Source organism: Pelodiscus sinensis, chromosome 29, assembly GCF_052426305.1.
Source record: "Pelodiscus sinensis isolate ZL-2025 chromosome 29, ASM5242630v1, whole genome shotgun sequence".
NCBI classification, from domain to species: domain Eukaryota; kingdom Metazoa; phylum Chordata; order Testudines; family Trionychidae; genus Pelodiscus; species Pelodiscus sinensis.
Window position 1 is genome coordinate 2,575,984 of NC_143080.1, and position 112,141 is coordinate 2,688,124.

Sequence of the window (112,141 nt, forward strand, 5' to 3'; positions counted from 1 at the left end):
GAGATGGCAGCAATCTATCTTCTCCACCCGGGTTCATTTTCCTGGGGGACTTCTCCAAACAGACGCCCGTCAGCATCACGACACATTTCCTACAGGGGAGCAGGGGTCCCTGGAAGCCGAGCGTTTGGGCCCTGGAGAGATTCAAACGCCGCCCCATGGCTTAGCAGGGCACCCCCCGCCGGCAGCGTGTGTTCCGATTGGTGGTGCACATCGTCCCAGGGCTCGGTGCGCAGAACAAAATTTATTCCACACCGGGGGTGGAAAAATATGAGGGAACGTTGCAGGCAAGCAAAAAAAAACGAATAAGAACCCAAGTGTGTGAGGCGAGACATGGATGGTTTTGACGCTGAGCGGCTGGCAAGCTGGCCAGGTGGAGAAAGGCCACCTTAGCGTGGAGGAATTCAACCTAAAGGTTCACGTTCCAGGAAAGTGGCCATCCTCCCTGCATGGATTAGGGCACGGGGAAGGAGAGGATTTGGGGTGCGCGTCACCAGGCCCCCAATTTAGGCCCCTCAGAGGAGAGCAGACCGTGAAGCCAGGATCTCCCCCCGTTTCCGGCCTGGCCAGGGAGCAGTTGGAAACCTCCTCAAATTGGAGGTGGCTGGTCACGGAGCGTTGATCCGACCCGACAGGGCGGGAGGGCTCAGGGCGAGATCGCAGGCCGGGGCTCTCTCAGCCCCCCCTCGGCCTGTCCCCGGCGGCCCCGCCGCCCGCCCGACGTGCTAATGGGACCAACACGTTCCGCTTTCTCATGTCAGTCGGCGGGAGGGTGACGGAGCCTGGCTCCCGCGCCCACAGCTGCGCCCGCCCCCCCTTCCCCGGCATCATCCCAATCCTGGGGAGGGGGCGAGGCCGGACGGAAAGACCCCCCCCCCCATGTTCCACGCAGAATACTAGGGCCGCCACCTGCCTACTTTCATCGGCCCTCGGGTACCCGCCCTGCTGGGGCGTGGGGCCAGCGCCTGGGCACGGCGCGCTAAGGGAGGGGCCATGGCAGACGGGGACGAGCTGGGAATATTGCTCCAGGTGGCCGCTGGGACAGGCCGAGAGAAAAAACTCCCCCAGGAGCCTGGGTTGGGTTCAAGCTGGGAAGCAATCGGCCAGAGGCCAGGCAGCTGGCGAGGGGGCCAGGGAGGGGGAGGCTGCCCGGGAGCAGCAGGAGGAGGGGAAGTAAGAGGAGGGTTAAAAGTCTGGCACAGGAGGGGTGGGCAGGACCTCGCAGTGGGGCTGGAGTCGCCTCTCCCCTACGCCAGGCCAGAAGCAGGGAGCCACTCAGCAAAAGGGAGAGGCGATTCCCCTCCCGCACGGGAACTTCCCGCCACTCTGAGTATTTCAAGCAGAGCAGACTCAGACAGAAGAGGCTCAGATATCAGAGCCTGAAGAACGGCCAGGCTGGGGCAGAGCAAAGGTCCATCCAGCCCAGCGTCCTGTCTCTGACCGTGGCCAGCGCCAGGTGCCCCAGAGGGAGAGAACAGAACTGGGAACCATCATGTGATCCCTCTCCTGTCACCCATTCCCAGTTTCCGGCAAACAGAGGCTAGCGACATCATCCCTACCCACCCTGCCTGATAAACGCTGACGGACCTGTCCTCCAGGAATGTATCTAGCTCTTTTTTGAATCCTGTTCTCGTCTTGGCTTGCACAAGATCCTGTGGCGAGGAGTTCCGCAGGTTGACGGCACGCTGCGAACCGAAAAACGTCCTTTTGTTTGTTTGAAACCTACTGCTCGAGCGAGATAGTCCTGACACATAGGCCTGTCCGTCTCAAAGCACTTCACGCTCATTGGCCCCAGGTCACAGATGGGGAAACCGAGGCACTGAGCGGTCACGCAGCAGCCCAGCCACCGAGCTCAGTTCCTCCTCTCCAGCTTCGCAGCACAAGCCAGCTCCCCACTAAAAGGCAGATTTCCCCTAGGAACTTTCTGGGAGGGTGGTTCCTCCTAAAACAGCTGCGTTGAGCCCAGTCCGACCAGATGGACAAAGGGGTCCTCGCTGTGAATCCCCTCCCCCCAGGGCCTCGCTGTGGGTTGGTCCTGCCCCAGCCGTGCCATCCGTTTCTTATAAATGCTCCTCACCTGGCATCCCGTATGACACAGCAGGCTGGGGCTGTGGTTAAGCACCAGGCTTCGGGTTTGACTCAGAAGGGCTGGAAAGATGCGCTCACCCGGAGAGGCGTCGCTGGCGATTTCCTCGCAGCACTTTGAATTTCGTTTCCTATAAAGGGAGCCACTTCTCTGAAGGAGGAGGGAGTCCCAGAGCCAGGGGACGTGTGCCCGGCCGGGCGCGCCGACGGGCGGGGAAGGAGAGGCAGGGCTCGCCGGTCTCCCTCGCCGGGGGGGAGCAGCCCTCCGGAGTCACACAGCCCCGGCACGGCAGCGCGAGGACCCAGCCGACGGGCCCCACGCACAGTGAGGTCGTGGGCGTCCAGCGTGAGTGTTGTGGGTACTGGACTCTCCCGCCTGCAGCGGGGCTGGGCCGCGGCGTTCATGCCCCTGGTGGCGGGTCCCACCGCCATGGCTGACCCGGGACCTTCGGGTGAGGGGCATGAGCCTCCGGCAGCAGGACGCCACCCGGAGCCGTTAGACACGGGCCGGACCGCGCTAGGCCACCCAGACGCCAACAGAGGGGGGCAGAGCGTCCCAGTGCGCCTGCGGCCCTTCCGCGGCGCTAGGCGCTGTACGAGTGGCCGTGAGCTTCGCGACTCAACGTTACCATCCGCGGGGGGAGGGCGGCCGTTTGCACCAATTCTGGGGGTTCTTGGGTCATCCCCCCAGGTGCACGGCACAGGCGCTAGCTGGTTTCTCGGGAGAGACAGCTGAGGAGGGGCGGATGAGCCAACGGAGTCGGCAGAGCAGGATCCAGGCAGACAGTGGAGTGGAAGAAGCCAGAGGGTAGAGGACGGTCGAGCCGGCCTGTAAACTAGTTCATTCCTCAGAGTCCACTAACTGCTGATCTGACCACAGAAGGCTAAGCCTGGGTAGCCGCCATCTAGGCCGATGGCCCTTTTTATTACGCAAGATCGCGTTTACACCCGAGCCGGATCGGCCTGCCGGCGGAGTAGGGGGGTTCGGGCCCGCCCCCTCTCCGAACCCCGGCCCAGGGCCCTAAAGGCAGGGACCCGCGGTCCCTCCCTAGCGGATGGGGGAATGCCCCAAAACACACCCGCTCACGGGCTCCACGACCCTGCCCTGGGCCGCTTCCTACTCCACCAGGCCTCCCGGCCCACTTCTCTTGACCTCTCCTGCCTCACCTCTCCCTCCGTTTCTCCTCCCCTTGCTCCGTCCACCGTCCTCTCTCGTGCCGTGCCAGCCCCGAGTTTAAATCCCCCGCCGGCTCCTTTCCCCGTCTCCTGCGTCACTTCCTGGGCGACTCCTCCTGGCCACCCTTCCCCCGCGACGTCATCCCCCTGCGCCTCCCCGGCCCCTCCTTCTAGGGCCCTGCTGGGCGGCGCCTGCTGCCTCCCGACGCTCCCCGCGCCGGCTGCCGGCGCGTTCCGGGAGTCCACCGCGGCGGGCTGGGCCGTGTTCTCCGCCCCCCTGTGTGGCTGTTCGGCGCCTCCCGGCGCGTTCTCCGTGCGGGGCGCGAGTGCTCCGTCACCCCGCCCGGCGCCTCCCGGCAGGCTCCCAGTGCGGGGCCCGCGTGCCCCGTCACACGGCCCCCATCTCCCCGAATCTCCCCCCACTTCCTGTATCGGGGAGGTTGAAGGGGTGGTGCCCAGGGACAGTCTTGTGGCTAATGCCGTGGGAGCTGATTTGGAGAGCCGTGCTCGGAAAGACAGGGTCTCCGATCTGCAAGGGGCTCCAACCCTGGTACATAATGTAAGAACATAAGAGCGGCCATATTGGGTCAGACCAAAGGTCCATCTAGCCCAGTATCCTGTCTGCCGACAGTGGCCAGCACCAGGTGCCCCAGAGAGGGTGGACCGAAGACAATGATCAAGTGATTTGTCTCCTGCCATCCCTCTCCAGCCTCTGACAAACGGAGGCCAGTGACACCATTTTATCCCCTGGCTAATAGCCTTTTATGGACCTAACCTCCATGAATTTATCTAGCTTCTCTTTAAACTCTATTATAGTTCTAGCCTTCCCAGCCTCCTCTGGCAAGGAGTTCCACAGGTTGACTAGGAGCTGGTATGTGTATCCACAGCTGCAGCCAGGCTCCCACGGTCCTCACTCTTGGAGGAGATGGATGGGTGGGAGGTTCTAGGGGTGCTTGTCCCCTGGGACTTCTCCAGGCGACCCTGAGGAGGAGCATGGTGCCCAGAAGGGTCCAAGTCTCTCTCACACACACGCACCCTGCCTAAGGTTCTGGGAGGGAGCTGGGGCAGAGGTGGGGGTGTGGAAGGGGGCGAGGGGTCCAGGGCTTTCCCAGGGTGGATCCCAAAAGTGACCCTCATGCCCCTGTGCCATGGCTGCCCCCAGGCACCGCCCCCGCGGCTCCCATTGGCTGCAGCTCCCAGCCAATGGGAGCTACAGAGTGGGTGCTTGGGAGGGAGGCTGCACACGGAGACGCCCCCCCGGGGGCCATAGGGCGTGCCCGCCGCTTCCGGGAGCGGGGCAGAGCGAGGGCGGGCAGGAAGCAGCCTTCGCCCTCCCAGGCTGCCAGTAGTGGCTCCGGGAAAGCAGGCGGGACCAGGAGACGCTTGGGGAGACAAGCAGGTGACTCCAGGGCAGGGACCTGGCCCCGAACATTGGTAGGGCCGGGCCCTTCCTGGAGCACAGAGCACGACGGGCCCAAAGGACTCACTCCCCCGGCTGGGACCCATTCCCGGTTGCGCCCGGCGCCTGCTGCTGTGGAGAGGAAGGCGTCAGAGCCCCCCAGAAGCGGCGCGACTCGCCTGCCAGATTAGGTCTCCTCCCGAATCTTTGCCTTGCGGAGTCCACTCGAGCCCTCGGAAACCAGGCCAGTTTTCCGGCTCCGCTCCGTTCCCCCTGCCCTTTCACTACCCACCGCCACCGCCTGCCTCCGCGGGCCTGAGCGCTCACAGCGGGCTGGCACAAGAGCCCCGTGCGACGTATTCCACGTGCGTGAGCAATCATGCACCGTCGGCCTCCCCGCACCAGTCTCCTTCAGACTGGACTCAGCCACCAGCACCTGCAGGAAGGTCTGGCCCCTGGCGCCAGCCTGGCTTGTGCCTCGTTAAACCAGCCGTCTCCTGAGAGACAGCGCTGCCTAGCGGTTACAGAGGTGGGGAAACTTTTTGGGATCAGCGGCCTCTGACCCACAAAAGAATCAATTGGGGGGGATGCCCAAACAAAAGTGAGAAGCCAAAAAAAAGTCACTGACGTTGCTTGCGACTGTGAAGGAGAAAGACCCTCCCCACACTCCCCTCGCATCCCAGAGCCAGGGGGGCGTGGACTGGTAGATTTTGTGGCCCCCCCAGGCTCTGGGGGAGCGTCCAAATGAGGGGTTCACTGTGTGGGAGAGGGCTGCTGGGAAACGGCTTGGGGCGCGGGGTCTGGCCGGAAGGGGGGGTGCAGGAGTGAAGGGGCCGGATCCAGGCGAGCTGGGGGCCGGATCCGGCCTCGGGCCGTATGTTCCCACCCCTCGGTTACCCCATGGGGTTATTCGCAGACCCCTGGCAGGAAGGGAGGGGGTGAAGGGATCCACCAGCAAAGGGCCCATCACGTTGGCAGGCCTGGCGTGGCTGCCAGCTCCCTGGCCCTCGTTTCAGGGCGCTTCCCCCTCCACGTGCCGGAGGCAGGGGCTCGGCGTGGGACGGCGTCGGCGAACGCGTCGAGCTGCGGCAGGGTGGGAGCCGGGGGGAGATCTCGCACCGGCCTTCAGAGCGGCTGCAGCAGGCGCTAGCCTTGGGCATTTCCCGGGGAGCGGCTCGGGGGTTCCTATGGGGCACCGCCCTCCTCTCCCCTCCCCTCCCCTTCCCCCCCGTCCTGGCACCTGCTTAGCGGCACAGGGCGCGCACCGCAGCCCGGGACCCGCTGGGAGCCCGGCTCAGCTCAATTGCTACTGACAGGTCTGTGAACCCTGCCCCCGAGCCAGGGACCCCCGACTCCCCCAGCCGCGCACGCTAAGCACTTCCCTCTCCGTCGCCACGGGCGGGGGGGGCTCCGCCGAGCCCGGGTTCAGCGTCAGGTCAAGCGCTGAGCGGGCGCCTGCCACGGGCCACTGGCTTCGTACGCGGCCCTTCGCTTCTGCTCTTCCCCTCCTCGCCTCCCTGTAGTGGCCTGGGCCGCCGTCCTCTCCAGCCCCAGGGGCGCCGCCTCCACATGGGACACGCACATGGACACACGCACATACATGCACACACATATGCACATGGATGCATGCACATGCAATGTGCGCGCATATGCACGCACATGTGCACGCACACACGCGCACACACGCGCACACGCATGCACATGGACACACGTGCATGCACAAGCACACATGCATGCACGCGCACACATGCACACACACACACACACACACACACATACACTGTATCCAGTCTCCCCACCCCCTTCTCCTCTTGCTTCTCCCCAGCAACCTCCCCTACCCCCCAGCGCCCCAGATCCTGCCCTACACTGAGCTGGGGGTGGGGTCCAGCCGCCGTGCTGGGGGGGTAAGTCCGAGCTGTTACTCCCGTCAGGTTGGTGGGCTCCGGCATTAAGGGCAGCTCTGAGCAAAGGGAGCAAAATGAAACTCCTCTCTCCCTCCCCCCGGACTGTAAACGGTGTGGGGCACAGCCTACTTCTGGGCCCACCCTGCACCTGCCACAAGGGGGCGCCAATCTCAGCGGCACCCTCTAGAGGCCGCTGTAGGGCCAATGACGAATAGCCCAGCCCTACGCGGACTAAGCCCCCGCCCTGTCCAGATGCAGCCTTGCGTGCTGAGCCGTGGCAGCAGGCCTGACCCCCAGGGCGCCCATTAGGGCTGGATTTCCAGGGCACCAGCAAGGCACCAGACTTGGCCGCATGGTCTGACGTTGCTGAAGAAATCGGCACTTTCGGCGCCGAGCCTGCCCCAGCGTTGAGCCTCTTGCCCGGGAGCAGAGCAATGTGGGGGATCCACCCCCCCAGCTGCTAAGCACTGAACCCCGGCCTGCCAGCACCCTGCTCCAGCGAGCCAGTTGCACCCTGTTCAAGTCCTGGCCCGCACACCATCCTCTGGCGAGGAGTTCCACAGGTTGACTGTGCGCTGCATGAAGAAAAACTGCCTTTGGTTTTGTTTTAATCCAGGAAAACCAACGAGAAGCCCTGTGGCACCGTAAAGACTCAGATTGATTAAAACCACGTCATCCGACGCACTGGACCGTGTTGGAGGGGTCTGAGCCGGGGGCCATAGGTGAGGACCCGGGATGTTCCGTTTGGGGCCTGTTCTGTAGCAGGTGACTTCTGGGTACTCGTCTGGCTCTGTCAGTCTGTTTCCCCCCTTCTCCAGGAGGGTACTGGGGTTTTAAGAAGGCCTCACCAAGATCCTGGAGGTGTTTTGTCTGTCTGAGGGATCGGTGCAGGCGCGGTTGTATCGCAGGGTCTGGCTGCAGACAATGGATCGTGTGAGATGTCCTAGGTGGAAGCTAGAGGCATGTACAGCAGTCGGTAGGTTTCCGGGATAGGGTGCTGACCGGCGTTTATTTGTACTGTAGCGTTGTGGAGGCAGGAAAAAGGGAATAAGGGGATTTGTATGCAGCCATCTTAGTCTTATTGAGAGCAGGAATCAGGCGAGAGCTGTAAGAAGACGCTGCCTTTACCTGTGGCTTCAGAATCGGAAATAAGCATGGAACGCTGACTCCAGCAAGGACCTTGAGATACAGGCGCATTTGGGAGGAACTGAGAGGTGGTCGTTAGCTGTTGATGTGCTGGGACAGTATCTACACTGCTTTATAACTGCTTGTATTCGTAGATCTGCCTAAGGGCGGGTGGGGACCTTTCCCGCCCCCCATCCAAATCAGGCTTCCCGTGCAATCGAACAAAATAAAACTGCCTCTGCTTACAAACGCAGAGCGAAGGCTTGTTTCCTTCCACAGCGTCCAGGGGTGCGAAGACACCGCCGGGCTTACCTCAAAATAAGCGATGCAAATGGAGCTATGTCAATTGCATCTCTTCTTTCGAAATAGGGAGCATCCACACAGCACTTCTTCCCAAGTAGAGCCCTCTTCCAACGACGTCCCTTAGTCCTCCTGCCACGAGGGTTCCCGGAGTCGGCACGCGAAGTCCTCCAGCGCGACAGTCTTTGGACACTGTTTCGAAATAACGGCCGGCTGTGTAGACGCGGGCTCCGTGATTTCGGAATCAGGGCCGGTAGGTTGGTAGGATGGTTTAAAAAAAAATACTGGACAAAAATCTGTCGAGCAAAAAAAAAAAAAAAAGGCCAGGGAGTAACCAGGGAAATCTGTGGGAGGATTCAGGAGATCAGGCCAAAATGCAGTCGTGGCCTGCTCCTAAGACCGGCTCTGTTGGCTGCCCCTTGAGACTGGGGGCCCCGGGCGACCGCCCGTCTCACCCCTAAGACCAGCTCTGTTCGGGGAGGGGAGCATCCGGAAGGACTAAAGAACAGGCGGAGAGCAGTCACCAGAGCACGTCTGATACCGGGGGCTTGGCTCTGGCAAGGATGCCCCGATCATGCGTCTCACGTCAGCTCTGTGCTTTTGCAGCGGCTACACCCCGCCTGGACCCCAGCGCTCCAGCTCCTCTGAGGAAGGGGGGTTTGCCCCCCAAGCTCCTGTTGGTTTGGGTGAGTCTCTGAGCACCCCAGGATCACTCCTTGCTTCTGAAGTTCCAGACTCACCCGGCGACCCCTCGGCAGCGAGGGCGGGGGAGCCCCTGTGGTCACAGGGGTTCAGGAGTATCACGCCTCCTGCCCCCTCTCCCGCCCACACCCTGCCAGCCACCTCCCCAAAACCTGGCGCCAGGCAGCTGCTGGCCAAGCCGCCCTTCCACGCCGCCGGGGAGAGGAGGAGGCTGGAGAGAGGGAAGCTGATGCCACTGGAAAGGGGCTGCAAACACACAAGCAGCAGCAGAACGGAGCCGCCAGACCTCGGCCCCGCTTCACTTGCCCCCCGCGGCGTGTGCCTGCTAGGACAGAATCAGGCCCACGCAGCCTGGCCCTCTAGTGGCCGCCGGTGGGAAACAACATTTGGCTCCCTCCACTTCCATCCGTGGGGGATCTGGCCCCGGGTTTCTACTCTGCAAGGACCCCCACCTGACCCGGCTCAGGCCTTGTCTGCGCCCAGCATGGCCCACCGGTGTAGCTTCACTTGTGAACGTGCGACCGCACCACCTCGCACGCACTGGGGGGAGCTGCTCCACCTTGGAACGACCTAGGCTGGGTCACTCGGGGCACGTTGCTTTCGTGCTCTGCGTCTCAGGGGGCTCAGGGCTGCTTCTAGGCCCTAGGCAGTCTGGGGAACCGAGGCAGGGCCGCTCCGGAGGGCACTGTGGGCTGTTTGGGGCAAGTGCCTTTAAAAGAAACAAATGCAGAAGTCAGCGAAGGAGGGGCGAGGGGAGAGGGGCCAGAGAGCTCAAAACAAGAGCAGAACGTGGAACGGAATGACCCCTCCACGGGCTGCTTCATGCACAGAGATGCTCCCCCAAAAATGAATGGGACCTGGTCTGATTTCAGTAGCCAGCGGAGCGAGGCCGTTCCATCTGGGAGAACTTTCCTACGGCAAGATTAGGGTTTGTTCTTCCGACTCGGAGGAAATCCACGATTTTCAAATGTCTCCCCACGGGGACCATGTGCGTGGCGGGGCCGATCCTGGGAGTTCTAGTGGCACGTTGCAGGAGACTCTCCCATTTTGCCAAACTCGGTCAATTCCAGCAAAAGAAAGATTTGCTGGGATTTTTTCAGCCAGAGGTAGGGGTCCAGCCCTTCATTCACACTTGGCCTGCACATCGTCCTCTGGCGAGGAGTTCCACAGGTTGACTGTGCACTGGACATGACAAAATACTTCCTCCCGTTTGTTTTAAACCTGCTGCTGGTTAATTTCATTGGGTGACCTCTGGTTCTTGTGTTATGGGAAGGAGTCGAAAACGCTTCTTTATTCACTTTCTCCACACCCGTCATGCTTCTATCGACCTCTCTCATCTCCTCCCCTTAGTCGTCTCTTTTCCAAGCTGAACAATTCCCAGTCTTGTTACTTTTCTGCCTGTCCTGCGGTCTGTGTTGGTCTTGCTACTTACTGGGCAGCAGGGTAGTCTAACCTTTTGGGCACTGAACTAAGAGATCTGGATTCTGTCCGGGACCTATGGCATGATTTCTGTGCCTCGGTTTCTCCTCCTCACCTGTTGTCTGCGCTTCAGAGCAAGGACTCTTTGTATAGCACCCTGTCCAGCAGGTCAAATGGCAGTAACTCAGCTTTATTTAGGAGAAAGGAAGCATCCTTCAGGGGGTGCGTTAAAAGTTAAAAAGCACACAAAAGAGGAGTTTTCCATGCTGTCCAGGAGAGCTGACTACTCCATTTCAATGCCCAATCGATTTCATGGAAAAAGTTGTCTAAATCCCCTAGGCTGCTTTGAACAGTCCAGCCAAAAAGCCTCCATTCCACCCGTGGTCATTTAAAGGACTCCTCTTCTCCAAGAATGTCAGCACTTCACCTAGGATCTGCGCTTTGCATTTGGCTAACATGAGGGCCTACGCTGGTTGGGACCTCTAGGTGTCCCCTGCAGGACCAAGGGAGGTCATTAGGCCTTGCAATTGCACAGCGGGGTAAGAAAAGATCCCAGTTTTGCAGGTCGGGAATTGGGGGTGAAGGGACTTGGGCAAGGCCACATGGTGAGTCGGTGGCAGAGGCCGGAGGAGTGCCATGATGGGCGGAGGCCTCCCCTGCTGCAATGCTCACATCCACGTTCCTCTGCTGCAGCAGCCTCCGGCCTCACCCCACTAAACTCCTGCCTCAGTGCACATCAGCGCTCTAACCAAGCACGCGGCGTCCCTCCCGCGGCATCTGGCAAGTCGTGCAGCCCGCAGCCCCACGTAACGTAGGCCCCCTTTGGCTCTGACCCTCTACAGGGCGTGGAGCCAGACCCCCCCTTCCTTAGTTCCCCCCCCTGCTGAAAGCGAGCCGTGGAGAACGCCAGGTTCACCCCATCCCCAAACCTCGCTGGTGACTCAGAGTGGAAGCCGCGCTGCTACAGTATGAGAGAGAAAGAGACCAAACCACAAGCCAGCAGTGCGGTTTCGCCACTTGTGCGCGAGTTGCCGAGGAGAAGGAGTTGCAGCCGGGTCAGAGGAAACAGGCCGCAGAGCTGCCGAAGCCTCCCCCCGCTCCCCACCGCCCCGGCCCAGCATTGGGGTAGGCGGACGGGCCCTCAGAAGAGAGCCGAGAGGGCGTGGGGAGGGGGAAGGGCGGGGTGCAGGAGATCAGAGAGCTTTGCATTTGGTTTGGGCTTTCACAAAAGCGGTTCTGATTATGCAAAAGCTGAAACCCCCGGTGATCGCTCCTCGTTTCTCCCACTCAAAGCAGAACTTTTTTGGAGGTTAAAAAAAAAAAATCCACCAGCCTAGGATAGAGTTGGGGCAAAATGCGACGCTGCTTGGAAGTTGGAAGTTTCACGCTGAAATTAGCGGGGTGGGGCTGCTAATCTCACCCCTCCCCTCCCCCCGCCTCCTTTCAATATGGTGATAAGGAGTGCTTTGCACCCACCAATAAAGCAATTGACAAGGATGTGTCAATATCCCCATTTTACAGGTGGGGAAACTGAGGCAGCACACCACCCGACCCAGGTCATCCAGCAGGCCAGTTGCAGTCACACAGAACACACCGAGCCTGGAGCGACACCCCAGTAGAAGGAAGGCCTTGCCACTTGTGGTCTGGGCCAAGAGGACCACGCACAGCTCTGCTTAGACTCATCACCCGCTGGCACGGAGGTTTTGATCCTCAGATCAGGGGGCAACGAGGCTGCAAGGTAGGAAGCTAGACATGCACGGACCGTTGCTCGCCCAAGAAGAGAGCAATGCTCTGACAGCTTCTGGGAGACATGCCCAAGAACATCCCCAAAGAACCCAGACGAGCGCGCTGGAGCGTGTAGCAGTAACAGCCGACAAGTGTCTGCAAAGGCCACCCCAGCTGTTCTCACCATTTTTGTCTCATGTGTCTGTGGTGGTGTTGTTACATTATATGGCATCCCAGTCCCTCCTGGATGAGCGACATTTAATAAGCAGCTACAACCATAGACAAAAGCGCAAGCTTCCACACAGCTTGAGTTCCTGCTTTATCAAGCTTGTTTACCATGCCTGAAATGCTACAGCAGAGCCATCACGCAGAGGAAGAATCTAGCACGCAAACCACCATGCAATCCCTGGTAAAAGCATATTTGCTAGTCAGCTGTAGGCTTTTATAGACTCTGATAATAAAGGGCAGAAACAGATGTTCCTTTCTGGGAGAGCTGGTTCCCCAAGAGTCTTAAGATAGACCGATCTCCCGGAAACAGGTTTGGATTTGGATCAACCACAAAATTCAGCTCTGGATTAAATATCCCCCCATACGTGACCTCCGAAGTTGGGCAGAACATTTGGGATTCCAGGTCTGGGCTGCAAGCCCACGGCTACTTCACGCCGTTTTGTTTCGAGCGAGGCACGTCACACAGGCGAAGGGGACGCTGTGTCCCCTTCCGGCTAGGGATAGGGGACGCAACATGCAGTCTGACTAGTGGCAAACCCCCTCCCAATTGGGAGTGTTACCTAGAGGGGAAACACACCGATTTAGGGCTTGTCTATCCTGCCCAGGCTATTGCGACCGTGCCGGAGCTACACCCGCAGAACCCCATGGAGTAGTGATCAAAGGAGCCACCACCTCCCCAAAAGGGTAGCTAGGCCAGCGTAGACCCATTTATGCTGGGGGGTTAGGTCAGCAGAATAAGACTCCTCGGGAGTCTGGGTTTCCTCCAGTCTCCATGGTCTACCTTGCCTCTCTGAGATCCAAAGTTGGTGGGCCTCTTAGTGGTCCACCAGGCATGGGTGGCAGGGGAAGGAAAGCAAGCCCCAGTCCTGCTGTTTCTGCTCGAGGCCCCGCCCCTTTCCCTGAAACTCCGCCCCCTGCAGAGCCAGGCCCCACCCCTTTCCCTGAAACTCCACCCCCCGCAGAGCCAGGCCCCGCCCAAACCCAGCCCTGCAGCTTGACCCTTCCTGGCCGGCCTCCGATGGCATGGAGCTGATCTACAGCCGCTAGCTGAGGACGGCTCTGAGGCCCTGGAGAGAATTTTTCCCCGGTGTCTCACCCGCCCCTCCCCCCTCTCCGTGCGGGGGCTAACTGATATTTGGGGTCTGGAAGGAATTTCCCCCCTGAGTCAGACGGACACAGACATCAGCAGGTGTGGGGCACGTGTCAACCGGCATCTGTGGTGGATTCGCTATAAAATGAAGATTTTGAACCATGGTTCGAGGGCGTCACTCACTCCCCCGGAGATGATGGGTCGGTTCCGGGGTGGGCGGGTGAGGATCCACGGCCCAATGGCCCCTTAAAGACTCGGAGACGCCCTTAGCTATGCTGGGAAGAGAAACCCCCAGACAAAGATTACGCCGCCCCACAGCCCCGCAACACCCTCTTGGCTGGGACGGCGAATCCCGCGCTGGAGGAGCCGTTCGGGAAGGAGACGACTATGGGGAGCACGACCCTTCCTCGCGCCCCAGGCATCGCTGAGTCATCCCGGGCGGAGTCTTTGCCGCGTGCTGCACCCAAAGAGGATGGGAGGTTGGGCAGTGGTTTACAGCAGGGGCGGGGAATAGTGTTCCCTGGAAGCTGAGCGCTGGAACGACAACCCAGGAGGAATTCAAATGCTGCCCAGCTGATTAGCAGAGCACATGCAGCCAGCAGTGCCTGTTTCTGTGGGTGGTGCACACCCACACATGCCTTGGTGCACCGAACAAAATTTATTCCGCACACGGACTGAACCCTTTAGAGGGAACATTGGTAGGGAACCTTTTTAGGGCCAGGGGCCCACAGAAATATCAGTCGGGGGCCGCACATGAGTCAGAAGGAAAAACAAAACAAAACCGACATGGCCCCCGACCGAGAAGAAAGACACTGCCCGCATTCCCCTGGCACGCCAGAGCCTGGGTGGGTGGGGGCAGCCTAGTAGATTTTGTGGGGCTGGTGGGGTCATGAGCCTCGGGGGCCACAGCCAGGCAAGCCGGGGGCTCCGCCTGGCCCCCGGGTTGGCAGATTCTGCCAAGCGAGAGAACCCCAGTTCTCCCCTGTGGGTCTGGGCAGAGAGGCAGCTCGGGCCCCTGTCTCAGGGACTCGGGGGAGGGGGAGGGGGAGGGGGCAAGTGCAGGGGGGAGCCCCCCCAAACATCACCTCCCCAGGTATGTTTATGAGCACCCTGACTCAGCCACCCCACCCCCGGTGGAAACCCGCTCTGACTCGCCCCGGCAGGCCCAGGATGAGTAACAGCCGCCCAGCCGGCAGCAGCCCCGGGGTGTTTGACATTTATCACGTGATTTCGAAAAAGAGAGGAGCCTTCTGGTGAAGCTGGGGCGTGGGGGGGGGGGGGCCGAGCCGGGGGAGGGGTATCCCACGTGGGGGGGATGGGAGGGGTGTAGCGAGGAGCTGAAAACCTTCAGCCCCGGGGGAGCAGATTCAGCTGGAGGGTAACTCCACCAGTCAGGGCGGGAGGGGGGAGAAACCAGGGCTCGGGGTCCGGAGCATCGGGGGAGGGAAAAGCCATCCTGGAGGCCTTGCCACAGGAGGGGGGAACACAGGCCTAGGGGCCGGATCTGGCCCCCAGCTTGCCTAGATCCGGCCCTCCGAGGCTCAGGGTTCCCCTCAGCATTGGGGAGCCCGTGTCGGCGCTCCAGCCCCCCCCCACTACCCCCCAAGGGGCTGGAGCAGAAAAATCTACTAGCCTGAGCCCCCCTAGGCTCTGGAGTGGGAGGGGCATGGGGGGAGCATCTGTCTCCTCATTAAGGTCCACGCCTGTTTGCTGCAGGGGGGGGGGGGCAGTTTTTGCTTCTCACTTGTGTGTGGTCCCGACTGATTTTCCTGTGGGTCAGCAGCCCCCAAAACAGCCCCCCCCCCCCATGCTAGTGGACAATCTCATAGGCTGGCAGAGGCTGTGGATTTCTTCCCCTTGCTGGGTAGGGTCTCCTCTCCTCTTCTCCTTAAATTCAGTGGGATCCATTTCTCTGCAGGCCGGTTGTTACCAGAGCATGGAAGGGAAGCAAAGAAGAACCAGTGAGGGAGACTACACCCAAGCCAGCCCAGCCGTCTTCCAGTCCAGCAAATGAAACTGGGGTCACTCAAGGAAATGAACAGGCAGCAGGTTTAAAACAAACCAAAGGAAGTATTTCTTCACGCAGCGCACAACCTGTGGAACTCCTCGCCAGAGGATTGTGAGAAGGCCAGGATTTTTAACAGGGTTTAAAAAAGAACTAGATACATTCATGGAGGATGGATCCATCAATGGCTATGAGCCAGGATAGGCAGGGAGGGTGTCCCAAGACTCTGTTTGGGAGAGGCTGAGAATGGGCCACAGAAGGAGGGATCACTGGATGGCTCCCTGCTCTGTTCCCTCCCTCTGGGGCACCTGGCGCTGGCCACTGCCGGCCGACAGGACTGTGGGCTGGATGGACCTTTGGTCTGACTCAGTCTGGCCGTTCTGATTGTCCCCCCTGCCCGGAGGTTGACCCCCGCGCTTACTCCCGATGGAGATGGGGGTCAGTTCCGAGCCAAGCTCGGCTAGGCCAAGATTTGCAGAAGTGACTTGGGACTGGGGCCTCCCCCTTCCCACCTGGACCCACGTGGCACGGGGCCTGGCTTTTTAGGAAGTGCTGAGCGTCCGCCCTGGGGAAAAAGCAATTGAGGAGCTCCCTTCAAGGAGCTCCCAGCATCAGCCTGAGAAATGCCCACCTCTTGGGACGTAAATGCAGCCCTCGGGTGCACAATATCCACGCGCCTTCTCATTTTTCCCACCGGTGTGCGGAATAAATGCTGTTCTGCGCACCCAAGCAGGGGTGGAGGTGCACCACCATTGACGCCCACGCTGCCGGCTGTGGGGGCTCTGTGAGGCAGCCAGGAGGCATTGGACTCTCTCCTGGGTGGCCGCCCAAGCACTCAGCTTCCAAGGAACCGTGTGCCGGGCCCATGGCAACGGCCCGGGAGGCTTGCTCCTAGCAGATCCCACGCTAGCCCCTGCAGCCCACCCCACCTTTGCCACGTGGCCTCGCCCTCTGCTTGCAGGGTCCCCAGCCCAGGCTACAAACCTAAATGTCTTTTCTGTCCCTTCTCTCTCCCCCGGCCCCCTCGCCTGCTTCGGCAGAGTCACAGGCCCGGCTCAGCCCTGTGGGTTTGGGGTTGGGTTTGTTTTTTAACATTGGGCTCTCTCCAGATTGAAAGATTACGTGTCTGGTAAAAGTTGTGCAGCTGCCACGGCTCTTGCTTGAAAGACGGCGCCGTTATCCTTCACACCATCTCGCCGGCCCTTCGCTCCTACCCCGCCTGGCCGCCTGCCCGCAGAATCGCACAGCCAGGAGTTGCGCAACTCGGTGGGGAAGGGCTGGGATCGTCCCACGCCCGGCCCGCCCCGCCCCGCAGTGGGCAGGGAGGGCAGTACGCCCCGTGCGCCTCTAGTCCCGGGTCTCCAGGACAGTTTTGAACATCTTGGCTGGGATGTGAGAGGGCCAGGCGGTGCGTGGGAGGGGTAGAGGGGGGTAGTCCAGCTGCGATAGGGACAGAGACAGCCTAAGGATCGCAGGTGGCCCACTGGCCTTACCTGGCCCAGCTCGCTCTGTCTCCTTGGGTCCCAAATGCCCGAGGCAGAAAGCAAGCAGCTTGGTTTGGGGGAAAGGCATGGGCGCTGGGATTCCGGGTTCTAGCTCGGCGGCCGGAGTAACTTGGCCAAAGTCGGCCCTACGCCCCACCTGGGGGAATAGGAGCATCCCGGCCCCTGGGCCAGCAGGTACACACAACAGACTTTGTACAGGAGTTGGTAGAAGCAGCAGAGATGAGGGAATTTGCCCCCTTCGTGGTGCCCCCAACGTCGCCGCGGGCTCAGGCCTGGGGGAGCAGGCGAAGGAGGCCGGCACAACCCCCTGCTCACATGGAAGAAGAGATCCAGTCAAATTAGAACGAACGGGGAAGCTTCCGGTTTGGAGGAATCCGTGGCTTGAACGGGCTCCCGCCCGCCGATCTAGAGGCGGAAAGGCCCCAGGTACACGCAGAGAGCCACGCCAGCACGACCACCGCAGTACAGACACGCAGCTCAGTTTGGTCACCTACCAGACTGGGGAAGTGACACCCAGACCATGCAGGCACCGGTCTCTATTAATGCTCGGGGGCTTGGTCCTGCCGGGAGGGCAGAGGACTGGACTTGATGACCTCTCGAGGTCCCTTCCAGTGCTAGGATTCCAGAGCCTCAGTCAAGAATCGGGGCCCCCTTGTGCAAGGCGCTGGACGCTCACAAAAACAAACACTGCCCTGAGGAACATTGTGGCCCTGGAAATTACAGCATCCGCATGCCTCCGAGTCACTGATGGGTTTTCTCCTTGCAGACCAGTCAACTCACAGGGCCATGGCCGAACAGGGTTGTAGATTCGCTTCACAACAGAGTCGATTAGGGATAGTTGCCTTTATTAATATCACTACGTCACTACTGTTACAGGCTTAGTACTACCAAATGGTTATATAGCCACTGCAAAGTGACACATCGATAAGCACAGGCAGAGCAACACATCAAAGAGAGTAACAGGCACTTAGAAATGCTTATGCCCCTTCAGTCTGCAGGGAGCCCAGTTCCTGTCACCTTGCACCAGGCCACAGTGGACATGGCTCCAGCTAGGGGAATCCATGGCACCCTCTGAAGTCTAGGTCCCTAGTGAGACTCACCGGGCACATGTCTCCCTACACTAGTTATACTACAGGGTTGTGTCTAGACTGACCAGTTTTTCCAGAAAATCAGCCGCTTTTCCAGAAAAACTTGCCAGCTGTCTACACTGGCCGCTTGAATTTCCGCAAAAGCACTGACTTCCTACTGTAAGAAATCAGTGTTTTTTGCGGAAATACTATGCTGCTCCTGTTCAGGCAAAAGTCCCTTTTGCACAAAACTTCTGCGCAAAAGGGCCAGTGGGTAGACAGCTCAGATTTGTTTTCCGCAAAAAAGCCCCGATCGCAAAAATGGTGATCGGGGCTTTTTTGTACAAAAGTGCGTCTAGATTGGCCACGGACGCTTTTCCGCAAAAAATGCTTTTGCGGAAAAGCGTCCGTGCCAATCTAGACGCTCTTTTCCGCAAATGCTTTTAACGGAAAACTTTTCCGTTAAAACCATTTCTGGAAAATCATGCCAGTCTAGACGTAGCCTAGTTGTTTACGGGTATGCGCATACTGGCTCAACACAATTCTTATCACTCTTACAACCTGAGACCGAGATCAAACTTGTTTACTGCTTAATAGTTTCCCAGCTCAAGTGCATGGGTTAAAGCAGATTAGAGCCAGCTGCTGGGTGTGCTCGCAGGGTCCCAGGCTATGTACTGCTAGGATGGACACTGCCATCCCGGGCCAGCTAAGCTGCAGGACCCACGTATGTCTTTGTATGTGACACTTGGTTATCCCCTTTTTAGCCATGTGGGGCCACAGCAGAGCTAGCGACAGATCAAGACCAGCTTTCCTCTTCTGGGAACATATGAGATTTCGGAGTTCGTGCGCGTCCTGAGCTGGGCCAACGTCAATGTCTGGGAACATTTGCATGTCGGTCAGAACCTACCAGATGTTTGCTCCCTTCCCTTCCCTTGATGAAGCAGCAAAGCAGACACCGGGCCTGAGCCTGAGCCTTTGTTTGGAAAGAGTCCGTGGAAGGATGCCAGGAGCTGAGCCATGTCTAAGGGCCTTCCTCTTTCTGGTCCTCCTGCCTGCTTCTTGCCAGGGCACCGGATCTGCCCCCCCAGGCCCTCCATACCTCTCCCCCAATATTGCCCACCCCCAAAAGCCGGGCCCAGCCACTTTTCCCATCTGAGCTGTGCTAGTTGGGGAAGAGAGAGCTTAGGGAAAACCGACGTGAACCAGGTGGACTTCTCCTACTAGGACCAGCCCGGCAGGCTGGCGATGGGGACGAGGAACAGCGCGCCCCGGGGCAGGTCAGTAGCAGGAAGCATCACGCTCTGGACCACAGCGCCTGGACACAGAGCTCGGCTAGCAGTGGGCTCACGCTCTCGCTGCCTGGCCCTGCTCCCACCAGAGGGAGTGTTGAGTGGGGGGGAGGTCATGTGTCGACTGGCATTTCATTCCTTGCTAGAGGTCAGGGGGTGGGGGACAGAATTTCCCTCTGCCGCTCGGACAGTTATTTTGGTTATTTTCTCCTCTCCCTGAAGTCAGCCTGGGACAAGGTGGGGGTTTTATTCACCATACATGGAGTGCTACTGCCCTATAGTCACCCCGTGTGTGCGTGCCTCAGTTTCCCCAGGCACGGCATCACTACCTAGATGGGGATGGGAATTTTGCTCCGCCGATGCCCTTCGTAACGTGAGCCAAGGAGGGGCACCACCAGGTGACTGCTTGCCCGGGAAGCAGGCCAAAGGCCGGAGGAGGGGCAAGGCTGGGCGGTTAGTCTCAGATGGCTGGGGGGCATGGAGAGGGTCAGGGCATTGGTTCTGGGGCCCCACGTCTCCAAGATGGATGGTACCGGCTGCTCCTGGGTCTTGTGCAGACATGTCTGTTCTACGCTGCGTCCCTGTCGCCTAACAAACCTTCTGCTCTCCCCTCTGGCTGCGAAGTGGGGTGCCTGGCTTGGTGAGTCCCCCACTTTGGTGACACAGACCCAGTCTGCAAACTGCCATTGCTCTAGTCCAGGGCTACTCAACATGTGGCCCGTGGGCAGCCCGAGGCCTACGGCCTGTTCATTTGCGGCCCGCGGTACACGCCGCCAGCGGGTGGGAACCCAAACACAAAAGCCGTCAAGAGAACGGCCTTCTGTTGAGACGCCTTTTAGCAGTTCAATTCCTGGACTGTCCTTGCTCATTGAAAGTGCTGCCCTATGGGTGGAAATGGGGTAAATGCTGCTTTTGATTAATATCCGCAGGCCCTGGCTGAGTTCCATGGGCTGCCCGCGGGGAAATCGTCTCTTTTAAATCCGCTGCCGATGAATTTCACTGGGTGAGATTCTCGTGTTCGGTTGGTGACTGAATAAATAACGTTTCCTGGTTCTGTTTTGCCACATCATTCCTGATTGTCTAGACCTCTGACACTGCCCCCTGCCCTTTAGTCATTTCTTTTCCAAGCTGGAAAGTCCCGTCTTGTTAATCTCTCCTCGTACGGAGGCTGCCCCTTCCCCCAATCACGTCCGTTGCCCTTTCTGTACCTTTTCCCAACCGAAGACATCTTTTTTCAGATGGGGTGGCCAGACCTGCATGCAGTTCCAGGTGTGGATGTAGCAGGACTTTACACGGAGGCAATATGATATTTCCTCCCTTACTATCTATTCCTTTCCTAACGATTCCCAGCATTCGGTTAGCGTTGCAGACCGCCACTGCTCACTGAGCAGATGTTTTCAGGCAACTCTCCCCACCGATTCCAAGATCTTTCTTAAGCGTTCACAGCTGGTTTAGAGCCCTTCGTTTTTGTGTGTTTAGTTGGGATTCTGTTTTTCCAGGCGCAGGACTTTGCAAGGATCAACACTGAATCCCAGCCGCCCGGGTGTTGCCCCGTCACCCAGTTTTGTGAGATCCCTTGGGGACCGTTTGCAGCCAGCTTGGCACTTGACTATTTTGAGTAATTTTGCATCCTCTGCCGGTTTCGCCACCTCCCTGTTTCCCCCTTTTTTCAAGCACTTTGAGAAGTTTATCAGAACTGGTCCAAATGCAAATCCCAGCAGCACATCGCTCATTGTTGCGCTTCCCCCCTTTCTTTTTAGCGGAACACCCGGCAAGGGTTTCCAGATGATCTAAGGATCCTTCAATTCCTTGAGTGCCCAGCCTTTCGTTATCTTAATCACTCACCTCCCTCCGTTTATACAGTCTCCTTGCCCCAAAGGCAAAGCTAGGAGCAGGTCAAACTCTGTCCCAGTTAAGAGCTGCCTCTGGAGCCAGGGCCTGCAGCTTTAAGCACAAGTATGAAATCCAGGGGTTCACACTTTAGGGGGGCTCCTGACTCCCCCTCATCTCCCATAATTGGCACCCTGGCTTCTGAGCTCCATTTGCCCAGAGCCCCACACAAGTTCCTCTAGATCCTGCCTCTAGGAACCCAACCCAGCCCAGTTCTCAACCCCTCTCCAATCCCTTTAGCTCTCAAATGGGCCCAAGAGCTTGCTTTATATAGTCCTGCAGTCACCTGACCCCAGTCACATGTTTGCTGGACTACACCTCCCATCAGCCCCTCCGGACTACAGCCCCCAGAAGGCCCTTGCTCTGCCACTAGGCTCCCTCCCTTAAAGGGCTAGCGGGCAGCGTGTTGCCCATGAGATGCATGGGCCATACCACGACTCGGGGAGTGGGGCCCAGGAGTGGGGCACTGGGAGATGAAAAGAGGTGGCCGAGAGTGGAGGCCTTACCCCGTTGCACTCTTATCCCCAACGTCTTCCGGGCTCTAGGGATCCCTAGCATAGGGGCGGGGAACCTCAGGCTTGTGGGGGCCACATCCAGCCCCCGCCTTGCCTGGAACCGGCCCCCCAGGCTCAGGGCTCCCCCAGTCCCCCTCCTGCTGCTCCCAGCCATCTGCGGGTGCCAAAAGCTCCTTGCTAAAGGCCAGACGCACCCCAGGGCTGCGTGACCCCCGCGGCGCCCTCCTCTGGGGGTTAATACAAGGCAACACCCTTCCCAGGTGGAGCAAAACAGCCCGACCCCACAGACGGTGCCTCCTCTTCTCTATAGCACGTCCATCAGAGCCCCGTCCTGGCCCTTGCTGTAGAGGGAGGCTGGAGGTAGCTGGGTAGCCCAGGAGGCCGCAGAGTGGCCCACGGCAAGTCACGTCCCTGCTCTGTGCCTCAGTTTCCCCTCCCACATTTTGCCCGAAGAACAGGGGAGTCTAGCCCAACGGAGCCTGGCCAGCCTGAACTTGCAGCCGCTCCCCCTCTGAGGCTGGGTGTGAACAGACGCACGGTGACTGACGATCTGCACCCCTCCCCGGGAAAGGCTCCAGTCCGGTGTCAGGTCTGATTCTCGCCGAAGAGAGTCCCCTGAGCAAACTAGGAGCCCCCCAAAGAGAGCCGGAAGGGAGGGCCAGCATCCTTGTCCCCCAAAGAACGAATACGCTGCTTAGCACGGCCCCCTCTCCCAGCCAACGTGCCAGGTTGAGCTGTCTTCTCTCCTCTGAGCGTGTACCAGCCGCTAATGAAGTTCTAATTAGCCCGGCAAAGTGATTTCCATTAGCACGTCTGATTCACGAGCAGGTGACGGCGCCGGGCCCGAAAGAAAAACTTCATTAACGCAGCTCTCACCTGCCTGCGGAGGCTGCAAGGTGCTGGCTGGGGGGAGGAAAAAAAGAACGAAAGAAAAAAAAAAAGTCATGCCGCCCACGTGCCTGGCTGCCAGGCGAGGCTCAGCGGATGGATCAGCCTGACCCATTGCACGTGGGCCCGGGTGGGTCGATTTTGTGCTTTCCCACCCTGCGGGGGGCAACGGCACAGGGGCTGGAGTGTCAGCGCGGGCTCCTCTATGTTGGGGGGAGCCCTGATCATGGGGAGCCGGCTCCGGGCAAGCCAGCGCCCCGAGCCTTAGGTTCCCCTCCCCTGCCCTGGAGGGCAGCCCAAAGTCCAACAGACCAAAGAGCAGCTTTGTAACCCCCCCTTTGTGGAGATCTTTGGGGGGGGGGGTTCATTACAAGCTGTGTCGCATTAACGAGGCCTTTATGGGGGGGGTCCAGCCGTAGCTCTGGGTCTCAACGCCCATCCTACCATGAGCCCCTGACCCCACAGCAAGAAGTCCCTGCGCTCCACCAATCACAGAAAGGATGCCCCCCCCCCCCCCAATTTGTGAGCTGGAGGCTGAAAACCTGCTGCTATAGAACAGCCTGGCTAGCCGAGATCCCAGGTGCTAAACTTCCCGCCCCCCAAACCCGGCCCGCCACGCAGATCGGCTCAGGACAAGTGCACCCCGGCCAGCCCACGTCAGGGGGGCGAGTCTGGGCTCGGAGCTGTGCCCCGTGGCTTCTTGTGGCACATGGGTGCCGGGTTTCACGAGGCCTCGTCCGTGGTGAGCGGCTCCCGCTGGGGCAGCACCAGGGTGCGGGCGATGGCTGCCCAGCAAGGCCCCCCCTGCCTGCGCACACCCAGCTGGCCAAGGGGGCTGCTCCAGACCCCTGGAGACCCCTGGAGACCCCTGGAGACTCCTGAGAATCAGCCAGGCTGGGCCTAGCCACTGGGGGGGCAGGAGGGACGCCTCCTGGTTGCAGGGTCACACAGCGAGAAGGGACTGCAGCCGCGCACGGGGAGAGCTGCAGGCAAAGCCGAGAGTCCAGCAAGCGCCCGCTTGCTGCCCATCCTGCCCCCCTGCAAAAGCCACGGGTTCCCCAGCAGAGGGGTCAGGTTCCCCAGCAGAGGGGTCAGGTTCCAGCGGCAGGAGGCACGGTGGAGACACCCCAGGACTCTCTCCGGAGAACCCACCCAAACACATGGGGAACTTGTCTGTGCTGGCCTGCCTGGGGCGGATGCATGGGGCTCTCATGGCCGGCACTGCAAGCACGTCTCCTCCTTTCAGGAACTCCTCCCGAGCCCCTGAGAGGCAGCACAACCGTGGAGCCGGCGGGCGGCGGGAGCAAGGGAGCCCGGGGCAGAGCAGTGATGTGACTGAGGTGCACAGTGCACCAGTGGCAGAGCCCGGAACAGAACCCAGGCGTCCTGACTCCTCGGGCGCCCATCTAGCTGTGGTGGCTGGGGGGAGGGAAAAAAGAAAGAGGAGAAAAAAAAGTCATGTTGCCCATGTGCCTGGCTGCCAGGCAAGGCTCAGCGGATGGTTCAGCCTGGCCCGTTGCACACGGGCCCAGATGGGTCGATTTTGTGCGTTCCAGCCCCATGGGGCAACTCCCCAATGAGAGCCGCGATGGGCCCGATCCTGACTTTTAAACGTCCCACGGACCCCCTGCAGTACCGTCGCAGACCACCAGGGGTCCGTGGCCCACAGGTTGGGAGCCACTGGGATAGGGTGCAGAGGGACCCAGACAAGTGGGAGGAGTGGGCCAGAAATCTGACGAGGTTCAACAAGGACACGTGTAGGGTCCTGCCCTGGGGAGGGAAGAATCCCAAACATTGGTACGGGCTGGGGGCCGATGGCTACGTAGCAGTTCGGCAGAAAAGGCCTGGGGGTGACAGTGGATGAGAAGCTGGAGATGAGTCAACAGGGGCCCTTGTAGCCAAGAAGGCGAATGGCAATTAGGCTGCATTAGGAGGAGCGTTGCCAGCAGATCTAGAGAACTGTTTATTCTCCTTTATTTGGCTCTGGGGAGGCCACATCCCGAGTATTGTGTCCAGTTCTGGGGCCCCCACTGCAGAAGGGATGTGGACGCATTGGAGAGAGTCCAGCGGAGGGCAACCAAAATGATTCGGGGGCTGGGGCACATGACCTAGAGGAGAGGCTGAGGGATTGGGGCTTGTTTAGTTGGCAGAAGAGAAAGTGAGGGGGGATTTGAGAGCAGCCCTCAACTTCCTGCAGTTGGATGGAGAGAGGCTGTTCTCAGTGGGGGCAAGTTGCAGAACGAGGAGCGATGGGCTCACGTTACAGTGGGGGAGGTCTAGGTTGGAGATTAGGAAAAACTATGTCCCGAGGTGGGTGGGGAAGCGCTGGGCTGGGTTCCCTAGGGAGGGGCTGGAATCTCCGTCCCTAAAGGTGTTTAACTCCTGGCTGGACAAAGCCCTGGCTGGGATGATAGAGTTGGGGTTACATTAGAACATAAAATGGCCAGTAGCCTGTCTGCCAACAGTGGCCAGCACCAGGACCGAAGACAATGATCAAGCGATTTGTCTCCTGCCATCTCTCTCCAGCCTCTGACAAACAGAGGCCAAGGACACCATTTTATCCCCTGGCTAATAGCCTTTTATGGACCTAACCTCCATGAAATTATCTAGCTTCTCTTTAAACTCTATTCTAGTCCTAGCCTTCACAGCCTCCTCTGGCAAGGAGTTCCACAGGTTGACTACACGCTGTGTGAAGAAGAACTTTCTTTTATTAGTTTTAAACCTGCTACCCATTAATTTCATTTGGTGTCCTCTAGTTCTTCTATTATGGGAACTGATAAATAACTTTTCTTTATTCGCCCTCTCCACACCACTCATGATTTTATAGACCTCGATCCTATCCATGATTTTATAGACCTCTATTATATACCTCTATCATATCAAAGCAGGGTTGGTCCTGTTTTGGGCAGGGGGCTGGACTCCTGAGGTCTCTGTCAGCCCTGGGATCCTATTATTCTGATTCTATGATACCAGCCTGCTCAGTCCAAAGCCCACTGAAATCAACGGAGTCTCTACTTCGGCTGTGGCTTGAGATCATTATGGACGAGGTCACAAGCCTCAACAATTTTCCCAGTTTTTTCAACAACACAAGATTGTCACCCAGCAAGTGTAAATCGGTGTCACTCCACTGACTCCAAGGAAGCAACTCCCATTTACACTGGGCGGGGATGTGGAAATGGTCTTAAACGGTGCTACGTCGGTTTACACCCGGTGTGGCTCCAGCTTTTTCTCTCTGTGCTCTTTCTTTGAGAATTTTCTCTGCCCAATCGCCCGTTTCGCTGGGTATTTTGCTTACCAAACATCTTGTTTGCTACACGCTTCCTCTGTGGTTTCAACCACTATGTGCTTTGTAGCCTCATCTGAATCTCTCCTGGTCTTGGGGCTTGTGCTTTTACGCTTATCGCCGCGTCAGCTGCAGACCAAAGTGTTTTTATTCTCCCCCAAAAAGGACGGGAATTTGCTTGCACTGCTGTGCCGGGGGTTCAGAGTCAAAGATCTGACGGCCCTTCCTGGCCTCCCACCAAGTCTAGATTTTCAAGACAGCTTCCAAAACACACGGCTACCAAATCTGCAGTCCATGCTGAAATGCTGCTGCTGTTTGTTTGCTGGAATCAGGTGGCCAGCAGTCGGGTTTACCTGATTAGTGTGAATGAGACGTGCAAAAAAAGGGTTTTGTAGCCCCTCTCCCGTGCGAAGTGTTGCGCGTGCAAATGCTGAGGCTGCAGTACCTACCGTGTGGCTGGCAGTCGTATGGTCGGCCTTTCGCAAGTGGAAGTGGCCACTGAATGGTGCTATAAATAGCAGGTCAGTTCTTTGTGGTGGCCGGTCAGTTTCTCCTCTTCGCATCTGAGCAGTGGGATGGGGCTGGCCGCAGGGCGCTAGTTGCTGTTCTTTAAGAACCTTTTGTGAATATGAGAGAGCTATGCAAAAGGAGGTGCCGTGAGAGTGGTCCCTAGTTTGAATCCAAGTGTCCTCCTCTCATCTGCTAGGACAAGAAGCAAGAGGCTTAAATTGCAGCAAGGGAGGTTTAGGTTGGACATTAGGAAAAACTTCTTGTCAGGGAGGTTAAACACGGGACTAAATTGCCTAGGGAGGTTGTAGACTCTCCATCTCTGGAGATATTTAAGAGCCGGCCGGATATACATCTAACGGATGATCTAGATCGGGGCTACTCAACACTTGGCCCGTTTGTTTGCGGCCTGCGGTGCCCGTGGGTGGGAGCCAAACCCAAAAAGGAGTCACTGTAACACTCTTCTGCTGAGATGCGTTTAGTGGTTCAATTCCTGGCCTGCCGTTGCTCATTCAAAGTGCCGTCCTAGGGGTGGAAATGGGGTCAATGTTGCAATTTATCAATATCAGCAGATTCGTATTAAACGGGGCCTGCGCGTTGTGTAGCCTCGCCTTCATCTTTGCATTCGTGCCCCTCAGTGTGAAAGACAATATTTGCATAGCTTTGCATGCAGCTGCAACCCCACGTAAGTTGCGACCCTCGGCATGTGCTGTATCATTGTGGCCCCCGGAGCCCCCAAGCTGAGTAGCCCTGATCTAGACGGTGCTTGGGCCTGCTGTGGGGGCAGGGGGCTGGACTTGATGACCTCTGGAGTGCGATTTTAGGCAAGTCACTTATCCAACCTGGGCCTGTCCCCCTCCCGTCCTGAGTCCATCTTGCCTATTCAGACTGCAGAGCAGAGCAGTGCAGGGGGCTGCGACACTCTCTTGCTGTGTACGGACAGAGGCCCCAGCACCCCACCCCACCCCGCCGCGACTGTGCTATAAGCAGTCGCTATCAGACCCCTGCTGGGCAGTGGCTACGCGCCCATGCCAGTCCCTGGGGTGCCCCACTTTTCTGTGCTGAAAAGCAGCGGAGAGGGACGGCCGATCCGGCGGCCTTTCCGCCAGCCCAGCAGAACCCCAGCACCCTGAGCGGTGACCCCACACCTGGGACACGCTGCAGTTCCTCCCCATAAACTCCAGGGGGCGCCACCGGGCCCTGATTCGGCCGCATTCCCGCAAACCGTGAGGCGTGGTGGGGAGGTTCATTGGAGGTGTTGGCAAAGCCGGGCGGTGTAAGGTGGGAGGGGGACACGCCCACCCGGCAGCTTTTCCCGTCATTCGGGCCAGCGGGCTTTGGATCAGGGCCTCGCACGCGTGTAGAAGTGAGCGGAGCCAGAGCACGCGTGTTTCACGTTTTACTGACCGTGCCCCCCCCAGTGTGGGATGTGAAAGGGCCCCAATCCCGGGGAGGGAGGAGGTACCGCATGGAGGGTTGTCACACAAGTCCCCACCTACCTGCCCGGGGACTTCACAGCTTTTGCTTTCGCTTTTGATTGTCCTATTTCTCCCCCGCCATCGCGGTTCCCATCTGAGTGGTGTGAAAACACCAGAGTCAACCTGAAACAACCCAGTGGGGCTGTGACTCAGGCTCTGCAGGGCCCGGTCCCCAGGGCACGTCAGCTGGGCTGCCTTGAACTCAGTCACCTGCCCGCTAACCTCAGGGCTTTGCGGTGGAGAAGATACCTGAGCCGCCGGGCCGCCCCCCAGCCCGGGGCAGAAGAGAATCCCAGGGGAGTCCATCGCTACCTCCGTTGCACGCCTGCTGTGCGGCCCGGCGCTGCCTTTCTGCGCCGCCGCGTCCCCGGCTCCTTTTGGTCACCAGCGCGGAGCTGTGGCGCCAGGACCGTCTCCCGCTGTGGCCAGCACAATGGGACCCCAGGGCCGACTCCAGCCCTCCTGCAGTCCCACTACAGATAGGAAGTTGCAAGCGGCGTCTCCCCACACCAGGAAACCTGCCGCTCAGGGCTTGCCTGACCCTAGGGCTTTGCAAACTTTTTTTCTCGCGACCCACTGGAAGAAAATTGTGGCTGCTTGTGACCCAGTGTAAACGTCTCTTTTGGCCAGGCTGTAGGGTGGGGGTGGGAGTGACAGGCCTGGGGTGCAGGAGGGGTCCCGGGGTTTGGGGGGGGGTCATGTCGGGGCAAAGGATTGGATCAGGGGCTTAGCAGCGACACTACGGCAGGGGTCTTGGGGACCGCACCGCACCCCCCAAGCGGCCAGCAGTGAGGGTGCCCGAGCAGTTCTCGCCCGCAGGCACTGCCCCATCAGCTCCCATTGGCCGGTTTCCAGCCAATGGGAGTTAAGCGCCAGTGCAGGGACGTGGGTATCGCATGGTGTGCCCGCTCCCTCCCCCGCCTAGATGGATCCCGCTGCTGGCCGCTTTGGGGGCACAGCACAGCCTACAACAAGCAGGAAACCTGCCTTAGCACCCCCGCCGATCACCGGGTCGCCTTAGCGCAGGCGTCTCCAACTCCATTGACTTTAAGGCCAGGGCCTGGCGAGGCAGCAGGCAGGCACCCCACTCTGGCAGGGCTTGGGGTGAGGTGGGGGGGTCTCTGTGCATTCCTCCCCCACTCACACACACGTCTCCTGCCCCCCCAGAGGCAGCACTGCTGGGCTAGAGCAGCGTCCGTCTGCTGGCTCCATGCTGCTGCCGGCACGTCCCTGTGGCTCACTGTGAGGAACGCTGGCTTAAGGGAAGGGTACGGACGCAGGACTCAGCATCTGTTTCCACAACCCTTCGCTTTCCTAGAACAGCCATCAGGATCCCCGGCTGCTTGGGCCACCTCTGAGAGGCGCAAGTCACCCACAAGTTTGAAAACACGGGGTCCTACGTCCCGGGCTCGCTCACACCAAGGCTGGCCGGCATGATCTGCAACCCTCCCAAACAGGGAGGCGATCGGGGTACATCTACACTTCAGCTGCTCTAGCGACGCCGCTGCAGTGATGGGAGAACCTAGCGTTGTCAGCACTGGGGTGCAGGTCACACCCAGCGTTCCCTGTGAGCTTGTGCAGCCATTCAGGAGAGATCCCAACGCCACCCAGCTGATTAGCAGAGTGCCCACTGCTAGGTTTTGCGTGGGGTGGTGCACATGGGCACACGCACCGGTGCACATATAAATTTATTCCGCACATGAGCAGGGAAAAAATCCGCTCGTGGATGGAAAAGGATCCTGTTGTTGTGCTAACTTGGAAAACGTCAAGATTCCGGTTTTCCTCAAATGGATTTTTTTTCTGAAAATCTTCTCCCTTCCTGCAAAACAAATTCATATTTTGGACTTTTCATTCGGGACAGAAATTTAAAAAAACCAAACCAAAAACAACTTTTTCTCGGGGAGGGATTTCCATTTGCTGGTCAGCTACTGCTAAGTCCTTGAGACCACTGGCTTCACCCCACTTTGTGTAACTCCAAGGATGTCTGTGGCGTTAGTAATCTGACAGCAAAGTAAGTGGGGTGCAAATTTGGCCCATTCTACACTAGGCAATTATTTCAAATTTACTAAATTCAACTTCTGGGCACCCGATTTTACAAGTTCGAAGTTTTGTGTCTACGCTACGGGGAAGAATCGAATGTGGTCCAAGGTAGCACGTTTATATTAACAGAGCCTGCCTCCGACTCAGAGCCCCAGGAGGCCTACCTGGGCTACGTCTAGATTGCAGCGCTTTTCTGGGATACCAAGGAATGCGTCCGCTTTTTTGGGAAAATTTCTGAAAAAGTAGACGCGCTCTTTTGCCATCCCTGGAAACCTCGTTGTATGAGGAAGGGCTGTCAAAAGAGCAGTATTTCCCGAAATTTGGTGCCGTGCAGCTGTGCCAAATTTTGGGAAAGCCTCTTTCGACAGTCAAGCGGAAAAAGCAACGCAATTTACGGCATTCAAATTGCCTTTCTTTTTCCGATTTATCTTTGCAGTGTAGACCTAGCCCCGGAAGCCAATTCATTCCAATTAGCAGCACCAGAGCATCCACACTGCTGTTATTTCAAGTTCAGGAGTGTTACTCCTCATGAAAAACAGGACTACAGAGTCTGAATTCTGTAGCCCAGCGGTCACCAACCAGTCGATCGGGATCTCCCAGTAGATCTTAGAGCCTCTGACAGGTGATCCTGACTGGTTTAGCTGGGGGACTATCAAGCGCTGGCATTGATGTCTCTCTGTCCCCCTCTCCTGTACCCCACATTCAGAGTGAGGAGGGCAGGGCCTCAGCAAAGGGGTGGAGCAGGGGTAATTGGGTTTGAGGCAGATCCTGGATTGACTTAAATTCAAAAAGTGATCCTGTGCTTAAAAAGGTTGGAGACCCCTGTAGCCCCTTATTCCGGAGGAACGGGCTTGGACGTGTGGCTGCACCACTTAGAACATCGGCCTGGGGGGCTAATTTCGGACTAAGTCCTAGTGTAGACCAGGCCTACGAGACGTGCTGTTGGTGCTACAACTTGTTGGGCTCAGGCGTTGACCCTGAAAAGGGCAGGACGGGGTGCCGTAAAACAAACCGTCCGTCAGCTCAGGGTGGCTGTCAAAAGTTTGGGAAGAGAACCCAGAAGCTTTGTGCCCAACTCTATCCATTAGATCATATCCCCCCCAGTCACCCTCCCCCCAAGCTGGAAATAGCCAGGAATCCTGGCTTTCAATTCCCTACTCCAAGTACTAGAACATGGGGTCCTAACTAAGGGGCGTGAACCCCCCACCCCCAAAGTTTTGCTGCTCGTTTTGGTTTTTTGGCCCCGGCCAGTTCCATTTTTTTTTCAACAAGTTGTGCTGCTATTTTGCGGGGCGGGGGGAGGGTTTCTCAAAAATCAAAAAGGGGATGTGCTGCCGAAAAGTTTAGACCTAGAGCAATAAACAGCGGATTCAATGGTCCTCGGCCATTTAACTGCACAAGCCAACACCCAGCCCGGAAGAGAAGAGATTTTGGCTGCCAGCTGATGCTTCAGTCCATAGGTCGCTTTTATTTGACTTAATTCTGTTTCACAGAGCACAGGGTCTCTTCAAAGGGCACAGACACAACAGGAAGATACATACAGACCCATGTCTCTCCACGTTCTCCTGAGTTGGGATCTCAGGGGCCCCGGAGGGGGGGTGTGGGCCGCATCGAGAGGGGTCCGTCAAGAGCATGCAGCACAGAACAAGGACGGACTGGCCGCTTGGATCTCCCGTTTGGGGCGGAGATGAGACCACACCACGTAGTTCCACTTTGGACTGTTCGACTAGACCAGGGCCGGGAGGGGGTGTGTGTGTGAAGTAACAGGCCCGGAGCAGCCCACAGCGGACGACCCGTCGAGAGCTCTCTGCAGACCACGCCCGGGGAAGGGGGGCGCTCTGGGCTCTTCGGACAGAGCCGTGCGTCGCCGCATCGGGCTTTGCGCCCCCATGACGAACGCATCGAACCCCTGGAGACAGGCCTGGACCTCTCCGCCCAGTCTCCATCTTTCCTGCTTCTCCTGGGCTCTGAGGTAGATTTCATGTGGACGTGCGACAACTGGTGTCAGTAGTGGGGAAATTAAATTGCTCGCGGGCACTTCTCTAGCCCTTGACCCCTCCCCCAACCTTAAAGTGACATGACTTTAATATGGCTGGACTCCGCCTGCTGAAAACTCAAGTCCAGCCTGTGATCTACAGCTGGGGGGGGCAAGCGTGTGTTACCGGAGTGTGGAAAGGAGCGATGCTCCAGGCAAGGAGGCGTAAATCAGCGTGACCCCTTGACGTCAGCGGGGCGACCCTGATCGACACCAGCTGGTCTTCGAAGGAGACCCAAGCCCTATCCCCCCCCCCCTCGCTGACTTCGGTGGGACCTCTGCGTGCTCAGAGCCTGCTGGGGATTCTTCTGCGTCTCGCAGGATCGGGCCCCGCGGCCACAGACGCAGTGCGACAGAGCAGAGGGCGTTAGCCCCACCGCCCCGATCTGCACAAAACCGGTGTGAAGGAGGGGTCCCTCGTACTGGGCCGCCGCCGTCCCCGTTGCTTGGGACAGTTCTCTGACCGCACAGACATCTCCGTGGCGATGCAACACCCGCAGTCAGACTGCCGGGCGAGGAGACCGCGCTGTCGCTGTCCGGGCTAAGCGGGACAGGGGGGTGGGCGGAAGAGTGCCAGCGCCACGGATCAGCCCCAGCCCAGACGTCTCCACTGCGACTTTTTCACCCTGCAGCCCACGCCTGAGTCAAGGGCCAGCCGCCTGCGTTGAACTGTCGTGCAGACGGACCCATTAGGGCCAGAAGGGACCACGAGGTTCCCGGCTCCTGCCTGGACCCACTGCGGGCGGCTCTTGTCGGTTACGCAGAATGCAGGCCAGACTGCTGCAAGGCAGGGTCCTATCATTTTGGTCTCACTCCGCCTGGTTCGCCAGCCCCACCAGGCAGTAACACATCCCCGGGCCACCCAGCCTGCGGGTCCGTCACGGCGCCGCCAGCCCCGAGGGTCACCTGAGCCGCAGGTTGGCCCTGCGCCAATCCCTGTTAAACCATAAGCCCTTCTTTATGGCAGTTTGGAAACCTCTGATTTGCAGAGGTCTCAGTTCCACAGGCAAACCTCCCCCGTCACGGCTCAGCCCGCCGGGGAGACGCTCCCGACCACGTCCCTTTGGCGGGTCCTCGTATGCCAGCCTGGTCCCCGGTCGGCTTTGCTCACCGGGGGGACGCTCACCAGGCGCGAGGAAATCTTGTTGTGGAAGAAAACGGTCCGCCCCAGGGGCGAATCGGGAGCTAGTGCACTTTACGTTTACACGGGACTTTAATTCACATTCACTTCCCTTCTGAGCGTTCCCTCAGCCAAGGCGCTTGGGATTCCCCGGAGAAACCTCCCCCTCCACAAACCGATTTACCCCTCCCCCCTGCACAATCCGAGAGGGGGATCCGAATTCTGCGCCTGAACCCCCCTAGAAACGCCAGGGGTCCAGTCGCTCCCTGTGAACTGTCGGTGCCAGCTCCAGCAGAGGCGGACGCTACCTCCCAGCCCACCCACCGCCAGCAGCAAGAGCGGTTCCCATCTCGCCTCTCCCTGCCCAGGGAAGCATGGGCCTCGCTGCTCCGTTCGCCAACACCCCGGCGAAAGACGAAAGAACGGGAGGCGGGGGGCGGTTTGCCCCAGGCAAAACCCATCTCTGGGTCCTGCTAGGGAAGGGGGTCGATTTCCAAAGCATCTTCGCTGCGCGGGCACTTTGGACACACTCCACGGCGTTTTGCTGAGCCAGGGCGGGCGCCGTGGGGCGGGAGAGAGGGGGCAGCGAGCCAGCCCGCACGGGCTTGTCGGAGATCCGTCGGAGGCGAAGATGCTCGGGAAGGCCGGGGAGAGAGAGGCGGCCGCTGCGGGATTCACATTGTGCCGTCATGGGGGCGCCATGGGCCGTCCCAGGACTGTGGGCAAGGGGAGGGCGGGACCACGGCATGGGACACGGATTCTTCCGGGTCCACGGGAGCGAGCGGCTCCACGCAAGGTGGCGGGATGGAGGAGGAGACGACACACGAATGAGGACAGAAACACGCCGGGGGCGCAGCGCTGCTGCCGGGGCCAAGGACCAAAAGCGGCCCCTGACTTTCGAGGAGCCCCGCGTGTGGCCCCCGGTAAGGTCAGTGCAATGCTAGAGGGTGTCCATGCTACGCCCTGGAAAGTGGGTTTCCTTTCTCAGCAGTGTCACTCAGAAAACGGGGCGGGGGGAAGGCGTTCATGTAAAAGGCTGGGGCGACGTTGGGGCCAGCAGCCAGAGGCCAAGGCAGGTTGGTTGGGAAGCACTCGGGGACCGAGCGTGACCAAGAGGGAAACCGCCGGGCAGCAGAGAGAGACTCAAACGTGCCGGGGACATGGACACGCGGTGCCGCTCCCCGAAGCAGCGTTCGGGGCGTGTGTGTCGGGGCGGGACGGGGGGGGGATCCACCTGCAATCAACCTCCCTGAGATCGTTCGGAGAAACCAAATGGCACAGCGAGCGCTGGAAAGGAAGCAGCAGTAAAAGGCAGGCGACACCCCCTGTAAGAAGCCCCAGTCGACCGTCCTGCCTCCCCCTGCCCCCAGGCTGGGTTCCTCCGGCTGGTACAAGCATCCCCGGGTTTGCAGATCCGACCATTCCTCCGTGGGGGGGGAAGAAACCCACTTGGAACCGAGGGACGAGGACGAGGCGAGTCTCTTACAGTTCAGTCTTTCCTGCAGCTACTGAAGAGTCGGAGGTATCTGGGGAGCCGGGTGGTTCCCCGCGGTTTCATGCAGCATCCAAAGGGGGCCAGGGCTGTGAGGAAGTCAGGCCGAGGAGAGAGGAAGGCGGCTCAGATCTTACTGTTCTCCAGGTGCGAATCGATGTGCTTGATCAAAGCATCGTCCGGGTAGCCGATGGGGAACGCCAGCTGGCAGAGAGGGCAGCTCCGGATGTCGGAATCTACCGTCTCCATCAGCAGCTGCGGAGGGGCGGAAGGAGGGGGTCAGAAATGACCTTTCTGCTCACAGGAGCCCCCCCGGCCCCACCCCAGATGCCCGGCCGGTGAGTTTCCGCCGATTCGCCGAGGTCAATGCAGAAGCCGCAGTTCACACCAGCCGGGGATGCGCCCGCCGGGTCCCCGGCCTGCCCGCTGCCACCAGGCACTGCCCAGGCCTTCCCTATGCGCTGCCCCCCTGCCCCTGGCCGGAGGCTGTTCTGCAGCCTGTCAGGTCTCCCTCCCGGCTGGCTTTACAGGGCTCATCAGCCTGGCTCCCCGCTCCGCGTTAATTTCAGCCCACTCCTTGGGGGTTAGGAATCCTTCCCCAACCTCCCGCCCCTCGGCCACGCTAGCTCTGCTGGCTGCTGCCAGAACGTCCTGCCTGGCACTGGCGGTCGAGAACTGGGCTCCCCCCGGCCGAGCTCACCTCCAGCTGGGGATCAGAGCTCCCCCCATTTCTCAGCCACTGACGGGCTTTCCTGGGGCCTGCACCACACACCGGATTCCTCCCCGCCAGGCAGGGAAGCAGCACCGCCTCCCGAGTTACCACAGGGGAAACTGAGGCTCGCAGGAGTGAAGGGACTTCCCCGAGGTCACGCAGCTCGGCGGTAGCAGAGCCAGGAACCGAGCAGAGCTCTCTCCAACCTGAGCCGGGGGCCCCCACCGCTCTTCCCCCCAAAGGTCCCTGAATCTGGGGGTTCGGGCCGGGGCTCCCAGAGCAGGCGGCACCGCTGCGGGGAAGCTCGCAGCGGGCGCGGGGTAGGGGCTCTTGCTTACGTTGATCGACGGCCAGGACTGCGCATGCTCGGCCCTGGAGTAGGAGGCCGCTGTCCGGTGCGCGGCGGGCTCGGGGATGGGGAAGCCGGCGCAGAAGGAGGCGCAGCGGATGGCCCCCGCCTCGGGGCTGGGCGGGCTGGGCACGGCCCACTCCTCCTCGTCGGAGGACTGCTTGTCGAAGCGCAGCTGCTCCTCGAAGGCGTCTCTGGCGCTCCCGGGCCCGCCGGCCCCCCCGATGTACAGCTCCCCGTACGGACGGTGCTTCGGGAGCGTGGAGGCCTCGGGCGGCAGCCACAGGGAGTGGCTCTGGCGGTACCCGGCGCTGTCGCTCACCTCCGAGTAGCTGCGGCGCCCCTGGAAACTGGCCTTGATGTGGTGGCTCGAGGGCTTCGCGTAGCCCAGCTCCAGCAGGTTCCTCTCGCCGGCGGGGGGCACCCGGTGCTGGGAGGCGGGGGACGGGCAGGAGGGGGCCGGGGAGCGGCGCTGCTGGGCGGGGGACTGGCACGGAGGGGGGGCCGGGGAGCGGCGCTGCTGGGCGGGGGACGGGCAGGAGGGGGCCGGGGAGCGGCGCTGCTGGGCGGGGGACGGGCATGGAGGGGGGGCCGGGGAGCGGCGCTGCTGGGCGGGGGACTGGCACGGAGGGGGGGCCGGGGAGCGGCCTGGCGGGGACGGGCAGGGCGGTGCCGGGGAGCGGTGCTGGGCGAGCGGGGAGTGTCTCTGGCCTGCAAAGCAAAGGGCACAAGGACGGACAAATGAACACAAGGACCCGTGCGGCACCCCGGTGCCTGCCCGCAGCACACCCAGCAGCACCCGGGGGTGGGGCCGTCTCCGCCAGCCCTGAGGGGCGCCTGGCCCGGCTGAGCCAGGGAACGGCTCGTTCCTCAGGGGTGACCGCCCTTGGGAGAACTCCCCGCCAGGATCCGAGCCCAGCGCACGAACCCCCAGCCCCTGCCCGCCCCCAGGATCCGAGCACAGCGCCCCAGCGCACAAACCCCCTGCCCCTGCCCGCCCCCAGGATCCGAGCCCAGCGCCCCAGCGCACGAACCCCCAGCCCCTGCCCGTCCCCAGGATCCGAGCCCAGCGCCCCAGCGCACGAACCCCCAGCCCCTGCCCGCCCCCAGGATCCGAGCCCAGCGCCCCAGCGCACGAACCCCCTGCCCCTGCCCGCCCCCAGGATCCGAGCCCAGCGCCCCAGCGCACGAACCCCCAGCCCCTGCCCGTCCCCAGGATCCGAGCCCAGCGCCCCAGCGCACGAACCCCCAGCCCCTGCCCGCCCCCAGGATCCGAGCCCAGCGCCCCAGCGCACGAACCCCCTGCCCCTGCCCGCCCCCAGGATCCGAGCCCAGCGCCCCAGCGCACGAACCCCCAGCCCCCGCCCGCCCCCAGGATCCGAGCCCAGCGCCCCAGCGCACGAACCCCCAGCCCCTGCCCGCCCCCAGGATCCGAGCCCAGCGCCCCAGCGCACGAACCCCCAGCCCCTGCCCGCCCCCAGGATCCGAGCACAGCGCCCCAGCGCACGAACCCCCAGCCCCTGCCCGCCCCCAGGATCCGAGCCCAGCGCCCCAGCGCACGAACCCCCAGCCCCTGCCCGCCCCCAGGATCCGAGCCCAGCGCCCCAGCGCACGAACCCCCAGCCCCTGCCCGCCCCCAGGATCCGAGCACAGCGCCCCAGCGCACGAACCCCCTGCCCTGCCCGCCCCCAGGATCCGAGCACAGCGCCCCAGCGCACGAACCCCCTGCCCTGCCCGCCCCCAGGATCCGAGCCCAGCGCCCCAGCGCACGAACCCCCTGCCCCGCCCGCTCCCAGGATCCGAGCCCAGCGCCCCAGCGCACGAACCCCCTGCCCCTGCCTGCCCCCAGGAACTAGGGTTGCCAGGTGTCCAGTTTTTGCCCCGACAGTCTGGTAAATTGCATCTTCTGTCCAGTAAAAAAATCCAGAAAATACCGGCCATGGAAAATGTTCCGTATTCTCCGTGTTTCCTGGCTGGAAGGCCGGCAGGGACATTTTCCCCTTCCGCGGGGGAGCGCGGGAATTTAAAAGCATAGTGACTTTTTTTTTTCTCAACGAGTTTTGGTTCCCCCCCCCCCTTCTTTTTTGCTCAACCAATGTTTTCCCTGCCATGTTCGGGATTTGTTGTGAAAGTATCTGGCAACCCTACCAGGAACCAAACCTGCCGCCCTGGCGCACGAACCCCCCCGTCCCTCCTTGCCCCCAGGAACCAAGCCCGCTGCCCCGGCGCACAAACCCCCTGGCCCTGGCCGCCGGCGGGGCCGGGCGCGATGCTCACCGCCGTTGAGGGCCTGCTCTTGCAGCAGCGTGCGGAGGATCTGGCTCTGCAGGGAGCTGAGGCTGCGCAGCCGGCATAGCTCCTCCGTCAGCTCGGTGTAGGCCAGCGCCAGGTTCACCCTGGTGAGACAGCAGGGCCAGGCCTTAGGCCAACCCCTGGAGGAGGCCCAGCACCCCGCGACCGAGAGAGGCGCCCTGGGGCCGGGGCAGGCCCTGGGAGAGCTCTGGGGGGCCGTGTGGGGCCCAGCACCGGCCACAAGGGGAGGGCACAGCGGGGAGATGGTAACCGGGAGCAGACGTGGGGCCGGGGGAGAGGGAAGGCTCCTGGACTGGAGGTTCTGCCCAGAGCTCTCTCCGCCCCCCTGGACTGACAGACCGGCCCCTGCATCCCTCCTGCCCCCCCTCCCTCTCCCTCTCCCTTTGGTGCCCCCCACAACCCGCTCGGCTCTGATCGGCTCCCCCCTGGCTGCCCCCAAAGGCCCTGATCCTGCTCCCAACCCCTTCTAGCTGCCTCCCCGGGCTGGATTCCTTAGCCTTGCTCTGGATGCCACCCTGCTCGCCCGCTGCACGTCCTGAGACAGTGGCGGACACGTGCTACGCTCACAGAGGCCCACGCGAGCGTCCGCCTGGCAAGGATCCCACACAGGACAGCCAGGCTGCCCTGTTCTGGGGGCGCAGCAACACAATGCCAATCCCCCTGCTCCACAAGCCCACATGAGCTGAAGGGGAATCTCCACTAGTAGGTAGCAGTAGAGGGCCTATGACACACAGTGGAACGGTTCCAATTCCATCCTGCAGAGGGCACCAGTGAAGTGCACCCCTCCCCTCATCTCATTCCTCCACTGAGAATGCAGAAATGATCGTCAGGGTAAGTGTTGCTGAATTATTCAGCCCACAATAAGCAGGGTGATACGGTCACCCTAGGCAGCATGGTACGGTGGATAACAGCGTTAGAGGTTCCGGGTGCCAGTCCCAACTCTGCCGTGTGATGTTGGGCAAACGGCTTCTCCTTCCCACGTTTCAGTGAGACGATCAGTACACGGAGCGTGAGCCCCCGGCAACAGAATACAGACAGCTCTGATCTCCCCTAAGACTGGGGTCCTGTAGCCGGGGCAAAGTGCGTTAACATCCTCGTTAGGACAAAATGAGCCGAGGCCGCTTCCCATCAGGCTGCACCCATCAGGCTGCTCCCCCGCCATCCCCTCTGCACCCCGCTGTTCTCCTGTCCTCTCGTCCGACTGTACGCGCTTTGGAGCAGAGGCTGTCCTCTGGGGCTGGGTTTGACCTACGGATGTAAAATCCTGGTGGATCAGCTCACCGACTAACCGATTACAGAGGGGCCTGTGGGGGAGGGGGGCGTCCCAGCCTGGCTGGAGTAGCCCCTGCCTGTGCGGGACCTGGATGCTGGAGCAGCCTCTGTCCACAGCCGGCCCCCCCGCGGGGCTGGAGTAGCCCCTGCCTGTGCCCCCCCCCATTGGGGTCTGGTCCAGGCCTGACATTCCTAAGCATGAACCAGAGGATGGGGCCAGACAAAAACGGACAGCTCCTGGCGCACGCCGCCCTTTACAGAAACCGAGCCACGAAGGACGCCGAGTGACTGGCCCGGGGTCGCCTCGAGGGTCGCGCCTGCAACCCCGGCGTCCCGGCTTCCCAAACACACAACTAACCCCCGCCACGGAGAGACGCCGCCGCCCGTCTCCCGCCGGCCCCGTCAACGCCGTTCCCGCGGCCCTGTCACAGGCGTCAACACGCGGCCGTCTCCCCAACACTTCCGCGCCGCCTCTCCAGCCCACCCTGCGTGCGACAGGAGGTTCCCCGGGGGCTGCCAGGCCGGGCCCGAGAAAGCGAACGACCGGGTTGAGCTGAGCGACTGTGACACCCGGGGGACCTGGGAGATGGTTCGCGTAACAGCAGCGGACAGGTCTCCCCCTCCCGCCGCCTGTCGCGCCGTGCCGCGTCCTCTCCCCCTGCCGCCGCCCCTACAGAGTTGGGGGCTGTGTGCATGCCGGCGCTCACAGGACGGATCTCCTGGGAGGGCTTGTTCGGGCGGGCGTGACAGGCGACGAAATGAAGGGCCCTGAAGGATCCCACGGTGAAGGGGTTTGTGAACAATCGGCGCACGAAACGCAACCCTTGGTGAGCTCAATAAGGCAGCTGAGCAAAGCCCTGGCCAGCAGCCCCGGGGTTCCTCTGTCTGCAGCAGATGGAGTCCTCCGTCAGTCACCGTGGCAACGACCCTGGCACCCTGAAACCCACGGTGATCCTGTTCGTCTAGGTCGCGGGGAGTCCAGCAGCTGAACCTGCTCCTCTGGCCCTGGCAGGGATCACTCATGAGAGCGATGACAGGCCCCGGCCCACTGCCCGAGCCTCCCATTGACTTCCACAGATGCTGGAGTCAGCCCCTTACTAATCTTATTGAAGGGACCGATGATCCCACCGCTGACACCAGCAGTCTCTGGGACCTAGGTCACATCACTTCCCCTTTCTGCCTTATCTTCCCTTCTCTGCAAACTGCGGAAACTAACCCCCTGCCCACAGCAGGACAAGGCAACGACATTGTCCCCACTCAGCAGATGGGGGAGTCAAGTCCCAGAAAGGCAAACTCATGCTTAGGGGCTACTACAGTCCTGCAAACAGCCATGCAGACCTTTGGGCTCAGGCTCAGAAGCCTGGGGGCTCGTCGACATGGCTATTTTTAGGGCCACATCATGAGCCCGAGTCTGCATAGCTGGGCTCTGACATTCCCTGCTGTGGACAGGTCAAGGGTCTGCCCGTGGGGCGCAGGAGCTGGAGACACGCAGCAGGACAGAGACGGGAGAAACGAGGCTTCTGTGGGCTCATTCTGAAGATGAAAATGAAAGAGACCCGCCAATAATAAATAGTCATCACCGCTAGGCAGAGTTGCCGCTCTGCATGGCCATGCAAAAAATTCTTCCCCCGCCCACCTCCTCTGGCATAATGAGGGAGCCGCTGGGGCGAGGGGCCGGGACCTGCCGTGGCCACGTGGCTGGGGCTGTCACGTGGCAGGGGGGCCGGGGCTTGTTCTAGCGGCTGGGCTGGGAATGGGGCCTGCCGCATGGCGGGGGGGGGGGAGGGTTCTGCTCCGGTGGCCGGGAACGTGTGTGAGTTAATACACTGGGTGCCACGGTGGCCCACCTCCGAACCAGCACCCGTGACCTTGATATTGGTGCACCAGCCAAAACTCACTCCACCTGTGGTTAGAAAATCTTAGAGGGAACACGGCCCCTAGGTCTTCTCATCCCTGCATCTCCAAGCCCTTTACAGAGAAGGTCAGTGGAGCCCGGCATGGATATAAAATGTTGTGTCCACCTCCACGAAAAGGAGCCGCAGCTATTCGCATCCGCCCCTGTGGATAGCTACAAAGTGGATATCCACGGACGGGCCAGGCTCGAAAGGTCAGGTTCTTTATCCCAGTTTTACAATCTGGGAAACTGAGGCACAAAGGGGCAGAAACTACCCAGCAGACAAGCCAGGAAGAAAAGTCACCCAGCTCCACCCATGCTAAGGTCAGGTGTGATTATCGGGCCTAGCGTCCAGTCTAATATAGTCCACAGGACTTCTCCCAAGTCCCAAGTTCTCCCACCACTAGGCAACGCTGCACTGGAAGGCGAGGTGAGGTGGAGGGGGGATTTCTAGCTTGCCATCACTTCGTCCTCTCTCCGTGGCCCAAACGGCAGGTGAACGCGTCACGGATCCAGAGAGCAGTGGTGAGACCCTGCTGTGCCCCCTCTCTTCTGCTGCCTCCCAAAGCAAAACCAAAAAACCCCCTCATTCAGCCTGCAAGCGCCCCAAACCCTGCTGGGGTGGGTGTGGTGTTGGCAACAGCCGGTGAGCTGGTCAGAAAAAGCTCTGCCGTGTAAGTCACCTCCCTTCCTCCAAAATAACCTTCTGCCCCTAAGAGATCAAAGCGTGGAAACTTTTTTCTCCAGCTCAGTCACTAGCAACGCAACAAAAACAAAAGGCACCCGGGCAGGGCAAAGCGAGACGCTTACACACACCCTGGCCACTGCCCGGCCGGCTGGGGCATCACATAGCCGCCGGGCCCGTGCCCGGGATTCGGGCCTGGCAAACGTCAGCGCCGAACGGATCCGGTTCCAGTAAGGGGAGGTGACGGCCGGGGCGAGAGAGGGGTAAGGTGGCGGGGGCGGCGGAGGAGTTGTGTGAGCTTGTGCTTCTGAAGACAGGAAAAGCGAGTGTTTCAAATAAAGGCTGGTTAAGAAGAACCCCCCCCGCCCCCCCCGGGGTGTGTGGCTGCAGGCGGGTTAAGAAACGTGCGCACAAAGCGCAGGTTTATTTTAGAAGCAAGAACCAACCAACCAAAACAAAAAAAATTCCCCCCACGACCTAACCAAGGTGACCGAGCCCTCGGGGGCCCGTTCGCTGCAGGCGGCTCAGGAAAGGCTTGTGGTTCTTGAGCCCACCCCTCCAGCGCCTGCTCGGGGGCGCCACGCCTTCCGCGGCCAGCGGGCCGGGCCCAGAAGCTGGGCAACGAGGGAGTTGTGCACCGTCCTCCTCCGGCTTTCTGCAGGAGCGGAGGGTGGCGAGAGGTGAGCCCCGCCTGGGAGAGGGCCCCAAAGCCCCCAAGGCCTGGATCCGGGATATGCAGCCTAACATTGCAGAAAGAAACATCGCCTCCTCCCCACCTTCCTCCTCCTTGCACCCCTGGCTCCCTGCTGGGCCTCTGTCCAGACAGGCTCTCCCTGCTGGCCCACGCGTCCCTCCAGAACACCCTCCCCGACTTGGGCTCTGATCCGTCTCCACCCCGTCCCTGTAAGCCGGGCGCTTGGGCAGCCCCTCAGGAGAGATTCTGATTTGCAGAGTGCCCCCAGCTGGGTTTGCGTTGTTCTGTGTGGTGCACATTCAAAACACCCCTTGGTGCACATCACAAAATTTATTCCGCACAGGGGAGGAAAAGATTAGTGGGAACAGCAAAGGGAGCCAGTCTGGCTTTAAGCTCCCCACATGCAAGTTCTGGATTTGCACTGGGGTAGCTCAGTCCTGGGCTTCTCGCTGACTGGCCATGTCAGCAAAGATTTGGGGTTTTTTTTGTTTTGTTTGTGTCTCACTTGTGTGTAGGCCCTGACTGATTTTTCTGTGGGTCTGCGGCCCCCCACCTCAAAAAGGTTCCCTGGCCCTGCTTTAAGTTATGCTAAAAGGAGGCTGCCTATCAAATGTGGTGGTCCCAGTTCTTACGGTTTAGGAGGAGTTTCTGTACAGAGAGACAGACTCACTCTCTCAAATACACAGTAGCTCAAGGCCAGGAGGTGGGAGTTCATTTCTGGCTGGCGCTGGGTTCGGGATGACCTGGATTTGAGCCACTGGGTTTGCAGCAACTTGTCCCCGCCCAGACTCTGTCCTGAAAGTACCCCAAACTCTCACCCGTGCGGCTGGATTTGCCAGCGCGCAGCGCTCCGACCTCCTTCCAGAGCAGCCCATGCCTGCGCCCCCGTGCCTCTCCCCCCGCGCCCCAGACGCCACGCTGAAAGGAACGAAGGAGCCGCCCGCAACCCCGAGCCAGACGCAGCTGTGTGGCTGCGTGTCCAGCCCTGTCCCCATGAACCGCCGGGCTGGCCTTCCCCACCTCCACGAACGGGAACGTGCACGAGGTGCGATCCTTCCCCCCGCCCCCTTTTCACAAGGCATCGTCTATTGGCGGCGTTACCCCGGGCCACAGCTAATTGCAGGGAGGGGGGGAGAACGGGCTCCCACGACAGATGGCTCCGGCAGAAAGCACCATCCCCCAGATCGCTTTTTCCACCCCAGATATTTCACAACATTTCAGGAAGTCTGATGCAGCAGAAAAGCTGTTGGTAATTAACCCCCCCACACAGGAACCTCGCCTGGAACACGGAAAATCTCCTGAACATGCCCCCCCTTGCAATGTATTAAATGTGAAGCTGAAAACAAGCGACGTGAGGAGAAACCAGGTCCGATCTCTGCAGTCATGTCCAGGGAGGGGGGAGAGCTGGGACCTTTGCCCGGAGTGGAAACCCCACCGCGCCAGGCGCTGTACAAGCCCTACTAAGAGACAGTGCCTTCCTCCGAAACTGACCATCTAGTTAGCAGGTTCGAAATAGACAGACGCCCCCTTTCCGCAGATGGAGGAACCAAGGGGCCCGATTTGCAAAAGAGGCCGCGTCACACCATTGTTAACCCTCCGGCCCCAAAAGGAGCAGTTGGGCGCTTGAAAATCAGGCCCGAAATAACTTAGATCAGATACCGCCGGCAGCCGAGTTCAGAACTGAGCCTCCGGGTTCTTAGTATGAGGGGACTGCCCTAACCACAAGACCTTCCCCTTCCAATTGTTTGCTGCTTGAAAGAGTCCTTGTTGCTTCGCAACGGGCTGCAAAGTGACATCTTGCTGGCTGGGGCGAGCAGCCAGCAGCCCGGTACAACCCGGGGAGCAGCTTGCGTGCAGAACGGGGGCTAGCAGTTAGCTGAGACGCGGGCCCAGGTGCCTGTCGGGCTGCCAAGGTGTCAGGTCAGCTCCAGGAGCAGTGTTTCAGTTCTCTCCCCGGCGGCTGCTCTCTGGGTTCAAATGGGGATGATAATAAATAAACGATCATTAGTCATCACACGGGGTGGGGGAGGCTGAACCCTCATGCAAATTACCACTGACTGCAGGCCAGGTTCTCAGCCCCTGGCCCAGTACTGGCAGAATTTCCAATCTCCTGCCCTTCGGCACCAGCAGCTTCCGAGAAAAAGGAAAAGTCACGCCGGACCTGCAAGGCCTTCCTGACCCGGGCCCTGAAGCCTGCGGATGTACTGCCCTGAAGTGGTGACCCTGTGTCATGGAACTGCCGAAATCCTCACGCCATGTACGTGGGTGGATACACTGTTTTGGAATCTTCCTAAGCTCTTGGCGAGGAGAAATAACCAGGACGAGGAAGTCCGGTCCGTACAAAGATCAAAGCGTTGCATTTCTCTGTGCCTGGACATCCCTTGCTCACATATCAGAGGAGAGGATAAACAGGAGAACTGCACTACCGTCTCTATCTCATTCGTTCCTCTCTCTCTCTCTCGCCTCTCGTTTGTGCCCTCGCTAAATTCGACAGTCCACATCTTCGCACTGTCTCTGTCCCAGCTTTGTACGTCTGTCCCATTCCAGCAGCAGGCCCCATCTGTACACCTTGCAAAAAACAGTCCCTGCTCCCCAAAGAATTTACAGCCGAAAGAAACAAGAGGGGGAACTGAGGCATGGAGTGGGAATGTGACTTGCCTCCAGTCACACAACTCGTCAGTGGCAGAGACGGGAAAGAAACACAATCTCCCACACCAGCGGTGGGGAACCTCAGGCCTGGGGGTTGGATGCAGCCCCTGGCTTGCTTGGATCTGACCCCTGAATGTCGGGGCTCCCCCACCAGCATTGGGGGGCTCATGCTGTTGAGAGGTGTTTGGTTTTTTTTTGTTTGTTTCTCACTTGTGTGCGGCCCCCGGTGGATTTTTCTGTGGATCAGCAGTCCCCGACGCAAAAAAGGTTCCCTGCCCTCGTCCTGAACCCTAGCACCATTCACTAGTCCGCACTGTCTTCCTTGAAAAGTGACTGATTCTGGCGTGAAAACACCTTTCCAGAGTGAAAATGCCAGGTTACTAAAGAACACTAATCTAGGGGTACGTCTACACTAGCCCCCTAGTTCAAACTAGGGAGGCTAATGAGGGCGACCAAAATTGCTAATGAAGCACGGGATTTAAATATGCCGCACTTGATTAGCATATTCCCGGCCGGTCGCCATTTTGGAAACTGACTAGCCCAAAGTAACTGCCTGCATCTACACACGGCAGAAAAGCGGAATTCCGAGATAAACCCCTTAGTTCGAATTAACTGTTAAACCCCATTCCACGATTCATTAGCAATGTCGGTCACCCTCAATAGCCTCCCTAGTTCGAAGTAGGGGGCTAGTGTAGACGTACCCTCGGGGAGAAAGCAAGAACCAGGGCAGGAAACACACGCTGGACAAATTCAAATTAGAGAAACGGCACCAATGCTTAGCAATGAAGTCGGGCTGTTAATTAGGGTTGAAAATGTTAACGGGTTAACCTTGGAGTAGCCCCCACCTGGTTACCCATATGTATCCCTGATATGGGTGATGCTTAGCGGGTAACCGGTTAACCCATTAACCCTTTACTTGCCTACAATGAAGCTGATTAACCCCAGCAAAAAATTCCCCCTGGAGGATGGAGAACACTTCATTTCTTGCTGGCCATGCCTTCCCGGCGGGTATTTTCTACGGGTGTTTGCTGGGTTGTCGTAGCTGTGCTGGTCCCAGGATATTAAGAGCCCAGGTGGGTGAGATCCGGGGGGTCCCAAACATGCCTGTCAGTGGGCGCTGTGCATCGCCCGTTCCACAGAGCGCCCCGATAACTGGGGGAGACAATCACGACACTTACAAACCAACTCACCCCGAAAAAGGGCCAAAGACAAAACACAGCCCATCCCCGGCGGGCGAGCCGCTCTGTCCTGGATCTCTCAGGCCCCCTCCTTAACAGAAAGCGGCACATCGCCCCCAAAAGACAATGGCAGGAACTTCAATTCATCACTTTGCTAGACATGACGTGTCACGGCCGGCCGAAAGACACGGGATTTCTGAGTCTTACAATAAAACCATCGGCAGCCCACGATTCCGCCTCCTCCGGCCTGCGTCTGCAGAGGTGTGAGCTTAGCCACTGCTCGAACTGTCCCTCGCAAGGGGGAAGGGGAAGGGGAAGGGGAAGGGGAACGGGAAGAGGAAGGGGTGCTAACTGCCTATGCAACCGATCTGTTCCTCTTGTATGGAGACGTCATGCGCGGAGCTCCCCATCCCGACTCCTGCACCCCCACACCCCAACCCCGACTCCTGCACCCCCTCATACCCCACCCCCGACTCCTGCACCCCCACACCCCACCCCCAACTCCTGCACCTCCACACCCCACCCCCGACTCCTGCACTTCCTCATACCCCAACCCCGACTCCTGCACCCCCACACCCCACCCCCAACTCCTGCACCCCCTCATACCCCAACCCTGACTCCTGCACCCCCACACCCCACCCCCGACTCCTGCACCCCCTCATACCCCAACCCCGACTCCTGCACCTCCTCATACCCCACCCTCCACTCCTGCACCCCTACACTCCAACCCTAACTCCTGCACCCCTCATACCCCAGCCCCTGCACCCCCACACCCCACCCCTGACTCATGCACCTCCTCATACCCCAACCCTGACTCCTGCACCCCTTCACTCCAACCCTAACTCCTGCACCCCTCATACCCCAGCCCCTGCACCCCCACACCCCACCCCCAACTCCTGCATCTCCTCATACCCCACCCTCCACTCCTGCACTCCTACACTCCAACCCTAACTCCTGCACCCCTCATACCCCAACCCCTGCACCCCCACACCCCACCCCTGACTCATGCACCTCCTCATACCCCAACCCTGACTCCTGCACCCCCACACTCCACCCCCGACTCCTGCACCTCCTCATACCCCAACCCCAACTCCTGCACCTCCACACCCCACCCCCGACTCCTGCACCTCCTCATACCCCAACCCCGACTCCTGCACCCCCACACCCCACCCCCGACTCATGCACCTCCTCATACCCCAACCCCAACCCCTGCACCCCCACACCCCACCCCCGACTCATGCACCTCCTCATACCCCAACCCTGACTCCTGCACCCCCACACACCACCCCCGACTCCTGCACCCCTCATACTCAAACCCAGACACCTGCACCTCCACACCCCACCCCCGACTCATGCACCTCCTCATACCCCAACCCCAACCCCTGCACCCCCACACCCCACCCCCGACTCATGCACCTCCTCATACCCCAACCCTGACTCCTGCACCCCCACACACCACCCCCGACTCCTGCACCCCTCATACTCAAACCCAGACACCTGCACCCCCACAGCCCACCCCCGATTCCTGCACCCCAATCCCAACTCCTGCACCCCCACAGCCCACCCTGACTCCTGAACCCCCCACACCCCAACCCCTGCACCCCCCCACGCCCCAAATCCGGCACCCTCACAGCCCACCCCGATTCCTGCACCCTCCCACCCCCCATCCCTGACTCCTGCACCCCCATAAACCCCAATCATCTGCCCTGATCCCCATCCCCTACACCCCAACTCCTGCTCCCCCCACACTCCAATCCTGACTCCTGCACCCCCACCCCCTGTTCTGAGCCCCCCCACTCCACGAGGGGGGAGGGGTGTCCTGTCAGCACAGGTGGCTGCAGCACTGAAAGGGCAGACAAGCAGTGCTGGGCTTGACGCGCCGAGTCTCACGACATGTGACGGCCTGTGCTACGCAGGCCCACCCCCACATGATCTAACGGTCCCTCCTGCCCCCCGAAATCGATCACCCAATGAGCGCAGAGGTCGCGACCTCTCCAGAACAACCCCCCCGATCTCCAACGCCCCGGCCTCCGGGACACCCCGCTTTGAGTCACCAGGAGTTCAAGTCAGATGGTTAGTTCTCGGATCACAAGATCCCAATCAGCGGGCAGCAGCGCGGTGCCGATAAACTGCGGCAAGTTTCTCCCTGCCATGATTTGCCTCCCCCCCAGCCCGTTTCACAGGGTTTGCACGCCTCTCACGGGGTTTGCACGCCTCTCACGGGGTTTGCACGCCTCTCACGGGGTTTGCACGCCGGCGGGCGGAGATGGGAAACCAGCCTGCAGCTGCGCTGGCTCTACCCATTTTGACTCTTTTGTTATTTTGCTTCGGCTTCCTTCCCCCAGACCCACAAGCCTCAACCCTTTTAATAAAACGCTGCGGTCAGCCCTTCCCCCACCCCCCCACTCCCCATGCTCCCCGCCAGCAGAGAGGGCGGCGGCCCGTGGGTGGCGGATGGCAGAGAAGGGGGCGAGAGGGCTGGCCAGGGGGCCTGGGGTCTTGGGGAGCATCTGGGATCCTGGAGGGTGGGGGGGGGGCAGAGGGAGGCTGGACATGCCATTCGCACCCTTCCCGACCCCACACGTGGCAAGCAGGGAAAACCCGAGCCCGGGCGCAAGACCCAGCCAGCCGCATCCTTGAGCGAGAAAATGTCGGTGCCGGGTTTGCCCCAGAGTCCCATTTCCAGCCAGGGCCCCTCTCTGCTTGTTCAGAGAACATAAGAACGGCCGGACTGGGTCAGACCAAAGGTCCATCTAGCCCAGTATCCTGTCTGCCGACAGTGGCCAGCACCAGGTGCCCCAGAGAGGGTGGACCGAAGACAATGATCAAGCGATTTGTCTCCTGCCATCCCTCTCCAGCCTCTGACAGACAGAGGCCAAGGACACCATTTTATCCCCTGGCCAATAGCCTTTTATGGACCTAACCTCCATGAAATTATCTAGCTTCTCTTTAAACTCTGTTATAGTCCGAGCCTTCACAGCCTCCTCTGGCAAGGAGTTCCACAGGTTGACTACGTGCTGTGTGAAGAGGAACTTTCGCTTATTAGTTTTAAACCTGCTACCCATTAACTTCATTTGTCCTCTTGTCCTTCTATTATGGGAACTCATGAATAACTTTTCTTTATTCGCCCTCTCCACACCACTCATGATTTTATAGACCTCGATCCTATCCCCCCTCAGTCTCCTTTTTTCCAAACTGAAAAGTCCCAGTCGCTTTAACCTCTCCTCATATGGGACCCGTTCCAAACCCCTAATCATTTTAGTTGCCCTTTTCTGAACCCTTTCCAAGGCCAAAGTATCTTTGGATATTGAAGGACGGTGATTAAAAAAAACCAACCCAGCCCAGAATACAAGGGGAAGAGGCAGAAAACCCTTCCTGACCCCCTGCTAGTGGCTGGCTGGAGCCCTGAAGCCTGAGCGTTAGCCACACAAAACATTGAGGAGCCAGGAGCCGGCGAGCCCCGCCCCGCCCCGCCCCTCCCAAGCCACCTCATCCTACAATCTGCCCAGCTCTCTTTCAAAACGCGCCGGGGAGGGGAAGGGGGTTCACATCCACAGCGCCCTCGCTCCTTGAGTACCCAGCTCCCAACAGCTTCCCCTCCCGTCCAGGACTCCCCCCCGCCAATAGGCTCCACAGATCAGCGCTTCCCCCTCCCTCCTCCTGCCCGCCAAGATCAGCTGTTTCAGGAGGAGGTGGGGCGGGGGCAGGGTTTGGGGGCGGGGCAGAGTCAGGGGTCTAGCGCCCCCTGGCAATTAAAGTCGGCACCTAGAATCAACTTTCAAGCGTCAGTCGCAAATCTCACCCACCTGGGGTGTTTCAGGTCACAAGCCCCAGCATCCGGAGTCCTGTGAACATGCAAGAATCTCATTTCTTTGGCTCCACGTTGGCATGCGGGTCCTCTCCCAGCCCAGAGGTGGCGGCAGGTGCACGGCGCCTGCCCATGCTGCAGCGAAGCAGTGCCGTCTAGCGGGTAGCGCGCTGCCCGGGGACTCGAGCAGCCTGGGTTCTCATCCCACCTCTCCTATCGACTTGGACAAGAGACTTTCGCTTCTACCCAGTCCCCACCAGCGTTCCCTGGAAGCTGAGCGCTTGGGCGGCCGCCCAGCAGAGGTTCAGGTGCTGCTTGGCAGCACGTGTGCCTTTTGGTGGTGCACATTCCTTAGTGCACATGGCAAAATTTATTCTGCCCACGGATGGGAAAACTTAAGAGGAAACCTCGGTCCCCACCTGCCTCGTCTATTCACACTGCCAGCACGGTAGGGCAGGGACTGTGTCTCACACTCTGTTATGTACAGCGCCTAGCACCCCGGGGCCTTGAGATCAATCCAAGGCAGCAGCAACCCGAAGACCACCGTCTGGGAAGAGCTCTGGGGTGGAAGGTGCTGCTTATACAGAAAATAGGTGCAGGCAAGTTACTTATTTTGCATGTTTTTTAACTGCTGTGATTGTGATGAGTATCTACCAGGGCGATATTGCAGAGTCAGAGGTTCAAGAAGCTCGGGCCAAGAGACCGAAATGAGGAAACCACCGAATTCAATGCTGGTTGCTTCTACGGCTTGCGAAGGAAAAAAAACCCAATTTAAAAAAAGAACCTCACTTATTCAAAACAAAACTGCCAGCTATTTCTAGGGGTAATGCTTCCTTCTGCACAGCGCACATCGCCTTCCGAGGAAACTAAAGGAGGTTGCTGCCCCAGGCTCGGGAGAGGGCGTATGGGCCAGTTTTAAACCCCTCTCTCAGCAATAAACTCACCCCCTTTTTGGGGCCAAATTAACAGCCGGGCTCAATGGAGTTCCACTAATTTGTACCAGTGGAAGACCTGGCCCCGAATCTAAGAAGGCACGTGTCAAAATAAACAGCCACTGGAGCAGAAAAGCATGACCAGAGCCGTCATGCTTTGAGCCCCAGAGCTGCCTTCAGTGCTAGCAGATGCGGCTAGGACTTAGGTGAGCAGGAGTCTAGTCTCGGCTCTGCCACTGGTCTGCTGTGTGACCTTGGGCATGTCACTTAAGAACGGCCAGGCTGCATCAGAGCAAAGGTCCGTCCAGCCCAGTGTCCTGTCTGCCCACAGTGGCCAGTGCAGGGTGACCCAGAAGGAGGGAACAAAAAGGGAATCATCACGTGATCCCTCCCCTGCCGCCCATTCCCAGCCTCCGACAAACAGAGGGTAGGGACACCATTCCTGCCCATCCTGGCTCATAAGTAGTGATGGACATGTGCTCCATGAGTGTATCTAGCTCCTTTTTGAACCCTGTTAAAGTCTTGGCCTTCACAACATCCTCTGGCGAGGAGTTCCACAGGTTGACATGTGCTGTGTGAAGAAATACTTCCTCTTGTTTGTTTTAAACCTGCTGCCTATTCATTCCATTGGCTGCCTCCTAGTTCTTATGTTATGGGAAGGAGTAAACAGCACTTCCCTATCTATTTTTTCCACACCAGTCATGATTTTATAGACCTCTAGCATATCCCCCCTTAGTCTCCTCCAAGTCTTTTTAATCTCTCTTCAAACGGGACCCGTTCCAAACCCCTCAGCATTTTTGTTGCTCTTTTCGGAACCTTTTCCAATGCCAAGAGATCTTTTTGACATGGGGCAGTATTCAAGCCGTGGGTGTCCTGTGGATTTATACTGAGGCGATAGGGTATTTTCTGTCGTCTTCTCTCTCCCTTTCTAATTCTACTTTCTGATTCCTAACACTCTGTTCACTTTTTTGGCTGCCCTTGAGTGGATGTTTCCAGAGAAATGTCCTCAGTGACTCTCAGACCTCTCTCCTCAGTGGTAACTGCTCATTTAGACCCCCACGTTTTCTATGTATACCTGGGATTATGTGCGTTACATCCCCTCACCGTGCCTCAGTTTCTCCATCTGTAAAATGAGACCTCTTTTGTAAAGCTCTGTTGATGAAAAGAGAGAGGACGGTATTATCTGCCCAGTCACATGACATCTCTAATGAGCGAGGGGTCCGATCACAGAATACCTGAGCCTGGTTCGCCCCTTTTACATCAGCGCAACCCCACTGGCTCCGGTGGAGTTACTCCCAATTTACACTGGCGCAAGCGAGGGGGGAATCGGGCCCCATTTCTGGCTCCCGATCTTAATTTGGAAGGCTCAGATCCTAGACACGAGAATGAAGGACACTCCAAATCCGACTGGACAGAAGTTGGCAGAGGGCTCAACTGATCAGTCCTGGATTTTGGTGGGAACGCCTTACTGCTGCCGCATCAACCTGTGGAACTCCTCGCCAGAGGATGTGGTGAAGGCTAGGACTTTAACAGGGTTCAAAAAAGAGCTAGGTAGATTCATGGAGGTTAGGTCCATCAATGGCTATGAGCCAGGATGGGTAGGAATGGTGTCCCTGGCCTCTGTTTGTTCACTGTGTGATCCCTCCCTTTGGGGCATCTGGAATTGGCCACTATCAGCAGACAGGACACTGGGCTGGATGGACCTTTGTCTGACCCAGCCTGGCCGTTCTTATCACCCCTCCAAAGATCCAAAACCCATGACCCAGTCCCTCTGCCCCCAATCGTGAGGGTGGCTTAAAAATCATGAGACTTTGTTTCAAAAGTTTTACAAGTGGAGTTCTTTGTCTTGGCCTGCTGGTCGGAGCCTTCAGCACGGCCCCCTGGGGCAGGTTTTACAGTTTCTTCCTCAACCATACAAGCTAGAAACTTGCTGGGGAGAGAGGACAGGGAGGGGCTCACCCCCTCACCCGCCCGGCATGCACTGCCGCATCATTTGCTTCTCTGCCACCAGTCCACAGGGCTGACCCTGGGGACGTCACTATTGCGCCCGGTGCCTCAGTTTCCCCATCCAGAAGAGAGGGCTAACGCTGCTGACCTCTTTTGCAACGCGCGCTGCGCTCGGCCCGCGGAAAGGGCTCTCCGACGAGCGAGGTGGGAGTCAGCAGATGAACCCAGCGCCAGTTTCGCGGCACACACCAGAGGGGGAGCTCGGGGGCCGGAGCGTGTCTCTCACTAGCCTGCAGAGGGGCCGCGGAGTCTGAGTGTTGCCCGTGGCTGGGAAAGCTGGGGGCTGACCCCTGTGGGCACAGAGTCAGGCTTGTCGCAGTAAGGGCCGGGTGACAGGGACACCGGCGCCGGTGGGGTCTTCGGAGTGCTGGGACACGATGGTCTCGTTCCAGTGGTTGGTCTGGGGGCAGGGGTGGCTGCGTGGAAATCAAGGCCCTGGATCCCCCGGAGGGCCGGCTGGACGATCGGGTGGTGCCTTCTGGCTTTCGGCTCTCTGGCTTTTCCCCCTCGACCGCAGGGCAGTACGGGGCACTGGACCCCACCCATCTTTGGCTGGACGAGGGGATGCTCACAGCAGGCCTGGGGGACATCTCCATGCTCTCCTGCCCACCCCCCCTGCGTTCTCGGGACAGGGGAGACGGCCTACCGCAGCACCGCCGGAGGGCCACGAGCAAATAACACGCCTGGGAAGCAGCAGGAACCCGAGCAAAACTAAAAGCACAAACCACAGGTTTATCTGCCATCGCCACGTGGGGGAGGGGGATGGGCAACGCAGCAGCATAAGCTGGAGCCGCCGGGGTGCGGTGGGAGGGGAGCCGGCGAGAAGAGCTAATCCCCCCGCGACGGGCTCAGGACGCAGAGGGGGCCACGGAGCCGTCCGTGCCAGCTAGCCGGAGCCACAACCACGCGGCGTGTTCATTCCGTTATGTAGCAGCCTGGAGCCCCATATGCAGGGCCCCCTTGTGTTCGGCACTGCCGGGGCCCCCGGGAGCCATGCTAATAGCTCTGCTGCAACCCCTGCTAGGATCTCAGAGTGCTCACCAAGGCAGGCTGGGAGGTTTTAAAGCCAGCAAGCCCTGGCTGATCTCCGGTACAGCGCAGGCCAGAAACTCCCACCCAGTCATTCCTGCGTATGGTCAGCCGGCCTCTCTTCTCCCCATTTTACAGCTGGAGGAAACTGAGGTCAGGAAACAGTGTAAGTGATTTGTCCACGGTCCCGAAGTCTGGACTGCTGGGTTCTCCGCCTAGCTCTGAATTGATTTAGGGCACGTCTATGCTATGGGGAAGATCGACGCTGCTACGGTCGAGCATCCGGGGTTTGATTGAGCGGGTCTAGTACAGACCCGCTCAATCAAACTCAGAGGGCGCTGCTGTCGGTGCCGGTACTCACGAGGAGGTAGGAAGCCAACGGGAGCGTCTGCCCTCCCGCTGTGTGGGCGGCGTGGGAAGGCGATTGAAGATACGTCGACTCCAGCTACGTCATTTACGTAGAGTTGCGTATCTTACTTCGACCTTCCGCTGTCGTGTAGACCAGGCCGTAGTGACTCTAGGCTAGTCGCCTCTCCTGGCCTCGGTTTCCCCAGCTGTAAAAAAGCACGCTGCTCACGAGTCACCCCACTGTGGGTGCTAGGAAGGTGAACGTGCCGATTGGGGGGGTGAAATGCACGGAGAACCCCACGGGGTGATATGCACGGAGACCTCCCGGGGCCTGCCTTGATGCTTCTGCTGAACTACAAAAGTGTTTTCCTCCACCACCCCGGGGCGTCCTCTCTGAGTTCTGGCTCCCTCGGGCTGAACTCGGGAGACCTCCGCCCCTCCCAACCCTCTCGTATCTCCTCCCCACGCCGGCCCAGAGCATTCAGAATTCAAACGGGACCCAGGCTCGGCTCGACCCCGGTTCCCCTCCCATTGCAAACGCAGCTGGTTCATGCGTTCCCTTACGGGTGATTCTGTGGCCCTCTCGTGCATTTGCTTTTGCAAATGGATTTCCTTTTGCAGAGCGGCAAACCCATCTACCCCCGGCGCACGTACAAAAAGGAAGAAGGCAGGTGCCGTTTCCTAGCCGAGCATGTTTGAAATCAGATCGACCTCTGCAGAACCAAAGAGCCCTGTCCAGGACTGCTGGACGGATCTCGTTTCAAACATACACCCTAAGGCAGTGGCCACCACCCAGTAGATCAGGATCGAGGGGTAGATCTTGGGAGCGTTGGACAGGTGACCCTGACTGATCTCATGCCGGTATCTCATCTGCCCCTTCCAGCACTGCCTTGGAGCGGTCCCCCTCCTCCAGAGGCCTCCTGCTTGCTGTGCAGTGCACAGAAAGAAGAGGAGGGGGTGCTGATGTCAGGGTGCCCCTCCTCCACCCTGTACCCCATCGCCACAGAGCAGAGGGGGGCAGGGATGGAGGGAGTTTGCTGGCTGCTTTTGGGAGTGGTGCAGGGCCAGACCAGGGGTGAGTCTGCCTTCGTCCCCTGCACCACCACCCCGAAGCCACCTGTGGCAAGCGATGCCCAGCTGGAGCCCGCATTCCAAACTCCGGCCCCAGTCCTGCACCCCATCCCCTGCCCTAGCCCTGAGTCCCCCCTGCACCCTGAACCCCCTCCTGCACCTCAACTCCCTGCCCCAGGCTCAGCTCAGAACCCCTCCCTCACTCCAAATCTTTAGCCCCAGGTCAGAGGCTGCACCCCCCTCCCTCACACCCCAGCCCTCTGCCCCCAGCCTGGTAAAAGCGAGTGAGGATGGGGGAGGGAGGGAGGATGGAGTGCGCAGGGGCCTGGGAGGAGGCAGGGGCAGGGTGTGTGGGTTGGCAGTGGATCCTGGATTGCACTTCAATGAAAGGCCGGAGCCCTCCGCCACAAGAACACCAAGGCGCCGTGGGCGTCGGCTCTAGCTCCGCTGACGTCGATGGGAGAAAACCAAACAAACGACTCTGGCCGTCCAGAAAGCCACGTCTCCACCGGCTGAGGATCTGGCCCACCGACGCCGCGGCTAAACTCCTAGCAGCACCCCCGAGTAGCTTCGCTCGAGTGAGGAGCCCAATCGCCGCCAGAGGTTTCCACCTGGGGGGTGTCTGCAGGATCCCGCAACTGCAAACTTCCCTTCGGCGCGGCCCTATTTTCCCACCACTCTTTTCGAGCAGATGGAAAAGGCCTGTTTCGATTTTCACGCTCTGCCTTGCGTTTCGGGGTGGGAAGGGGGCGTTGTCGCGACACGCCAGGGGGCAAGAAGGTAACTGGGACGGAGCCCGTGTGAATAAATCCATGGAAACCAGGGGCGGGCAACATTTTTGGCAGGGGGCGACCTCAAGATTTTGGAACGTGGCGGAGGGCCACACTCTTCCATGATATGAATGGAGGAGGCGCAGAGTCTGGGAGGGAGTTGGGATGAAGCAGGCGGTTGTGACCTAGGGCAGGGGACTGGGGTGCAGGGGTTTGGGATGTGATCTAGGGTAGGAGGGGATTGTGATTTGGGGCAGGAGATTGGGGTGCAGATCTGGAAGGGGGTGTGGGTGCAAGAAGGGGATAAAGGGTTTGGGTATGTTGAGTGGGAGGAGGGCAGGAAAGGGCTGGGGGGAGAATCAGGCTGCGGCCAAGAGACTTACCTGCCAGCTGCCAACTAGCCTGCCTGCCTGCAGAGCTTAAAATGTTCCCTACCTGCCTGCCTGGCCATGTGCTTCATGAATAACTGAGCCCAGGAGAGGGGGCGTGGTTCTTCTTAGCTGCCTGTTATTCCAACAAGCAGCTCCCATTGGCCGGTTTCTGCCAGAAACTGGCCAATGGGAATGTGCTGGGGCAGGGCGGCTCCTAAAACTTCCCCCCTCCCCTCCAGTTTTAACACAAAAACAGAGCCCGGCAGTCGTGTTTCTGCCTGGCGCACAGGGGAGCCTGCCTGGGGCTTCCCACAGCCTCCGCAGGCCAGATCTGGTGGCTTGGAAGGAGGGATCTGGCCTACGGGCCGTATTTTGCCCAGGCCTGATGTAAACACCTACTTAGCCATTACACAATGACTCCTGTTGAAATATACGAGAGCGCTCACAAGATACTTAGGTCTTTTTTTGGACCCCTCGTGCCCGTCCCCCACCTCTCCCCCATGAAGGAAAAGTTACAATTTAATCATTGCTTCTATTTTCCATCGCCACTCCTTTTCCCCCGGTGGCTCCAGGATACCTCAAACCGGGTTCGACGTTTGGAACCGGTGACGAAAGAAAACATCCGCTACCTTTTTGGGAAAACCCAAGTGCCCATCCAAACGTTGAATCACCTTGTCCACACGAGAAAGGAAACAAGGTGAGAAGAAAAACAACACATCAAAACAAAACACGACGGCGTTCGGAAGGAATAACACTTTAGGCGGAAACAGAGCATTTTGTGGTAAATGAATTTTTAACGTGCGTTTATATTTACATCCACCGTCGCTGGTGAGACGAGGGGGCTCGATCCTGCATTGCTTGACGTAAGTGCAAAGGAAGTGTAAGATTTACACTTTTGCAATGGTATAAATGTCACCACAATAGTGCAGGAGGGGGCGTAACGCTTGTTTCAGAGTCAATATGTTGCTTTGATTTGGGTCCATTTATTCTGTTGCAGAATGGTAACCTGTCACACCAAGTGGGCGAACATGTTAACGTACTTAAGAGACTTGCAAATTGACATCCTCAAGCAAAAAAAACCTTCAAAACCAGCCTGCAACAAAATGCTGAGCTGGAATTCATCTGCAAAATTTAGCACCAGCAGCATGAGTCTGAATAGGAACTGGGCATGGCTCATTCATGATCAAATATTTCTCCATTTTGGGTAGTCTCACCTTCTTATCGCTGCAGGAAGTGGGCTACATCCACCCGGCTTGAATTAGCTCTGATGTAACACTCCCATCTCTGTACCCCTATGACCTGTTTCTCTTTCTTTCCCTCCCTGCACCCGAGGAAGTGAGTTGCAACTCACGGAAGCTTGTGCCATACTAAAATTGTTAAATCTTGAAGGTGCTGCTGGACTCCTTGCTGTTTTTTGCAGAAACAGACTAACACGGCTACCTCTGGGTAGGTCCACACAGCAGTATGATTTCGGAATAACAGGCCGCGTCTACACTACAAGGAGTTACTTCGACATAACGTCGAAATCATGGCGCGCTGGAGGACTTCTCACTCTGATTCCTGTAACCCTCATTGTACGAGGAGTAAGGGGCGATGGAGGAAGAGCGCTCTATCTTGTAGCCAGGGCCAAAAGCCGACTTAAGCTATTTCGACCTCAGCGACGCAATTGACATAGCTCGAGTAGCGTCGCTTAATCCGGCTTTAGCCCTGCTGTGTAGATGTGCCCTCTGACATCAGCACAGCTGTACCCATTTAAAGGGCTTAAGGACAGCACTCCAATACCATTCTTTTATATGGGCAGTCAGTTTGGGGTTCGGGGGGGGGGGGGAGAAACTTCAGAAATTCAATGGCAGTCCTATTCCCAAATCCCTGGAAACTCTTCTCACTCTTCCAATGAAAGAAAAAGACCAAAACAAAAAGAGTCTGGTGCAAATCAAAAATTCTCCTTGCCCCTTGCGGGTACACCAAAGAGGCAGAATGACGAAGTCGGCAAAAAGAAAGAAAGAAAGAAAAAAGTCAGCCAAAGATTAAAGATACAGATACTGTACGCTTCACACCCAAAAGAGGTGGAAAAGGAGAGGTTACAAAAATGAGCCTAATTTACAAGAAAAGAGAACCCTGAGGAGGTAAAATTTGTTCCAAAATTAAAACTGAATCTGATTTTTCTTTGTGGGGGTGTGCGAGTGGGCGTGTGTGGTTTTTAAAAATAATGTTGATTTCTTTCTCTCAAAGAAAAAAAAAAGAGCTCCGTGTTGGTTGCTCGCACTCTCCGTGCAAGGAGGGGGTGTCGCTGTACACTCAAAAAGTTTCGGAAATTTAGCAAGCCGCCTAATATGAAGGGGCAGGGGAGAAGAAATACTGCACAGCAAAATGTAGGACACAGTACTCAAGGAGGAAGGAAGGCGTAGTGGTTACTACCCACTCTGGGAGACCTGAGATTCTATTTCTGTCTCGCTGGATGACCTTGGCTCACCTACCCATGCCTCGGTTTCCCCCTCGGATTATCGGAAAGGATATTGCTCTCCCTCCCACAGAAGTGAGGGGTGGGGATGCGTGCAGCCTAATCAGCACTGCCAACCCCGTATCTTCAAAAATAAACCTTGAGTCGGGCCTCCTCATTCATGGCTGACATAAAAAAATCGCAAGGTTTTAAAAATTACGATCAACACGGGACTTGTTTTTATGGGCCGCCAGGCTTCTGGGGTTTTCGGATACACCACCCTGCACTCACAAACAGGCTAGCAAGGCACTTTTATTTCAATGACGCCCATAGACTCGGGGAGCCAAATGCCCCGAGGGACTAAACCCATTTACAACAGGGGTTTCTGATGCCCCGTGAGCCCATCTGGGCTGAAAATCTTCAGTCCCACCAGGGCTCAGAGATTTTTGGCCCAGAACAGCAGCAACAGCAGCCGAAGCGGTGACCCCCCAAAAGGCATTCGCGACACGGGGGAAACGGACGGTGAGCTCTCACGTGGCAGCGAGTCGAACTCAACCCACAGCCCTTCTTTCGGCCTCCCACGCGAAACCGCAGACTGAAAATTTCATCCTCATCCACACCCGGGCAGCAACGGCTCAGCCTCAGCCCACTGCTAGAGACCCCAGAAGGCCAAAATCTGCCGGGAAAAGGGAGACACCGCTGAGGGAGGAAGGAAGGCGCTGGGGTTCAGATAAGACCCCAGCAGCCAGAAGACCAACCTCTGCCACCGACTTCCTAGGTACACCTTGGGCAAGTCCCTTTACCTCCCTTGTGCCACGGTGCTCCCATCTGTAAAATGGGGAGAATACCTCCCTTTGGGTACTTAGAGTTGTACAAACAGCCCTTGGCGCGAGACCATGATCAGCCTGAGGCCTCTGGGGGCTGCTGCTATAATGGAGTTCTATTCACAGCTGGTGTAGATGAGCACAGCTTCCCTGAAACCACTTGGATTGCCTGCCACACCATGGGGGGGGGTCCACATCCTTCCCTCTCCCCCTTCTTTTTCTATTATACAATTCTGGATCCCCTTCCCCCCGTCACTCAAGCTCATCTGAGGAAGTGGGTTTTGCCCACGAAAGCTCACGATCCTGCCTGTATTTTTGTTAGTCTCTACGGGACCACAGCACCGCTCCTCGCTGACAACAAGTGAAAAGCAAAAGGCCAAACCGGCCCTGTTCCCTTCATGCATTCTCAGGCCAGCTTCCCTCGCTCTACTACGCCGCCACGCTGCCTCGCCACGGCCGAGGGCACGGAGACACGGACCCTTTTCTACAGAAGAAAGTTCGCGCTGAACTTCCGCGACCTACTTTTCCTTTCGGGTGCCTGCGCGCAGAACGGGGCCGTGCACATGTCTGCCTCGGCTCACAGCCTCGCATTCTTTTAGTCACCGTGCCCGTCCAAACAGAGCCTGGAGCCGAGCTCACACCTCTCCCGTCTACACGCTGCCACGTGAGAATGAGCCTTGGACCTCACGTCACCTCCGATCTGTCCCCAGAGCAGAGGCAGCGTGCCTGACTCAGTGAGCGGCGCGGATTTCATCCAGGGTGCGAAAACGCTGTTCTGTTGAATAATACATCATTGTCACGGCCCCCCTCGCCGGCGCTGGGCTGTTCCTCTGGTCGAGGTTAACATTTGACGTGCCCGGAAAAGACAACGTGAATTTCCTTGTGCTTCTTGAACTCTGTAGGATTCCATTCTTCTTTTCTGGTTCATGTTCCATAGGGGGGAGGAGGTGGGAGGGGGAAGGACTGGATATTTCTCCCAGCTCTGGAAGGCTCTCCGTGAGATCCAGATAGAACCAACTCCCTCTACGTAGAGCTACCCCCCTCCAGACGCAGCTCCAGCAGCGAGAAATCAGCACGAACGTAGAAACCACAAGACGAATGATCTGAGCAATTGGTGTCACAGCCACGCTCGACGGGTGATTGATGAGTGATCGTGGGGAGAGAAACCCATAGCCTCAAACACCTTCAGGGATTCTTTTTCTCAACCTCAGGTGAAAGCGCTCAGGGCAGAAAAAGAAATTTGCTCTCGGTTACACCGGCATCAATACGGAAGAGCTCTGAGTTCACTGGTGGGTGCGGAAGGACTTTGGCGGGATGCTGGTGAAACCGGGATTGTAATTTGACTCTACGGCTGCGTCTACACTGGGAAGGGTTGGCGACAAAAGTGCTGTCGACAGGCAAAAATCGTCAAAAGTGAAAACCGGGGAAATCGGTTTTCCTGCCTCCCGTTGTCGACATTTCATGGCCACATGGCTGGCTCCCCTGTCAACAGAGCAAAGCATTGTGGGGGAGCATCCCACAGGGCAGTGTGGTGGGAAGGCGGAGCTGATCCCTGTGCTCCTTGTAGCTCTGAGAGGTCTCCGTGCTGAGGAATGTCCAAGCAGCACAGTTGTCTTTTCAGTCCTCCCCCTGCAGCAGCCGCCAGCCTGCCACTGGGTTCCTAGCCAGGCTTAACAGGAGCATCCCAATGATTTGTGCTTTGTTTGTTCCCCAAACGGAGCAGCTCACTCAGCTTTGGAGGGGAAGGGCGAGAGGCGCATGCCTGCAGGGCAGCAGAGATCCCAAAACACTGAGCACAGCCACCAGGGCAGGTATAGTGGGATCCTGGCGGAAGCTAGTTCTCTCGACAAAATGAACAGCAGAGTCTACACTGGCTCTTTGTCAACAATGAAGGGAGGGGAAAAGACAAAAGTCTCTCGCAGGGCTGGAAGTTTTTTGTCACCAAAACTGAGTGTTTTTTCCAAAGTCGCAGCGCGATGTCAACGCTCTCCCTCTTCTGTTGCCAAAAGGCACTTTTGGGTGACAAAACGAGCCAGAGAAGACAAGGCCTGAATCCGTCAAGTGAAGTCCAGCAACAGATCCCACTGGAGGGGAAAAAAGGAAGGACCCATCTCTTCAGAAGTGCAGAGAAGCCAGAGTCCCCATTGATCCCGGTGGGAATCCGTAGCACGTAATGAAAGACCAAAAAAAAAAAAAAAACCAAACCCCCAAATGGTTAAATTACATGATTTTTAAACCAATCTCATCATGATTTTTGGGGCCAGATTTGATTCTGAAACAGGTGGGGTAGGCGATGCTGAAGACATTCTAGGAAATCAATATTCTTCCTGGTATTTGGGGTTATCTCATAAGCGATGAGAAATACTACAACACAGGGTGGAATATCCCAGAGTGTGAAAGAGGGTGTTTCTATCCATCCATCCCCTCCCTTCAGTGGTGCGTCTCCTGCTTTACACCCGGGGCAGGAGGCATCAGCCCCACCGTTTTTTAGAAAACAAAGCTTTACGGGGAAAACAGCCCATGAGATGTCTACCCTGCCACATGCCTCAAATGAGTCAGTTTCTGTATCAAAGACGTGCCCACTCAAATCGAGAAAGGAGCAGGGGCAGGAAGTCTTATCAATCCACTCAGAGGGCATGCCCCCCTGCCCGGCTGGAAAGAATGCCCCCCCCCAGCACAGCTCTGGCTACAGCTGCCCACAAGCTAACCATGCCTGTGGGATCCTCCTTTTCCAGGCTTGGAGGACGTCAGGGCTGGGCTGGAGGCTCAGAGGCAATCCAAACCCTCCTCCCCTCCCCCCCGCAGTTCCCACGGATTTCAACCGATACGCAGCATCTCGGAACATCGGGCTCTGGATTCGGCTCCACTTTGTGCCAGAGTCGAGCGGCGTAAAGTTGGCACGAGATCAGAATCAGCCCCCCCCCCAGTGGTCTCAGAACCAGGTCATCCGGGAGTCACAGGTGTCTCATAAGAACAGCCACGCTGGGTCAGACCAAAGGTCTTCCGACCAGGCCAGAGAGAATGAATAGAGCAGCTAAGCGTCAAGTGATCCATCCCCCGTCGCCTGTTCCCAGCAGCTGGCATACAGAGACTAGGGACACCCTTTCTACCCATCCTGCCTGATAAACGTTGACAGACCCGTCTTCCATGAATGTATCTAGCTCTTTTTTGAATTCTATTATAGTCTTGGCCTTTACAACATCCTCTGGCAAGGAGTTCCACAGGTTGACTGTGTGCTGTGTGCAGAAATACTTCCTTTGGTTTGTTTGAAACCTGCTACCTATTCGTTTCATTCAGAGACCCCTAGCTCTTGTGTTATGAGGAGGAGTAAATCCCATTTCCTTATTTATTGTCTCAAAATGCTCTGCCCCTCTCGGGAGCCAATCCCACATCCCAGCAGAACTCACAGGGGATCAGCACTTCCTGCTATTCAGGCCCTCCTTAAAAATCAGTCCCTTAATCCCAATCCGAGGCTAAAATCAGCTGGGGGCCACACAAAGGTGAAAGCAAAAAAAAAAAGTCGCTGACATGGCCCCTGACTGAGAAGCAGAAAAACACTCCCCACATTCCCCTCCCACACCAGGCCCTCAGGCGGCCTGGACTAGTAGATTTTGTGGGCCCCACTAGGCTTGGGGTGGAGTCAGAAATAAGGGGTCCAGTGTATGGAAGGGGCTGCCGGGAAACAGGCTTTGGGTGTGGGTTCTGGGCGGAAGGAGGGTGCAGGAGCCTCAGGGGCTAGATCCAGGCAAACCGGAGGCCAGATGTGGCCCCTGGGTCCTATGTTTCCCACTCCGTCCCAAGCACTATCTAGGGGTTGCCAGCCCTCCAGGACTGCCCTGCAGTCTCCAGGAATGGAAGATGAACCTTCAATGAAAGATCATGTCATGCGACGAAACCTCCAGGAGTACGTCCGACCGAAATTGGCAAGACTGGGCCTCTCCCCTCCCGCCATACAGCCCCCACTCCCCACGCTTCCGTTTGGGCATGTCTCCACCGTGGAGTTATTTCGAAACAACTCCCCTTATTTCAAAGCAACTAGGCGGGAGTCCGCGCTGCCAAGCCCGTTCTGTCGACAGAATGGCCTTGTGCGTTGGAAATAACAACGCCGGCTTGTTATAACAACGCACCACTTCCTGATCACCCGCTAGTGTAGACGGAACTTTTGGGCGCAACCCCTCGGCCCTTTTGCAGTCACGTGCCAGAGCAGAGCCCTCCCCTGGGACAGGGCCAGATTAAGAGGGGGGCTGGCCAGGCCGCTGCCTTGGGTCAACCTATGGGAGGGTGCCTGATGGCAGCTGTAAGGGGTGCTGCGTGCCCAGCTGTGCAGTGCCCCTTAGAGCTGCCATCAGGTGCCGCGCGCCCAGGGCCAGGGGCCTCGCGGTGCCCCTTAGAGCTGCCATCAGGCGCCGCACACCCAATTGCAGCTGTAAGGTGCACAGCACGCCGGGGGGCGGGGCCACGCATGTGCCATGCGCCCGGGCGCGGAGCCACACATGCCTTGCACACCCGCTGCCCAGGGCGCAGGAATAGCTCGAGCCGGCCCTGCCTGGGGAAATCAGGACCCCTCTTGCCGCGACACACAGAACTGACCTGCACCGCTCTTGGTTCGTTTCTCTGCGGGACGACGGCCATTTTTTCTCGGCGCGTTATTTCTTTCAAGTCTCCTGTAGTGGATTCTGGCTTGAAGTGGCCAAGGTTATTTTTGAAGCCAGGGGAAGCGGGAGGGAAACCAGGTCAGAAAGGCCCCGAAGAGTTTCACAACTCAAGCCCTGGTTAGCTTCCGCAGCATTTTCGTCCCCTTGGCCATCAGGCAAGGACTTCAGCAACGCTCCGGAGCGACAACGCCCGCGGACGATCTGACCCGGATTCAGGACCTGGAGATTCCGCCATTTAGCACCCGCAGGAGTAAGGCTTCCGCGTTTCCTCTCCAGCATTCTGCGCTCTTGTCATGTCAATGGTTTTGCAATGCAGGGCCCGTTCCCGGAGCAGCCAATGCAATGAACTGGCTGGGAAGATGAGTCACCGTTGCCCCCTGCTGGATAGCATCAGAGCTGCAGAACTGCAGGCCATTGGTCTTGTACTGCACCCACTTTGTCGAAACAAAAACGATTGTGAGCAAGGATCAGTTTCAACCAAAGCGATGAAATTTCAGGTGCAGGATGGACTTGAAACGCCAGAACGGTATCTCCTAATAGCAAGTGGCTTGGAGGCACGTGGCTCCCCATTCTGTCTGGTTTGCAAAGGGCTGATAGAATCATAAGACACTAGAACTGGAAGGGACCGTGAGAGAACATTCAAGTCCAATCCCCTCGCGGCAGGACCAAGCACCGTCTAGACCAGCGGTTCCCAAACTTTTCGGCATCACGCCCTCTTCTGGATTTTTGAGAAGCCCTCGTGCCTCCCCCCACAAAAAGAAGAGCAGTAAAACTTCAGCAGAAAAAAAAAAAAAAAAAAGACTGACGGAGGCCAAAAAATAAAATTAGCAGCAAAACTAACAGCAGAGCAGGTATTGCCCTTTTAAGGCAGCCATTTTAAGTCTGCCCCAGGGCTCTTTCTTGGGGGAGGGGGAATTGATGGGGGGGGGCGAGTCGCCTTCCACCCCCCTGGAATCTCTTCACGCCCCCCCCAGGGGGACACACCCCCAGTTTGGGAACCCATAGTCTAGACCATCCCTGGCAGGTGTCTGTCTAACCTGCTCTTAAATATCTCCAGTGATGGAGATTCCACAACCTCCCTGGGCAATTTATCCCAGTGTTTAACCACCCTGACAAACAGGAAGTTTTTCCTAATGTCCAACCTAAACCTCCCTTGCTGCAGTTTAAGCCCCATTGCTTCTTGTCCTGTCTTCAGAGGCCAAGGAGAACGATTTTCCCCTCCTCCCTGTGACACCCTTTTTAGATACCTGAAAACCGCTCTCATGTCCCCTCACGGTCGTCTCTTTTCCAAACTAAACAAGCCCAATTCCTTCAGCTTTCCCTCACAGCTCATGTTCTCTAGACCCTTCATCAATTTTGTTGCTCTTTTCCAAATCTTGAAATGTGGTGCCCAGAAAGTAGGCCCTGCACAGGACACTCATGTGGCATATGCACGGCCTAGCCACTGGCTACTAGCCACTCTAGGGAGGGAGACTATGTTCCCTATAAATTTTTCCATACATGTGCAGAATAAATTTTATGTGCCCAAAGGCATGTGCAGATGTGCACCACCAGTAGAAATACACTCTGCTGGCCATGGACGCTCTGCTAATCAGCTGGGCAGCACGTGAATCTCTGTGGGCGGCCGCCCAAGCGCTCAGCTTACAGGGAAGCCAGGAGGGAGGGTCAGTCAAGAAAAGAGGTTGGCTTTGTCCCCCATGTGGAATAGGAAACTGATTTTACTCTCAAAGTTTTTTGCAGGATGGAACAATTCTTCACCATGCAGCTCTAATTGCATGCAGCTGAAGAAGGGCCTCATTCAGTTCTGAAGTGAATCCGTTGTCCTTTCCCGAGAGGTCACAGATGTGGGACAATAGCAGATAGAATCATAGAATCATAGGACTGGAAGGGACCTCGAGAGGTCATCGAGTCCAGCCCCCGACCCTCAAGGCAGGACCAAGCTCCGTCTACACCATCCCTGACAGATGTCTATCTAACCTGTTCTTAAATATCTCCAGAGAGGGAGATTCCACCACCTCCCTTGGCAATTTATTCCAATATTTGACCACCCTGACAGTTAGGAATTTTTTCCTAATGTCCAATCTAAACCTCCCCTGCTGCACTTTAAGCCCATTACTCCTTGTCCTGTCCTCAGAAACCAAGAGGAACACATTTTCTCCTTCCTCCTTGGATATAGGAGAAGAATGCTGTGATTTGCACGGGTACAAGCCAGGAGAGGCAGCGTTCCATAGCTGTCATTTCTGCTACTTGTGGTTTGTTGGGGGCTTGTTTTTTTGTTTGTTTTTAACCTTGTGCTTCCATTTTTCACAAAGGTTCCTCAATGCCCCAGAACTAAAATAAAGCGAGATCCTATCTTCTTGCAGCATTTCAAACCATCACATGTTAGAAACACCTCTGGACACCCAGATCCAGTTTTATTTTCAGCACTGCAAGTGGGCAACGCTTTCAAACCAAGCCAAACCCGGCCAGTGAGAGGCAAAGGTGAACACAGCCACAGAACTGGCCAGTGGAAATCCACTAGAAAGATCAAACCATGCATGCCCTGATTAAAGCAAAACATTGAAGCCAGTTTAAGATCCCACCATTTACGCACGACAGGTTTTTGGCATCTGCTTGCACCAGTGTAAATCTGGTCCAAGTCTATCGGCATTAGTGGTACCCACTCTACTGACACCCGGGCAGAATCAAGCCCAGACGGATGAAGTGGCTTGTCCTATTTTAAATCGTTCCAAGGCCTTGCTGGTTCTCAGGGGCACGGGGGTAAGTTTCACCCCCAAACAAGTCAGAAGAAGCCAGTAGCCTGGGTGAAACCTCTAGGCAGCAGTCACAAAGAACCTTTGCCAAAGGCCACACCTCGTAACTGGGAGCAGAAGCCACGGGCTCCACCTCCGGTGGCACAGCGCCTCGTGGGCCCGCCTGGACTCGTGGCCCATTTCGGGACCGGGCAGCAAAGCTGAAGCCCCGTGGCTTAGCAAAGAGTCCACAACAGTTGAGCCTTGCAGACAGAGCAGTTGGTTTTCTGCCAACAATGAGAGACGCGAGACCATATATGTCCTGCTGTCTGCAGGAAGGCCTCGAACGCTCTTCAAAACCTTTGGAGGAAGGGGAGGGGAGTTCATTTAGCCACGAGAGGCCCGGGGCTAGGTCCCAGCCATGCCAGACTGATCATAAGCACCCTCCTTCTTTGCACAGGGCTTGATCGATGGGGAACAGGTACTTACAGTTCATTCAACATCTTTATTCTCCTCTCCCCGTGTCTAGATGCAGAGGCGTCCGGACTCTCTGCTAAGGGCTCCCATTGCTCAGCACACTGCCCCAGAAATGCCCCTTGTGTTTTTCTTTTCACACATTTTAGTCTCACTCCCCACCCTGAACGGAGCACTTCATGAGATCATGCAAATGCAGCCGTCCTGTGAGAGATCAAAAGCCCCCATCACACCTCCTTGAGCTACCGGTGTGTTGCAAAGGGGAAAACAAAACCCCGGTGTTGCAAACACCCGCGTAGCAGAGTCCGGCCAATGCTACTTCCGAGCAAAGAAACAAACAAGCCAAAAAAATACCCTGGGTGAAACGAACGAGCAGCAAGGCCCGGACAAGACTTTAATGAAGACATTATGAAGTGCCAGGGTGAGATAAAACCAGTAAAGCAGCAGCAATCAGACCCGCAATTGGACGGTCCAAACCCATCGAGTCGAGCAGAGTGTAAAATACAGTTCTTTCAGCTGGCAACTTTCCAGGCCGTCGTGTCTTCTAAATTAAGGACCTAGGAAAGCTGAATTTCATTAGCTGGATGACACATTCAAGGTGCAAAGATCTTTCCTTCCTTCCTTGAGGGGATGTGGGGGGGGAGGGGGTTATTATTGGTGTTCTCAGAATTTCGACGTTAATGCGACAGATTTAGATTTCATGCATTCTTCACCACTGATTGTGCGTCAGTGCTGGAGGGCAGTGGGGGCAAGCGTTCGTGTTCACCGGATGCGATGCGTTAATGATTTCTACTCTGTGGGTCAGAAAACATCAGAACGGCCAGACGGGGTCAGATCAAAGGTCCATCCAGCCCAATGTCCTGTCTGCCCACCGTGGCCAATGCCCCAGAGGCAATGAACAGAAGGTTGCCAGATGGTTTCAACAAAAATACCGGACACACTTGACATGACATCACAATCGGCATGACATCTTATTTAGAAAATACCGGACAGTTCTATTTTCTCATTTCTACGTTCTCAATTTGTTTCCCAAACAGAAAGCTCAAATACTGGACTGTCCAGGTTAAAACCGGACACCTGGAAACCCTAAACAGAACAGGGAATCATCAAGCGATCCCATCTTTGTCACCCATTCTCAGCTTCTGACACCATCCCCGCCCATCCTGGCTAATAGCCATTGATCCTCTACTTATCTAGCTCTTTTTGGATCCTGTTAAAAGTCCTGGCCTCCACAACATCCTCTGGCAAGGAGTTCCACAGGTTGCCTGTGCGTAATGTGAAGATATACTTCTCTTGGTTTGATTTAAATCTGCTACCTACTAATTTTATTGGCTGACCCCTAGGTCTTATAAAAACAACAAATAGTCCAGTAGCACTTTAAAGACTAACAAAACATGGAGATGGTGTCATGAGCTTTCGTGGGTACGACCTACTTTAACGTAACCGTTCTTATGTTACGGGAGCAAGTAAATAACTTTTCCTTATTCACTTTCTCCACACCAGTCATGATTTTATAGACCTCGATCCTATCGCCTCTTAGTCTCCTCTTTTCTAAGACGAAAAGTCCCAGTCTTTTTAATCTCTCTTCATATGGCAGCCATTTCAAACCCCTCAGCATTTTTGTTGTCCTTTCCTGAATATTTTCCAATGCCAAGAGAACTTTTTTGAGATGAGAAAAACCCAAAATGTCCGCACAGGCCCATGGTGGGAGCACTGGCTATTACATCTACGTTTGAGCTGAGAAGAGCAATTTTTAAGCTCATGTCTTTATACCATATACATGTAGCCAGGCAGTAACAGCAGCAGCTCAGGCTAGTGACCCGAGTATGTACTACCCAGAGTCCCAGGGTATGTACCAGCGTTCCCTCTAATTTTTTCCCAAATATGTGTGGAATAAATTTTGTTCTGTGCACCAAAGCATGTGCAGATGTGCACCACCAGTAGAAACACGTGCAGCCAGCTGTGGGTGCTCTGCTAATCAGCAGGGCAGCATTGGAAACGCTCCTGGGCAGCCGTCCAAGCGTTCAGCTTAGAGGAACTAGCCTAAACCACCACCCCAGCTGTGCTGCTATTTTCAGCTATTCGAGCTAGAGCAGGTACCCAGACACAAGCTGGGAATCGCATCTCCTGGCTCAAACGCAGACCGAGAGCTGGGACTCCTGAATTACAGCCCCGGCTCCGCCACTAACCCACTGCTCGTCAGCAAAGCGGGGACTAAGGAAAGAATAGTCCCCCGGACTCCTACAGCAAGTGCTGCATGTCAAAGCACATGGCAAGCATTAATGGAGTCAGTGCCAGGACGCCCCACCTGGAAAAGTGAATACCATCATCCTTCCCCGGCCCATTTTACAAGTGGGGAAACTGAGGCACGGACCAAGGCCGCCACTTACCCCAGGGTTGCGCTAAGAGAAGGCAAGACGACAACCCGGGAGGCCCAACACCTACTCCTCGCCTGCCCCCCGACTCGGAGCGGTGCGAGAGGCTTCACTAATTAACGCTCGTTATGGTGTGAAATGCGCCCCAGGAGCACCAGGCGTCACAATGCACAAACCCTTCCCAGCTGGCCCCAGTGAACACCAGGAGCTGGAGTAACGGCGGCACGTGCCCGGTTGGGGATGCCCCCTCCCCGATCACTAACACACGTGTGCCACGTGAGAACGCAGGGTGGGCTCCCTGGGTGAGGCAGGAGGGGGCGTGGGAGCAGGAATTCCAGCACTTACCACCCCCCAGACCCCTCCGCGATTGGCTGTTACTCTCTTCTCCATCCCTTGTTCCACGGAAAAACTCCTCGTCGGGCCTCGCTGACACCAGGAGGTAACTAGCCCCAAAGGAAAAGCTCTCGTTTGACGGGAGAGGGGAGGGACCCCCACCTTCCCCGGGCCACACGCACACACTCCGTGGAAGGTGTGTCTGCCCTCCCCCCCATACAGAGCCTGCCTCTAATTAGCTGCAACTGGAGCATGGGGATGGCTCTTGCATGCAGGAAATGAGCTGCAGGACCCCTGGGGAAGGATTCCCAGCGGAGCTGAGATAATGAACGAGGGAATCCAAGTAATAAGCTTCATGAGCCAGGAGCCGACTTGGAAACGCACCAAATGTTTACCCAGCTGATCATCAGGGAGGCAGGGAGGGGATTCCCAGCTCCTGGAGCAGGCCGGCCGGCACAGTACGAAGAAGCCAATCCCAGCGGCCACGCGGGGCTTCACCCAGGCCTGTGAAGCCAAGCCAGCGTGTGAGGACTGGTGCGGAGCCCTGGAACTTCCTGCGCGAGGTGGCGAGCAGTTCAGCGCCACGCCAAGCATCCTAGCCTGGAGACATCGCCGCGGAGGGCAGGAACGGAGATCAGACCGGCTCCCCCTCCCACCCGCAGCCCCTCCAGCAAGATCCCGAACTCGGGCTCCTTTCTGTGCCATGGACTGGACAGAGATACCTCCCCAGTGCCTTTCGCTGCGGCCTCCCGGCTGTCGGGCATGGTTCCAGGATGCCTCACTGCCCTGTGACTCCCAGACCCCGCTACTGCCTGAAGCACCCAGCCCTGGGAGACCCCGCCTCGACAGCCGCATTTGAATGATCCTCGGAAAAATCATGGAGGAGATCCTCAAGGAATCTATTCTGAAGCACTTGGAAGAGGGGAAAGTGATCAGGAATAGTCAGCATGGACTCACCAAGGGCTAGTCCCGCCTGACCGATCTGATTAGCTTCTACAATGAGGTAACCGGCTCTGTGGACATGGGGAAGGCGGTGGATGTGATAGACCTTGACTTTAGCAAGGCTTGTGATACTGTCTCCCACCAGATTCTTGCCAGCAAGTGAAGGAAGTATGGATTGGATACATGGACTGTAAATGGACAGAAAGCTGGAAAGATTGTTGGGCTCAACAGGTAGTGATCAACGGCTCGATGTCTGGTTGCCGCTCGGTTTCAAGTGAAGTGCCCCAAGGATCTGTTCTTGGGTTCAACATCTTTATTAACGACCTGGCTGAGGGGATGGATCACACCTCAGCAAGTCTGCAGATGACACTAAGCTGGGGGAGAGGTGGATACGCTGCAGGGCAGGGAAAGGGTCCAGAGTGACCTTGACAAATTAGAGGATTGGGCCACAAGAAATCTGCTGAGGTTCAACAAGGACAAGTGCAGAGTCCTGCCCTTGGGAGGGAAGAATCCCAAGTATTGGTACAGGCTGGGGACCGACTGGCTAAGCAGCAGTTCTGAAGAAAAGGACCTGGGGGTGACAGTGGATGAGAAACTGAATATGAGTCAGGGCGCCCTTGTAGCCAAGAAGGCTAACGGCATATTGGGCTGCATTAGGAGGAGCGTTGCCAGCAGATCCAGAGACGTGATTATTCCCCTTTATTCGGCTCTGGTGAGGCCACATCTGGAGTATTGTGTCCAGTTCAGGGCCCCCCACTACAGAAGGGATGTGGGCGCATTGGAGAGGGTCCAGCGGAGGGCAACTAAAATGATTCGGGGGCTGGAGCACATGACCTACGAGGAGAGGCTGAGGGATTTGGGCTTCTTTAGTCTGCAGAAGAGAAGAGCGAGGGGGGATTTGGGAGCAGCCTGCAACTCCCTGCAGGGGGATCCAAAGAGGACGGAGAGAGGCTGTTCTCAGTGGGGGCAGAACAAGGAGCAATGGGCTCAAGTTGCAGTGGGGGAGGTCTAGGTTGGAGATTAGGAAAAACGATTTCCCGAGGCGGGTGGGGAAGCGCTGGGCTGGGTTCCCTAGGGCAGGGCTGGAATCTCCGTCCCTCGAGGTGTTTAAGTCCCGGCTGCACACAGCCCTGGCTGGGATGCTTGAGTGGGGGTTGGTCCTGCTTTGGGCAGGGGGCTGGACTCGGTGCCCTGAAAGTCGCTATTAGCCCCCAGCCCCGATGCATTCCTGCCCTCACCTGCCCAGCGGTCGGCACAAAACCTGCCCTCCATCCGATGGGAGGGGGGAGGCCAAAACGCCCGTCAGCAGCAGATCTGCGCTTTCAAAGAGACAGCGGGCGTTTTCCAATGGCCGCACAGGGTGCCATTAATAGAATTCATGCCCCCGCCAACCTGGCCCACCCAGGAGAAGGAGAGATCCTGACACTGGCCAGGAAGGGAGAGGTTTTAAAAAGTATTCCCTTTGTCTCCCCCAACACCCCCCCCCCGTACCCCACCCAGCACTCCCAGGTCAGTCTGCTGCCCAGGCTTTGGGAAAAGGCAAACTGTTTATTTGCAACTCTTTAGCTGCTGCTGTGCAGTCAGGAGTCACCAGCACCCCCGAGATGGGAGCGGCTGAGCTGGGGCCAGGCCGTTTAACACACACGTCGGGGTGTTAGGACAAGGTATCCCTCCGCCACACACACCCCCCCCAAGGTATCCCTCCACCACACACACACACCCTCTGAGGTAACCCTCCGCCACACGCACCCCCCCCCCGGCATCCCTCCGCCACACAACGCCCTCCCTCTGAGGTACTCTTCTGCTACACGCCACCCTACCCCTGTGGTATCCCTCCGCCACACTCCGTTACCCCCCACAGTATCCCTGCCTCTTTTACCATGAACCCGGCCTGCTTCGTGGTATCCATACGCCACGTGCTCTTACCCCCACTCCCTTCCCCACGGTATCTCCAGGCCCTACCACATTCTCCCCAGACAGCCCTACACCCCTCATGCCCTCCCCCGGGTACTCTGTCCACATACCGTACCCTCCCCCGCACCTCCCCCCGATATCCCTACGCGCCCGCAGCCTCTCAGGGCCCCCAGCCAAACCCACCCCCAGCTGCACACAGCACCCCTGGCGACAATCCCACGCCGGGCGGGGGGGGGGCCTGTACGAGGGAGGGGAGAGGAGCGAAGAGGCTCCTGGAGCCAGCTGGGTGGCAAAGGGGGGGGGGGTCTAACACGTGGTATGGGCCTCACAACCTCTCTTTACCAAGTGCCCGGCAGGGGCTGAGCAGTTTCCCATCCCGGCCGGAGAGCAGCAGAGGGGAGGGGACATGTGGTTGCCGATTCCGACCCAGGAGGGAGCGCGGGCTAGTGGTCAGAGCTAGGCGCCAGGACTCCATGTCAGAGCAAGGCAGCTGGGCCACCCGTGTCCCGCGTCGGGCGGGGCAGGATCCTCCCCCTCCCCTGGGCTGTCCAGGACCCCGTCCGTCCTGACGGGCACTTACTGGTCATCGCCGACTTTCTTCACCCAGGCCATGTCCCGCTCGGACTGACTGGTCGCCAGGTCCTAGAGAACGGACAAGCTCCGTCACCCTAACCCGGCACGCACACGCTCCGGGCAGCTCAGCCTGGCCCTGGTCCGTTTCCCACCCGCCCCTCTCCCCACCGGAGTGGCTGTCTCAGGACACCGTGAGCGACCCCTCCCTCAGGAGAGGCAGCACGGGCCGGCCCGAGGGCCTCTAGCCCCAGAGAGCTGAGCCCACTGGCTCCGTCTGTGGGTCGGTTGCAGAAGGGGCCTGGCCTCCTCCCCCAATGTCGCGACCCTAAGTATGGGCCAGCAGAGCGAGTCTGAGCGGCCCCACATCCCTGCACCCAAGATAGGACCCAAGGGGCATGAAGCCGAGAGCTGCAAACTCCCTATAGCCCTGCCTCAGTGCCCTGGCTGGCGGCTCAGAGCCGAGGAATGGGAGGGCAGGGGGGTCTTGCAGCCATCCCGGGGGGCTCCCAGCAAACAGAAGCCCCGCTTCCACATGCCAACCTGGTCCCCGTCCAGAGCTGGGGCAATGATAGGCCACAAGGCCCGATCCCTGCAAGGTGCCTAGGGTAGGATCGGGCCCCCGAACCCCCCTACCCCACCCCCCCAGCCCGGCCGCCCCCTCACCTGCGCCCGGGTCTCCTGCAGCTGCTTCAGCTCAGACTGCAGCCTCTCGCACTCGGCCTTGAGCTGCTCCTCGCGGCGCTGCCAGCTCTGGGCTTCGTGCCGGGTCTCGTCCAGCTCCGCCTCCAGCCGGCGCACCTCCAGCTCGCCCGGCTGCTCCAGGCTGCGGGGGCTCTGCCAGCCCATGGAGCGATCCCGCGCTGCGTGGGGAAGGGGGGGGCATAATGCTGGTGAAATGCTGGAGGGGGGGGCACACCCACCTCAGTGCTGCAGGCCAGCTCCCTCTAGCTCTACATTGCAGGCGATTTCTACCCTCCCGCGGTAACCCCGTGCGCGTGCCTCAGTTTCCCTAGGCACTGCGCCGCTATGGAGAATGCGATGGGAATTCGGGGCGTGGAGCCCAGAGGCCGGCTGCCCAGGCCAGCTCGTTCACAATGGCCTAGCCTCTTGGTATCCTGAGCCTGGCAGGGGGCTGTGACCGGGTGACACCTTTTGGCAGGGCCAAGGCTGGAGGTGGGTCTAGCTACAGACAGAGCTGGGCTGCTGGGGTGTGTGAGGGGGGTTTCGCTGGTTTGGCGGGCAGAGATGGGGGGGAAGGGGCATTGGCTCCGAGCTCCCTCTCCCCCAGACCGATTGTACCGATGGCTCCTGCTTCCTGGGCTGACAAGTCCGTGCTACCCTGTGTCCCTAATAAACCTTCCGTTCTCCCCGCCTGGCGGTGAGTGGGGGTGCAGGGCCCGGGGACAGGATCCCTCTGCCTCCCAGGGCTGGCCACTGTCCGTGCTACGCGCGGCCCCAGGTGGCAAGAACAGGCCTCCGAGCTCTGGCTTGACAGAGCCAGGGTCTGATCCTTCCCGGGGCTAACCCAGCATCACTCCATCGCTCCCAAGGGGTCAGATCCCCAGGGGCGTCAGCCGATCCAACGCCTGTGCCAGTCCCCCGCCCGGACAGCCAAGCTGGCAGCTTCCTCTGGGGTTTCCAATTAGCCCTTCCTCTCATTATATTTAAAGGCAGGCTCCAGCGACTCGCTCGGCTCGGTAATTAGCTGCCGTGATTAGAAGTGCCCGCACCGGAGGGCTCAGCCTGGCGGCTGTAGCTCCCGGGGGGAAGGAGGGACTGGGGGTGCCCGGGGTGGCCTCTTTTCTAAGGCAGGGGATCACACGAGTCTTGGGCACCTTTAACACGCATCCGGCCACATGCAGGGTGGGGGGCATCAGCCCTTCTCCCCCTCCCCAAACACCCCCCGGCCTCGTTCGTGAAGCCACCACGAGGAGACGCAGCCAGCGAAGGAGCCGGTGGGTTTGCTGTGCCGCTCCCAGAGGGATGGGGTCTGGGGAGGAGCAAGCTCCTGTCTTCCCACCCGCCCTTCTTTGCTTCCCCACTGTGACCCTGGAGAGCAGCGCTTGGCTGGCAGCGCCAGAGCGACCCTCCCGCGCCGAGATCCCGGAGCCACCAGAGAGCCGGGAGACACCTTGGAACCGGATCTTGTTATTTCACCACCCCCTACGGACGGGAACGCCGGGGCAGCCAACCAACTCCGGGGTCCTCCTCCGGCTCCCAGCCAGGGTGTGTGGCGTGTGAGCCCCTGGCTCCCTCTGACCACGGGGCTGAGGCTCCCCGGTTCACCCCCACACAGCCGCTCCCCCAAACGCACCACCGGCGTCTCCGCGCTTCGCCAGGGCTTTAACCAGGGCAGGGACCGGTACCATGGGACCAGACACTCGGAGCTGCCGCCCAGATGGGATCGGGCTCTGAACACCCGGCCCCTGGAGATAAACGCCAGGTGGCGGGCGGGTGGGGGTGGGGGGGGATCTGAACCCGGCCTATTCACCGGCCACGGGCCAGTCTGCGCTGATTAGGCCTCAGCTGGAGTCTTGTGTCCAGTTGTGGGCACCACATTGCAGGAGAGATGTGGAGTCATGGGAGAAGGTCCAGAGAAGAGCAACAAGAATGATGAAAGGTCGAGAGCCCATGAGCTGGGAGGGAAGATTGAAGGAATTGGGCTTGTTTAGTCTGGAAAGGAGAAGGCCAAGAGGGGACACGAGAGCAGTTTTCAAGAATCTAAAAGGGTGTCACAAGGAGGAGGGAGAAAAATTGTTCTCCTTGGCCTCTGAGGACCGGACAAGAGGCAATGGGCTTAAACTGCAGCAAGGGAGGTTGAGGTTGGACATTAGCAAAAACTTCCTGTCGGGGGGTTAAACACTGGAATAAATTGCCTAGGGGGTTGTGGAATCTCCATCACTGGAGCTATTGACGAGCAGGTTGGACAGACGCCTGTCAGGGATGATCTAGACGGTGCTGGGTCTTGCCGGGAGGGTGGGGGCCTGGACTCGGTGCCGTCTCGAGGTCCCTTCCAGCTCTAGGATTCTACGACTCGAGAGACAGGCGGCAAACGGAGGGGCTGCAGTGCCCTCTGCTGGCCCGACTGCGCCGTGGTGTTCTGGTCCAGGGCAGCGATTCCCAACCTTTCTTATACCGCGGACTGGCAAAGCCATCCACCAGCTTTGGGCAGGCCAGTAACGTTGTATTTGCATATCCGCATATTCACTGTGCAAATAATGAGTATGCAAATATAGGGATAAAATGTTACCGGACTGCCAAACCTCATCCCCCCCCACCCTGACTCCTGCCCCGCCCCACCCCTTGCCCCGGCCCCTCGTTCACTCCAACCCTGACTCCTGTGCCCCCCCATGTGCACACCCCCTGGCCTGAGCCCCCTCACACACTTATACTTCTTAGTGTAATTTATTTATTTATTCCCCCCCCCCCAGCCGAGTATCTCACAAGCAAGACCGTTAGCGGGAACCATACGGCGGAGCCCTACGGAGCCAGGACCAGAGCAGGGAGGGGCCGCAGCCTGGGACGACGTGCGGTGGGGAAGTCCCCCCCACAGCAACACACGCGGCCGCCAACGCACCCACGGCCACGGCCAGGCCAGACAGAGGGCATGGGGCAGGAAATGGCTGGGCAGCCTCAGCCCACCTCCCACGGCCCCGCCCGTCTCACCCAGCGCTGTGTCCCGGCTCTGCCCCGCATACGCCCCTTCCAGCATCCAGTTCGCGGCTACCGCCTCCTCCCCACCTCTGTCTGCCAGCCCGTGGGGCCGCCCCCCAGCCCGCCCCCATGGGCGTGGCCCGGCAGCCAGGGGTACACGGACCAGCAGGTTGGGAACCGCTGCCTTCGAGCGGGCGGCCCAGCAAACCCCGCGGGGCGCTGGAGAGGCGTCTGGCCAGGAGCCGGGCTTAGCAGCAGGGGGACGGAAAGAGAACAAAAGCCTCCGTAGCCCACGGCACCGTTAACAGGGTCAGATTAGCCCAGTGGGGCTCGACCACTTTGCCATCCTGGGCCGCTCTCTGCACGGTCAGCGGGTCAGGTCCGCGCACCGTATCGACTACCTGTATGGCTCTGAGGACGTCACATGGGCCGCAGCTGCCTGCTGATTGGCCCACAAGCAGTCCGGGGGTGGTGGGTTGAGAACTGCCGAATTAGCCAATCCTAATTATGACTCCGACTGCGCTGCACAGAATCCCGGCTGGGGAAGGCCACCCCTCTTCCTGGGCAGAACCAAAAGACTCACCGTGCGTCAGGCCGGGGCTGCCGTGGAGCGACAGGTATTGGACCTCCTGGTTCTGCAGCTGGGAGCTGAGGTTCTGGAAGGAGTTGCCATCTCGCTGTCTCAGCTGCTGCTCCAGGTTCCGGATCCGAGTCAGATGCGTCTCCACCAAAGCTCTCTGGGGGTGGGGGGGGGGGGGGGAAGAGCGTGAGAAGGGAAGAGAGGCGAGCTGCAAATCTCCCCCCCCATACACACCCAGCCTTCTCAGGGAGTTCTGTGCGGGTGCCCACGGAGCTTGTGGGTCCGTCCTGCACAAGGCCCGGCTCCCAGGGGTGCACGGGGCTGTACATTCTGTATATACCCGCCAGAGCCTAAGCGCGAATCTGATGGCCACCACTTCGGCTGACACCCCAAGGAACGAACCTCCCGAACTAAAACCAGCTTGGGAGAAAGCTCAGCAGCCGGCCTGGGTAACGGATCAGTCCCCGTCGCGCACGCTTGCCAGCGGGTCGCACCAACGAGACTCGGTAGCCGAAATACACGCAGCGTGGAGGGCAGATTTTCCAGTTACAATGGGAGTTCAGCTGATGCCAGCGCCAGCCTGGGGAAGCTGCCCAGCTGCTCCCAGGGCCGCGCCCTCAACCTCACCCTCTAGATCTGCCAGCAACAGACAGCTGACCCATCGAACTCAAAGCATTACAGTTCACTGGCCCAGTCCCCGCCTCCCTCGCACGTGCCGTCCGTCCCAGCTGTGCAGCCACGCCCCCCCCCCCCCAAACCAGCAGCCAGTTGTAACCTCTTAGCCTGATCTCTTGCACTCCTGGGCGGTCCTGGGCACCCCTCTGTCTCGGGACCAGCTTTTATTTCTTCCGTCCCACCAAAACCAGGCGTGCTGGCTGAGAACCACAATATTCCCACAGGACTCCTGCCCGCAAACGAAGGAAGTACGGATTGGGTACATGGACCGCAAGGTGGATAGAAAGCTGGCTAGACTGTCGGGCCCAACGGGTAGCGACCAACAGCTCCATGTCAGGTTGGCGGCCGGTTTCTAGCGGAGTGCCCCAAGGATCAGTTCTAGGGCTGGTTTTGTTCAGCATCTTGATTAACGACCTGGCTGAGGGGATGGATTACACCCTCTGCAAATTTGCATGACACTAAGCTGGGGGAGAGGTGGATACGCTGCAGGGCAGGGAAGGGTCCAGAGTGTCCCTGACAGATTAGAGGATTGGGCCAAAAGAAATCTGAGGAGGTTCAACAAGGACAAGTGCAGAGTCCTGCCCTTGGGAGGGAAGAATCCCAGGCATTGGTACGGGCTGGGGGCCGACTGGCTACGCAGCAGTTCTGCAGAAAAGGACCTGGGGGCTACAACGGATGAGGAGCTGAATATGAGTCAGGGCGCCCTTGTAGCCAAGAAGGCTAACGGCATATCAAGGTGCATTAAGAGGAGCATTGCCAGCAGATCCAGAGACGTCATTATTCCCCTTTATTCGACTCTGGTGAGGCCACATCTGGAGTGTTGTGTCCAGTTCAGGGTCCCCCACTGCAGAAGGGATGTGGACGCATTGGAGAGGGTCCAGCGGAGGGCGACCAAAATGATTCGGGGGCTGGAGCACATGGCCTACGAGGAGAGGCTGAGGGATTTGGGCTTGTTTAGTCTGCAGAAGAGAAGAGTGAGGGGGGATCTGAGAGCAGCCTGCAACTCCCTGCAGGGGGTTCCAAAGAGGATGGAGAGAGGCTGGTCTCAGTGGTGGCAGAACGAGGAGCAATGGGCTCAGGTTGCAGTGAGGCAGGTCTAGGTTGGATATTGGGAAAAACGATTTCCCTAGGAGGAGGGTGAAGCGCTGGGCTGGGTTCCCTAGGGGGAGGCTGGAATCTCCATCCCTCGAGGTGTTTAAGTCCCGGCTTGACCAAGCCCTGGCTGGGTTGATTGAGTTGGGTTGCTCCTGCCTTGGGCAGGGGGCTGGACTCGATGACTCCTGAGGTCTCTTCCAGCCCTAGGATTCTAGGACCCACCAGACTTGCCAATCATAATGGTGCCTCCTGGTGCTAAAATCGAGACACCTTCTGAAAAAGTCCCTGGGCCGAGGAACACCCCAACCACAAGCCAGTTCAAAGCACTTTGGAGAGCAGGATGAAACCGCGACAAGTCGGAGAATTGGTCTGAAATGAACCAGAGGAAATTCAACAAAAGACAAGCGGCCACGCACGTAGGATGAGGGCCGGGGAGGAGGGGGGGAATCAAATCCCTTTTAATCGGCTAACCTGCTGGGCGTTCGCTTGATCCGGAGGGGACGGTGACGCACAACGGGCGTATGAGTCAGCCGTGCGCCACAGTCAAAAAGCCCAACATCGTTCCGGGGTGTTACGAGCCAGCGTGTCGGACAGGAGGTGTGATTTACGCGAGGAAGTGAGGTCGGTGTTACCACGGGGTGTGAACATTTCTCTGGCGCCAGCAGCACTAGACTGACGGGAGAACTCGCGGCGGGGGAGCATCTACGTCGACGGGAGAAGCCCTCCCTGCGGCAGCATCTGCGTGGAAAAGCCATAGCAGCATCGCTGCAGCGTTTCCAGTGTGGACAAGCCGGGCGGCGGGTGAAGCGTCCCCTTGTGGAGGCTAGCCTCCTGGCCCCGCCTCCTCGGGCCAAGACCCCGCCCCTTCTGGCAGAGGCCCCGCCCCTTGGCCCTGGCTGGACAGCCAAGCCTGGAGCCTCTCCCCCATTCCTCTCCCCCAGTGCTGTGTCAGGGGAAGATTTTTCGGGGAGCCCCCAAATGGGCCAGGGCTGTGGGCACAGTCCCCATGGGCCTATGCAGTAATCTGCCCCAGTCCCCACTCGGGCGGTGTGAAGTTTGGGGGAGGCTAGCCTCCCCTAGCCGCCATGATGTACCACCCATGTGGACGAGCCCAAAGGCCTGGGAGGGATGTCTCCTGCCCTGGGGAGGGCCCAGATGGAGAGTGTGTCCGGTTCTGGGCAGAAAGACGCAGAGAAACTGGAAAGAGTCCAGAGAAGAGCAAGGAAAAGGATCAGAGGGTTAGAAAACCGGCTCCCGGGTGCAGCCACAGAGACATAGCTTAGGTGGTAGGAAAACTTCCTAACTCCCCCGTGAGTTGCACTCCCGGCGTCGGAGGGAGGTTCGTGTTCCAAATACCTCTGCAGATCCGGCCCACGCGAGGCGCTGTGCACGCATGTTTGGCGCCTTCGTGCAGCCCTGAGCAACGCGAGGCCGGGACGCAGCTGTAAGCAACAAGGAACGGCTGCCCCAGGGAGCCCAGAGCACTTTCAAACCAGAGAAGCCGTGATAAGACCCATTAATAAAAGTCACGTTCTCAGCCGCACTGCGGTGGACTCGGATACAGGCATCACCCGGGGAAAGTAATCGAGTTACGCGGCTCGATGCGAGAACTCAGCCCCCAGTGTGATGGCTGTGCCTCCGAGCACTCTGCGTGCCCCTCACGCAAACAGCCCCGCACGGTAAAGTACTGCAGGGCAATAGCTTCCTCCCTGCCTGACAGGTGCAAGGAGAGGGGAAACTCAACACGGAGTCAGCGGCAGAACTGGAAATAGAATCCTGGAACCCGGACAATAGAATCCCGGAATCCAGGACAATAGAATCCCTGAATCCCTGATAATAGAATCCCGGAATCCTGGACAACAGAGTCCCATAATCCAGGACAATAGAATCCCTGAATCCCTGATAATAGACTCCTGGAATCCCGGACAACAGAGTCCCATAATCCAGGACAATAGAATCCCGGAATCCCAGACAACAGAATCCTGGATAATAGAATCCCAGAGTCCCAGACAATACAATTCCAGACAATAGAATCCCAGACAATAGAATCCTGGAATCCAGGACAACAGAATTACGGACAATTAGAATCCTGGAAAACCTGACAATGGAATCCCTGACAACAGAAACCCAAAATCCGAATCCCAGAGACCCTGACAATAGAACCCCAGAGACCCGACACTGGTTCCCTGCAAACAAGCCCACATCCACAGGAGTATTTAGGCCCCTAACTCCCAGAAAGTGAGGGGCCTAAATACCTTGGCAGATCTGGGCCATACTCTCCTCTGAAAGCCAGGAGGCCTAAGTCTCGGTCCTCTGCTCTAGCCACCAGGGAGAGACTCCAAGACCAGAGAGACTCTCTGGCTCCTTATGCAGCCTCCTGCTACCGCAGCCTCCGAGTGCTTCAGTCCTCAATGCGTTTGGCCTACACCAGCGCTAACTCCTCCGCAGAGCCATGCAGAGACTAAGGGTCTTGCCCAAGGTTACACCGGACATCTGTGGCAGAGCGGGGACTCAACCCAAAGCCAGTTCCTTAACCCCCCGACTAGCCTTCCTCTTCCTACCTGCCGGCCGCCCACCGAAGGGCTAATCACTTCCTCGGGTACATTTCTGAGTGGCGGGCGGTAATCGGAGGCCGGCAGCAGGCACATGGCCCCGCACTGCGCTGCGACCTACCATCTCCCCCAGCTCCGACTCCAGGTCGGCCTTCTCCACGCACAGCTTCTCGTACGCCCGGATCATCTCGTCCAGCTGCTCTTCCCGCTCCTTGCTCTTCTGCAGCTGGAAAGCGGGAAAGGGAGGCTGTTTGCAGGGAGATCGGGCCTCTCCGATCGGGCCCGTCAGGGGAGGAGGGGGCCTTGGAGCAACAATCACATGCTAATGGTACTAGAGGCAGAGAGCTGAGTGGGGGGTGGGGATGCTGATCCTGCCCCAGCCAGAGGGAAGTGGCCACACGAACACCTTAAAACAGGCAGAGACCGACTTGGAAATGCAGCCACCTCTGGGGGGCAACGCAGCCACCGATTCACAGCGCCCACGAACGTTTTCGACAGGGAAGAGACGAAAGCCACCCTGCCTGGCTTGGGAGGAGCGGGGGCAGCTACCGGAGCTGGAATCTGGCCAGGACGTCCGACGGGTGAGGGAGGACCCGGAAGGGCCGCTGGCCACATGGGACCCACCCCATGCATCCCAGTGGCCCCAGATCCCAGACTTAACACGCCTGCCTCACAGCACCACCCTCCAGGGGCCTGTAAACCCCTCTCCTAAAGGCTGAGAAATCATCTATCAGGTTCTGCAAACGGTCCCCCCCCCCCGGCAATTACCAGAGCTGGGATTCCCGCCCCCACCCCGGATCGGGCCCTACAAACCCCCTGCAAGCCACAGACTCACGCAGCGCCGCAGAGCTAGCCTCCCTCACCCAGCCCCCGCTAGGCACCCAGGGGCCCCGGCCGGCCAGCCGCCCACCCCCTCGCGCCACCCACCTCATGCTGGAATTGGTTCAGCTGCTCCTGCAGACTGGCCTTCTCGCTCTTCAGCACCGAGAACTCCTGGGGGTCGTAGACGGAGAAGAGGCGCTCCTCCCCATAGTCGCAGATCACCGGGTACTGCGGCCCCGGGTGCAAGCAGAGCCGGGCGTCAGCAACCCGCAGCCCGCACCCCGACCACCCCCGGCAGCATCCGCCGGAGAGGAGGGGTTCCAGGGAGGTCAAGGGTGGGATAATGGGGCGGGCGGTGCTGGGGGGGCAGTCAGGGCATAGAGAGGGGGGATGAGAAGGATGGGGGTGGGGGGCAGGCAGTGGGCGGGGAGAAGGTGGGGAAGGACAGGAGAGTCAGGGGGACCCAGGAGGTGGGGAGCAGGGGTGGGTGGATGGGGGTGGGGTCTCGGAGGAGTCGGGGGGGAGTTGAATATAGGGTGGGGCCAAGCCACTCCTGGCTATTTGGGGGGGGCACAGACTCCCCCGGCCTTCCCGACTCTCCATACAATTTCAGTACCCGACGTGGTCTGATCAAATCCGCCCCCCAGAGGCGCCACACGCCGCACTGTAAACACGCCCCCAGGCCCCGCTGCCCGAGACCCCAGAGCCGGCCCGGACACCGGGCCCCTGCCCCAGCGGGGCCACGCCTGCCCCCCGGCGCCTCACCTTGAGCTCGTACATCTTCAGCCGCCTCTTCAGGGCGGCGTTCTCCCGCTCCAGGCCGGTCAGGCGGTTCTTGATGTCGTCGTAGGCCGTGATGAGGGCGAAGTGGGAGGCGGAGCACATCTCGCCGGAGAGGTCCGTGGTGGGGCTGTCCAGCCAGCCCTCATCCTGGCACAGGGCCTCCTGCGTGAGGATGGTGATGTCATCCTCGAACATGGAGTCCATCGCAGGGCGCGGGACGGGCCTTCAGCGGGACGCGCCGGGGCTCAGCCAACCCTGCCTGCAACAGAGCCCCAGGGGCCGGGGGGAAGAGGGGAAGCGAGGCCTAGTGGTTAAGCAGCAGTCCTCCTGCTAGGGGTTTGGTCATCCTCCGGCGGCAGCCAAGCAACATCCAAAGGGCGGGAGAGACGGCCCCTGCCCCAGAGCGCTTACCGCCCCCACGAGCTGACACAGGACACATGATCCCCAGACGGGTGGGGCCGAGATTTACCCCGGTCACCCAGGGAGTCTGTGGCAGATGCAGGACTCAAACCCAAGTCTCCCACGTGCCAGCCCGGCCACAAGAATAAAGAACCAGTCTGCCTTTGCCAACAAACTTCCCAGCGGGCCTTGGACGAGTCGCTTAGCCAGGGCATTAGCACTGGGGAGACACGCGGGGGGTTGCTTATGGATGGGGAGCCTCTGCGGCCCCCTCCGGAGATATTCCAGTTCTGCCCAGCAGATTCCACAGCTAGGTGCTCTGTTTTTACCGGTGGTGCACATTCACACCTGCCTTGGCGCAGATAAAAAATTATTCCGCACGCGGGTGGAGGGAAAAAATCCGCGGGTGGGGGGAAAGAGGGAACACTGGCGGACAGCGGGTGAGGCTTTTTAAAAGCAGACCAGGAGACGGGCAGAGAACGGTCCCCATCTCACAGCGGCAGGGAGACAGATGGGAGTTTACGAATGAACTGCTAGTAAAAAAAATAAATAAAAAAAACCAGAGCCTTCTCTCCTGGAACACCAGAGGAATCCGGGGCACCGTGGCTCCAGTCTGGTGAGCGCAGCGGGCGGATAAATTAACAAACCCCGGTAACGATGAAATGAAAAGATCTCGCGGCCGGGAGACGGGTGCCGATGGAATGGCTTTAAAAAAGGGGGCGGAGTCTAGAAGGACCCAAAGTTCTCACTAGCCCCTCCCTTCCCCCAACATCCAGAAGGAGGGGAGCCTAGGGCCTGACGTAGCAATGCTAGTGGCACAGCGAGTCACAGTAGCCAAGGAGGCGGATGCGAGCGGAACCCGCCGAGCAATTTCAGTGCCGGCGTGTCCTCACCTTGCATCCGAGGGGACAAAAGCCACGGCAGTCGCAGAGCCCTGGTCCTAAGGAATCTACAGCCTTGTCCAGGCAGATCTCAGAGGGTTACACGTCGTTTGGGTCCCAAAAGAACATCATGGCTGTGTCTAGACGGGCCAGTTTTTTTGGAAATTCAGCCGCTTTTCCGGAAAATCTTGCCAGCTGTCTACACTGGCCGCTTGAATTTCCGCAAAAGCACTGACAAGCTCATGTAAGATTGTCGGTGTTCTTGCGGAAATACTATGCTGCTCCCGTTCGGGCAAAAGTCCTTGTGCACAAAACTTTTGCGCAAAAGGGCCAGTGTAGACAGCTCAGATTTGTTTTCCGCAAAAAAGCCCCGATCATGAAAATGGCGATCGGGGCTTTTTTGTGGAAAAGCGCGTCTAGATTGGCACGGACGCTTTTCCGCAAAAAGTGCTTTTGCGGAAAAGTGTCCGTGCCAATCTAGACGCTCTGTTCCGAAAATGCTTTTAATGGAAAACTTTTCTGTTAAAAGCATTTGCGGAAAATCATGCCAGTCTAGACGTAGCCCATCAGTTAGGAAGGGGTTTTTTGGCTACATTTATACTCATCTAATTTTTAGCCTGCAGGCAGTTACGCTGGTCAAAAGATGCTTTCTACCAGTGGCGTATCTTCTCCCCATATAGGTACAGGCTGAACCTCTCTAGTCCGGCAACCTCCGTGGTCCGGCAACCTCCGTGGTCCGGCAGGATGTGAGTTCACCAGATGCCCGCTTTGCAGGGGTGTGGCCAAGTGTTCTGTGGTCCCAGTTTGTTTACAGCCCCCAGTCCTGGCTCTTGGTGTCCCGGGCTGTTTTTTTGCTCTAATTTACCCCCAAAATGTCTTCTAAGAGGTCAGCCAGCAGTGGGAGTGCTCGACCATCCTGACCTCCCTGATTCGGCAAATTTTCCGGTTTGGCCCCACTCAGGTCCCGAGGATGCCGGGCTGCAGAGGTTCGACCTGTATCAGCACCTTGCTACCAGTGAAACCACAGCTGCTCCGGGGCAGAAGGCAGGACTTTACCACCACCCGCCTAGTTAAAGCAACATTGCTCCTGCGTAGACAGGATCGGAGCCCCACCACCCCTGTGGGGCAGGCAGTGGCGAATTCCGGCAGGAGGCGACGGGAACGGAACCGGGCTGCTTCACCAAGGCACGCGAGGCGCTCGTAGCGCAGAGGTGATGTGCCGGGGGCGGGGGGAGGAGGGTGTCCATGCCGTGCCAGGAAGCGGGGGTGAGTGGAAGGAGTCTGAGCCGCTGTACCGAGGGGGCCAGACGTGCACATTAGACTCCCCTGCGATTCGTGGCCCAGAGAATTAAGGGACTTGCTCAAGGCCCCAGAGGAAGTCTGTGGCTGAGCCAGAAATAAATCCCCATCCCTGAGGTCCCCTGCCTTCGCCGCATGGTTCACCTTCCTCCCTAGAAATACAAGGCAGGACTCCAGTGCGCCCTATGGAATAACACATACCTCCCACCCAAAAACCCAACCAGCCCCCCGATTCCTGGCAGAACCCCCCCCCGTGAAGACCTGGCCGGGCCACCCTCTCTGCTTCAAGTCACCAGTTTGACTCCAGCCTGGCCCAGCTGCTGATGGAACAACGGGAAGGAGACGGAGCTGCAGCAGGCAGGTGCCTTCGGCACAGCTGGCACCAGCAAGGAACCAGGCCCTGAGGAGCCCTCGCTCGTTACCAGCTGGGTCCCTCTGGGGACAGGCTAATGGACTAAACAGGATCCAGGCAGGGGAACAGCCCGGCTCCCTCCCCTCCAGGGCCTGAGCTGCCCTCCACCTGGAGGGATACTCCCAGGCACCAGCTAACCATGACCTGGGAAGCAGCACCCGCTAAGGCTGTGGGTAACCAGTAACCCCTCCCCATCTACTCAAATGCAGGGCGTTTTTAACTGGAATTGTGCTGGCCAATGCAGCACACACCAGTGTAACCGGCAGGACCCAGCAACTAACTCAGTGGTGAAGACCGACCGTGCGAGTCAGGGGAGCTGGATTCTCCTCCCAGCTTTTCTGGGGACGGTGAATTCAGCCGCTCCCTTCCTCTCACCGAGCGGCCGGGGCTCCTTAGCCAGCAGGCTCTGTCGCTCCCACTGCGGGATTCGCTGACAGTCCCGAGCAAGCCTCTTTGCGCCAGGCGCTGTACACGCCCAGCTTGCCAGCCCTCTGGAGCGAGCACGCGGGAGATACGGGTGTTAGCGCTTCGCACGACAGCCCGAGGGGGAGTAAGCGGCAGACGTGGGAACAGAACCCAGGGCCCGCACGCCCCACCGTGCTGCTCTAGCCACCGGGCCGCACTGCCTTTGCAGGACCACACCGGGCCCCGATCCGAGTCGAGGCCTTGATGCCCGACTGTCATCCGACCCGTTCGATCAGCTCCAAGCCCTCCGGACTCGGAATCTCACCGCCCAGAGCGGACGCCAGTTGCGCTCTGCAGAAGCCCGGCTCCGTTTCAAGCCGCACGGCTATTCAGATATGACGGCTGCTCCCCCACCAGCTCCCTCGCCGGCTCCCCCTGCTCCCAGCCCGGTGAGAGGGCCAAAGGGCCTCGTGGGGCACTTTAAACCTCAGCAGGAAAGGACAGCCAGGCCCAGCCGGCCACCGAACAGGGGCTGGGGTTACTGAAAGAGCCCAGGCCACAACCTCCTGGGGGAGGAGGAAGGCTAAAAGATAATGCGGCCACTGACCTTTACTTGCTCCCTGAGCACCTGTGTTCAGCCTCTTGTTAACAGAGAGGACCCAAAGCCAGCACCACACACAACCTCTCAGGGGAGCAGGAGAGTTACAGGAGCTAGTAATAAACCTTGATGTTTATACCGGAGCCCGGAAAACGTCATTCATCCTCGGACCACTGCCACGAGGCACTGGGAGGAATGGTGGGGTTGTGAGACCTGCTTCCCAGATGGGGAAACCGAGGCACGGGAGGATTCCAGCCTAGCTTGTCCAAGAGTGGCCATGGATTGAGACACTGTAGGGGCCTGACTTTTGGAGGGCACTGAGTAACTGCAGCTCTAGTCAACCAGATCTCGAGGGGCTCAGTTCCTCTGACCGCCACATCCCCTACACGCCCCGCAGGTTGGGCTCCCTAAAAACAGAAGCGCCCAGACGTCAGCATCTACCTGAACACGTGGCTGTTAGTCACAAAGAGAACCTGTGTCAAAGCCAGGAATAGCCTGGGCTCCCAATCGGTGTTCCCTCTAATTTTTGCCAACCATGTGCAGAATAATGTTATGTGCGCTGAGGTAGGTGCGGATGTGCACCACCAGGAGAAACAAAAAACCTAGGTGTGGGTGTGCTGTTACTCAGCTGGCTGGCATGGGAATCTCTCCTGAGCAGCCGCCCAAGCGCCCAGCGTACAGGGAACACGGCTCCCAATGCCATGTTCTAACCATTAGACCACGCTCCCACCCTGAGGTAGGATCAGAAACCAGGCACCCCAAGTCCCATCCCCGTCCTCTGAGCCCTATCCCACACTTCTGCCAACTCCACAAAACTCCACACACCCCCGCCGCCGCATTTCCAGATCTAAAACTCCCCTCTGGATTCTATTCCTGCTTCTGAGTATGGTGTTAATGGGCTTTCTTATGGCGTACGGCCAACTGGTGGGGGGTGCAGCAGCCCCCCCCCGCCCAGATAGAGCAGCCCTTGTCCACAGCGGGCCCGGGGCACTCTAGCCCTCCCCCGGCTCCCCTCCCGTTTAATCAGTTAACCATCCCTACTTCTAAGGGGGGAGTTGACTCAAGAGTTTACCACAGGATGACTTGAGAAGCAGGACTCCTGGGTCCAGTCCTGGATCCAGCAAGGGATTTGGGTCTAGTGGTTAGAGCAGGATGGCAGGGTCCTCGTCCCAATTCTGCCACGGCCGCACCGCGTGCTCCCGTTGCCGCTCCGTGCCTCGGTTTCCCCACCCGTGCAACACGGCTAACGAAACCTCCCTGCCAGCGTGCCGTGCTGAGTATTCTCCCCCGGCAGCCCTGCCGGAGGGACCCGAGAGCCTACAGCAGCGTCCGATCAATCAAAACACGGAGCCCCTCCCCGGCTCAAACAGGAGAGCAACATAATGCAATCGCTGCAGCTTCCCTGTTATTGCAGTTCATTTGTTTCGCGCCGCCTCTCCATTGCTAATCGTCAGCCTGCTGCGGACTTTGTATTACCGTGCGCAGTCGCCTTGCCGGAGGTCTGGGCACGGGGGAAGCCGTGGATTTTAGGAGCTCGGGCGGGGAGGGGAGGGGGGAGGTTTCTGACACCTAGGGAGGTGTGGGTGGCAAACGGCGATGAACACCGCAGGAAGAATGCCCCCGCCCATCGGGATTCTCTGCCAGGCCTGCGAGACCACGCGCAGGGCCGGCAGATCCCCCGGGTTTCCAGCCGCGTCGGGTTTTCTCCTACCGCGGTTACGAAAGTGACACGCCGGTAAAGCCAGGGGCGGGACCATTGCCCCCAGCGCTGACCGGGAGAGCCGCCGGCCCCCTCTGCGGCCCCTCCCGGCGCTGCCAGCACCACCCGCACACTCTAAGGAAGCAAACCTGCCCTCGCTTGGGAGACGGGCTTGGTGACAACCTTGCAGCCCCCGGATTTCTGTCGAGGGTGTAACAGCCGACGCTGATGGGGTCATCCCTGGATTTCAGGGGTCACCACCACTCCCGGGGAATGAGGCAGCTCCCCTATCCTGTGTCACGGTCCCCAGCTGTCTGCAGATCCCACGAGGGTGGGATTCAGACACCTGAATCTTCCCCCTCCCGAAATACCTGCACTGACAGACCACGCTGCACATCACATTAGTTTCCGGGGGAGTGAACTTTGCAACCATACGGCCTAAAAACTTCTTCTCTTTTTTCTATGAATGAACGGGAAGCCAAAAACGCCCCAGCTGCAGAACAATGTCCCCTCTCATGTTTCCCATGCAGGTGCGGAATAAATGTTACACCAGCGAGGCATGTGCGGATGTGCACCACCGGGAGAATCCCACACTGCCGGTGGTGGGCGCTGTGCTAAGCAGCCCGGTAGCACTGGAATCTCTCCTGGTCTCAGCTGACAGGGAGCGTGGGGGCAGAATCACAGAGCATTCGAGCCCCAAAAGCAAGCAGGCAGGCCAAGCACCGGCAGGCTCCGTTTCCAGCGCGAAGACACGGTCGCAAACAGCGCGTAGGAACAGACTCCAAGGCACCTTGCAACGAGCAATTCAAATGAGTCCTCACCAGCCGAGTGCCTGTCCTTCACTGCACACGCGTCTGTCCCAGGATGCCTGTGTGGCTCTCAAAGGTCCCAGGACCTGCATGCCCTGGTCCCTCCGGCCAAAACACCCCATGGATCGCCTGTTTCTAAATCGCTTAGAATACGCTGCCCATCGCTCCCATGCTCTTTGGTTCTCCCCTACAGCAGCCGTCTCAAACGAGGGGTCGCGGCCCAGCACTGGGGGGGGGTCGGGTCCTAGAGCTTGTGGCTGCAGGGGGATCAGGTGAGCAGTGGGCAGCTCCCTGCTTGTCCTGATACCACAGTCTGTGCTGCGCCCCAGAAGTGGCTGCAGCAGGCCCGGCTTCTAGGTGAGGGTGGGGGAAGTGCACAGGGCTCCCTGCAATGCCCCTGCCCCGAGCACTAGCTCCGCACTCCTATTGGCTGGGAACCTGCTGTCGGCTGCTTCTGGGGGGCAGCCTGGTCTGGGGAGCCAGAAGAGGCAGGAAGCTGCCTTAGCGCCCCCCCTCCATTGCACCACTGCCTGGGAGCCACTCAAGTTCTGCCCCTCCTGCCCCTGCCCTGACCCTCCCAAAGCCAGAGCCCCCTTCTACCGTATCCCTGACCCCCCCCAAAGCTGGAGCCCCCTCCTGCCCCAGCCCTGACCCCCCCAAAGCCGGAGCCCCCTCCTGCCGCATCCCTGACCCCCCCAAAGCCAGAGCCCCCTCCTACCGCATCCCTGACCCCCCCAAAGCCGGAGCCCCCTCCTACCACATCCCTGACCCCCCCAAAGCCGGAGCCCCCTCCTGCCCCAGCCCTGACCCCCCCAAAGCCGGAGCCCCCTCCTGCCGCATCCCTGACCCCCCCAAAGCCAGAGCCCCCTCCTACCGCATCCCTGACCCCCCCAAAGCCGGAGCCCCCTCTTACCGCATCCCTGGCCCCCCCAAAGCCGGAGCCCCCTCCTGCCCCAGCCCTGACCCCCCCAAAGCCGGAGCCCCCTCCTGCCGCATCCCTGACCCCCCCAAAGCCAGAGCCCCCTCCTACCGCATCCCTGACCCCCCCCAAAGCCGGAGCCCCCTCCTGCCCCAGCCCTGACCCCCCCAAAGCCGGAGCCCCCTCCTGCCGCATCCCTGACCCCCCCAAAGCCAGAGCCCCCTCCTACCGCATCCCTGACCCCCCCAAAGCCGGAGCCCCCTCCTACCGCATCCCTGACCCCCCCAAAGCCGGAGCCCCCTCCTGTACCCCAAAACTCCATCCTCAGCCCCACCCCGGAGCCCGCCCTCCCGTCACATGATGTCGGCTCGCGGCATGGACCGTTTCCTTCAACCGGGGGCACGAGAAACAAAGTTTGCAACCCTCTGGCCTGCAGGAACCCACGGGAGTTCTCCCTGTCCCAGCGGGGTATTTCACGCAGATCGCTCTGGGGGACCTGCCTGTGGGCCTGGCTTCACTGCCCACACCCCACTGGCAAAGAAGTCACTGAAACTCGCACGGCTACGGACGAGTGACACCCCCCCTCGCCAGGAACCCCCTGGGTCACCTCAGCGTTCCAGACCCACCTGGGAACGGGGGGGAAGATTTCCGGGTCCCCGCGGCAGCAGGGCAAACCTTTCCCTGTCCCTACAAAAGGGCTCGGAGCTTCACTTCTCCCCAGCCCAGGAGATTAAAATCTCTTCCCTGCCCTGAGCATCCTGGTTACTCAGCAAGGATGGGAAGGATCCCTCCTCTAATTGCTTTTAATTTCCCTTGGCTGCTTTCTCTTTCACTTTGTGGCTGGAGCAGCAGTAACTCACCCCACACCGGAGCTGAGGGTGGGGGGAGGGTGCAGGAGCAGGGGGGCTGAAGCAATGCACAGAGCGGGGGTGCTGGGAGCCCCCCAACCACACTGCGAACCTGGGATGCGATGAAACCATGTAAGGCCAAGGGGTGCGGCAGCCTCTTGCTCCCGCACCGCCACGCATGAGTGAGCCTCCAGCGTGCGAGCGAAATCCCGCCAGCGTGCGTGCCGGGGGGGGCCTGCCACTTGCCAGCTGGTGCAGATGAGCCAGGGCGCGTGCGACACGTGCCCGCGTGCAAAGAGCACGAGCGTGCAGGACCGGCACGCTCGTGCGTGCGCTTGAGTGTGCACTCGTCGCGCGCGTAGGGGGCAGAGTGTGCGCGAGAGCGGAAGGTTCCACCGCCGAGGGCGAGCGTGTGACGCCGGGGTCCTGCGCGGGCACACGGGTGTGCGACACACCCCAGCGCGGGGGGGGGCAGGCGTGCAAACGGGCAACCCGACAGGCCTGTGGAGAGACTTTTATCCCCTTCCTCTCGGCTCTGCTCACCACCTGGCAAACACCCAGCTTCCCAACCAGAGGGCACTCGACCCGGCCAGACACCTGCAAACGGAGCCCCCGCCCCTGCTCAAGCAGAAATCAGCCTCCAAGCCCAGCCCCCCAGCCCCCCACTCTCGCCCAGAGTCAACCCAAGCAGCCCGACGTTGCATCTGTCTCCAGACGGCAGGACCTGGAGTGGAGGGGAAGGGGCTATCGGGGACCCCACTTGTACATAGGGGGTGGGGTGAACGCACCCAATGGGAGCAGGATGGGGGGGCATGCTTGCCAGATTGGGGGGTCCCATAGGAGTGGATCAGGGAGTCGGGGTGTGCGGGGAAGGGGTGTGCAGCTGCTTTGGGGATACCGGTTACAGAGGAAGAATGCATGGGAGGGGGAGGGGGTCTGCAATAGGATGGGGGGGCCAAAGATGCAACCAGGAGGGGGAAATCAGGGTCGGAGAGGGTCCTGGGAGCGAGGAGGGGAGAGGTCACAGAGGTCAGACGATGGAGCGCCCGGAGGTGCCATGGGGTCAGGACGGTGGAGGAGCGGGGGCACCGATCCAGGGGGTCAGTCAGCCACGTGATGAGGGGACGGACACAACGGGACCAGGGAGTTAGGGGGGCGGAGGGTCCCGTAGGCGGGGAGCAGCAGAGCCTGGAGGATCACAAATGCAATGGGATGGGGGGGTCACAGATATAATGGAACCCCGCCCCCCCAGCCGGGCTGAGCCGAACCAGCCAGATCCCTGCCCTCTCCCCCACGCAAATCCGGCCCAAGGTGGGAGGCCAGAGGGATCAGGATGGGGGGTCATTGATGCAGGGGTCGGGGCAGGGCCCAGAGATGCACCAGAGCTAGGGGCTCAGGAACGGGGGTACAGGCAGAGGGGACCAGGCAGGCCGCAGAGACACGGGGAGCGAGGGGAGGGGGGTACAGGCAGAGGGGACCAGGCAGGCCGCAGAGACACGGGGAGCGAGGGGAGGGGGGTACAGGCAGAGGGGACCAGGCAGGCCGCAGAGACACGGGGAGCGAGGGGAGGGGGTACAGGCAGAGGGGACCAGGCAGGCGGCAGAGACACGGGGAGCGAGGGGAGGGGGGTACAGACAGAGGGGACCAGGCAGGCCGCAGAGACACGGGGAGCGAGGGGAGGGGGGTACAGACAGAGGGGACCAGGCAGGCGGCAGAGACACGGGGAGCGAGGGGAGGGGGTAGACAGAGGGGACCAGGCAGGCCGCAGAGACACGGGGAGCGAGGGGAGGGGGGTACAGACAGAGGGGACCAGGCAGGCCGCAGAGACACGGGGAGCGAGGGGAGGGGGGTACAGACAGAGGGGACCAGGCAGGCCAGCAGAGACACGGGGAGCGAGGGGAGGGGGGTACAGACAGAGGGGACCAGGCAGGCGGCAGAGACACGGGGAGCGAGGGGAGGGGGGTAGACAGAGGGGACCAGGCAGGCCGCAGAGACACGGGGAGCGAGGGGAGGGGGGTACAGACAGAGGGGACCAGGCAGGCCGCAGAGACACGGGGAGCGAGGGGAGGGGGGTACAGACAGAGGGGACCAGGCAGGCCGCAGAGACACGGGGAGCGAGGGGAGGGGGGTACAGGCAGAGGGGACCAGGCAGGCCGCAGAGACACGGGGAGCGAGGGGAGGGGGGTACAGACAGAGGGGACCAGGCAGGCCGCAGAGACACGGGGAGCGAGGGGAGGGGGGTACAGACAGAGGGGACCAGGCAGGCCGCAGAGACACGGGGAGCGAGGGGAGGGGGGTACAGACAGAGGGGACCAGGCAGGCCGCAGAGACACGGGGAGCGAGGGGAGGGGGGTACAGACAGAGGGGACCAGGCAGGCCGCAGAGACACGGGGAGCGAGGGGAGGGGGGTACAGGCAGAGGGGACCAGGCAGGCCGCAGAGACACGGGGAGCGAGGGGAGGGGGTACAGGCAGAGGGGACCAGGCAGGCCGCAGAGACACGGGGAGCGAGGGGAGGGGGGTACAGACAGAGGGGACCAGGCAGGCCGCAGAGACACGGGGAGCGAGGGGAGGGGGGTACAGGCAGAGGGGACCAGGCAGGCCGCAGAGACACGGGGAGCGAGGGGAGGGGGGTACAGACAGAGGGGACCAGGCAGGCCGCAGAGACACGGGGAGCGAGGGGAGGGGGGTACAGACAGAGGGGACCAGGCAGGCCGCAGAGACACGGGGAGCGAGGGGAGGGGGGTACAGACAGAGGGGACCAGGCAGGCCGCAGAGACACGGGGAGCGAGGGGAGGGGGGTACAGACAGAGGGGACCAGGCAGGCTGCAGAGACACGGGGAGCGAGGGGAGGGGGGTACAGGCAGAGGGGACCAGGCAGGCCGCAGAGACACGGGGAGCGAGGGGAGGGGGGTACAGGCAGAGGGGACCAGGCAGGCCGCAGAGACACGGGGAGCGAGGGGAGGGGGTACAGGCAGAGGGGACCAGGCAGGCCGCAGAGACACGGGGAGCGAGGGGAGGGGGTACAGACAGAGGGGACCAGGCAGGCCGCAGAGACACGGGGAGCGAGGGGAGGGGGTACAGACAGAGGGGACCAGGCAGGCCGCAGAGACACGGGGAGCGAGGGGAGGGGGGTACAGACAGAGGGGACCAGGCAGGCTGCAGAGACACGGGGAGCGAGGGGAGGGGGGTACAGGCAGAGGGGACCAGGCAGGCCGCAGAGACACGGGGAGCGAGGGGAGGGGGGTACAGGCAGAGGGGACCAGGCAGGCCGCAGAGACACGGGGAGCGAGGGGAGGGGGGTACAGACAGAGGGGACCAGGCAGGCCGCAGAGACACGGGGAGCGAGGGGAGGGGGTACAGACAGAGGGGACCAGGCAGGCCGCAGAGACACGGGGAGCGAGGGGAGGGGGGTACAGACAGAGGGGACCAGGCAGGCCGCAGAGACACGGGGAGCGAGGGGAGGGGGTACAGACAGAGGGGACCAGGCAGGCCGCAGAGACACGGGGAGCGAGGGGAGGGGGTACAGACAGAGGGGACCAGGCAGGCCGCAGAGACACGGGGAGCGAGGGGAGGGGGGTACAGACAGAGGGGACCAGGCAGGCCGCAGAGACACGGGGAGCGAGGGGAGGGGGGTACAGACAGAGGGGACCAGGCAGGCCGCAGAGACACGGGGAGCGAGGGGAGGGGGGAGGGGGGTATAGGCAGAGGGGACCAGGCAGGCCGCAGAGACACGGGGAGCGAGGGGAGGGGGTACACGCTGTGGTCTGGAGAGCGGAGGGGGCAGGGTTGGGGTGTCAGGACTCAGTGGGGCGCAGGGAGATGGGGCAGGAGGGCGAGGGCAGGGATGGTGATGGGAGTCGCCCATGAGGGTCCAGAGGGATGAGGCATCACAGAGGCAAAGGGGCCAAGGACTGGAGGTGGGGGGGGGGGGAAGGGGGGTTAGTAGGCAATGGAGTCTGGGCAGACGGGGGGCGGAGGGCTCAGGGGCTCAGCGAGCTGGGGGGCCCTTAGGGCATGTAGGAACTGGGGTGCAATGGGGCAGGGGGGTGGGATACAGGGGTCCAGGCGGGGAGGGAGCAGGGGTATAATGGAGCTGGGGGGGGGGTCTGATGGGGGTCGGGGCTAGGAGGGGGCAGTGGGCTGAGGGAGGGTCCGAGCAGGGGGCAGTGGGACGGTCGGGACAGGGAGGAGGTAGCAGGGGAGAGAAAGTCGGGGTGGGAGCAGGTCCAGGGGCAGTGGGGCGGGTCACCACGGGGCTAGGGGTCCAGGGGCAGGAGAGGGGGGCGGTGGGGCGGCTCGCCACGGGGCTAGGGGTCCAGGGGCAGGAGAGGGGGGCGGTGGGGCGGGTCGCCACGGGGGGAGGGGTCCAGGGGCAGGAGGGGGGGGCGGTGGGGCGGCTCGCCACGGGGGGAGGGGTCCAGGGGCAGGAGAGGGGGGCGGTGGGGCGAGTCGCCACGGGGGGAGGGATCCAGGGGCAGGAGAGGGGGGCGGTGGGGCGGGTCGCCACGGGGGCAGGGGTCCAGGGGCAGGAGAGGGGGGAGGAGTCCAGGGGCAGGAGAGGGGGGGCAGGTCGTCACGGGGGGAGGGGTCCAGGGGCAGGAGAGGGGGGGCAGGTCGCCACGGGGGGGAGGAGTCCAGGGGCAGGAGAGGTGGGGCGGTGGGGCGGCTCGCCACGGGGGGAGGGGTCCAGGGGCAGGAGAGGGGGGAGGGGCCCGGGGGCAGGAGAGGGGGGCAGTGGGGCGGGTCGCCACGGGGGGAGGGGTCCAGGGGCAGGAGAGGGGGAGGGATCCAGGGGCAGGAGAGGGGGGCGGTGGGGCGGGTCGCCACGGGGGGAGGGGTCCAGGGGCAGGAGAGGGGGGAGGGGTCCAGGGGCAGGAGAGGGGGGCGGTGGGGCGGGTCGCCACGGGGGGAGGGGTCCAGGGGCAGGAGAGGGGGGAGGGGTCCAGGGGCAGGAGAGGGGGGCGGTGGGGCGGGTCGCCACGGGGGCAGGGGTCCAGGGGCAGGAGAGGGGGGAGGGGTCCAGGGGCAGGAGAGGGGGGCAGTGGGGCGGGTCGCCACGGGGGCAGGGGTCCAGGGGCAGGAGAGGGGGGCAGTGGGGCGGGTCGCCACGGGGGCAGGGGTCCAGGGGCAGGAGAGGGGGGCGGTGGGGCGGGTCGCCACGGGGGCAGGGGTCCAGGGGCAGGAGAGGGGGGAGGGGTCCAGGGGCAGGAGAGGGGGGCAGTGGGGCGGGTCGCCACGGGGGCAGGGGTCCAGGGGCAGGAGAGGGGGGCAGTGGGGCGGGTCGCCACGGGGGCAGGGGTCCAGGGGCAGGAGAGGGGGGAGGGGTCCAGGGGCAGGAGAGGGGGCAGTGGGGCGGCTCGCCACGGGGGCAGGGGTCCAGGGGCAGGAGAGGGGGGAGGGGTCCGGGGGCAGGAGAGGGGGGCGGTGGGGCGGGTCGCCACGGGGGGGGCCCGGGTTCCGCGGACCTTTCCCCGCCCCCGCGACGCACATCGCCGCCCGGCCGCGCCGCCTCCCTCCCCGCCCGGGGGGGTCCCTGCTGCTGCTGCGGGGGGGGGGGGGGCCCGATCCGGGCTTCAGGCCCCGGCGCACTCACCGCAGCCGCCGCCCGGCGGGCTCCATCCTCGGCGCGGCCGGATCCCCCCGGCGGGCTGCGGGCGGCGGCTCCTTCGCCCGCACCCGCCCGCTCGCTCGCTCCTCCCCGGCCCGGGCTCGCTCCGCTCCGCCGCCGCGTCCCTGTCCCCCCCCAGCCGCACCACGTGGCCCCCCGCCGGGCCGAGCCGAGCCGAGCCGGGCCGGCCGGAGCCCTGCCCAGCGCATCCCCGCCCGGCCTGGACCAGGCCAGCCCCGGCAGGGACCGAGCCGCCCTGCTCGGGGGCCCAGCTCGGATCCAGCCCCCCCCCCCCCCGGGAAACGCAGCGGGGGGCTGCGAAGGGAAGAGGAGGAGCTGGGGAACCCCCCCCCCCCCCCGGACCAGCCCCTCTGCTGCCCAGAGCAACTTCCCGGACAGCGGCCTCCTTGCTGGGGGGGGGGGGGGGCTCCTACTTTCCAGCCATCGAGCGGCAGCGGGGCTGGGTCCCAGCTCACGTCGCTCCTGGCCTCAGTTTCCCTCCCTTCCTACTAAAGTGCCCGCTTCATCTGGGAACATCCCCCTCTCCCCCGGCTGCTGACACACCAGAGGCCTCCCTGGCTCACATGGGCCCTGCTGAAAACCTGGCCTCGTTCAGAAGTCCCGGGTCAGCCCCCCCCCAAGACTCAGTCCTTTGGTAAATCTAGGCCTGGGCATCTGTCCCCCCCCATCTGCAAAATCTAACCGATTCCTTTATTTTAAGCCAGAGGCCTTTGTGTAGCTCAGGGGTGGGGGACCTCAGGCTTGGGGGGGCTGAATCCAGCCCCCGACGCTCAAGGGGTGCCCCCCAGCATTGGAGAGCCCCCCCCCACCATGGGCTGGAGCACACAATGGACTCGGCTGGGCCCCCCTAGTCTAGGGGCATGGGGGGAGGGTCTTTCTCTTTCTCAGTGGAAGGCCACGGCCACGAGGGGTGTTTTTTGTTTTTTCTTCTCACTTGTGTGCCGCCCCCGACTGATTTTTCCGTGGGTCAACAAGGTCCCCTCCCCCCAGCCGCTTGCCAGAGTGGGGAAACTTTACACTTCAGTCGCATTGAGTTCTGTCCCTTTGCAACTGCTCCCTTAGGTTTGTGTCCAGATGGCCCTACCTGCCCTAGATCCATAACGGGGGGTGCGGGGGGGGGGGGTTGGAAAGCATCGAAGTCCTTCAGCGCCCGCCGGGAGATGTTTCCCACGCTAATCGGCACCAGGCTGAGGCCTGGCGAGATGTTTGGGTGTCGTGGCAGTCTGCACACCCAAGGGGAAAAAAGGCGTCTGCCAGGCCCTACTGCCACGGGTGAAATGCACGCTCCCTGCATGGAGCCAAGCAGAGGTGGAGAACTCAACCCCTCTCCCAGCCTCCAGCCCCCTGGGCCGCGCCGCACGGTAGCGACTATGCCAGTCCGCCAGCACGAGAGCTCGTAACGCCCGTGTGTTGACTTAGCCCCTACTCCCGACACCCCGTTCCAGCCAACCTCACTGGGCCATGACTGCTTTGCCATGTGCCCAGCGGACGCTTTTCATTCTAGCCTATGATACGCCCACGTGCATCATTACGGTCAGCACGTCCCTCATTGCGCCGGCCCCGATTGACACGCTGGGGACTGTTTTGTTTTGTTCGAGAACTCCCTGCGTCCCTGCACTTGCAAACTGATTCATTCCTTGCAGGAGAGACACAGCGTCGTAGGAAAGCAGTAGGAGTAGAGGACTTCCGAATTGTGTACGAGGGCTCAAAATAAAATCGAGATATTTTTAAACAGAATAACAGTTGAGGTGGTGGGAACCCAGCAACCAAACCCCATGAAATCCATGCATTGGGGCGTGGGATATTTTTCCCCCCGGGGAGAACAGAGTCTTTAAATAGCTCTCTATTTAGAGGCTTCCATTATAGAATTACATTCTTTTCTCAGTTAGCAGCGCGGTGGCTTTATTAATAGCTGCGATCCTTTCACCGGTGTGTCACTGTGCGTTTCCATACAGCTGAGTGCGTTGCGGGTGTTGATGCAGGAATGGGACTGAAAAATGGATCCTTTTAACAAAGGCATCCTTGCTGGCGTTAAGAGAGTGGTCGGGTTGATGGTTTGGGGATGACGGTTGGTTTTGTGTCACCCTGCCCCGGGTGAGGGGTTTTATTGGTGTTGGTGGCCCATGCACCGTTGGAGTTGAAGTAGCTTTGAAGATCTGGGCCTCACCCTCTCAATGGACAAACCAGTCCATTTTGCAGATGGGGCCCAGAGAGATTGATGGCCACGCGTTTCGAAACTGACCTGGAGAGTTGGAGGGCCACAAAGCCAGGGGGTCAGAGAGCAAATGCTCAGTACTTTCCGAAAACCAGGCAATTTTAAAGAGGATCAAGTTGCGCTTCCAAAATCGAGAGACTTTCCAAAATCTCAACCACACATGCGGGACTTTTGCAACCAAGGCAAGTGCTGAATTTAATCTCAGCATTCACCATCTTAACCAGGAGGCCTTTCTTCCTGGCTTTGCTGGAGGAGGGAGAAAGGAGTCCTTAACGGGAGGGGGGGAGCTTTTTGGGGGGCGGGGGGCGCTGAGCCACAGAAAAATCAGGCCCCACACAAGTGAGAAGCAAAACAACAAAACCCAACCCTCACAGTTGCGGCCCCCACCTGAGAAGGAGAAAGCCTCTCCCCCCATTCTCCTTGCCCACTAGAGTCTGGGGGGCCCTAATCCCATGGGGGGGGCAGAGTGGGCTCTCCAGTGTTGAGGGGCAGCCTGAGCCTCGAGGGCCAGATTCAGGAAGCTGAGGGCCGCATCTGGGCCCCGGGCCTGCGATTCCTCACTTCTGCCTTAATGGAAAAAAAAACCCCAAAAATGTGATTGATTTGAAATTGCGTTTCTATGAAAATATGTTTCTATGTAAATGCCCTGGCTGAAAGCTGAATATAAACCATGAATCTTCACCATGTCTTAAGTTTAGGGGTTTTATGTTACAAATAAGGAAAGTGACCCAGGCGGACATGACTCGAGCAGTCAGTAGCAGAGCTGGCCACACACTTGACAGATCCTTTAGCCATCCCTCTTTGTGAGAGTTTAACCGATGGCCCAGCACAGCGCTGAGGCAAAGAATTGGTTTTGTCCTGCCCAATAAAAGAAATCCTACCCTGGCACTTTTCACTAATAAAACCTTGCTCTTATTTTTAATCCCTCCATCTCAAAGCCCCGTACAAAGCAGCCCAGTATCATTAGCCCATTTTACAGATGGGGAAACTAAGGCAGGGGGGGCCACGACTTACACAGGGTCATGCAGCAAGCCACTAAGGCTGTGTCTACACTAGGAGATTCATCTGAATTTACTAAGTTCGACTTCTGGGCACCCCATTTTACAAATTCGAAGTCCTCGCTAGAGGGAAGAATTAAATGCAGTCTGAGGTGGGCTCCGTTAATGCGGATGTGCTACTTCGGACTCAGAGTCCCAAGAAGCACTCTGCGGGAGGCCAATAAGTCTGAATTAGCGGCACCGGAGCATCCCCACTAACGTTATTTCGGACTTACAAGTTGGGGACGAGCGTTATGCCTCATGAAAAGCAGGACAACAAAGTTTGAATTCTGTAGCCCTGTATTCCGGAACAGGCTTGGTAGTGTGGACGCATTGCTTACAAATTCGACCTTGGGGGGCTAATTTCAGACTAAGGGCCTAGTGTAGACCAGGCCGGTCAGAGCTGGGAAAGGACTCCAGGTCTGCTGAGTCCCCAGCTAATGCTCTGCCCACTAGGCACCACAGCCATACCCTGGTTTTTCAGGCCAAATCCCTCCTTGGATAGTTCCATTCCCATCCACCCCTTCTGTATTGGTGACGCTGCTCTTCATTCCTGCTCTTAAACAACTTCCACCCTCAGCCCCAGAGGTGGCAGCTTTTCAGGAGTTCCCGATGTGTCTGGTTTGAGGGGGGAGGCTTGAAGATACTTCTGCCAGGCAATAGACTTTGACATCGCCATAGTAACCACGCTAGGCCATCACATTTTCTTTCCAAGAATGCCCCCGGCTTCACCAGCCCAAGCGGCAGAATTTGGCCTCTGACCGCGGCCCGCGACCTGGGTTTTCATGTTTCATCTCTGTACAGTTCAGATGAAACGGGCCTCAGCGGTTTTCACTTATTAGCAGCTGAACATGGACAAAAGCAGGAAAGGAACTGCTCCAGCAAGCTTGCGCTCAGAAGGCCTGATTCTGCAAATCTTTGCTTGCTCTGAGCGCAGGCAACAGGGACGGTTACTCGGGCGAGGAAAGATTAGTAGGAAAAAACACTCTTGGAGCATGCGTAACCCACACACCTAGGGTACGTCTAGACTACAGGCTTTTGTCGACAGATACTGTCTAGACAACATCCAGTTCCGTCGACAAATGAGGAGAGGCTAAAGAGACTGGGACTTTTCAGTTTAGAAAAGAGCAGACTGAGGGGGGATATGATAGAGATATATAAAGTCATGAGTGGTGTGGAGAGGGCTGATAAAGAAAAGTTATTTATTAGTTCCCATAATAGAAGAACTAGAGGACACCAAATGAAATTAATGGGTAGCAGGTTTAAAACTAATAAAAGAAAGTTCTTCTTCACACAGCGTGTTGTCAACCTGTGGAACTCCTTGCCAGAGGAGGCGGTGAAGGCTAGGACTATAATAGAGTTTAAAGAGAAGCTGGATAAATTCATGGAGGTTAGGTCCATAAAAGGCTATTAGCCAGGGGATAAAATGGTGTCCTTGGCCTCTGTTTATCAGAGGCTGGAGAGGGATGGCAGGAGACAAATCGCTTGATCATTGTCTTCGGTCCACCCTCTCTGGGGCACCTGGTGCTGGCCACTGTCGGCAGACAGGATACTGGGCTAGATGGACCTTTGGTCTGACCCAGTACGGCCGTTCTTATGTTATGACAAAGCAAGCCGCTTTGTCGACATGACAGTGTAGACGCAAAGGACAGTGTAGATGCAATAACGCCTTCTGTCGACAGAAGGAGTTATTCCTCGTAGAATGAGGTTTACAGCCATTGACAAAACTGCTGAGTTCTGGCGACGTTATGTCGACAGAACTCAGCAGCAGCGTAGACGCAGGTATAGTTTTGTTGACAAAAGTCCACTTTTGTCGACAAAACCCTGTAGTCTAGACACACCCTATGACTGTGTCTACATTGGCGCGATCTTGCACCAAAAACATGCTGTCTGTCTACACCACCAGGGAGTTCTTGCGCAAGAACATTGACGTTGTAATGTGTGAAATCAGGGCTCCTTGCACAAGAACTATGATGCTCCCGCTCAGGAATAAGCCCTCTTGCACAACTGTTCTTGCGCAAGAGGCCAGTGTAGACAGGCAACATGAATTTCTTGCGCAAGAAAGCCAGATGGTTAAAATGGGCATCCGAGCTTTCTTGCACAAGAGAGCATCTACACTGGCACGGAGGCTCTTGCGCAAAGGCACATGCCAGTGTAGACGCTCTCTTGTGCAAATACTTTAACACAAGAACTCTTGTGTTAAAGAGTATTTGCGCAAGATCATGCCAATGTAGACGTAGCCTACGTGTGATTCACTGTCTCATATACTGGCACTTAGACCACTTACAGCGAGAGAAATTTTAGCTCAAGCTATAGAGGCGCCTACATTAAGCACCAGTCCCAGGTTCAAATCTGCCCAGTGGTAGTTACTCATAGTTAAGTTGAGGGAGAGGCCTGTGCGTTTACGGTAATAAACTTTAGCAGCAAAATGCATCTATTTCCATTTCGTTTGTGCTTCACTTTTTAGCAGCAGGTACAGCTGGCTCAGTTATTATAGCGACATGCCCTGCAGAGATAGAAACTGAATCTAGATGATGACAGATGGGGTGATATTCCCAAGTTAGATCGATAGCTCGGGAACCGGAGTGGCACTAAGGCAAAATTAAAATGCAGAAGCCAGACTTGTAGCTAGGACTTTGCATTCAGGACTTAATGAGAAAAGCCAACCTTGCTGCCCGAATGCAGCTAGGGCTCTGGAAAAACACAGCAGGCATCATTTCAAGAGCTGTTCACACTCACAGATTGCCGCAAAACACTTTGAAGTGCAAATCGAGGCCTTTTCTCAGGTCTGAAGCGAATGCTGACGCAAAGGAAAAAACCGCGCCCCGTCCCCTCCCAGCATGTTGGGTGGCAGGGCAGGTGTCCTGGGCTCCAAACGCACCATCTGGAGTCACTTGGGAGTTGATGTCCTTGTAAGAATTAGCACAGGAGGGGGGAAAAGAGCGAGCCGCTCGGAAATCAGAGCCTGGCCACAGAAGGAGCATTAAGGGACTGCAAATTTGGAAACTCTCAGACTGAAACGTGAAACTTCACCTTGCTTTTGCAAGCGGGTGAAAGCATTGCAGCCCGCAGATGCTGCTCTGTGCGCTAGGCTGAGGGGCTCACTGGAAAGGTACAGACAGAAGAACAGCCACACTGGCTCAGACCAGCGTCCTGTCTGCCCACAGTGGCCAATGCCAGGTGCCCCAGAGGGAGTAAACACAATAGGGAATCCTCACGTGATCCCTCCCGTCACCCACCTCCAGACAAACAAACAGCGGCTAGGGACACCATTCCTACCCATCCTGGCTAATAGCCATTGATGGAACCAATCTCCATGAATCTATCTAGCTCTTTTTTGAACCCTGTTAAAGTCCTGGCCTTCACATCCTCTGGCGAGGAGTTCCACAGGTTGATGGTATGCTGAGAGAAGAAGAACTTCCTTTTGTTTGTTTTAAACCTGCTGCCTGTTAATTTCATTTGGTGACCTCTAGTTCTTAACATTGTGGGAACAAGTCAATAACTTTTCCTTATTCAATGTTTCCAACCCAGTCAGGATTTTATAGACCTCTATCAAATCCCCCCCTCCACCCTCCCCTCCCCATCTGTGTTTTCTAAACTAAAACATCCAAGTCTTTTTAATCTCTCATCATAGGGGACCCATTCCAAACCCCCCATCATTTTCGTTGCCCTTTTCCAATGCCAAGATATATTTTTTGAGATAAGGCGACCACATCTATACACAATATTCCAGATGTGGGCATACCAGGATATTAGAAGACCAGTCCTGTGGAGCTGGTGTCTGTCCTCCTCCCCCCCCCCACACACTTTAGTGACCAAATAGCAATGTAAACCTGGCCTCACAGCCATGCTAGCAGGTCCACACAGCTCTGCCTAGCACATCTAATTGCAGCCTGCAGCTTGAACTATAGCCAGGCTGCAGAAGGACTGGCTTTGGGCACAAGTCACAGTGGGACTCAGGTTCTGACCAAGGCCCTGACCGGGACCCAGCTCCAGAGGGCTGCTGAGCTGTTTCTGGATGGAAGTTGGGCTGGGGTTGAAACCGGAGTCAGATTTCAAGCTTGCACGTGCAATGTAGACGTACCCTCAGAGAGGCCGGCTAAAACCTGAAACGTAAGGTTAATCATCCCTCCCAGAACTCCTGTCTGAACTATAGCAGCTCAGTCTATCCTTGTCATCTATAGGAACGTAAGATCCTGGAGTCCCCTGCTCTCACAGGCAACTCCATTGTATACACCCCTTTAAAAACTTATCAAGCGCCGTTTGAAAAGGAGTTAGGTGCTTTGGCCCCATGACATCCAAGCTCTCTTTCCATGTGGCAGGGAGTTCCACAGTCAAACCGCACATCTTGTGGGGGGAAAAAGGGATTTTGTTTGATCAATTTTGTACTTGCCACCCATCTCCTGGCTTCGTCGCTCCACAGGCATTCTCTCCTCGTTAGTGAAGCTGAATGCTAATGAGGCAGATTCTTAAAGCCCAAAACTCCCAGGCTGTGTCTAGACTGGCCAGTTTTTCCGGAAAATCAGCCGCTTTTCCGGAAAAACTTGCCAGCTGTCTACACTGGCCGCTTGAATTTCCGCAAAAGCACTGACTTCCTACTGTAAGAAATCCGTGCTTCTTGCGGAAATACTATGCTGCTCCTGTTTGGGCAAAAGTCCTTTTGCGCAAAAGGGCCAGTGTAGACAACTCAGATTTGTTTTCCGCAAAAAAGCCCCGATCGCAAAAATGGCGATCGGGGCTTTTTTTGCAGAAAAGCACGACTAGATTGGCACGGACGCTCTGTTCCAAAAATGCTTTTAACAGAAAACTTTTCCATTAAAAGCATTTCCGGGAAATCGTGCCAGTCTAGACGCAGCCCCGCTGAAATCAAAAGGGTCCTAAATACCTTTATATCTGTAGATGGCGCTTGGTCCTGCCATGAGGGCAGGGGACTGGATTCGATGGCTCTCAAGGGCCCTTCCAGTTCTAGGGTTCTGCGACTCTAGGATTCTACCTTTAAGAATCTGACCCTCCGTGCTTTCTGCCTTGAAACATTTCCGCTGATGGAGGCAGCAGACGGGCCAAAGAGTCTCCTTTCATGTTACTGTCATTGTAACCTCATCCCCCCCATTCCTATTGACTTTTAGTAGGAGCAGGGTCACCAAACTCCCTCAAGCACCTTGAAAATCCCAGCTCCCAGCAAGATTTGCAAAGGCAACACGGCTCACTAGGTGCTGGATAATACAGAGGATCAGCAACGGGGGCTTTCCCCCACCCCTCCTTTCGCCAGTCCGAGGCAACGGTAACAAAGAATTCTTATTTACCCGACTTGCCCACGTGGACTCCGCTCCTGAAATCAACGGGAGTTTGGTGCCGAGGACGCTTCACATTCCAGGCCTTTGTCCTTAGGTTTTCGGGAGCTGGGATTTTATTTGCAGCGTGGTGCTGTCGAGCTGCCTGTCAGTGCTGGAACGGGAGGTAGCTAAGCCTTCCAGCTCACTTTGCATTACCCATGCACCCGAAGCAAAGCTGCCCTCCCGTGGGAGCCCGGGGGACTCCCTTGTGGGAGGTTACGCGTGTGAGGAAGGGGCTGGCAGGCGCTGGCCCCGCCAATCCACACAAAGGAGTTCGCTCACCTTTCTGCACCAACCCCGGAGAACCCACTCCCCCTAGCCCAGCACGGAGCAGCAGAAACCCAGCTCTGTGGTTCGCAGAGCTCTGACAACACCACAGAGCGATCATCCGCCTGAGGAGGGGGCCGGGGTCTCTTCCCTTATCGCTTTACTCCCTCCGGCTGGTCGAATGGGCTGGCTGCGGCTAAAAATCCAATCCAAGTCGCCCCTCGGGGACGCTGCATTGTAGAATCTGAGAGAGATTTTACTTGGAATTGTTACTCCGTTGGGCGAGTAAGAGTCAGTAACTCCTCGGCCAATAGCGAGGCCAGTCAATTTCCATGAGGACAAGCCCATAGTCTTAACGTCTTAAAAAAAAAAAAGGTCACCTGGGGGCAGATCCTGCCTCCACTGATCCAGGAGATCTTTGCAGTGGCTGACCAAGGAGAAGTGATTATTCTGTTTGGACGACAGGGGACGGATCCCTCGTTCCCCGGTTCTGTTCACTCCCTGTGGGGCAGCTGGCGTTGGCCACTGTGGGCAGACAGGATACCCGGCTGGATGGACCTTTGGTCTGACCCAGTATGGCCACTGGGCAAGATGCGAGAGCTCTTTTGCGTGATTTATAGACCCTTGACAGAAAGAGGAGGGGGAAGTGCTGAAAGCTGCCTACGTCCTCCGTGGTCTGTAAAGCCAGGGAGTAAATCAGTTGGGGGGGGAATTGATGCATTTTGCACATGGGGCCCTGAGGCCCGGAGAGGGGCTGCGTGCCCGGGACGCGGGGTGAGTTTGGACCTGCTGCAACCCAAGCGTTGGGGCAGGGTGGGGCATCGTTTTTCCTGGGCTCTGAAATAGCATCTCAAAAGAGGAACAACGCGCGCACGGGAGGCCATTCTCACACCAGGCTGTGCCTGTTCTCGTGCCAGCCCTCACACGAGCTAGGGTGTTAACAATCATGGATAAAGTGCCAGGACTAAAAGCTTTATCCCCGTGAGAGGACAGTGCGGGAGTAGCCATGGCACGTCTGTGCAAGGCCTGGGCCTTTCACGAGCCCAGAGAGAGTTTCAAGTTATAAACACTGGGGGGTGCAGGGGGGCTCCGCTTCCTTTCCCATCTCCGTCTTGTCTAGTTAGCCTGTAAGTTCTTCATGACAGGGACTGTTTCGGACTGGGTACAAACAGCACCCAGCAAGAGGGGGCCGAATCCATCTTGCAAGAAAGTCACAACCATTTTTTTTTTAATTGAGCCTTCGTTTCCCATTGGCCATGGGCAGCTATGATGTTTCAGCAGCTCACGCGTGACCTTGCCCAGCTAGTGCTGGGGTGATCCACGGTCCCTCCACCTGACTCAGTCTAGGGCCAGGCAATTCACACAGCGCACAGGTAAGGGAGGGTGCAAACCGAGAATCGGTACAAATCAAGAATAAAAGCCAGTCCCTGCCACAAAAAATGTAGAGACACTAAGGAGGGAAGGAAACTGTAGAGGGTGAGTGAATTGTTCAAAATCACTCAGGAGCAGGAATAGCATCTAGATCTCTCGGCTGCCAGCAGTAACGCCTTACCTCTGTTCCATCCTGCAAACTCTCCGCTGTCACTGGAGTTTCCAGACATACCAGGAAGATCCATTTTTCAGCCATCTCTTTCATGACGTCCATTTAGCAAACTGGGCTGCATTCCTCCTTCCGTGTTATTCAATAGATTGCTTTAATAATGGCCATCAGGGACTGGGGAGTCAGGCTGCCCTTTAACGTCAGTAGCACCACTTACCTAAAGGACTCGAAGGCTACAAGGTTTGCAGGGCTGGACTCTTCGGTTCCGTCTTGCAAAAATAACCCACCTGTCCTTTTGCAACTTTAAACCCCCCCACAAAAACCAGAGGCATAATAAAAGATAGTGGTTTTCTTCACTCCCTCCACACACTCCCCTCTCCCCCCCCGGTTTGCCTTTTAAACGGTGCTAGTTAAGCACTATCCCGCATCATTGTCTGGTACCACCACTGCAGAGACAATGTGCCAGAAAAACTCAGGCCTGAGCTTGTAAATTCTTATGTCAATTTCACACAGTTGTTTTAAAGCAGGCTTGTGTTCTCCTCCTCCTCCCCCCACTTTTTCAAGATTGCAGTGCTTTAAAGAATCAACCTAATTTGCAGCCACATTTGTGTGCTGCTGTTAGAATCACTCATTAGAAACTAAAGGCTGGGGTTTTCAAAAGCACAACAGGGAGGAAGCCAAATGCCAGTGAAAGTCAATGGCAATCAAGCACCTGAATCCAGATTCTCAGATGGTGTAATTCAGTATAGCTACACACTTGAAACATGGCGTAGGCTGCAGAAAACTGGACGGTAGCTAGTGTGCCAAATTTTTAAAAAGGGCAAATGGAACCTCCCAGGTAACAGTAAGCCTGTTGGTCTCAAATTGATCTCAAGCAAGACTATTGGGCAGCAAATACAAGACTCAAAAATTAAAGGACAGTAACAATTAATATTAACATGGCTTTATGGAAAATAGATCCTGTTCAATTGACTTGATTTTTTAATGACGGCAAGTTTGCTTGATAAACGTAATGGTGCTGAAGGAATGTACTTAGACTTCTGGAAGGCATGTGAATTGGTACCGAAAAACATTCTGATTAAAAAGCTAAAACAATATAAAATGAACCAGGCACACATTTGATTAAAATCTAGCTTCCTGATAGGTCTCCATGGTTGTGTCTACATTGGCATGATTTTGCCCAAGAACTCTTTTGTGGAAGCATTCTTGTGCAAAAACTTTTCCAGAAGAGAGCGTCTACACTGGCATGTGCCTTTGCGCAAGAGCATCCGTGCGCGTGTTTACGCTTTCTTGCGCAAGAAAGCTCCGATGGCCATTTTAACCATAGGGCTTTCTTGCGCAAGAAATTCATGTTGCCTGTCCACACTGGCCTCTTGCACAAGAACAGTTGTGCAAGAGGGCTTATTCCTGAGCGGGAGCATCATAGTTCTTGTGCAAGAAGCCGTGATTTCACACATTAGAACATCAATGTTCTTGCGCAAGAACACGCGGCCAGTGTAGACAGCGGCCAGTGTAGACAGTGGCTGCTTTTGCGCAAGATCGCGCCATTGTAGACACAGCCCACGTGTAACTAAGTGGGGAGTTATTGAGCAAATGTGTCTGTTCTCTTGCCCTGGCACTATTTAACATTTTGATAGAGCTAGAAATCATCCCTGATAAAAGTTAGCAGCTGACACAATTGGGGGAGTGGTTGATAATGAGGCCAGGTTGCCAGGACGAGGAAAACCCCAACCTTTAGTTTCGAACGTCAAATGAATGGCTGTAACAGCAGTGCACAAACACAGCTGCAAGGGAGGCAGATTCTTGAAAGCGTGGTGACGCTGAAAGAGAGGGGGTAGAACGCAATAGAGAAGTGATCCACCTTGCTTGGTAAACGGGGTGACAAGTGAATGATTTTGCAATTTGTGGCCCAAAAGGGCGAATGAGATCCTTGGATGCAGAGAGAGGAGAGGGACGCAAGGGAGGGGTTGTGTTTCATGTCTGCATTTGGCACTGGAATCCTGTATCCCGTTCTGCAGCCACAGTTCGAGGAAGGGGGGACAAATTAGAGAGGGGTCAGAGAACTCTGAGAACGATTAAAGGACTAGGAAACCTGCTGCAGGCGTGATAAAGCCTACATACTAGAGAGATTAAGGTGGATTACTTCGTTACGGGGGTGTCCTTGATTAAGAACCTACCTAAGGAACCAATATTAAACAGGCTCTTCTGTCTAGCAGAAGTCAAAGCTAGATAAATCCAGACCAGAAATAAGACAAATGTAACAGTGAGCATAGTTAACCCTGGGCACAATGTACCATGGGGTCCCAGTGGATCCTCCATCACTGGTCTTTTTAAAAATCAAAATGGGATGTTTTCAATAAAAAGATCTGCTCTGGGAAGTACTTTGGGGCAGTTCCCTGGTCTGTGTTCAAGAGGCCAGGCTGGATCCAAATCATCCATGTGGCCATGGAACCTATGAATTAACTGCAGCGGGTGCGTCATCAGAGCAGCTGACCTTTTCTTTTCTTTCCCTTTTTTCTGCCCACATTTAGGACAAAGCTTAAGTACAAGGGTAAGTACAAGCAATTGGCTCGTAAAGTGCAATCAGATCCCAGGCTGCCCTGCCTTATTTATAACCTCTTAAGTACTAGCAATTTGTATTTCATGTTCAAAGGTGATTCACCCACGGTACAGCGTACGGGCACCAGAATTGTGCACCATTACCACATGACGTCCACAGCTGCTCAGGACTTTGAGCACGTTACTCGGCCTGGACGCTTGGTGCGGCTCTCGGAAACAAGCATTGGTGCATGAGGAGGTCCACAGAAGGAATGCAAAGGAACCGGGGCTGGAACAGCTGGAGCGGGAGGATAGCATTAAAAGTACTGGCTCGGGGGGAAAATAATTGAATGAGATCTGGGTGCAATACAGGCCTTTTTTTTCCAGAGCCCCCCCTTTTTGCATCTAGGAACCTCTTTTTTGGTGCTTTTAACCCCTTATTTGGGAAGGTGGAGCAATGCCTGTGAGCTAGCACAGTCAGCGGAGAGTAGATACATTTTGCTCATCTTATGCAAAAAGCCACGTTGCTCTTACGGGTGGAAGGACATGGGACCAGGAGGGATATGCCAGTTAACAGTGGACATATATTCCTAGCTCTAAATTGAGTATCAACTGGACAGCAAAAAAAAAAAAAAAACACCATCTGACTTTACACTGGCCTCTCTCGTGCCTTGTTTTACCGCAGTTTGCCAGAAGCTGGGAAAAGGTGATGGGGAGGGATCACTTGACGATTCGCTGCTCTGTTCATTCGCTCTGAAGCGCCCACGCTTGGCCACTGTGGGCAGATAGGATACTCGGCTAGCTGGACCATTGGGCTTACCCAGCAAGGCTGTTACGTGGTCTCGCTCATTTCACATCAGGCCCCGGGGGGGGGGGGGTGGCTTCGTGAGCCGAGCGAGCAGGGGGCAGATGGCAGGGGCTGGAGCACTCAGCTTTACAGCGTGAGCATTCTCAGCCAGGCCGTCAGAACGCAGCAGTTGGGTCAAGGTAGCACGAAGGCTCCTAACTGGAGGCTGCTGTGACCACCGCCCTAGAGCAGGGGGCAGAGCGTGCCGCTGCAGAGGGGATTCTAACGCCACCGAGCCCACGAGCTACACTGGGCCACGAGCCTGAAGGAGGCCGTTGGGCTCGCAGAACCAGAGCGTGACGCGAGGGGCAACACTGGCAGAACATAGCCCGGGGATTGGAACCTCACCTATTGCTACTGTTGCTGCTTCATCTCCCGGCAGAGGTAGCAACTAATACTGGAAGGGGCAGGGAGAGTCTCAGAGGGGGGAGAAGAGGGCTGCACCATGATGCAGGGAGAATGAGACAAACGCCATGAGTCATCTCCTCCCCGGGGGCCTCGCCTAACCAGCACAAGCGGCCCTTAGCCTGGGTCGGATTAGCACGACCTTAGCGGAAGCAGCAGGACAAAGCAACCTCCAGGCACAACCATTTCTCTGGATCTCACAGTACGGACGGGGCGTGGTCTCGGGGCACCGTTCGTTCCTTCCCCCTCCCTTCAGTCTGGAGGGCACCAAACTCTTTGAGGAGGGGCTGG

General features: G+C 58.5%; 1 protein-coding gene across 4 annotated transcripts; it reads right to left on the reverse strand.

The window, feature by feature from the left end:
• Nucleotides 1-31,065: 31,065 nt before the first annotated feature.
• TBKBP1 (TBK1 binding protein 1) lies at nucleotides 31,066-106,370 on the reverse strand. Of its 4 annotated transcripts, none has more exons than XM_075911411.2 (10): nucleotides 106,224-106,370; nucleotides 83,752-84,028; nucleotides 83,092-83,214; nucleotides 82,286-82,390; nucleotides 77,846-77,999; nucleotides 74,272-74,468; nucleotides 73,616-73,677; nucleotides 37,603-37,721; nucleotides 35,315-36,036; nucleotides 31,066-34,519 (listed from the first exon to the last, which is right to left on the reverse strand). In XM_075911411.2, exons 2-10 carry the CDS (start codon nucleotides 83,971-83,973, stop codon nucleotides 34,391-34,393), a joined length of 1,833 nt encoding a protein of 610 aa, XP_075767526.1. In that variant the 5' UTR covers nucleotides 83,974-84,028; nucleotides 106,224-106,370; the 3' UTR covers nucleotides 31,066-34,390. The 4 variants fall into 4 exon arrangements, with proteins under 4 accessions (XP_075767526.1, XP_075767525.1, XP_075767524.1 ...); XM_075911410.2 differs by lacking the exon at nucleotides 106,224-106,370 and adding an exon at nucleotides 97,633-97,924 and having other exon boundaries at nucleotides 83,752-84,024; XM_075911409.2 differs by lacking the exon at nucleotides 106,224-106,370 and adding an exon at nucleotides 97,633-97,924.
• Nucleotides 106,371-112,141: the final 5,771 nt, after the last annotated feature.

Bases quoted from the DNA above. Each gene is read 5' to 3' on its own strand.
- TBKBP1 (XM_075911411.2), bottom strand. From the start codon at position 83,973: ATGGACTCCATGTTCGAGGATGACATCACCATCCTCACGCAGGAGGCC. The intron at 73,678-74,271 runs GTGAGGGGGCGG...TCCGTTCTCTAG, and splicing joins TGCAGGAGACCCGGGCGCAG to GACCTGGCGACCAGTCAGTC. The intron at 37,722-73,615 runs GTAAGTGCCCGT...CTGTCTCACCAG, and splicing joins AAGAAAGTCGGCGATGACCA to GGTGAACCTGGCGCTGGCCT.